This window comes from Leptonotus elevatus, chromosome 18, assembly GCF_054856555.1.
Source record: "Leptonotus elevatus isolate MCC_2025b chromosome 18, RoL_Lele_1.0, whole genome shotgun sequence".
NCBI classification, from domain to species: domain Eukaryota; kingdom Metazoa; phylum Chordata; class Actinopteri; order Syngnathiformes; family Syngnathidae; genus Leptonotus; species Leptonotus elevatus.
The window spans coordinates 3728905-3869738 of NC_141256.1; the positions used below are offsets into that span (position 1 = coordinate 3728905).

General features: G+C 38.7%; 4 protein-coding genes and 1 long non-coding RNA gene across 9 annotated transcripts; 3 read left to right on the forward strand and 2 right to left on the reverse strand.

The window, feature by feature from the left end:
* The first annotated feature begins 7949 nt into the window (after nucleotides 1–7949).
* On the forward strand, nucleotides 7950–16932 carry LOC147158286 (major histocompatibility complex class I-related protein 1-like). 2 transcript variants are annotated; one of them, XM_086061217.1, is made up of 7 exons: nucleotides 7950–8109; nucleotides 8897–9163; nucleotides 9288–9563; nucleotides 10988–11296; nucleotides 11441–11539; nucleotides 11635–11652; nucleotides 16795–16932. In XM_086061217.1, exons 1-7 carry the CDS (start codon nucleotides 8049–8051, stop codon nucleotides 16803–16805), a joined length of 1041 nt encoding a protein of 346 aa, XP_085917343.1. In that variant the 5' UTR covers nucleotides 7950–8048; the 3' UTR covers nucleotides 16806–16932. The 2 variants fall into 2 exon arrangements, with proteins under 2 accessions (XP_085917343.1, XP_085917342.1); XM_086061216.1 differs by lacking the exon at nucleotides 16795–16932 and adding an exon at nucleotides 13935–14486.
* LOC147158287 (intraflagellar transport protein 20 homolog) lies at nucleotides 11442–17358 on the forward strand. 2 transcript variants are annotated; one of them, XM_086061219.1, is made up of 3 exons: nucleotides 11442–11539; nucleotides 11635–11652; nucleotides 16795–17358. In XM_086061219.1, the coding sequence occupies exons 2-3, from the start codon at nucleotides 11635–11637 to the stop codon at nucleotides 17194–17196; spliced, it is 420 nt and encodes a 139-aa protein (XP_085917345.1). In that variant the 5' UTR covers nucleotides 11442–11539; the 3' UTR covers nucleotides 17197–17358. The 2 variants fall into 2 exon arrangements, with proteins under 2 accessions (XP_085917345.1, XP_085917344.1); XM_086061218.1 differs by lacking the exons at nucleotides 11442–11539; nucleotides 11635–11652 and adding an exon at nucleotides 11676–12318.
* A 9461-nt stretch (nucleotides 17359–26819) lies between these two features.
* LOC147158288 (uncharacterized) lies at nucleotides 26820–30466 on the reverse strand. The gene is made up of 3 exons (XR_015090979.1): nucleotides 30239–30466; nucleotides 29748–30169; nucleotides 26820–27500 (listed from the first exon to the last, which is right to left on the reverse strand). It is a non-coding gene; the product is annotated as an uncharacterized LOC147158288 (long non-coding RNA).
* On the forward strand, nucleotides 29605–71486 carry ptchd4 (patched domain containing 4). The gene is made up of 3 exons (XM_086061722.1): nucleotides 29605–30376; nucleotides 43467–43962; nucleotides 63651–71486. The coding sequence occupies exons 1-3, from the start codon at nucleotides 29777–29779 to the stop codon at nucleotides 65318–65320; spliced, it is 2766 nt and encodes a 921-aa protein (XP_085917848.1). The 5' UTR covers nucleotides 29605–29776; the 3' UTR covers nucleotides 65321–71486.
* Nucleotides 71487–86082: 14596 nt separating this feature from the next.
* opn5 (opsin 5) lies at nucleotides 86083–112238 on the reverse strand. 3 transcript variants are annotated; one of them, XM_086061163.1, is made up of 8 exons: nucleotides 112028–112238; nucleotides 111384–111476; nucleotides 103107–103253; nucleotides 101381–101500; nucleotides 90133–90303; nucleotides 89026–89360; nucleotides 88507–88748; nucleotides 86083–86611 (listed from the first exon to the last, which is right to left on the reverse strand). In XM_086061163.1, the coding sequence occupies exons 3-8, from the start codon at nucleotides 103237–103239 to the stop codon at nucleotides 86545–86547; spliced, it is 1068 nt and encodes a 355-aa protein (XP_085917289.1). In that variant the 5' UTR covers nucleotides 103240–103253; nucleotides 111384–111476; nucleotides 112028–112238; the 3' UTR covers nucleotides 86083–86544. The 3 variants fall into 3 exon arrangements, with proteins under 3 accessions (XP_085917289.1, XP_085917290.1, XP_085917288.1); XM_086061164.1 differs by having other exon boundaries at nucleotides 111384–111488; XM_086061162.1 differs by lacking the exon at nucleotides 111384–111476.
* Nucleotides 112239–140834: the final 28596 nt, after the last annotated feature.

Below are 140834 nucleotides of genomic sequence, written 5' to 3' on the forward strand. Positions count from 1 at the left end.
CCGCTTGGAGTCTGCATTTTAGATGGCTTTATAAGCCAAGTGAGTGCAAAAACAGTGATATCAGATACAGACCATATGGCTTGAATGTAGGCCCCACAGGAAGTAGTGTAATATTTAGTGCCATCTAGTGGTGACCAAATAATTCATTAAAACCCCCACTATTTCAATAATATGCAAAACAAATTGTGTTTTATCACTACATAGGTCTAGAAATCACTAATTATACAAAGTATTATATAGGTTATCCTTACAGGAGGCTTACATGTTTCTTTCTACCCGAAGGAGAAGAACTTCGCACAAGTAGTTCTCCTCTGGTGTTTCTTGCAGCTCGTGTCTGGCCCAATGGGTCAACCGCTGCCTAACTTCCACAGCTGGGGCCTGCTGCCTGCAAGTGATTGTCGCTGAGTCCCATGGTTCGGGGTTCCGCCGCTTGTCTCCTTCTGCTTTGCTCTCGCTAGCTTTTGTTAGCTTCTCCCACTAGCCGCACCAGCTAGTTCTTGCTAGCCAAACGCTCCCGCTGCTCCCGCTGCTCCCGCTGCTCCCGCTGCTCCCGCTTGGTGGTGTTAAGTTATTAACATTGTTTTTTAGTTTTAAATTATATTTTAGCCGTTTATAATTAGTTAATTTAGTATGGCTAAATGAATAGCATTTTTATGTGTCTCACACTCCTGAGAAAATAAGGGAGTGTATGGGTCTGGTATCTGTCTCTTCCGAAGGAGACGGGCCGATGTGTGATTGTTTCTTTTTAATCTGATTTGTAGCTATGGGAATTTGTTGAACTTGCAGAAGGGAGGAGAGAGGGATTTTCTTGTATTCATTTAGTTGTAACCAGGTGTGTTGTGGGCTGACCTTTTTTTGAACCCTTTTTGTGAATAAATAACGATGTGAGCCAAGGGAGGGAGACACATTTGAACGGACCACCGTTTGGGTGACTTTAAATGTGCGACCAGAAGCTTCTGGTAATTAAAACCTTTGCAAAGGAACTTCTTCAACAGAATCTCACCATTCAGTTAATTGAACACGCAAAGAGTACAATACTTAATATTGTCTACTCTAACAAATGGTGACCGCCGACGCTGAATTATAACGAATGGTCTCCTCCGTTGAACCAAACGGAAGGTGTTATTCTGACGTGGAACAAGCTGCGGCGTTCAAAGACGGGCGGAACTTCTAGGCCTAAATAAATAAAGTACGGTAAGTGGAGATCTTTATCCACGTAGAAGAAGTTTTGTCTGTCTGGTCCGCTGCAGCTGGTTTTTTCGTCTTCCAAAATTGTCTAAATTTTAAAAGAGATCTGTGTGAACGAGTGTAGTTTGATGTCGTTCTATTGTGAGTTGTGATAATTCCGACGATATTGAACTAAACACGTCGTGGAGTGGTGCATTTGAAGGTGACGTAATGCAGACTCGAAGTGATGAAGCTTTTTTGTACAGGAAGAAATAGCGGTTAATTTTTTGATTTGTTTTGTTTTTCGTCAACGCTATGAAGAATCCTTAGACCATAATATATATTGAATAAAAGGGTTTGCCGGATGACGTCCTTCTTCCTTCGTCCTTCTTGTTACTAAGGATTGCGAAGATTATGGTACGCGCTTCTGTTTTTTAAGCAGTTTTTGGCCGATTTGAGGACTAAGTAACATAATTGTTCATGGCTCTTGGTGTGAAAACGTCCTAAACACGTAATATGTCTTTTATTTGAAAAAGCGCCTGTTTGAAATTGAACAGAAAGGGGTCCAGGTTGATTACAGCGATGATTGGATTTTTGTATCACTGTATTTGCAATCGAGAGATTACGTGAAAGATTTTATTTCAGTTTTGGCGTTCCTACTTTTGTAGTTTTGGGGTCAGGATTTCCGTATGAATACCTTTTGTTCTACGGTTAAATTCGATGGTACGTGACATTTTATTTTGAAAATGAGCGCCTTGCAGAAATTTTGCAATGTATGGAGAACAGTTTAGCTCAGCGGGATTGGGTAACCGCTGTGTATAAACGAGAGGTCACGTAATTCTTATGTCTGTCTGTGTGTGGCCATATGTGTTAACATATTGAACTATTAATATTAAAAGTGAGACGTCACTGTATTAAAACCGAATGTATACATCAAAAACTATAAACAAAAATGGAGCCGATTTCGACCCGGATACAGAATGGTTTGTCCTGAATGCGCTTCCGGTTCAGCGAAAAATAAAAGCGTCGATGAACAATGAAAAAACGAACTATGGATCGATTGTATACAAAGCTTTTGCTGGACAAAATGGTATGTCAGACTTTTGTATTTTTTTTGTTGGTAATGGAAAAAGGCTGAATTTGATGCTAAAATGACTCCAGCATTTGTGGAGCTGTTTACGGGTGCTTTGTTTAAAGTTAACCCGTTTATTGAAATTACCGTACGAAGCTGCGGTTTAAATGCTATAAGATTTGTAGACAACGAATTGAAGGAATAACACCGTTTATTATTTTTTTTTTTTTAAATAATGACTGAAGAGTGTGTGCGTATGCATTTGAGTGTGTGACCTAGCTTCTAAAAAAGGTGGGGGTTTGTAAGTGAGAAGTGTGCATATGGGGATTTTGTTTGTTTTTCTTTAATATTTTAACTAAGTTTGGTGTTGTTTTGTGTGAGATGATACTGTTGTGATAGTGGCGTTTGTTTTATTAATGGGAATATGATAAAATAGGTTTTGCGATTTATAATGTTAAGATTTCTCCCCCCCCCCCCCCTTCCCCCGTTTCTAGGTTAGAAAAAAGGTGGGGGCTGAGCTGTGCGCTGTGAGCATAATGTGTCCTCGTAATGGGACTTTTTTTTGTCAAAATGGTAAGAGAGGAATGATAAACAATATAAAATAAGTAATAGTATTTGACTGAGCTAATAAATCTTTACACTTTAATGATTGATGACGATGGTTAATTTGTTAACTTTCCCTTTTCGGGACAAATGAATAAAGAGTAATGATAAAATAATGGCATTTTGTTTGAGAGTTGATATAATTATGCCTACATCTTTATAGCTGTGGCTGGAAATAAGATAGTTGAATAAAGAGTTATGAATGTTTTTGAAATTGACATGTTGATAATGATTTTTAATATTTGTTTTTTCTCTGAGTGTGTCATTTCAGAAACTGATGTTTGAGTTCCAAGGCAGATGAGGGTTTGATGGCCTTCACTGATTACAAACTGCGAACGGGATGCGCCCCAGCTGCTGATACGTTGTATGGCTAGTAGCTATTTGAAGGGGTATTGAAAAAAAAAAAAGAGAAATGAATAAAGAGGCTGTGTTTTTTACGAAACATTTTTGAGAAAGCAGGGAGTGAACTGTCTTGCTATGATCCCATATCCTCAGTCTGGCATTTTTAAAGCATTGTATCATAATGTGCATTTTTTGATCAGGTGAGCTCTCAGAAAGACTGTGTGTCATCGGATCCACATTGCAGACAGCGTCTGAATGGATGTGGCAGAGGTCAAAGGTCAAGAGCCGCAGAGCAACAGTCTTCTCGTCCTGTGCCTAAGAAAAACATGATGTTCAAATTCCTCAATGCCCAGTGACTGTGTATACGCCTCATTCTAGTGACTTCTCCCCTATGGCTGTTTTGCATCCAGAGGAAATCTAAATGCCTGCTCTGAACATTGCTGCCACAACAGCCGCCATGCTGGCCAGGACTGAACATTGACAACAGCTGCCGTCCTGCCTTTTGCTGGGGGTCTGGACAAAGAAAGTTGGTGGTCGGAATGAGATGTGATCCATTCAGTAAAGTGCTACATGGTGATATGCAAGGCATTTTTAATGTGTTGAGTGGGGAACTGTGATCTATAGCAAGATATTTCAGGAAATTGAAAACGACATATGTAAATTTGAAATGAGGGATTGAGAAATTTTTTTTTCAATCTATAGCCTACTAAATTTTTGTCTATATTTTTGGGAGAATCAGTTTCTGAATTGGTACAATGGGAATTTTATTAATATGTTATGATATGATATATTTTTATTTTCCCCGTGAGGAACTTTTTTGGACTTCGTCCAGCTGCAGCTATAGTATAAAATAAATAATAGAATAAAATGAGTAGTAACAAGTAAAAGACTAACTAAGAGTTTGATGGCTAAGTTTGATTTTTTTTTCTTTTTTTTTTTTTAACAGCACTGTGATTTATAAATCCCAGAAATATTTTGTGTGCTGTGTTTTTTATGAGCCCCGCTAATATGTGAAAGATTAGCAGTTTGAAGATGATTTTTAGTTTGATTAAATCTAGGAAATGGTAGATGTTTGTAAATTTTGTGTGATTTTATCCTCCGCCCCACTAATCTATAAAAGAGGTGAGGTTGATTGGCAGTTTAAATAATTTTCGGGACTCTAGGAGAATTAGAGTAATATGGTTACCTCTATTTTTATGGCCCCAAAGTCATCATATATTAGTGTCTTAAGTTGTATCTGCTTATGTTTAGTTTTATAGTGTTTTGTAGCTCTTTTGTTTATCTCATAGCCTGATTTAGAGGGTTGAGTTATTTATGACGTCTTTTGAGAAATGAGGTCTCTATTTTGTCCTCCCTTTATCTTGACGTGTTTGAAAAAATCAGTGGATCTTTGTCAAATGAGGGAGTTTATGTTTAAGAATTGAACCAATGTAGACGAGTTAGAAAATTAAAATCAAACTTAAAAACAAAATTAAAAAGGTTGTGGGGTATCGGCCTACACTCCAATTGACAGGATGAGTTTGAAAATGATCATTCACAGTTTGAATATGAAGAAATCTATCAGAGGAAATCGATCGCAAAGTAAGTCTGAAGCAAGCAAGGACAATAATGCATATTCGCCGAATGAAGGTAATTATATTATATTATATCTTTTATCTCAGAATCACATTTGAAAAATGTAATGTTTGGAGCCCAGTGTTTGCAAAAGAGTATAGATAATATGAATATATGTGAGTTTTTCCCAGCATGCCAGGATTCGGCCGGTCATGGGATTCTGGGAAGAGAATAAGATATGAAAGGCACAGTTATGCAAATTTAGAACAAATTTAGTCATGGTAAAAAATTACCTATTATTGAACAAAACCTATTTGAAAGATAAATATTTACAAGCTCTGTCTTATATTAATGAATGAGCGAATGTCATTCAACTCAATCAAGGGCTGGGCTCTATTTTAATGTCACAAAAATAGATCTTTTCCTGTTCCAACAGCACAGGACCTACGGATCTTAATCAAATAACATTTACTAATCCCAACTAACAAAAACTATCAGGGTTTTTTCCTCCAAATAAAATTTATGTGAGTTTATGAGAAACTAAAAATGAAAAGTTTTTGCACTCAGGAGAACGGCCCCAGGGGGTTGGTGAGGAAATCTTGTGCAGTTCTCTGCACAGAGAAAATGCCACATCTGGTCTACAAGGCTTCCGGAGACGTGCCAGGCTCGGCCATCTCATCAACTGATGCTCTGAGGTTGAAAGGAGAGACGAAATTCCACAACTGGAGCATCAATCTTATCACCTCCGACCTGGAGCCACGTCAGCTGAATCCGTGCCCGGTTCCGGAGCTGCCGTTTGAGGACATCAGTCAACGGATCAAGAGCAAGTGCCTTTTCTTGGGCAATCATTCCTTTGATCAGTCACATTTTGGGCAGAATAATCCCAGGTGACAAATCGAAGAAATTGGGTAGTCTACCCCAAATTCTTAAAGAAGAGACGAACTATTGCGACACTCTTTTCATTAAAAAAAAAAGACCTTCAAAGAACTTCATCACAAGATGGCTTCAAAGAACACATATTCGTCTGCCGATACATTGCGACACTTTTTAATGAACAACATTTTATGTTAAGCCTCACATATGCTATGCTTATTTCACTAAAAATCTTTTAAATGTATCAAATTGTTTTTTAATGTCAAATGATTGCTAAATTACCTCCTCTTCTGCTAAAGGGATGTTTTAAGGATAATTATTTTTATCACACAACCATTGAAAAAAAATGTTTTAATGTGTTGAGCTCTTATGAGCTCAAATGAGGGATTGTTAAGTTATTAACATTGTTTTTTAGTTTTAAATTATATTTTAGCCGTTTATAATTAGTTAATTTAGTATGGCTAAATGAATAGCATTTTTATGTGTCTCACACTCCTGAGAAAATAAGGGAGTGTATGGGTCTGGTATCTGTCTCTTCCGAAGGAGACGGGCCGATGTGTGATTGTTTCTTTTTAATCTGATTTGTAGCTATGGGAATTTGTTGAACTTGCAGAAGGGAGGAGAGAGGGATTTTCTTGTATTCATTTAGTTGTAACCAGGTGTGTTGTGGGCTGACCTTTTTTTGAACCCTTTTTGTGAATAAATAACGATGTGAGCCAAGGGAGGGAGACACATTTGAACGGACCACCGTTTGGGTGACTTTAAATGTGCGACCAGAAGCTTCTGGTAATTAAAACCTTTGCAAAGGAACTTCTTCAACAGAATCTCACCATTCAGTTAATTGAACACGCAAAGAGTACAATACTTAATATTGTCTACTCTAACAGTGGCTAAGCTATATTATTACACCTGCCATTATTAAACATGGTTTTGTTAGCCACGCCAACTACTTCTTGTGTCTGCAAATCACTCTCCTACCTGCCCTCATATTTGACATATAGCTGGCTAATGTTTATTCTCCATAAACTTCAAATGTCACCATCGTTTATACACTTTTTGACCAAACTCAAAGTGACTATCTAATTTATGAAGTACTTGCCAGTTTATATTCCAGCATAGCAGGAGCAGGGAAAGTATTTCGATCTGTATTTCACTGTAACATACAGAAAAACCAAATATGTTGTCAAGACAGAAGAAAAGAGCCACACATACATAATATATCCAGCTCTTTAAAACTCAAGTCAACCTATCCAACTGTAATATTTGCCATGGACATACATCATCAGTCCTGACTTGACTAATCTGGCAGAGACTATTTTATATTTTGCCCATATATGCAGTTGCAGTCCTATCATAATGTATATGACATGTTCAGGGAACTCCACCAAGGCAGGTTTTTTGTCTGCCAATATTTTCCGTTAATCTGTTGTAATAGAAGACACTCTTGGACTCAGCTACAAAGTTTAGACTTTAATTATGTAATACTCAATTTTATACTGTATCAAGCTGGCCCATTCATCTCTCCAGCAATCCATTATCTTAACCGCTTATCTTCACAAATCCTTACAAATGAGGCCGGCCAGACAAAGGTGATGTTGCTGGATGGCAAAACTGTAGTGGATGAAAAGTGGGCCGTTTAAGGTCCTGGTGCAAATAGAGCATGAAGCAATGTTCACAATGTATGACACTCGAAAATAATGCTTTCATTAAAATTCAATTTTTCATCCTCTGGTTTGGTTCTGACAACCTGACATGTTATCCTGTATGATAACTGTTAAACTGTCTTGTTTTCAGAAAAGTTTGGTCAAGCTTTGATTATACATATTTCATTTATTATCTGATATATTATTATTTCAATTGCTGCCATCTAAATGTAATGCATCTGTTCCAGCACGTGTCTGACTGCACTTTCATCCTCATATCGAAAAATATATTGTCCAATCACTTCTATTTTTTTTGTTTTTTTAAATATTATTCCCCAACCTTTATGAATTCTAACGTTGAAAACATTCTACCCCCATTATTTAACAAAATAAAGGGGAAAAAATAACTACAGGGACGCTATTTGAAAGAGAAAGGTCGGAAACGTCCCTAAATGTTCTCTCTAGATGGCAAACGGATCTCTGTTCAGTAGGGTTCTCTCTTCTTTTTTTTTTCTTTATACCTTGGGAGCCGGTAGGTATTCAAAATGCCGTCCACTAAAGGACAAATTTAGATAACTGGTATTCAGCCCTCAGAGGCAGGATGACGCGCACTTGTGCAACCGATTTACCTAACGACAGGTGACGTTACCAGCAGACTGAATTGTCATTGGCTAAGAGAGAGAATTAATCGAGCGTGCCTCCGGAGCAGATTCTCCATGATCATTTCCTGTTTGTTCGTCATGCTATTTTTCGTCACTTTTGTTTCTGTACGGAAGTAAAACTAGCTAAACATCATGATCATGAACTTGATTCTACTATTTATTCTGGCTAAGGGATTATCTAGCGTCACGTCTGGTAAATCTACTTCCTTAAAACTTAATAGACGTTGTTCCAACATGTCTGTATGTAACATGCCATGCATTTAAAAGGTGCTGCATTTTTGGCTCTGCGTTATTGCTTATTTGCTTAAAGTCATCTAATTGCTTCCCTCTTCATTTAGGTTGAACTGCTTAGTTTATTGCTTGAAAATGTAATAACTCAAAATTTTTAAAAGTTTGTGTTAAACCTTGCACATCTTAGTGAAAACTATGCCGAAGTAATGAAGAAGTTACTTAAACACGAGACTATATTTAAGATTATTTTTCATAATTAAACTTGAATAAGTAATTTTTCAGCAAATATGTTTCTGTATAATTTGTTGGAATTGATTCTAAAACAGAAAACAAGTGAGTTAAGCTGAATAATATGAGTATAGTATATAAAACAAGAATTATGCTTTATGTACGTATTTATTTTTACAATTATTTTGAAAGGTACAATTAATTAAAAAGTACTGCAATTGAACAACTTAAAATAGTGGTACTGAAGGTTTACCAGGAACAGTTGTATAAAACGAAATGAAACAATTTTAGTCTCTGTTGTCAAATGTACAAAACAAGCAAACAAACAAAACAAAACCTTACTAATAAGTTAATAAATAATATGACCGTAAAAAACAATGGGTCATTGCTTATTTGGTTAGAGTGACACAGGATGTGACTAAAAACAGTGTTTTAATGTTGTTGTTTTAAATATTAATTGTACACATCGGTTAAAAGTGTGAAATGTGTCTAATTGGATTGTTTGTTTGCCCCCCATACAGTGATTCACACCTTGAAGTATTTCAAGATTGCGTCCTCTGAAGTTCCCAAATTCCCAGACTTTAGGATTATTGGTTATGTTGATGATGTCAAGTTTGTTTACTGCGACAGCAAGAGCAGGAAAGCAGAAGCCACACAGGACTGGGTGAACAAAATCACTGCAGATGAGCCACACTTTTGGGAGACACAGACACAAGATTGTGTTAATAGGGAGCTAATCTACAAAGCCAACATTAAAATTGCGCAGGAGCGCTTCAACCAAACTGGAGGTTTGTTATTTTGTTAATTGTTCGTGCAATTACAGCATTAATACCTCATCTGTCCAAAAGAAGTGGACTCTTGTCTGTATGTATGGCAATGGTTTTTCGCTTTACAACATGTTTTGTTCCTCAGGCATACATTTTGTCCAGAAGATGTATGGCTGTGAATGGAATGATGCGACCGATGAAGTTGACGGTTGGGAATATGACGCTTTTGATGGAGAAGACTTCATAGTACTATCGAGCGCGAAGACAATGACGTGGACAGCAGTCAAACAACAAGCTTTCGTCACTAAATTGAAGTGGGAACGCTTGCGAAGCGAATACTGGAAGTATTACTACACAGAGATTTGTCCTTCTTTGTTGAAGAAGCTTGTGAAGTATGGGAGGGATGCCATAATGAGAACAGGTACAGTTACATGATGATCAGTACTTAAACTTTTGTAACCATGTTAACACTCCTTAATGGAATATTACTAGCAGAACAAGATACTCTCTTTCTCTTTAAACTCTTCTCTTACTCTTTTTCGCTCCCCTTCACGTTTCCCATCTTTCCAACACTAATTTGTAGGGCTGTGCAACTAATAAAAATGCAATTACAATTTCAATTATTACACTCCACAATTACAAAATCAGCATAATCGTAAACATTTTTTTATATATACATTTGCACCTTTTTTTTTTTTGGAGAGCTCAGTATTGTTCATTCGATAATTTTACCAATTTGACATGTCATCATCATTGCTCTCTTTTTTTTATTTTAATTTTTTATTATTTTGAATGTGTGCGTGCATGTGAGTGTGTGTGTATTCATTAGTTCACCAAAAACCTATTAAAAAATCCCATACCGTTCACCTAAACCGAACACCGCCGTCAGGAGACCCGAGGAAGGACCAAAGAAAAGAAAGGAAAGTGAAATCCAGCACCGACCAGATACCACCCACCGGGCCACCAACCAGAGTCCTTCATCAACCCCAGAAACATCTAAATTCCAACAAATCAGGGAGACATCAAGAGACCAAAGGAGAGACTGAGGAAAGGAAGGAAGGACAGACGAAGCAGAGTGAGATCCACGGACACCAGCCTCCACCGATTCAATGACTTGAGGGAGAAGCAGATTGTGTCTGAGTTTCGATAGATGCTGGTGTGGTGGATCTGGCATGCATGAAAATCTCCACCAAAGAGGGGGGCCGTCGACCCCTGCCTGGACAGAGCAAGCACAACACCTCAGGGCCCCCCAGGCCGCGGCAGCGCCAAAGGACGACCCCCGGGCCCCGCCGGGGCCACCGGCCGGAGAGCAAACCCAGGAGCAGGAGCGCCCCCCACCCCAACACCGCCTGCGCCCCCAACCCATATTTAAATTGGTCTTAATATTTTTAAATGCTTAAACATTTTCTTGTATTGTACCCAAAAAATAAATGATCGTCCTACTGCACAAGCTGCACTCCAACTTCAAGTTTTTGCCAACATACATAAATAAATATTAATATAAATTCAGTTTGGTCCTAAAGGAACTTACATAATTATAGTGTTGTTGTTTTTTAATTGATCTAAATCTTTTTAAATGCCTAAACATTTTCTTGTTTTGTACCAAAAAATAAATAATTGTTTGAATAATCGGGATTTAAATTATTGCCAAAATAATCGTGATTATAATTTTTTCCATAATCGAGTAGCCCTACTAATATTTTCTCGCCATCTTACCCTCCGATCACACTAGGGAGATCCTGATCACATTTCTTTGCACCTGATTGGCATTTTATTCATTGTTCCTTTGCTTCACTCCCTCTTCGGCTTTCTCTGGGTTCACACATTGCGTCTCTTCCTGTGCAGAACTTCCAACAGTGTCCCTCCTCCAAAAGACACCATCTTCTCCAGTCACTTGCCATGCAACTGGTTTCTACCCTCAAAGTGCTACGTTGTTTTGGAGTAAAGACGGCGAGGAGCTCTACGAGGACGTCGATGTCGGTCAGACGCTCCCCAACCACGATGGAACCTTCCAGATGACCGCTAACTTGAAAGTGGAGCTCACTGAAGACACTGAGGGCAAGTTCGAATGCGTTTTTCAGCTGTCTGGTGTTAAGGAGGACATCGTCACCAAGCTGGAGAGAAGAAGCATTAAGAGTAATGGAAGTAATAAAGGTGAGAAAAACTGATTAAGTTGAAATGTGCCGTTAGTTGATTGCTGATTAAAACATTTACCATATTTGAGTGTGACAATAAAAATTTTATAGTCTGGATGCAAAGTAGACGTGCAGTTTTCTGCTTTTTTGTTTTGCGAGATAGAAATCAACTTGACTGTACCCATCGCTGCCACTCTGGGGGTCCTCGCTCTAGTGATCGTCCTGGCAGCCGTCATCGTCAAGCTCTACAGAAAAAGATACGGTGAGTCACACAAACACTTTCCCTGTCAGGATATGCAAAAAGAAAATGATTTGCAGCAAATTCAGAATTGTTTCTTCTTCTTTTTTTTCTTTCAGATGAATACACTTCAGCTTGTAAGTCCAACATTTCTTCCACAATCAATAAACAAGTGGTGACTTATCATGTTAAGATCTGATAGACAAGTTTGTTTCAACTTGATCATGAAAAGAGCTATGGGCGAATCAGACGGTAAAAATTTGGTCTAGTATAGATTTGACTCTTGACTCTACCGACCAGTCGGGAAAATGCTGGTTGATGACATCATCATCTTTGCCTCAGTATGAAAATGACTTCAAAGATGTCTGACCACGGGGCTGGTTTAAAAAACAAAACAATGCATCCACATTCGACAGTCACCCATTTTCCCTGATTTCCCAGCTGCTCGGATACTACTGGGGGAATGATAGGCATTAATGTGTAACAATTTAACCAACAATTTAGTAGATGAGCACCTTAGCTGTTCACAAGAGAGATCGGGACATCATGTGACTATTTCTCTGAACATGCCTGCCATGGTAGGAAAGTAGCGGCGCTGCGTTACTGGAGTACACTGACGAGGAGGAATAAAACTAGCATTTATTCATCAACTTTCCGCCCAAGAGCATTGACAGTCACTTTGATGAAAAGGACACGATATACATGCGTGACGTGGAAAGGTTGGATTGCAGATGAAGTGTCAGGAGTGTTTTGGTTTTTTTCAACTCTGCGACACTGTTGGAATTACCATCTCTCTTACACCGGTGAGTGTGTTCAAATCTGATCATACAAAGGCTTTACAAGTTTGTACAATCCGGATTTATTTCCCCTTTGTGTGGTCAAAATGCCGTCAAAGTAAGTAGTTTCACACGAGTCTTGGCAGTGTTATTTAGGTATGTTAGCAACTTAGCATTTGCTAATTCGTCCGAAAAAATGCTGTAAAAGGCCTTTATGGTCAGTTATTAAATTCAACTGTGTAATATCTATTAAACCGTAGCAACACAAACAAACGAAACAGATTATTTCCCCCACATTTTGCGTGTGGCAACTTGCCTGAAGCATTCAGTCAACTTAGCATCTGCTGATCACGTGCCCTTTCACGTCTTTCGCCTTCATTTTATAACTATACAATCAAGCTACATCTACACGACTAACTGATTCAGTAAATGACTCATTTAATATTAAGTGATCGCTACACAAGCAATGAGGAGGATCCCAATTCATTTGTCTTGTTATTCACCCTTTTTTGGGCTGCTGTGATCCATTGGCTACGCATTGGTTCCTCTTTTGGTAGCCTGGAGAATGTGCAATCCTGTTGAGTTTTTTTTTAAGATCTTTTGCGGGAGCACTTGACCAAATAAGAGGGCAATACTCCAAATGTGACAGAACAAGTGATCAGTAACCTGGCAAGAGCCAGATTGATAATGTGAATTGCTCAAAGGAGTTTACCACAATAGAAATCTGGGACTGCTCCACTGTGATCTGCTCAGGGCTCAGGAAAGGCAGGATTTTCAGTACAATACTTCGAGCTGATTGGGTGATGCGGCAACTTGTGCACGCCTACCAAACTTTTGTTTTAAACAATTACGGCAACGAATGAAAATGTCGTCCTGTTTGTTGTTGTAGGGGTAAAAAAATAAAACGCCTTAACCAGCGAGAAATGCACAAAGTGCCTTTCATTGTTCTTCTTTCAAAAAGGAAAATAACATATATTTTTATATATTTGTCTGGTCTTTTCTGTCTTATGGTTGTTTAATATGCATGGTATTGTAATATGGGAGGGAGCTTGAGCACCCGCAATTCAAATCCAAAGCACAAGATGATAGATAGATAGATAGATAGATAGATAGATAGATAGATAGATAGATAGATAGATAGATAGATAGATAGATAGATAGATAGATAGATAGATAGATAACCTCATCTGGTTAGGGAAAGTAGGTAGCTTCATAAAAATTTCCACATGACTAGCCTTCGTTATAACTTGTGAAAGGTAGAAAAGAGAAGTTTGCTTCTGCATACTTCATCAAATCAGCATTTTTAACAGCACGGTAAATCATATATATAAATTTAAAATAAAACTGGTCCTAAACTACTTCCCAGAGGAACTCCACAAGACATTTTTCCACTAGTAGAAACACTGCCACTCGCTGTGTTCTGCCATACAGATAACTCTTAATAGCAGCAGTCGAATCCAGCACAGCCTCTATGACGGTGAATAAAGCTCTTTCAAAATTCATTCATGCTCTCTTAATATTGATTACCTCACATGCAAATGGTGTCCAGTGATGCCCCATTGAGCAAATTCCTTCATAAGTGTGAGGCGTTAAAAAAAAAACAGCAATAGGATAATCACTTATTTCTCTTTGTGTTTCAACAGCCTGTCCCAGTGTTTCCGAGCGCTCTCGGAATGAGAGCGTTGAGTGAGACGCAACAGCTCACGAAGTGTTCTTCTCACTTTGTGTGAACTTGACATTCATTCTTATTACTCCGCCAAATGCTAACATTTTAACATGGATTGTTAGCAGTGTACTCTTTGATGTCATCTTATTGCTCCAGGTGTTTCGATCCTTTGTGGTAGTCACAGGAAAATCCAGCTGCTTGGAGACAGTCTTATAGACTTTACCTTAACGAACGTATCTATAATTTTCTTTCTAATCTCCTGAAGCAACTCTCTATTACGCTTTCTCTGATTCATGTTCAGTATGGTACACACCATGCCATTAAACAGCACAGCGACTACCTTCAAAATCCTTTAAATAGGCCAATTAAAAGTTTGATGACACGCGATACTAATCTTTTTGTCAGATTTAAGTTATTTGTCTAACCACTGTTTTTGTATTTCATTTTGTATTTCATTACTAACAATTTTGTTAACATATGAATATGTATAATGTGATTCATTAAACCTTTCCTCATGGCATATACTGTAGGATGTGTTAACTGTGTGTTAATGGCTTTGAAAACAAGTTATGGACGATCATTTTTGGTGGGTTTGACAAGGTAAAACCACACATAAAAAATTGGTTTTGGGTTATGATTTTTATTGTATAGTATTAAGTTGACTTCAGGGCTTTATTTCTAGTTTGATCTTTAGTTGAATGAAATGTAGTGTTGAGATTTAAACGGGTTGGCACTTTGTATTAAGTGTTTGTTTGTTTGTTTGTTTGTTTTTTGGGGGGATTCAGTATTTGGCAAATTCAGTAATTGAGGGTTTCTGCTGCTCTGGAATGGACATGAAAGTATAACAAATATATCAAGAAAATGTAAGTGTTTGAAAGTTCCTACCAATGTCGTTTAAAAATGCAACATGGTCAACTGGAATTTTAGATGTTAAGAATATTGTCAACCTAAAATGCAGCTTAAATCTAATTCCTGTACCTGCACTTTGTGAATTTGCTCTAGTATGTAGTATAATTTAGCAAATGTATGCCTATTGCTTGACTAATATGTATTTACATTAAAAGTCATTGCTTACAGTGTCAAATCAAAGGATATTCATTACAAAGCCTCTAATTAGATTTTTGTTCTGATTGAGTCCCACTACAATTTCATTTTCATCCACGTTTAATCTTTGTGTATCAACTAGATGTTAAGTAATAGATGTTTTTGTTCATCCGTTTGCCAATTGGTCACTGGTTTCCCTGCTTACATCATCATTGATTTCTCAAAAGATGGTACACCAAAATATTACATTAAAGGTGAACAGAGGTTCCATTGATTGACTGAGATTCCAAATTTACTCGGTTAATTCTCTCGAGAAACTCACTATTATTACCAGAGGTAGTAAATTCAGTAAAAACCCCGCCAAGAGTTTGGCTGTAGCCCCTGATGCTAGTTAGCTAGCTCCCATGGTGTTTGTTTACCTTTTAGGGAGCTAGCAAGCTAGGATCAGTGGATAAAGCCAAACTGTGGCAGGGTTTTTACTTTCTTGACCTGGATTTGCCACCCCTGATTACTTATTATTACTGGAACGTTTTTGTCCTGCTACAGACATTGTAAACTGTATACAGTAGTCATGATTAAACATAATCGGTTAAAGCCAACTGTTACCAACGGCAATGTGATTGGTAAATTGCCAACTAGTGTCAAAAAGCCTTTTGAAGTCACCTAAACACAAGTGTTTGTCACAGAGTGATGTTTGTTGATGAAGATGACAGCCAGTGAGGCTTCAACATAAACATATGATGCCATATTGAAGCTTTGAGCCTTTATGTCAAAGTCACTTTCCTCGAGAAGGGGGGTGATTGGACAATCTAGAACTCAAAATGGACATTAATCTGTGATTCTGATTGGTATCCTAGATATCTACCTTCTGCATCAGGTGAGCTCTATTGATCACAAAGTCAGTAGTATGCTTTTGTGTAGTTAATGTTATGTAAAAATATATTTGAACCATCGTGGTCTAATGAGGACGAAGGTAGTTCAGTAATTATTTTGTTTTAATAATGAAAGTCCATTCATTCAGGCTTCGCACAAAAGTGAATAAAGACAATACCAATTAACAGTTATTAGCTTTAAAACCTTTAGGCTGTTATGTGTTAGATTATTAACATTGTTTTTATGTTTCAATTTATATTTTAATCGTTTTTGATATTAGTTAGAGATGTGTAATAATAAGACAACAGTTAATTCATATGTTAGTCAATCTATAGTCTTTGTTCTCTTCCCTGGGGAAGTAAGGTTTCTGATTCAATCTAAATGAGGGGATGTTTGTAAATGCAATCAGAGGTCGGTCCATAAAAATCCCTGGTGCGAGGAGGCGCCGTGGGCCAATTGTTTACCCACATCTTGAGTGGACTAAGATAGGAACTGAAGTAAGATTATCAAGTAGTGTATTTCACTCTGCTGACAGGACAAGATGACAGGGGGGAGTAAACTGTTTTTGTATAAGTGAGGGAGAGCGGAAAGAGAGGGCACACTTCTAGACCAGATGCTGTTTGAGCAAGGTTCTAAAGTGACTTCAGAATTCTGAATAAAAGTTGGCAAAACTTGTCACAGATCTCAACTTTGAGTTTTATTTGAACACGCAGGAAATCAAAGAAACGATTTCTAACATATGTCATGCTAAAAGTGACTTAATACCATTAACATATCTGATTTAAGACATCAAAGTGTTTTTGTCATTCAATCTTCTAGGAACTTTTCTTTGAATTAGGATACAGTATTAATGTGCATCTCTTCTTTCAATCCAACTAACCGCACTGCATTTTGTTAACGGGGATTATGTTTTGACACAGACTATGGCTAAAGATGCATTGGCAGAGGTGGGCTGTTATTTCGATGAACTCAACAAGCTACGTGCACTCGAGCCAGATGTCAGCCAAAAGACAGCAGAGCTCAAAGAAGACTGCAAAGATTTTTTGGACAAAATTGTGCAGTTTCTGAAGATAATTGGAGGTCTCATGGACCTGGTGGACGAGTTGGCAAATGAGACAGAGAGAGAAAAGTTGAAGGCCCTTGGAACAAGAAACCTGCTGAAGTTTGTGGCAAAGCAACGGGAGGCCCAGCAGCAGCAACTTTCAGCTCTTATTGCAGAGAAGATGATGCAACTTAAGCGGTACCGCATTGAATATGAGACACTGTCTAAAGTGGAAGCAGAACAAAATGAATTCATTAACCAGTACATTTTGCAGAAGTGATGATCATGAGATATCGACTACACTGTACTGTACCAAGAGCTCCCACCTTTCCAGTGTCTGAAAACATACCCAATTTTTCCCAAACCTTTTTACGTTATCAATACGAATAATTTTGAATCAAACACTGTGTATGTTTTATTTGCAAAATAAACTTTTTTAGCAAAAAAAGGACTTTGGGTTGTGTTCAAAATAAAACGTGTTCAAATATGATTGACTTAAAGGAACAGCAATGTGAAAAATCTAGTTTTTGGAGCTTTTAGCCTTGTTAAATTCCTCACCAAAAACATCACTGATGTGGTGTTTTCCTCCATTTGCCCCTCTATGAGAAATTGAAGGTCATTCTGCTCTCAAAGCACCAGCCGCTCCCAACCTGAGAAAACTAGCTGAACTTTTCGATGAACGAAATTTTTGAACGGTTCTTTTTAATGAACTGATTCTAATGAATCAGTTCACTTATCAGAACTGTCATGCCCATCACTACCACACGGGGTGAGGCGGGATTTTACTGAACCCAGGCGTTTTACTCCCGCACTAGAAAAATAGCCAGCAAAATACCTAATATTTCATACAAAAATTACATCGCCATGGTGTCAAAGGTAAGATTTAATCATTATATGCCTATAGTTAACTGTGAAAGGGCTTAAAATTCTGTGATGTAATCCCTTTAATAGTGCTGCTTACAGTACGAGAATATCAAACCTACTCCATTGCAATGCACCAAAAAGTAATTTTCTCCAATAATTAAAAGGTTACAACGCACATTCGCAAACTTTTGTATGCAAACACAACAGGTTGAACTATCACCACATTTAATTGATCAAATCAGACACTCGAACGCAGGGCTGGGTCTCATTTTCAGCTGTGGAGTTTCGGGGCTCACACCGGCCCACTTTAGTTCACGTTTTAATGAACATACATAGTTTTACAGTGTGTATATCAATGTAAAATAGATGAGCATTCCTTCCAGCGATATTCATATTGCATTTGATCAAAAATTTAATTTACAATTGAATGCTCTTACAAAAGCACAATCATTGTTGATTTGAACAAGTATGTGAACATAAAATGGGCACACAAAAAAACGGAGAAAAATAAACCAATAAGCTAATGAACATTATATGGGATACGACATTTTACACTTAACAAGACACACTCAAATGAAGTTAAACCAGCAAGATGAAGGCAGCTAACACTGTACTTCCTGTTAGTACTCTTATTTTGAAACGTGTTCTCACCACTTCTGGTGCACCACTGAGCTGACTGAAGCTAACTGCAAGACAGCAACAGTAATTGAATGAAGCTTTCCCATCATGTTTTGTTTCTGTTACTAGTAACACTTGTGATTGTGTTTTGCCTCTTTTGTGTGTTATTTTTGTACGGACAAGGTTTAATGTAGTTATATTGTAATTGTTTGTTTTTGTTGATTGAATTTTTGCTACTTTTGGTAAATTATTGTAACTCAGTGAGCATTAGAGTTACAGTTGATTGACAATGAGACCGTCAACTTACGATAACATCAATACTTATGATTGGCGGTTAGGGTTAATTGTCCTGCCCCTTTGCAGCTGTAATAGCAATAGAGATCCTGACATCACGTGACTTTCAACTTTAAGCCATTAATACCTTGTTATTTTATACATGGACCACATTGGACCAGATATAAAATAAGAATGTATCTGCCTCTTATTGCACTCAAAGTTGTGTTCCTAAATCCTAAATGACCAAATTAGACATTTTGAGTTGATTTTTTAAATTATTTTATTATTATATTTTAATGAGCAAAATAAGTGGTCGTCTATAAAATAAATACTTTTATTTTGTTTTCTTTTCTTTTCTCATCCCAAAAAAATCAGATCTGTGACTCAAATCCGTGATCCAATCCGAACCGTGACTTTTGTGATCCTTTGCTGTCACCGTCAGTACTTAATCGCTCCGGTCCTGTTTGTGAGGGTGCTAATCCCCTAAATTGTGGTAAAGTAGGCAGAAACAGTGGCGAAGAACTGGTGTCTAGGCACTCACATACTAAATATCGTGATATATCGGTGAGAAAATTTCGGACGATATATCGAATATCGTAGATATCGCGTATCGTGATATTAGCGTTATCGTGGGCCACATATCGTCACTGTATCGAATCGTGAACCGTATCGTCCCACCCCTAATTGACAGTCACTTTGATGAAAAGGACATGATATACATGCGCGAGGTGGTCATGTTGGATTGATGATAAAGTGTAAGGAGGAGGGGTTTTTTCAACTTGGCTGTGCTGCTAATGTGGAATTACCCCTCTGTTGCCGGTGAGTACTTTCAAATCTGATCATACAAAGGCTTTACAAATTTGTACAATCCGGATTAACTTCCCCTTTATGTGTAGTCAAAATGCCTTCGATGTTGGCAGTTTCACTCAAGTTTTGGCAGTGTTATTTATGTACGTTAGCAACTTAGCAGCTGCTAAATCGGCCGTCATTTATACTGTAAAAAGTCTTCTTTATGGTGCTGGTCAGTCAAATTCAACTGTGTAACATCTATTAAACCGTAGCAGCACAAATAAACAAAACTGATTATTTCCCCCACATTTGCATATGGTAACAGTTAGCATCTGCTGATTTAGCCACCATATACAAAGTGCAACAGTGGCTAGCATTGGTTCCTCTTTTGGTAGCCTGGAGCATGCTCGATCCTTTTTTTTGGATGAAAGCAATATTACGCTGTGTGTATTTAGTCTAGATTTGACACATGAGTTGTTTTTGTGTGAAATCTTTAATATAGAGGCTACTGTATATGTGACATTTTACACAATGTCCCAACTTCATTGGATTTGTATGGGATTTGCAAATCACAGCCAGGCGGTCACCACATTTCAAGTGCCCCACACTTACAATTTCTTTAAGGCCCTTATTTTTAATTAATACATTTTTGGGCACGGTTCGATTGTAAAGACTCAGAGCTCTATTTTGGTAGACTTGATATTTTTATTTTGAAAGATACAGGAAAAGGTCTCATAAACCGGTAGGAACTGACGTAAGTCCAAATGCAGAGAAGAGGTGTGCACGCCACAGGAAATCAGAGAAAACTGAAGTTTACGACTAATTCAGTGAACGATTCTTTAGCACCTGGCTGAGAAGGGAACGAGGTTCGTATTGGAGCAATGTTTCATTGTTTAACTAATGTTGCTATATTTCATGTTCATTGTGTAATTTACTGCATAGTAAAACTTTACCGTTTTCGTCCACTGGAGTGTGCTAACGCTCCTTGGTAAATATTTAGCAACGCTATTGTTCAAGATTCTGTTTTATTGACTAATAATCTGTATTTCTGTATGGTTTATTTTTGTTTTAAGGTATTTATAAAGGCAACAGGCAAGGTTAAAATGTTTATTTACAATATTAATTGTACTCAAGAGATTGTCAAGTCTATAAAAGGTAATAATTTAAGGCAATTAATTTATAGTATATGGTAGGGTGACCAAATGTGTCCTCCCATTTTCTTAGGTCCTGTTGGGGCGTCCGGGGTTTTTATAAATTAATGAAATTGTCCGGTTGGCATTGCGTGTAATGTAACTAATAGGAGGTGAAGTACACTGTGTGACTGCGACTGGTACCACAATTTCAAGGCTAGGGCAAGTGTCCTCTTTTGTGTGAAATGGGAATATGGTCACCCAAGTGTATATATATATACACATATATATATATATATATGTGTGTGTGTATAGTACGGTAAAAGGATACACAAAACATACCATTTGAGTTATGAGTTGGGGCTCCAATCTACACTTTCGCCTAGGGCACCAAATCACCTAGGGCAGTCCCTGATTTTACCTACCAATGCCAGCAAGTCTATTTTTGTTTCCGCAATGTTAAGCACGGCATACTCGGGCGTACTACTCTCCTCTGACCACCCTGATGTTAATGCAAAGTGTATTATTTATTTGTTTTTTGCAATATTTGTGTTCAGTTTAGAAAATGATTGTTGCTCATGGTCAATGATCAGACTTCAATTTTTCATTGCATTTAATTGCATAGGAACCAATTATATCTAAAGTATAATCTACCTTCAACTATGTTTTTTGTCTTTTTATTCTTGCACTTGCTTTCTCCCTTAGATCATTTCACGTGGGTGAGTGGTGGAAGAAACCCAGAAGGGCAATTGTAGCTCTCGTGCTCAACTTCAAATCCAATCCTTCAGGGAGTTCTTATGCACTGCATCTTCAGATTCCTAAAGCATGCTATGCATAGTGCTGAGGTGTTAGCTCTGGTGCTCTTCATATAGTTGCTATATCAATTATTTACCCAGTGCATGTGTGTGCTTCTCTAGTTTCTTTTGAAAAAATGGCATACAAATCAAAATCTGCTATAACAGGACCTTAAATGTTCACACATAACCTTTCGAATTCTCAGAATATCAATCCTGAGGTTCCACCTAAAACATAATTTTCTTGGCAGTGAAGGTCATTTTAGCATTCAAAATCGTATCCCTCGGAATTTGGGATTAGGCCCACAGCCTAAGGCCCATACTTGCTGAGATAAACTCCAACTCCCCCAATGCCCCTGCCAGGATAATTGGTTCTGTAAATGGATGAATAGATTGAAACATTTGGGGAATTTGTGAAAGATAATCCAGAGAGACAGTATTGGTAGCGGTATGAAGAGCAATAAAAAGGCAATAAGATTAAAACATAATAATAATCATAAGGAGGGCAATTTCAATGACTGAACTCAGATGTGGATGATGGGCGAAGAAAGCAGATAACGACAGCAAGCTGGAGTGGATGACTGCAGTCAGCCCTGATCTCTCTGCGGGCTTCAGTTATGCTACAAGCCGAGGGGAAAAAAACAACAAAACACTGTGGCTCTTCAGTTTGTATAAATTGAAAATATGTTAAGTTATGCTACCTATTTTCATTAAAGATTATACGTATTTGAAAATATCTGTTGCTTCTTGTAAAAATCCACTTAAAATTTGCAGAAAGTGTTTGAGCAACAGCAAAAGAATTGTAACTTTTATCGCAACTTCTCAAAAAATTGGCCGCAAAATCAGGCATATTAGCCTGCAACAATCATAAAAAATGCCAGCGAAATTCTTAAAATTTGCGCATTACAATCATCGGAAAAAAGGTTGATAGCCCTGATTGCCACTCTGTGTCACTAGTCAGGTTTCCATCCAAATGTTTTTAATTTTTAAGCAAATTTACTGAAAATGCGCAAAACGAACATGCGACTTATGCCCGTTTCCATTTGTTATTCTTTCGCAAACATTGAGAGAGAACTCATATACACCATAGAGATGTGATCCACCAATAATTTAAAAGAAGAAGAAGAACAGGAAGCGACTGCGCCGTGCGATGATGTCGCGTGAGTTTTTTTTGTAATTTTTGATAAACCGGAGCATTTCTTTGCTGTTTCCCATCTAAAATCGCATTAATATTCGCTTATTTAATTAATTCCCAAAATATTTCTGTTTTGTCATCCCCCCGAAACATACCTTACTTTATTGTCCGACATTGCTTTGTGACTAAAAACGTACGTGTGACGTAATATCCGGTCTTGCCAGCGTTTATTCGCAAAACCATAGTCAAATTTTGCATTTTCCTTTTTTCAATATGCTTCAAAATCCACCCCCTCCAAGCGTAAAAACGTTTTTGGGCCCTTTTTCAAATTTCTAGCGTTTCCATTCAGTTTTATTTTCACATTTCTTGAAAATTTTGATAAAAATGGGTGGATGGAAACCCCACTACTGTTTGAAATGCACTTGGGGCATACTTTGAGTTGTTCTGTATTGCTGATGAATGGATCTGTGGTGAGGGGTAACTTTGCAGCTTCCCACAGGATTACAAGGTATCGGCAGCATTAGGGAAACAACCACTCAGGCAGAAAATCACTTTCAGATAGTGACGCGTACACGCACGCACACACGCACGCACGCACGCACGCACGCACGCACACACACACACCCACACACACACACCCACACACACACACACCCACACACACGCACACGCACACACACGCACACAGCTTGAAATTCCAAGTGTGTGTGTGTCATGACAAGTCAGTTAATGAAGAAGGAAAACTACTGCACGTCATGACGTCAGGGGTGCTGCCATGTGACTAGAGAAGTTCCCCTCGCGTTCACAAAGGTGCACTGTCTAGCGTTTGGCTGAAACCTCAGAGAATAGTGACGAAAGAAGGTCCGTCAATCCGTCAATGACGGACGCCCATTTTGTTGAAGATTGATGATTGACGGGAAACTTTAGCTTAACTTTAGCTAGGGGTTTTTCGTCCATCAATATGGTTAGGGTTAGGGTTAGGGTCACCCTAGGTTATTAGACACTTTGGAAGCACCATCTGGATGACATTGCAGAGTTTTTTTTTGTTTTTTACACCCACTTTTATAGCAATTTTACTTTTCACTGAGACTTCCCTCCTTTTGGTGGAAAAAAAAGTCTTTACCATGGCAGTTTGGGCAATATGCTCTTCAAAACTTTGACTTTAAAAATTGCTATTTGAATAATGCAAAAAAAAGTCGAGAGAGGAGCAAAGATCACCAACAACTTTTTTGTATGAGATGTACCCAGATGATAAAGATGAGGATGTAACAGATAATGTGGAATGGTTGACCTTTCTATTGGATACTCATAGGAAAAGCTATGTTTTTTTGTAAACAGAAACGACTGGTGTTTAAAGCAATTGACAACGGCAAAAAAAACAGCTACCTGGATGGAAAAATAGGGGTGTCAGGCGATTATTATTATTTTTTATCAGACTACTTAAATAGTTAATTCACGATTAATCGCAAATTTTACATATTAGAAATGTACAATGGAATGTAAATGTATGATAAGCCTTCATACTCTTAAAGGATCTTTGGGGTCTGGGGGTCTGGCGGTTGGTGGGGTCTGGGGGGGTGGCAGCTTGGTTTTGGGGGGTGGGGGTACGGGTGGGGGGTGCTGGGGGTGTCTGGGGGTTTGGGGGCGGCTGGGGCTGGGTTGTGGTGGATGGCGGGGTGGATGGGGGCTGGCGGGGGGGAGTCATGGGGGGAGCGGGGGCTGTGGGTCGGTGGGGTGCATGGTGGGCCTGCCATGCGTTGGGTTGGGGGCGCGGGCCGTGTTGGGGTCGTGGCTCTTGGATTTGCTCTCCGGCCATTGGCCCATGAGTTGTCCCTTGGCGCTTTTTAAGATTTTGTATTTATTCTCTTATTTTTCCTCCGTTCATGATGTACTCATTGACTGTTTACAAGTATATAGTTTTTTTATTAATAAAAAAAAATAAAGTCTTGTGTGCGCTGACAGCACTGACCCGCATATATACAGATCAGCGGCTGACAGTCCGTGCTTGTGTGACGTATGGTGAAGTGACATCAAGAGATGAGCAGTATTTGGCTAACTACTGCCACCTAGGGGCTTGGCATGCATCTCCTTGTGGGCCCAATTTGTGGAAGTGGCGTCGCCAGACGGAGGCGTACTCTGATTGGATAGGATTTGGGGAACTGTTGCCACCTTAAGGAATTGTTATGAACGTACTTAAAAACGCAGTCATGAGGTTAGCTGTGGATGTTTTCTTTTCTACAAACATGGTGGTGTGGACAATATTTTTTTTCTACACCCAGAGGAGGGAAATATTAGTTTTTTAAAAACACCGTAAGCGGAAGCAATGGCGACACCAGGAAATAACAAAACATGGGGAGACACGTAAATGTAAATAAGTTAATATTTATTGAATGTCATAGTAATGATAGTGGTTTTATCGAATCTTCTATACTTTGGCAGAAATTGGCGCAATTGCGTGTTTTGGTAAACGCTCGCTATTGTCGCGTCTGTTACGTCACAACCAGCACGCAGCTGCGGCAGCTCGAGATGACGACGCAGCGGATTGGATAGCAATAGTATGGTACGTTAATAATTCCTAGAAGGATTTTTTTTGTCTTTGCCTCCCCAAAGAAGTAGAAGGGAGAGGTGAGAGATAAACGAGACAACTAGCGCAGGGTGAAAAGGAAGTAATGGGATTGGGCATTAGTTTTGCTATAGATGTTTTGGTCTTGTGCCGTGTGAGGAACCTCAAACTTTTTTTTATTCGGAAATCTTGCAGTATATTGTGTCTGCTCCTCTGCCATGACCATGTGATGATTGCCAATAATTCAAATACACATATCAGCAAAATTATTTGGTTTTCAAAAATAAATTATGTCTTTAATGATCAAATTATGAAAATGACCCGGATATATGACATCCACAAGCCTGCAGGGAAGAGAATGCTCTTCAATAGTCATGGAGAAGCAGAGGACATATCCAGCCAAAATGTATCTTTCCCACATCAGGATTCAAACCTTTGACCCATCTATTCTCGAGTCAAATATTTATTAAATGATCCACCGCCACCCCCTCCCTGACCTCTTGGTTGATATGGCTGCTGTAGATTTTGATGATTACTCCTGAGCCAAGTGACCTCAAGCGAGCCAAGTCTTTTGATTTATTGATAAACAACAAGACAAACATCAGATAGTCATGACAGCCTTACATATCACATCATGTCCTCTTGATTTAGATCTCTATGATCTGCATAAAGATTTAATACAGCAATTTAATGCAGCCTGCTCTAGCGCCGCTGACCTATATATATATTAATATAATCAGATTGTAGAGCGTGGTTGAGTGGAAGGCACGTTGACTCACAGTTTTGAGGTTTAGGGTTTCAATCTCAGGTCTGGCCTTCCTGGATAGAATTTGCATGTTATCCTCGTGCTTGTGTGAGTTTTCTCCGCTTCCTCCCACATTTTTACAAACATCAATGTTAAGTAAGTCTTTGGAGTCTTTCTTTACTGGGATACATATATTCCTAGAAGCACGGTAGCCCCTAACTTAAATTTTTAGGAGCGCTGGAAAAAAAGGTGCACACAGTAAACCGTTTTCACCGTATTGGTGATAAATACTTACAGTAATTAAATGTATTAAACTCAGATTTTTTTGTGGATGTGTTGGCACAACATAACGCGGGACACCCCTATGTTATACATTTCAATAGCTAAAAATGTAAAGTTAATGTTTAGACTGGCCGGCAGTCACGTATTATCAGCAAATTGCACTGTTTCTGGGTATTCACAAGATCATTTGCAATTGAATGGTATGGTACTTGGTACTTCACTCGGGTGACCAGATTTTCAAAATAAAAAACTGGGACACTACAATTTTGCTGAAAATCAAATATGCAATAAATTCTCACCAGGAACTATTTATAACAAATGTAATCTCTAGTCAATCTGGTGGTTGCATTATTACTTAAAATAGCGCTAAATGCTTCCTTGGCTGACAGTTCAACAGTGCTAAACAAGCCAAGGCACTCACCATTATCCAACCAGTTTCCCTCATCTCGGTCCCGCATTATAACATTTGATTAGACATTGTCGCCGGAAAAAAATCAGCTTGCATTGGATCTGACTTATGACCACAGTAGTGGGACTATATTTCCCATGACTCTTAGACACAGAAGCAGAAAGTGAATTTGAAAATAAACAGGAAGGAATATAACAGTTAAATTCATTTTTAATTGGTTCATTACATGATTTGCTATGACAACAGTATGACTCATTCACATACTGATGACGCAGCATCAGGAGCAACCTGGGATTCAGTATACGTCGACAAATTCACAATGGCCTGGGATTGAGCCCACAGCCTCAGGGTTGCAAGATGACCACCCACCCCCGAACTGGATTTGTAAAGCCAATCCCACTGGAAAAGGTGTCAGTAGTGTCTGTTCAGTTCCACTCATAGAAAATGTGCTTGTTAGCTTAGTCTACTGTATATACAAGCGACGAGCGAACTCAATCGCAAGATGGATACAATGCTTGAGTTCCTTCGCAAAATGGCTGCTACGGAAGAGAAGTTGGCGTCTCGTCTCGAGGAAAATGATGGCTAATTTAGCTAATTGGAGCTCGACTGTGAGTCAGCTGAGTGATTCAAGGCCAGACCAAATTGTTGCTCCCAAAACATCAGTTACCCATACTTTTCCCCTGGATCAAGAACTACGGCTGGACGCTTATGCCCTGTTTTGATTCTCGTGTTCTGCGGAGTCTGGATTATCCCTTAGATAAATTGAGAAGCTTGGTCATCCAGGAGGAGCTCAGAAAAGAGACATGCCTCCTCTGTAATGAGAGGAGCAAGATGAGGTGGCTCGGCCATCTTGTAAGGATGCCTCCTTGGTGAAGTGTTTCGGGAACATCCTTGTGGAACACCCAGGACCTGCTGTCTGGTCTGTGAGAACTGGACAAAGTGGCCAGGGTTTATAAACTCCTTCCCTCATGACCCAACCCTGGATAAGCAGAAAAAATATGGGTGGTTGGATGAAATAATACATAGTGAAAATGAAAAAAACATGTGAATTTCCTCTCAAAATGTTTGATGTTCATATCATTAAACTTTTAGCCAAAAGGTCCAAAACTGTAATGGATTGTTTAGAGATAGGACGTTCCAATCTGAAATCAAGGATAAGGTTTAATCCCGCACTGTAGTCAATGAGCAGTTGGCCACATAAGTGAGTTGACTGACAGACGTGTTGACACTCAACAGTATTAGCATTGATTGTAGTTCAATCAAATGAAAATGCCTCAATTCAGACACCATAGCAGTAAATAAGTGTTTTATTTCAGAAGACAATAACGACATTCTGTGTCGTTGGCTTTTTGCACACTTTTGAATACAAAACATTTTACAGTGTGGCCATGTTCAGATCAGTGAATTTGGAGTATTGATATAATCAGCCATTAACTGATAATAACATTTTTTTGTGTATTTATTTGTCTTGAGAGATTAAAAACCTGTTTTTTTGTTTGTTTGTTTGACTAGCCCTGCATCGAGTTGACATTGTTGAGTATCACTCGCTCATGTTGCTGGTCTACGCATTGCCCTCATATTTACGGGTTGTTCCAATCTAGCCAGTTGTGTTGTATTTTGAGTTTGGTTTTGGTTGTCATGTCTCCCTGTTGACATTGTGTTCATCATCCCGGTCGGTCCCCTTGTCTTCCAATCAGCACCCACTGCCCCTTGTGTCATGTCCAGGTGTTTGTCATTGTCTCATTAGTTTGCTCCTATTTAGTTCCCTCCACCCCTGCATTCTTCGTTGGATCATTCGTTTACATCCCTGAGTCTTTGTCAGTTGTCCTGTCCTTACCCTAGTTAGCTTTGTGACTTTTGTTTGTTACTGTGCATCTCCTTTTGGTCTTTTGTTAGCATTCCAAGTTCCTTGTTTGCCCTCCTTTTTGGAAATAAATCCATCTTTTTATTGAACTCCTGCAAACCTGCCTTGCCTCACAACTTCCTGCAACCTCATCAACACCTCACACACGACAAATTGCACGTCATGTGATAGTGTGTCATGGAGCAAGTTGGGATGTAGAGAACCGTGATTGGCGGCTGCAGACATTGAGGGCTGCATTTTTCTTCCAGGTCAAATATGTTGTAATGGTTTTCGTGCATTTAAAAACAAAACAACCGTGTTTTGAAAATGTATCGAGTAAAAAGTACAGATATACTCATGTTGCAATGTAACGGATAAAAGTAAAAAGTAGTTTAAAAAATAAATACTCAGGAAAGTACATAGTACTGAAAAACTACTCAAGTACAGTAACAGACTTTATCCTGCTTAATCGTATTATGTGTGTTATTTCATGAAACTCTGACTCTCTCTCACTCCAGCCCAGTTATTATTGTCATCATCATCATCATCATCATCATCATCATCATCATCATCATCATTATTATTATTATTATATATTTTTGCAGTAATAATTATTGATTGCGGGAAAACAACGATGTCATGATAAGCTTCGGTTCAATCAGATAACATACATAACATAATAAAAACATTATGTGATTATTCCTATCATTTGCATTGGGAGGGGAGGGGTGGGGGCATTCACCCAATTTCCGAAAGGACTTTTAAGTTGTTTTTCTCATCTCACACAATAGTCGAATACATTAATGATGCAATTCATACCAAAACAAGTACATGGATGAAGGGTGTAATTATGTTCCCTCTCAGCATCACATGGCCTGTGCAAGTGCAACCCACCCAGCACGAATATATACACAATGTGGCTTACCCCTACCACCTGCAGGGGGGAATTTACCACGCGTCCGTTGCCTGTTGCCGCCACAATTGCAGGCATCAACTCCTCCACCACCATTCCAGCGTCACGCGCTTACGATAAATCAGCCGCCACCGCTGGCGAAACATGTGTGGAAGCAGACAGGAGCCACGCACATGCACATGCACATATCACACCGCCGCGACTCGCCACTGGTATGCAGTCGCTACAGTCAAGTGGACTCGCGCGGCTCCTTCCCGCCCCCCACCCCCTAGCATATACACGCACAGGCGGAATGGCTTGAAATGAGACAAGACGGGTTCTCTTGAAGAGGCTTCTGAAGGATGAATTAGTGACTGTCCGACAGTCGCCGTGACTCTCCGCGCGCGTCTTGCAGCGAATTGCTGCAATGCTGTCTTTCCAGGTGTGTGTATGTGCGCGCGCGCGCGCGTGTATGGCGTTATTTCTCTTACCGAGCCGGGAAACGAGGGTCTGATGTCACATGTGCTTCATCGGAGGAGACGGGGCATCTGCGAGCTGGATTTTGTGGAGGATGCTGCGGCAAGTGATACACAGAGGGCTCAAGGCTTCCTTCTACTGGTTAGGCTTATTCGTTAGCAGACACCCCGTTTTCTTCCTCACCGTGCCCGCGGTTCTCACCATCATTTTCGGATCTACGGTGCTGAGCCGATTCAAGCCGGAGACGGACCTCGAGTTGCTGGTGGCCCCGACGCACAGCCTGGCAAAGATTGAACGAAGTCTGGCCAACAGCTTGTTTCACATCGACCAGTCGAAGCACAAGCTGTACTCGGATTTACACACCCCGGGCAGATATGGCAGGCTGATACTGCTGGCCAAGTCCGGGGGGAACATCCTGGAGGTGGCCGATCAGGTGCTGCAAGTTCACAAGCAGGTGTTGGATTTGCGAGTCAATTATAAAGGATTCAACTACACGTTCGCGCACCTCTGCGTGCTCAGCCACAGAGACAAGCGCTGCCTGCTGGATGATATCATCACCATCTTCGAAGACATCAGACAGGCGGTGCTTTCCAATAGCACTTTCCACAAGGTGCCCGTCAGCTACCCCAACACCACGTTAAAGGTGAGCTCGAGTCCTTGCATGCGTTCGAAGCAGGCCCACTCCTGAAAAAGAGTCCCTGTGATGGTGCAGAATGCAAATAGACGTGCAGTCTCTGCCATGATTTCTGAATGAATGCAGCATTTGCACTATGGTGGGCTGTGAGTTGCTACATTCAGCATGTGAGGGGAACCCTCTCCATTTAACCAGACATCTGCAATAGCTTTGCAAGGTTTCACCCTCCCATGTGTTGGTGCAGGTGAATTGATTGGCTCCATTGGGTGTTGAGCGCTCCACACATGCACAGACACACAAACACACGCACACACACACACACACACACACACACACACACACACACACACACACACACACACCCCCACACACACACCCCCACACACACACCCCCACACACACACACACACACACACACACACACACACACACACACACACACACACACACACACACACACACACACACAGGGATATCCTCTTTCTTTTTTTATGCAGTGGTTCCCTCTTGCCATCTCCTGGCAACACATGCAGCACGACATGACTGCAATTGCCAATAGACTCCTTCGGAATTAATTTCCCATCTTTTCTTGCATGTGACCTCTTACTGCCTCAATTTGCAACAATTGCTAATTGCCTTGAAGAGCCAGTTGTTTGGAATGCAGCAGTGAGGTTGCAGTGTGCTACTTGCTGCATGATTCAGGTGCATTTTTCCGAAGTCATTTTCAATTTGATTTACTTGTAGTGCCCTTCACGGCACTTCAGACGGAAAAATATGAATGAAACGGTGCTACTCGGCAGCATGCGTTGGCTGAAATAGACATTTATGTACAGTATATAACCAATTAATTAATCAGCAGTTTGGTTGAATTCAACTTAGTACATGATTTATGTTGTTTTCGTTTTAGATTTAGATGGTGAGGAAAATCTTTTGCTGTAACAGTAAAGACAAATAGTTGTGATACGTGCAAGAATGGAAACATTTCTTTCTTTTCACTTCTTGTAGGTTCATTAACACTGCACAGTAAATTATGTAGAGTACATTTTATTTGGTCCCACTCTAAACAGAGTAAAATGTACTCAAATGTATTTTTATTTTGTGCAAGAGAATTTGCCTATCCCATGAAAAAAAAAAACTTATCATAAGATTTTTCACTCAGAAATTCTAAGTAAATTTTGCAAGGAGAGATTTTGACTCAATGTTACTAGTTTATTATTATTATTATTTTTAAGTTACACAAGGGTTGCGGAACAAACTCACAACCTTCATCTTGGAAAACTGCCACTCTACCACCTCAGCTATGCCACTCCAACTTTTTGCTTTTATCCAATAGGAGAGGTCTTGGAGTTATAAAGATTGCAGCTGACACGAGCAATATACTAACACACAGCAGGAGCTGCGTGGCTCAAGGAGTAGATTGGCCGTCTCCCAACCTGAAGTTGTACACTCTAAAAACAGTTGTATAAAACAACCCAGAAAGTTGGATCGAATTGACCCATAAAGTGACTCTGTTTACAGTAAAATTCACTCTACAGAATTTACTGTGTGGGGAACAATTAGGGGGGAAAATTGTCAAATTCGATTTTAATGTTGATTAAAACTCAAATTGTCATGCAGATTCAGAAATTTTAATAATTTTTTTTCTCCACATTTTATCCTCCTGATAAGCAAAATTCACCTGATTAGCTGTAGTAAAATGGATTACTGCTGGCTTTTCTTTTAAACTTGTAACCAGTGGCATACAATTGTATGTTGTTGTTTTATGCTGTTTAAAAAAATTATATATATATTTTTTAGCTTGTAACCATTCAATCATAGTGTTTTATTTACATATACAGCAAATTTAATTGAGTGAATTTTACTCTGAAAAAAGACTATATTCAGTCCCAGTCTAAACAGAGTAAGCTTTACACTCAAAAGAGAGTAAATAAAAGAAAAAAAATCATTCAAGGCTTCAGGAACAATCCCACAACCTTCAGCATGGGAGACGGCCACTCTATCACTTGAGCAATATACTGACACACAATTGGACCAGCATGGCTCAGCGGGTTGATTGGCCATCTCCCAATGTGAAGGTTCTGTGACCGTTCATCAACCCTTGAGTGATAACATTTTTTAATGTTTTACTCTCTTTCAAGTGTAAAGTTTACTCTAGTTTAGGCTGGGACCGAATATAGTCTTTTTGGAGTAAAATTTACTCTACGAAATTTACTGAGTACATACACATCTATTTATTTATTAGGCATGGGACAAGTTTTCGTACAAGATCTCGTGGGATTAAAGCGCCACGAGATGTCTCGTCCCTGCGCAGGATGAGATCTATTTAAAATTTTTCCGAGGGATTTCGCCTCATGGATCCACTTATTTAGCATACACTTTCAGGAAGACAGTCGCAGCAACGGTAATCTACTTAATTTCGCTGACAATTGTATTATACGGTGCCTGTTGCCAGCATTTTGCGGCAGCGCCAAGTAGGGATGTAACGATATGATACGATACGATATTATCACGATATGAACCTCACGATACGATAATTATCAAAATATTGTGGGGAGGATGGCGATATTAAAAAAAGGTCATGATATTGTAAAAATAAAAATAAAAAGAGCTAATACTAAAAAAAAAACACAATCTCTAATTACACTTATTATTGAGGCACTTACTTGCTAATGCCCACACACATTGAGTTCCTCCACATAATGACTCGATTCACAAGCATATTACATTCCCCTTCATCTGACAATTCAACTCAACTTTATTTATAAAGCACTTTAAAGCACCATCGCTGTCCATGGATTAAAAATCAGTCATGCAGTAAAGACAGGTAAAACAAAAATTAATGAATGAATATCGTAAGTCGGTAAGTAAATACAATTATTAACAAATTAATAACACAAGAAGTAGTTAAGTGAATAAATAACGAAGTAAATAAAATATCAATACATTACTAACAGTCTCATGTCGAGCAAAAAACCAAAGAGATTTGAAAGTGGGTAGAAAGTCATAGACCAAGATCTATGGGTAAAGACAGTTTAAATTTAAGTAAAAAAAAAAAAAAGTTTATGTGAAAAAGAAACTAGCAATATAATTGATATTTTATTTTTTAAGCATGCAAAAAACTTTTTTATTTTTTATTTTATCTGAATACCCAATTCAAATATAATGTAACTTCTAGTTTGATGAGTGCTTCTCACACAACTTTGCCATTAGATTGTAGTTCATACAACGAGGAAGTGGTACACTGAATAGATCAGTGTAGTCATTGTTCTTCTGTCTCAGTTGCCAGGTTCAGACATACATGTAGCAACGTGACAAGCCATTTTAAGAAAGAAAAAAAACAACAACATTGAATGAGCACTTTAAATTCCTCTACAATCATCCATAACAAATACATTTACAGTAAAAAAAAAAGAAAAAAAGTTGACTGCTGAAAATGACCTGCTCTGCTGGCTTTTCAGTTTTTATAGGGCAAGTGAGGTGTGACTGTTCTGAATTAAAATGTGCAATATGATGTTTCCCCTCCAGCCTCAGGAGACTGGAAGAGCATAAGAGTGAATGACGGTTAATCTGTTTTTATTTGCTTCTGTCAGTGACACGTGTGGTACAATGAAGGTTGGGCCCCACTGATCTGCAAGTCTCAGGAAAACTCCATGCTCCATGATTAACAGCCAGCCTCAGACTTCAATGAGTCACGCCTCTTTTGTTCCCTCCTTACGCAGGGTGGGTGTGTCAGACGCCTGGATGGGAGAATGCGCATAGATGAAAAGTGTGCAAGCCACACGAACCGCAGGAGGAAACAGTATGGCAAAAATAATGCAAGAGTTGAAAGCGCGGCAGGTTAACAAATTTGACACATTTAAATTACTTAAGAGACTTAATAGCTTCTAAATAACGATGTAGTGTACTGTAAATGTGTTGCTTGCTATCCAAGAAATCACATTTGCTCAAATTTGTATATTGTGTATGTTGTTTTGTTCTTGATGCAGTTTGGGGTATTGGTTCCATCAGCCAACACTCAAATTCAAGTGACTTGACTCGGACTCCGGTGCCATAAAATGTGATCGAAGACATTTCTACTTCAGGCACTGATTCTTTGGCAAAGTTCACAGGCAAAATTAAACAAAATCTGTTGTATGATGCTGGTCAACCAATTTGCACAGAATGAATAAAAATGTATTAAAATGTTTTAAATAACATTTTAAAAGTCTTATCTGTTAATATAATGATTTCATGAAAGCAACAAAACACACTTTACATAATCTCTCAATTTGAAATCACAATTAATTCAATTTGCGTGCAGCATAACAGATAAATGCTGCCTCATCATGTTTGCTTTGAACTCTGGGCTGCAGACCTCACAGCCCTAACGGCTTTTAGTGCTGTCAAACGATTACATTTTGAAATCAGATTAATCACATCTTAGAATTTCGATTAATCACGTTTAATCTCTTGATTAAAAAGTCTTTTATCAACATTTTTTCACCGCACATTTTTTGATCCACTGCACACGCTCATCATCCTCTTTTTCTAATCAATAACTTGCATAATTTAAAATGGGGAAAAAAATGACCCCAATATTTTAACATGAACAAATATTCTGAATGTCATACACAATCATTTATTAAATGCTTTACACGTAGTTATGTTTATTGCTCAAACACAACCTGTGCTCCCTTTAACGTAAACATCCACTGTCAGCTAATGAATCATCTGCACTCAAAATTAATTGACATTAATATATGATTAATGTGATAATTTTTTGTGGTTAATTAATTAGTTAACACTTTAACTTTGGCAGCACTTTTATTTTCAATTAGTATATCATGAATTTATATAGGTCATAAACCATTCAGTTACTTATAGACCACTTGCAGAGCTTTTAGGGCTCTATTATGTTGCGACTGTGCCTGTGTGCTCAGCGTAAAAACAGAGCAGCCAATTTAATCACAGAAAGTAGACTGTGCTTGGCCTAAAGACGGGTGCAAACTTTATTTGTTCATTCGTCAGCGTAACGGCAATTTTTTTCACAAATAGTTGACCAAATTTAGACTCGGTAAAAGCAGGTCTAACTAGCAGCACAGGTGGTAGCATGATTTTGGTGAATTGGATCGAGGCGTTCTGTAGCATATTGTAAATAAAACAGTGTGGTACAATCCCTCTGAATCATTGTGGAAATCAATTCATTGAATAGATTTTTATCATTTTCATCAAAAAAATAATTTTAATTGCACCCCCGACTGCGGGGCACAATTATAAGTGGTTGAGGATGTGAGGTGTTGGTGGGGCATGGGAGTTAAACCCACGGACGCACGGTCGTGGGTGCAAGGCGGTCTCCAATTGCCCACATCGCATGCGCGGCCGGCTACATAATGCAGTTTACCAGCTGCCAATGTGATGCACGAATCCCAGAGAGTCCATTTCTATTTTTGTAAAATGCCCACCTCTGGTCTTTTTCCCCATTTCAAAAAGATAATCATTGAATCCAAATGTAATCACCTTTGGAGCTCCCTCCGTGAATACTTGCTCAATGAGGTAACCTCAGCCCTCGTCTCGTAGCATAGCGGTGGCCGGGTTGCCAGGTTTACAATACATACAACACACACACACAGTTAAGTAAATATAGTGATGAATACCAACTAATTTGCCAACCCTTAAACAAATTTATGGTTTACTATTAAATACATTTAAAGAAAAAAAGGACTCAATAACTAACTTCAAATGTTACAAATATCTCTAAATGAATATAGTGCAAAAACCTTGACAGGTTGATAGATAGAAGACACACTTGTACTTGGTGAAAATGCAACATGCTCAACTTTAATATGGATATGCTTTTATCTTTGTCGTTTTGTCATTATCTTTAAGTCTGATGATTCAGGATAGATGTACAGGTATTTGGTGGTTTGTGTTGTTAAATATTTGCATCAGCTTTTTCTTAAACACTCTTCTAACCATGGCGTGCTTGTCTATATTAAACACAAAACGAGTTAAGTATGGGAAGCACGAATAACCTCTCAACACAATGACATGTGGTAGGTGAGGTGTGATGTTGGTCTGTGGTTTCATCCAGCATGCGCACCCCAAGCAACCACTTTTATGGTTAATTAAAGCTTGCTGACTGCTTTTCCAGCAACAACCTGAACATATGGCAGTATGTATGTGATTATCTGTTGATAGCCATTGGGGCATTTTTACAGATTTACAGCGCAGGTCAGACAAGTATGGTTGTCGCCATGTTACAGCTTCATTACGATGGCTTACAGTTGAATGATCGTATTTCACATTGCGCATTTGCTTACTTGGACTGTCACTATTGAATATTTTTACAATTGATTATTCTTCATCAAATAATTATAGATTTTACATTAAAGTCACATTTAAATTGATAACTCTTTACATATCAACCAAGTATTGCTATTTATTCGGTATTCTTTGATAGGACCCGACCGATTAATCGGCCGCTATTATAATCGGCCGATTATTGCCCTTCAAACATCTGCCAAAACAATCGTCCAATTGGGCCAAATGGCCGTTTATTTTCCCCTTAAAATGCTATAAATGTTATCAAAGAAAACCGACGTTTCCAACGCTGTGAAAATGCATCATTTTTGCTCGAGTAGCATTAACAACTAGCAAGTGTGTAGTGTATGTTATTCTGGTAATTTTGTTGTCCCCCAAGAGCCCTTTAAGATGTTCAATGACATTCCAGTTGGAGTTAACTGTAAAACTAAACACACGGCAATAAGAAAAACATTCACTGTATATTTAAATACACAAGATGCTTCATTTTTAAAATATCGCTAGCCTAGCGCTAATGCTAAAAGCGAAGGGAGGATCCCATTCAAATGCTAACGGGAAGTTAGCATCGACTTGGGGAGTGTTTTCCCTTCAAATAACGAATATTCACACACATGCTGTGAGAACACATACCCACAGGTAAGATAACACTACGCAAAGGCACAAATTATTCCCAATGTGTGAAAAACGAGTTATTTTAATAGAATTTAATCGTAACTTTGATGATAAGGTAATACTATGGCTTTGTTATTCAAAGCAGAGTAAATCTTAATAGAGAGAGTTAGTGCGTAAGGTACACCCATTGAAAAAGAATGGGGGGGATAATTGTATGCATTATATATATATTTTTTAAATAATCAGCCGATTAATCGCTAATGTGTATTTTTTTCTGCCAAAAATAGGCATCGGCCTCAAAAAATTCATAGTCGGTCGGGCCCTATACCAAATAGCACTTAAAGTTGCTGAGTTTAAAAGTAACGAGGGCTTCATGTGCCTCTTTTGAACACATTGTAGCTTTTTTAGTCACTGACCGCCATGACCACCATCATCGCAATCAAATGAGTGGACAGTGCAGGAAACATCATGCTTGAAAGCAAGGCTGTAGTCACATCCACCTTTATCGAGTCCAAGTCAATTTCGAGTCACAGAGGTCCAAGTCTACAAGGTCAACTCCAAGTCCAGAGGAGATCAAGAGTAAACGTTAAGACAGAAGAAATACTGTTTTCACGGCCACAAAATTAGAGACATGTCGTTATGAAACCGGGAACTGTGTTACTTTCTTCCTCTAATATACATACATATCTGGAGACCTGGGGCCTCATGTACTAAGACTTGCGTGGCTTTCATACTAAAACACGCCATACGTCCATATCCAGAAAATGTCGCACGCACACAAAAATCCAGATGTACGAATCTATGCATACGAACGAATCCAAGCACATTCCTTTTATACATCTCAATCAATGCGTAAATGTTAGAGTACTAGACTCCTTCCTCTCCACGCCCGTACATAAAATTGCAAATTAGTATGAACAGGCCTTGCGGGTGGGAATGATTACGATGCATGATAAAATAATCACATTATAAAGCATGAGGCACAAATGAAAAAAAATCTATGTGAGCTAGAGACACTTTATTAAGAGGCACGAAAAACTATGATTTTTGGCAGGCTGTCTTTGGAAGTCAATAACAACCTCTGTGATGAAAGTGCCGTCGGAGTATCACAGCCGTCCCGTTACGATAGTGGCTGAATGCTGAAGGGGCATCAAATTGTGATCGCGGAGGCTTTAAGTTAAATTTAATACATATAAGACAACCCTCCGCCGCCGCTGATACCGGATGAATGACGTGTTTAAGGAGCACCGATCTGATTGTGATCGTGGAGGTTTAAACTTGGAAGACGCGCACGACGCGCATAGTAATATGGTAGAAGGTGCTCATCTCTTATCAGAAAGGAAAAGAAAGGATAGGAAGGAAGGCTAAATCAAAAATGTTAAACTTACATCTTTCCCGTTTGCAGTCGTGTCACACTGTTGGGACCGAACCATTCTGTTTAAACGTGTTTAACGTGACCTTTAAGAGCATGGGGATCATTTTGTCATTGATCAATTTGTCATCAGAAAACCTACGCCCCTCCACCCCCTTTCCATGCGACCTAGGCACGTCGTCCGCCGTACACCCACACAAAGACGATTACGTGTTCGCTGCATGGATGCAGCCATTCACCGCCCCCTCCCGTGGTGTAAAATGAATCTGATATCTAAATATATTACATATATTTTTACAGCGATCACCTGGCGAAAAGTCCACCTCTCGCAACTGCCCAGCAATCACATCTACGACTCGCCAAGAAAAACTTGCGTACGTCAGCCAAGGAGTTGCCGTGAAGCACCGCACATTCCCACGCTCATTTCACTCTTGATACATCTGAACGTGAGACTGGAAAGGTGCGTACGCCACGTTTTTATGCGTACGCACCCTTCATACATGAGGCCAATGGAGCTGGCCTCTTAAAGGGAAAGTCAACACCCCAAGAAATTATTGACAATAATATGTTCTAAGCAGGCTCATGAGTCAAAATATGGTATTCTGGTATTGTGCTAGTGGAATATGAGTTACGCAGCAAAATCCAGCAGTTTTTATCAATATAGAAAGCGGCCATTTTGCAACTTTCTGTAGAGCGAAAATGACATCATGATTGCTCGGGTCTCAGGTGACAACCAATCACAGCGCAGCCTCAGAAAACAGGTGAGCTGTGATTGGTCATTGCCCGAGCCCTGAGCATCTGTGATGTCATCTTCAGTCAACAAGTGGCAAAATGGCCGCCCCCTGAGATGGATAAAAACTGCTGGATTTTGCTTCATAACTCATGTAAATGTAAAATGTAATATTAATAAGAATGTTATGTTTAGACAAGTGAGGTCACATATAACGTATTATTGTCAAAAAATGTTTAAGGTTGACTTCCTCTTTAAAGAAAAAAACAAACAAACACCTGCAGTTTGACGTGTTGCCGTATTTGTTCGAAATTGTCGTCTTATAAAATCTGCAGGTTGCTTCATGTTTGTTTGTTTGTTTGTTTTGAAGACGTCGTGACTAACGTCAATTCTCAATGGTTGGTAAAAACACATTTTATAACTCCGCTGTTGGCTGACATGATTGAAAGAAAAATACTGCGTGACTTGAAGTTTGTGGTCAGGTTAACCAATCAGATGGCTTGCGTGGTCAATGTCTAATTTGATCATCTGAAAAACTTTATTTCATGTTTTGATTAAAATATTTTGCGATTCCAATGGCTTAATCCAAGACAAATGCCAAGAAGTCTGGATTTGCCATGACTGGTGGACCTTGGTGTTGACCTACTTACGTTGTTGTCTTATTTGACTTTTTTCCCCCCAGCTCTATCTCATACTTTGTTACTTATGTCTAAAATGAAGACATACAAAACTGATCTATCCTTTGTAAAGATAGTCAGGTTCAATCAGTTTCTTTATTTTGTTTTTAATAAGTATTAAAATAATATTCCAGATTTTTTTGGGGGGGGGGGAAATGCAAAAAAGTGTAAACTGTAAATATATGAAGAGCGGATGAGGCAGAATTGCAATCTGATGGCATTTACTGTAAGCAAGGCAATGTCTGTGCAAGGTAATAAAAGCAAGTCGAGAGCATCGTTGAAGATCACATTAACCTTTCTGAAAAATCTTTAATTCAAATGAATGGCAACAGCATGATGATGTTCTTGCTAAGCAGGGATTTATTTTGGAAATGCAGCAAAACTGGTGGCTGATGGACACATTTCGTGTTGTACAGGGAGAAATAATCACGACAGTGATATTGGTGCTTCCTCGGCAAACATTTACTGTGTGTCAAACAACCAAAAATTTACAGAACATTGAAATAACAAATACAAAATTCAGATGTCCATTGGTATATATATATATATATATATATATATATATATATATATATATATATATATATATATATATATATATATATATATATATATATATCGCTCATGTCAGCTGGAATCTTCCTGACTCCGAGACCAAAAACTATATTTTTGGTCTCTTGGAAGTAAACAAACAGTAGGAGTGGTTGTGTGTCTCCAAAGCTGAAGGTCGTGAGTTTGTTCCTCAACATATGAGAGGCTTTTATTATTTATTTATTCTCTTCCAAGTGTAAATAAATATTAGCCTACTCTAAAAATACTGTTTTGAATACCACAGACAAAAACAATGACACAGACTTGAAAGGTCTACTACACAATTTCACAGTTGAAAACATCCACTGAAAGTTTATTGAACTTATGAAATGCTGAGGCTCATACATGATAGCAAGGAATGAAGCTTTGAAATTTGTCACTTTTAAGCATTTTCTTCAATAATTTACATATTTTACTAGTTAAACTAGGGGCTGGCCAAGGGAAGGTTAAATCTATAAATAAATGCCAGAGGCTAGCGAGCTGGCTAGCAAAACAAATAAACTTGCTAAAAATAAAATAAAATGATGGAGTTTCACCCCCAACTATCGATCACCAATAAGTGCCTTACCTTTCTCCTTTGACCGTTTTTTTTCTTCAGTTTTCTTTTTCTTCAGTTTTTTCGCGCCGCTGAGTTAACTTGTTTTTGATGCCATTAATGTCTGTTTTGTTTAGTACTCTCGCTAACGGGAAAGGTAGATGGGTAGCTGTCAATCATTCTCACACAATTAGTGACATAGAGGCTCTACGTCACTAACTGTGTGGCACAAAAACACCAGCCACTGCTTATCATCACAGTTTATTTTATTTATATCTTACGTTGAATTTTTTATGCATTAAAGGCATGTAATAAACAAATATTAGAGACAGATAAAGACAGGACATTTTTATCGTCCTCAGGTAAGACTACACATAGAGCTTGGGGGACCCCTGGTGGCTTGGGGGCCTGAGGCAGTCGCCTACTTAGCCTATAGCAAGAAACGGCTATACTGGTGTGTTAAACAAGATGTTATAATAAAACAAATGAAGCTTTTTAAGCATTTTAAATGTTTGTTTCTTCCACAGTAATTTCTTAAAAAAAATAAACTTTTCATCCTTTTCAATGCAATATTTACTTTTTATCTAACAGATTTTCTTCACATTACAATTATAAATTTGTCACGTTTTGTCATGTTTTAACATGTCACACTATCCCCGCAAAACAAATGTAGTTATGTAGAACGGCGGCTGGCTCTCTGCCGAGCAATGTGAAACGCCTATAAAGAAAGCAAGGTAAGTCTCCGTAGCGTTCCTAAAGAAACAACATGCGATCGAGAGAATCACCCTGCCCCACGCGTGCTCTCGTCATTCACCAGACGCATTCAAGAGTTTTGATCGTCCCTTTAGGAACGCTACGGAGGCTTACCTTGCTTTCTTTATAGGCGCTTCACATTGCTGCCACCATTTTACGTCATTACGTACTAGGTACGTTGCAACGTAAATAATGATGGTGTGGTACGTTCAAATAAAGTTTCTAAAAAAGGTGGAATTTTTGAAAGATGAATCTCATAGTTATGTTAGTAACAACCAAATAAATAATGTAGAGCAAACTTGTCATTACAGTTGGTGTTCCTTTCAAAAATGTTTCTGGAGATGATTTTATTTCATGCAACCACTTGACAAAATAAAATTGAGTACTATTTTTTAGTGTATCCGGGAACGGGTGGGTGTTATAAATTTGTGTCCAGTTTTAATTGGCTGACAAATGGGAGGTGGAGTGCAACGTGTTACCGTGACTGGTAGACCGCCGACTGCTCCCATGTTGATCGCTACGAGTGTAGGGAAAAAACAAAGGTGGGTTGTGTGTATGTTTGTATTATTGTCGTTTTATGTACTCACTCCCTGAGCGTCCATATATGGTCCTGAACTGTGAGCACTCTGGACACACAACCCACAGGGTGTGGGTTCAATCCCAGCCGAGCCCCATGGGAAAAAAGGATCGATCCTGTTGAGCAATATAAGTTGGGCTTAGAACAATATGTCATTATTTATTCATTTGTTACGTATGATTTCCCAGGAGATTTATTTTTATTTTTTAAAATCATGACAAAAAATGAGCCAACAGTCACCTCGCTTTCAAAGTGTGTACTGTTTTCAAACACTTGAATGAACTCTGCCCTAGACAGAGTGCTATTGGAATGATTCCTAGCCGTTGCTGGTTGTGTGATCAAATTGTTTCACATTATATCATGCCTTTCTGTCCACATCTTTAACTCATTCACTCCCAGACATTTTTACTGAAGCAACCCCCTTTGCTCCCTGCTGATTTACTGGATTTTGACTGATTTTACAAGGTCCACATAATATTCTATTGTATTACTATAAAAACACGGAACCTACCAAAAGAAAGATTCAAGTCTCTTCTTTCATCGGGAAAAAAAGTACATTTGTATCTGTTTCCGTTTTGCAGCAATTAGCATTAGAATATATCTAAATTTCATCATTATTCACAAACCTGTTGAAAACAATGGCAAAAAGAGCTTGTAGCAATATGGCACTGGTTGATCTCTTATACTCTGTTGCCATCTGCTGGTCGTTTTTTGTAATAACTACCATTGTTTTAAGCGACATGTCAGAAGCTGTATTAAAGCCTTCTGTAGCATTAAAAAAAATTATAAATACGTTTTTGGGTTTTAACAAGTTTGTAAATCAGCACAACTGAAATAAGGGATGACACCTGCTGCTCTACTGCTCTTTATCTGTTAGAATTAGCTGTTCAGAAAAGCAGTGAAATATAATTCAGTAGTTTGGTGAACGCTAACTCCCATGTTTTTTTAACAGGATGGTCGAGTGTCCTTCATCGGTCATCAGCTGGGAGGCGTGTCCTTCTCACCCAACAGCCGGGACCAACAAGTTAAGTTCGCCCGCGCTGTCCAGATCACCTACTACCTCCGCAACAACGGACCTGTGGTGCAGGATGCCATTGCAGAGCGCTGGGAGAACGAGTTCTGCGCCCTGGTCAATCGGCTTTCTACTGCCGAAGCTCCTCACGGACCAGACCAACTCCACATCCACTCACTCACCTCCTTCAGCTTGTGGCGAGACTTCCATCAGACAGGCGTGCTAGCCAAGGGGGAGGTGTTGGTTAGCATGGTGCTGGTGCTTCTGGCCGCCACCATATCCAGCTCCATGCGGGACTGTTTGCGGGGGAAACCCTTTCTGGGGCTCCTGGGGGTTTTGACCATCTGCATTGCCAACGTGACAGCCGCAGGGATCTTTTTCATATCAGATGGGAAATTCAATTCGACACTCCTGGGGATTCCATTCTTTGCGATCGGTGAGTATGGGAGCGTGTTTGGTTTTATTGTATGCTGATTTAATGGTTGATTGAGGGGATAATAATATAAACTAGACTTTGGAGAAATAGCGTGTGAATGCTGAAAGCTTCATGCTAATATTTGAACGCATGTGGAATGCTTTATTATAACTATAATGGCAATTGACATTGAATATAATGGATGTTAAATAATTGGACATTGAAAATTTACTAAAATGTGCTCCAAGCGGAATTTGAACCCAAGGTACACCACTTACCAGTCCTTTTTATTATCCACTGGACCATTGTTGCCTTAAGAAAAAATCTGTGACATTGTATGTAATTGTATTGAAAAATGCAGTACAATAAAGCTTGCGTTGAATTTGAACGTTAGAATATAGAACGGAATAATGTAGAAAAAATAATAATAATGAGAAATGACATTGAATGTAATGGATGTTAAATAAAAATAGACAATGATTATTATTCAAAATTACACTTGGACTAAAGTCTGGTCAAATTGGGTTTTGAACCACTTTCTACACGGTGAAAGGCATTTTCTTAACCATTGAGCTAACTAACTTGTTTAAAGTCATTGCACTCTGCGCACTATTTATATTGAAAATTGTTGTATAATACTGAAAGCTATTGGAGCTGAATGGGGGTACATGTGTTTAATCATTTGAATCATTTTCCCATATGATAGTCAGTTGTTCAGCATTTATAATACTTAGCGGAATGGCCATGGACACATTTGCCATGGACAGTCGGAGGTGAGATTTGAACCCACCTGGCCTCCTGGTTATTGGACAAAGCACTTTAGCAACTGCGCCACCGAGCAGTATCAAACACGTGGGAATGATGATCTGTTGTATGCAAGGGAGTGGGCGTGGCAAGTAGGAATTGGAAAGAGTTGAATGACTGTCCCATTGAAAATGAATGGGGAAAAGTTTATATGAGATATTACATTGTGAGAAAACCGTAAGTATGTGGAATAAGAAAAATTGTATCCAAGGTAATGTGAATTTTTGAAGCAAGCTGAAATTTGAATGATGTAAATCGGATGTATTATGTAGGAGTATTTGCCGGACAAAAAAGTGGGCCAAATAAAGTGCTATAATAAGTAAGAAAAATAAAGAATCCGAATAACAATCAGGATTCATGTCAGTGTTTTCAATTTTCTTTTCATTTTTACACTAGCTGTCTGAGCTATAAAATATAGTTTTATTAGTATCAAATACAAGTTTGCTGATGAAATTGCTAGGTGTCACAGTGATACAAATTCCTGAGCAGCGTGTTGTCAATCACAATTCTTTCTTCTCCTAAAATCATTCGTAATTGTTTTTGGATTTAGTAAAAACAAAACAATTTACAATGAAGGATAGTTGATGGGCGAGAAGGTGACTTCACAGTTTCTAGTTGGTTTCTCAATTTTAGGCTCCCTTTGTGTTCAAGCCATACTTGTTTGGGGTTTCTCCGGGTACTCTTGCTTCCTCAAAAATGCTGTCAATAGGTGCGAATTGAATTGTTGATTGGTAATATGTAGTGTACGCTGCGATGATTGGTGGAAATGCAATGGTAGGAGCGCTCATTCACTCCTCTCCATCCATATTCATTCCCCCACTTGTCTTATGACAAACTATTATAAACATCAGACAGACATCATACAGCGATGCGATGCTGGCCACGGGAATCCAAATTGTGATTTTGGCACACTTCTTCATCAAAGCCCTTTGGCCAACTACCACTGGAATTGTTTATTAATAGACAAAACCAATCATCCTACTGATAATGGTTTTATTTTATACACAAAAAAAGGAGAAAGGAGCAAAGGGGAAAAGATGTATTAGAAAGAAAAAAATTGAATTTGGGATGATAAAATACATTATAGTGACAGAAAGGGAAAGAGGAGGCAATACAGGAGGAGACGGGCAAAGAGATGGAGAGGACTTGATTAAGTCTATAATTTTATGTGACAGGACCTTAGAGACAGCAGATGTCCACTCTCCTCCCTGGAGGCCCTGACTGACACATACCCCTCCTATCACTGTATCAACGTCACATCAAGGTTGCCAACTGAAATGGATACCGACTTTTTTTTCTCACTCAAGGGCCCAATCTACTAATGTGGCACCCCATGCGGAGACTTCACTGCACATATATTTCCCTATTTTATTAGTTATGAAAAATCCCACCAAGGTCTAGCTATTCGGAACATCTTGAATTTGGCCTAGTTTACTGAAAACAGCTTCTACTTTTGTGTTAATGAGTTAGCCTGCAGCCACAGCAATATGTGATGGGGGAATGTTTTTGGGACACAACACAGGGACACATTTCAGTTAGTCCTTATAGTTGTGTGAGTCATTTGTGCTTGCACAAGAACATTTTTGTTTGTACGGATATTTTTTTCGTACGTGAAAGATTTTAGTTTGTACTTCAATTATTTTTTGGTAGAGCTCAGTATTATTCATTTGGTAGCCTTCTTGAGTCAACATGTCATCATTATCGCTCTTTTTTTTGTGCGTGGGCATGTGTGTGTGTGTGAGTGTGTGTGTGTGTGTGTGTGTGCGTGCGTGCGTGTGAGTTTGTGCTCTTTAATTCACCTGTAACCTGTTAAAAATCAAAAACCCTTCACCATAACCGGATACTTCAGAGTCCTGCCAGAGTCGTGAAGCTGTCAGGAGACCAGAGGGAGGATCAAAGGAAAGAAAGATGAAACAAAGAGAAATCCAGCACCAACCAGACACCACCTACCACCGACAGTTACAAAACCAGACATTTTCACCAACCTTCAGAAACATCTAAATTCCAACAGATTAGCGAGACCTCAAGAGAACAGAGGAAAGACTAAAGGAAGGAAGAAGCAAGGATAGATTAAGCAGAGTGAAACCCACAAACACCAGCCTCCACTGATTCAGCGACCAGTTGGAGAAGCAAATTTTGAAAGATATTTTTTTATTAATTGAAGAAATGTTTTTTTGTATGCGTAAAACATGCTGGTATTACGGGTGGGTGGGTGGATGGTGGGTAGTCTTTTATGGGGATTTTGGGTGCCGGCGGGGGCTGGGTTGTGGTGGGTGGCGGTTGTGGGTGGGGTGCCTGGTGGGCCTGCCGTGCCCCGTTCTGTTGCGTTGGGCTTGGTGAGCGGGCCGTGTTGAGGTGGGGGGCGCGCCGGGCTCCTGGGTTTGCCCTCCGGCCGGTGGCCCCCACGGGGCCCGGGGGTTGTGCCCTGGCGCTGCCGCGGCCTGGGGGGTCCTGGGGGGTTGTGCTTGCCCTGTCCTGGCCGGGGTCGATGGCTCCCTTCTTTGGTGGAGGTTTTCATGCATGCCAGATCCACCACACCAGCATCTACCGAAATTCAAACACATCTGCTTCTTCCTCTGGTCGCTGAATCAGTGGAGGCTGATTCTATCTATCCTTCCTTCCTTTCTTAAGTCTTTCCTTTGGTCTCTTGAGGTCTCCCCAATTTGTTGGAATTTAGATGTTTCTGGGGTTGGTGAAAGATTCTGTTTTTTAACCCTGTGCTTAGTAGGTGGTGTTTGGTCGGTGCTGGATTTCACTTTTCTTTCTTTTCTTTGATCCTTACTCGGGTCTCCTGACAACTTCACGACTCTAGCGGGATTCTGGAGTCTTCAGTTTAGGTGAAGGGTATGGGATTTTTAATAGGTTTCAGGTAAATTAATGAGCACAAACTCACACGCACGCACATATGCAAACACACACAAACACACACGCACATATTCACGTACACACACACACAAAAAAAAATTTGAGAGCAATGATGATAACATGTTGAATCGGTAAGATTACCAAATGAACAATACTGAGCTCTCTCTAAAAATAAAAATAAAAAAAAGAGACACACCTGGGGAAGGGAAGACAAACACAGATGGACGTGGTTAGACATAACAGGACAAGGGAAGAAACCAGGAACACAAGACAAAAAATACTAACCACAGACAAAAACAACAAGTACACCCATAACAAATAAAAAATCAACCTCCCACACAACCGAAACATGACAATGCATTCGTTTGTGAATGATGTTTTGTATTTGCAAAACACACTGAATTTGTTTTTGAATTGCTGGGTGTGAGTAAATCCCATTTTCTTTGTTTGTGTTTCTCTGGCAATGAGAGCGCCACTGCCACCTACTGTAGTGGATGTACAATTGCACTTTATTTTTGTACGGAAACGCATTGAGGCCTTAAACCGCTCGAAGAGACAAGATATTTGAAACAACCGTTTTATCTACATGCACAAAGTTAGGCGTATGATTTTTCAGGAATATAAATTGAATGTGCTTAGTTCATGATCTCTACACAAAATAACTATCCAGGAGATACTAACTGACTGAGACTGTGTAATCGGAAGGTAAATTAGAACAGACAGGCACAAAAGGGAATGTGATAGAAGTGTTTTCCCTACAATTGTTTAGTAAGTCTAACTATACTAGTACTTTGGCGTAGTTTATTGATAGATTACAATGTGCAAACATTTGGGTTACTTTGCTTAGCGTATAAATGGCAATCCGTCGTCAACCAATGACCATCTTTAGCCAAATGCCCCTAAGTCCAACAATTAGTAATTTGATGACGCAGGGTTTGGGAAAATATACGGTACCCTTCATTCAATCAAGACCTTTGCATACTGTATATTGATCTTGTATCTCTGATACATTATGGCAGGGGGGTCCAGACCTTTTCCTCCAAGGGCCTTATACAGAGAAATTGAACAATGCAAGGGCTACTTTACATTGTTTGGTTTAATGATGCATGCTAAAAACAATTCATCAAGGTATCAGTCAACTTTGTGAGTATACTGTATTAGTTACTTTGACTTATCTGTTAATTAAAGTGGATAAAGCAAATATTTTCATCTTTTTCATGATTTAGTGGTAGTCCATAACCGTGTATCCTTCTTGAATAGATCCAACCCTGCCCTGAGCAGAGCTCCATATTCGGAGCCAAAACAAGAGCAATCAGTATTAAGCTGACAATCTTTAAAGCAGTGTTTGCTTGAGGATCATAATTATTCAATAATGTGAGATGTTCACAAATCAGACCTTGACACAGAGCACAAACTGGAGGAAATCCTTTCTGCTTCTAAAACTCAATCTTTATTCATGAGGCCTTACATATACGGTAACTATGGTACTATTTTACTTGTAAATATTGTTTTTGCATATCTAGAACAGCTCTGTATAAAAACTAGTTCATTAGTAGCATTGTGGGCTATGGATGGCGGGCCACAAATTGTATGTAGGCATACATACTTAAATAATTGAAAGAACCGAAATATACACTTCTCTCTTCTCTTCTTTTCCTCTTTGTCAAAATAAAATGAATGGAGTGGCAAGTGTCATTTTGTTCTCCATGCAACCAGTCATCTGTTTTTGGTACCTAATTCTCTACCGTGTCCAACATCCAAACTATACCAACAGGGACGTTTCTTGTGTTGAGCATGTATAACACACAGCCTACAATTTCGTATCAGTAGCAAACTGTTGTTATTCACACAGTGGCACAACATATTTCTGTTTACGGGAAAACACTCAATTAAACAGAAGCACTTTCTTAGATTCGGAGTCTTGCTGGGTTTAGTACGTGTTTTGCAATATTTTTTCCCCAGGTGCAACACAAAGTCATTTGTCATTTAATGCACATTCTCAAGTCCTCTGTTCAGGCCTCCGAAGTATATTGTGACTGTTTCTTCTTATTTATTCCTTATGTTTTGTTATTATCATTTAGAGTAAAGCAACTACTGATTAGGTAGCCATTCAAATGTGTTTATGTGGTGCAGTCTTGGCATTTCTTCACCCTTATGAGCTGTAAATTACTTGTGTGCGTTTCTACAAGGCTACGCAATAAGCTCAACGGTGATTTGAATGGCAAAATGCAATCTCACCATGAACACTGTTCATTTTCAGTGATCCCTTTTTTCCAGCTACTAAAAAGTATGAAGGGAGGATTAGTATAGTGCAATGAGTGCATGATCAAAAAACATTAATGCGGCGTATATTTGGTTTAAAAATATGAGCTATGGGAATAATGTGTCTGCTTGTCACATGTACACTTTGCTGAAAGTGTTGCCAAACTCATTCAGTCATGTGCTCAGCCATACCTGAATGAAGGTATTGAGAGAGGAATGTGTATTAATGTGGAACAAAAAGGGGAGAATTTTTTCTAGTTATACTGAATGATTTGATAGTGTTAGGGTTAGCGCGCAGTGAAGTCATCATCCCATCCATTCCTTTTTTTTTTAGTATGTATATAATTTATTTTATTAGGTTTACTAAATAATTTGTATGGAAAATGCCCACAATGACTTTTTTCAATCTATTTTTAGTTGTTTTTACATAACTTTCTTTTGGGGCTTTTTTCTCATTAATATTCAATATGTAAATTAGCTTTATTCTTCTCCTTAATTTGATATGCAAAAAGGGCTTTCCTCTGATTGGTAATTGCCGATATGTGGGCATCACTTTTGTGGCTGCCATGTTGCTGGCTCCATTGAAATGTAGTGGGCCATCAGTGGGATTGTGCTCCGGCTCCCCTGGAGCAGAGATATGCAACCTGCGGCTCTGGAGCCACATGTGGCTCTTTAGTCCCTCTTCTGTGGCTTCCTGTGGATCTCTAAAAAAATAAATAGTATAATTGAATCTATATAAATATATATTTTGTTTGACATATTTTTAATTTGTGGATAAAATAGTCTTTAAATGAATTATTGATTTTGATAACAAACGATGGATAATTAAATATTCAAAAAAAATCCAAATTTGTAAGTTGTCAGAAAAAGAGAGACGAAAGGTAGACGAAAAAAAAGTAAAATATAATTTTTAAAAAAACAACAACAACAAATCTAAAAAGTAACCATAAACTGTCCATAAATGAAGACGAAAAGAAAAGAAAAAAGAAAAAGAAACATAGTGTACACAAAATAGTCAGAAAATAAATTTTTGAAAAAGGCAGAAAAGAAAACACTCAAAAAAAAACAGAGAATGTCCAAAAACTAAAAAAGAGAGGCAGAAAATTACCATAAAACATCTTTGGAATTGTAAAAAAAAGTCAGAAAATATATATTTTTTAAAAGGCAAAAAATAAAACAAAAGAAGAAATCCTGAAAATTACCATATAATGTATACAATATTGCTTAAAAAAAATCAGTTAATTTGTTTTAAGGTAGAAAAAAAAACTTAAAAAAAAAAAGTAGCTTTAAAATGTTTAAAAACAAAAATAAAAGAAATCCCCAAAATTACCATAAAATATCCACAAACTTGCCCAAAAATATCATAAAATTTATAACAAAAAGGTAGAAACAAATGTCAACAAATAGCCATTAGATGTCCAAAAAAGAAGTAAGAGAAGCAGAAAGTGGCCATAATATCTTCATAAAATTGCCAAGAATGTCAGAAATTTGACAAAGGCAAAAATTTCTAAAAATGTATGAAAAACTAAGTCTTCAAAATTACACACACACAAAAATATTTTTGGGTTATGGTGCAGCTCTAATTATCAGTACATTAGACTAATACTGCTTCATTCATCATAATGTTCAAAGTAAAGGTTTTGCGGCTCCAGACAGATTTTTTGTAGTGCTGTCAAATTTAACTTTTTAAAGCTTTAACTCTAGAGTTAAAACTTTAACTGCAGTTACCTTTAAAGCTTTAACTGCAGTTACCTGCAGAGTTAAAGCTTTAACTTTGACAGCACATTTTTTGTTTTGTTTTTTTACACTAAAGGTTGCAGACCTCTGCCCTGGAGGAAACAAATTCAACATTAACCTCCATGATTGACATTGCGGCCGCAAGGTCAAACACTGTGGTGGACTGACCAGTGTATTTGTGTGTTTGTGTATTTTTAGCTCATGTTAAAATGTATATTGACGACACCATCCTACACGAAATTTGCATTTGGTTTTGAAATGCTTGGGAGTTTCTACAAAAACTAATTGAAACTGTTTATTCTTGATTTCTGAACAAAGCTAAAATTGTGTTAGAAGTAAGTCTTGTATAGCGCCACCTATGGATGCACTTGGAGAAATTATTTTCAACCATAAAGAGGGGAAAATAATGTTTTTAAAAACGCCAGCGAATAAAAGGTTCCTTGGCTCCTGCACCCACTCACTAATGAAGCTTTAAAAAAAAAAAAAAGAGGCCATGCTGAGTGTTTACTGGTACATATTAAATAGGGTGCATTTCAAGGTGCTCTACAACTTTTTCTCATTCACCTTTTCACACAAATAACTCATACACAGATGGCTACGAATGTGATGCAAGGTTCCATCCAGCACATCTAGTGATTAGGGGTTCAGTTGGTTATTCAAGGACACCGTTTCTAAATCAAGCCTATAGTTCCAAGCCACTCAACTTAATGAAGGATTTTGCAAGGATTTTATGGCCGTCTGTCGATGGATGTTGTTACAGTAATCAGCATCACAACTTTTAGTTCAATGGGTCCAATTGTAATTTGAGAATGGCGTACTGAGTACTCGCCGGTTTTGTGTTGAGTGGTCTCCATTGTCATGAATGGATAAGAATGCACTGTGGCACACAGAATCATCCATTGGTTGCCGTCTGAATTGAATTGAATTAAATGTATTTATTTGAAAGGGACAATGCACATTAATCAACATTTTAAAACGTAAATTTGACCAAGTTAGCTAAGTCAAGCTAATTTTCATTGGCAGTCATGTAAAATGAGAGTCATTAAAATCACAAATCAATTTCCAACAATATACATTAATATTACACGAGTACATCTCCTGTACAGTTAATAGTGCTAATAATCTCTCTCATTCAACGAGAGCAGTTTTGGCCCAACTTACTCCACTGTTTCAATTTTTTATTGAAGACACTTTTATTTGTCTCCAATTTAAGTTCAACGGGGAGAGCATTCCATAGATTAGTTCCCTGATAGCAGAAGCGAGACTGTCCAAAAGTTGTCCTAAACTTCGGGAGCTCACAGTCCCCACTTATTGAGGCTCTTGTGGTCAGTCGAAGCTCAATTTAGATTTGACTTAAACTTTTTGAAACTTCAGATGTTTATCCCAAACAACACTCAGATATTTTGTTTCATGTACCTCAATAATTGGTTCACGCTCTAAAGCAGGGGTGCTCAAGTTTGGTCCTCGAGAGTCCCTATCCAGCCTGTTTTCCATGTTTCCCTCCTGCAGCACAGCTGAATCTAATGATCAGCTAATCAGCAAGCTTTGCAGAAGCCTGATAACGATCCTGATCATGAATCAGGTGTGTTAGTGGAGAGAAACATGGAAAACAGGCTGGATAGGGGCTCTCGAGGACCGAACTTGAGCACCCGTGCTCTAAAGAAACCTCAAAGGCACCATTTGAAGATCTCTTACTGATAGAGAAACACATTGAGAATGTTTTTTTAAACGTTTAAAGTTAGACGGGATTGTTCAAGCCATTATGAGATGTTGCGTAAGGCCTCAGCTGACACATGAATTACAGTGTCGTCCGCATAAAGCTGGCAGTTAACACTCCTGCAGCAGTCTGGAAGGTCGTTCATGTACATTGTGAACAATAAAGGACCCCAAATGGAACCTTGAGGCACTCCCGGGTTATTTGAAAGCAGAATAGACCTGACGTATCCCACCTTAACACACTGTTATCTACCTTCCAGGTAGGACTTGATCCACATAAGAGCTGGAGGTGACATTTTAAATTGCTGCAATTTTTGGTCCACAGTGTCAAAGGCTTTTTTTTAGCTGTTACTACATTACCTTTGTCCAAAGAATTTTTTTTTTGTTCCAGTTTGGCGGTTTCTGTATTGTAATTAGGTCTGAAGCCAAACTGCTGGGTTGGCTCGTCTCTAGATGTTCCATTGAATGTTCTGCCACCATTTTCTTCAGCACTTTTGATACTACCGGAAGGATGGCAATAGGCCTGTAGTTACTGGCTTTGTCCTTGATTTGAAAACTGGTGTAATTGCAGCAATTTTCCAGCTCTGTGGGAAAGTGTTTGTTTGTATTGAAAGGTTTATAACATGAGTTATAGGATTTAGTAAGGTATTTAAGTGCATTTTTATTAACTCTAAATTTAGGTTATGATAATCTTTTGACAGAGAATTTTTTAGACCTACAATAGTTTTCCTAATTTTGTCGTGTGAGACTTCTTTAATTTGGAAAAAGTTACTACTGTTGAACTGAACTTCACTTTGAGATGATGGCATACTCTTGAAATTATTTACTAAGTCCTGGACTGATTCCACAAATAATGTTAAATTGACTGATTATCATTAATGCTAATACCATCAATTTTAAGACATCTTATAATTTGATCTTATTTTTTTTTTACTTGAATTATTCAGTTTGTTTGTGTGATGCCATAATTTGGATGTGTTGCCATTAGCTTTTCTAATCATTTTTGTAAATAGTTAGTTTTTGCTTTGCGCAGCTCACTTGTGACTTTATTTCTGAGGCCGGTATAGATTAGATGATCAAAATTGTCCCTGGTTTGTAGGTCGTGCCTTTTCATAAGACGCCAAATGTTACTTTTGAACCATGGAAGAGAGTAATTTTTAGGCTTAGTAGTCCAAGACTTTGTATACTTGTTTATTAGATAATTTAATGTATTGATGAATTTGGTTGCACTCTGTTGTTAATCTACAAATTAATCATGTTTGGACCATAGAGTAGAGGACGTTCTTCAACACATTAGGAAGAATAATAAATCAATAAAAAATGTCGTGATTGAACAGCAAAAGAATAATAATGCTGTTTTGTCTTCATCTTCAATATGAGCTGACTTCAGAGGGAAATATTGACACAAAGCATATAAAAATAGCCCAGTGGAGCTAAATATACATTTGTAATAAGTTTGATTGGCAATGATTATTCCTGACCCTTTAAACATGCAACACTTTGTCACTCCTAGATGCTATTTTTAGCGATATTCAATCCTTTTGAGACCTCACTTCCTGCAGCATGTGCCATTAATAATAAATAATCCTCAACACACCTTGTTACTGACTCCAGTAGTTGAAGGTACTGCAGCGTTCATCTTGATATAGGATATTCACACAAAAGCAAACGGGACATTTCCATTTAGAAGCATATATAACACTTGCTTATTGTTTTATTGCTTATCATTATGGCTTGTGGTACAAGTCCTTAATAATATTTGTTAGTAAATTTTTAATAAAGACAACCTTTGTTTCCATGGAGATTGTCTGGTGATTCGAGCCACAAACCCTACTATCACTTGCCTTGCGTTTTTTTTTTTTTTTTGCTGCCTCCACTACTCTCATTATCTTCTGCTTGCTAGCTAGTTTTCTTGCACAGTAATGTGTGGATTACCAAAGGTACACAGTAAAATCGCCAGTGTTTGATTAACACAGAGAGTATTAAATCTAACGCTAGAAAAATGTTTATATATGTCCACACTAATGAGTGTAAATCTTACCCTTTGCAAAGTGTTACTTTTTTCACTCTTAACCAGTGTTAGTCCAGCACTTTATAGTGTTAAAAAATGTACACTAGTAAACACTGAATAGTGTTCAAAGTACTCTACAGTAGTGTCAGTGTTAAACTTTTAATTATGCCAAATGACACTTAACTCTGGAGTTTAAACACTTATAAGTGTATTGCACTAGTGTCAGCATTACAAATTTAACTCAAACTACACTTTACTCTGGTAAATGGTACTTCATTTATGTTGCATTTTTCCTCCTTACAAGGCCCTCAAAGCGCTTTACATTTTGACTACTGATGACATGGCATCAGGGGCAATTGGGGGTTCAGTCATCAAAAACGTGATGGATCGTTATTGAAATGTCGACACTGCGCTAAAAATGTAGAAAGTTTCTCCGGCACGGTGCCGGATTTCCGGCACCAGAGCCACTAGCGCAATGGCAAATACAGCGAAGTAAACCGTTATCATGTGGGGAATATTTAAGCCATGTCTGGCAAAACACCGCCAATGCAGAGAGAAGGCCAACTTTAAAATTAACCTCCCCATACCAAGTAATATAAGAGTCATAGTAAGTGGAAATATATTTTTAATGTCTTCTGTATTCATAAGTATTTTTTCACCATGTGAAAATATTATTTTTATCCAAATACCTGATTTTTCAATAGAATTTTCCATAGGATATTTGACTACCAAAATATTCCATAGCTGCAGCACTAGAGGGGACTGCAACCCGCAGAGCTATACTGTACTATACATAATATAAATGAATAATGAAAGAGATGACCTGACGTTTGGGGAGGACTGGCCATCGGGAATTTCATAAGTTTCCCAAATGCCCAGTACATCCATGGAGACGAATCAAATAATAATTAATGGCTTGATGTCGGTCGAACCACGTTGAACACTGCACCATTGCTCCCCAGGAAAAGTTCAGGCTCAGGATTTTTTTTCACTTTAAGCCCTTCACTCAAGTTAGTGCTATTCAGGTTACACCCAACATCCACCCCAACACTCAAGGAAATTTACTCTGACAGTGTAACTTTTTATCCTAACAGTGTTAAAATGACACTGTTTACTACTTATTTGATCGAACACTGGAAATTTAACACTGACTGATTTGCTGTGTACTGTACGTGCTGAAATGCTCACAGAGACAAGAGCCAGAATGAACTGAAAGCGAGAGAGAGACAGACAGAGAGAGAAAGAAAGAGAGAGAGAGAGAGAGAGAGAGAGAGAGAGAGAGAGAGAGAGAGAGAGAGAGAGAGAGAGAGAGAGAGAGAGAGAGTTGTAATGCTCAATTAAGATTTGTTTTTGTGAAATCTGTTAGTTTTTTTGTGTGTGTGTGTATTCATTCACATTACATATTCATTGCGACCTCAATCTGTTTTATGTGTGAACTAAACGCGTCCCCAAAATGACCCGCATGCACAGAAGAATAGACGACTTCACTCACAGCATCGTGTTTACGGAAGTAAACATGATCAAAACGTGTACAAGCTTATCTTTTTATTATCTCATATCTACAGAGGAGCGATACAGGAGGTGGGTGTGTTTCTTTCTTTCTTTATTTATTATTGTTTGCATCTGTGTTGTCACTGCCTGGTGTTGGTTCTTGTGGAGGTATGTGCAATCTGGACGCCGGCACTAGTTACTGCAGGCTGGAAAAGGTGTGTGTCTTTGCAATGTTGACATTGAACTGGTCGATCTCAGGAGGTTGGCTGCATGATAAACAAGTCATAAAAGGTTGGGCAGCCCTGCTTGTAAGAAATCAATCCAATTCATGAGCTTAAATAAAAAGTTATTTTATTATGGTTCAATTGTGATAATGGGCCCTCACCTCTCAATGACAGTTGTTAATTAAACTATAATAATTTTTTGAAACAGTTTTTGTCGGTTTAAAACATGTTGCAGATTCAAAGTGTCCATCAATGCTGGAAATAAATTAAGACCATTCATAAAACATTTATTTTTAGGTGTGAAAGACTCAATGATAAGTGAGACTTTGACTGCCACGGCGGTTATTGGACTTTTAAGTCAGGATTACATCACGAGAACTGAAAACAAAATAGTGTATAAGCCTATAAAATGTAGGTATGTACCAGTTGACAGTAAATATGTCATGTCATACTCTTAATAGTTAAAACCAGCGGGTGTGAATATATATATATATATAGCAACCCATCACAACAGCTGGATTACCTTTATACTGTTTTTGCTTTTACTTTGTTTCCTTGTTTCTTTTTGTGTCACACTTACCCATTTGCAGTTTTACAGTGATATATCCATGATATCTATTTTTTTTTCCCAGAGAATATCAGTGCAATTGTACAGTTGTTGTACCACAAGGGGCAATTGAACCGAATACAGTTTGTTTTGCTTTGCTTTTTGGGTAAGAGTTTTGACAAGCACCGACAGAAGAAGATGACAAAGACAGACACATCAAGTTGGATGCAACAGAATGGAGGCAAAATATGCCCACGGTAATAACAGTCTCAGGTGTTCAGCAGGTAACATCTATCAAGGATAGTTAGAAATAAACATTTTCTATACTCAGCCTAAACCTTTTTCATGAGACTGCTGAAAAGTCACAACATACAAAAACAAACTCTATTTAGCTAACGTCACTCAATGTGCTTTGCATACCATAATTAGTATGTAGTTACATAGTAGTTACGCAGTTATAAACCCATTTAAAAGCAAAGCAAAGAAATGAAAAATAGCTTACTAAAAGAGCATACACAAGATTTTCAAAAACGTGGTTTTAAAAATACTTGAAATCATAATTGAAGGCAGGTAAAGTTTTTGCACATTTAAAAGTTGGTCCATTGTGATAAAAGGCCAGAGGAATGGCATTCATAAGAAGCGTTCTCTCCAAAAAAATTATTTTTATTTGAAGATTGATTTTGTCCTCCCAAGCGTTCGTCCTCACTTTCACTTTCCTTGTGTGTTTTTATTGAGTTTCGATCTTGTCTGCAGTCCAACATCCCCCTTGCAATATTGTCTGGGCTGTCATTCCTGCAGTCATCCTGATTGGAAGACTGTATGGTGGGTGGGAGGAGCTGACACGCTCTCTTGCCATGTGATGGATGTGTTTTTGGGGCGTGAGAGCCACAAAGGTTTCAGTGAAGTGATTTAGTTTAATGACTCTGTGGCATTTTGGTGTGGGCCAAGGGAGGACGGCAGGGCAAATGCAGCCAAGGCTTCCATTATTAGAGTGCCGTGATCAGGCTGTGGGATTATTGAACACGCGCGCACACACACCTTGTCTCAAGATAAAATAGCCTGGCGGACAGCCGTTGACAAAGTGCCCTCCTACAATCCATTGAGCCCTGAACCTGCGAGTGGGACAGGCTTGAGATACAATGCCTCGTGTCTCTGCGTCCTTTCATACTGAGCTATAGTTTCTTATCTTTCTCTCACTCTTTAGCCAAGCCGGCTTGCTGACTAACTGCTGCAGTGGCTGCCAGACAGCACAGGCTGTCCCTTGCACAAGGGAAATGGGGGGGAGGTGATAGGGCTTTGCAGCTGGGTATGAAGGCCATTATTAGTCACTTCATCACGACGCAGGGAACAAACAAAGCAATTGTGCGACTAAATTGCTGAACAAATTCGGAACTCTTTTGAAAGCAGTTTCAACATCAGTCAATAATAGCACGATATTTAATTTGGCAAGTAAACTCTGTATTCTAGTTCAAGAATGATTTCTTGATGAAATACTACAGACATCAACTTCAGTAGCTGCTTTCAGGAAGCCAATCCATACAGTTTAAAAGGTCAGTTTTATCTGTTCACTGCATTCAGTTCTTCAGCATCAGCGAAGACCATGTTGCTCTCTATAAATGCTACAACATTCTCCACGACCAATGGGAGACAGACTTGTGATATGATAGTAAATTATGGATTTAACAAAAATGAGGTTAAGAAGATAGAAATGAGCCCTATAAAGCCAAACGTATCATATAAAGTACACGATATTTTGAGCCCTCTATTTCATGAGTATAATGTTTTCTTCGCCCGCTAAAACATTATGACGTATATGATTTGACACATGCATTGCACGGGTAATCCATTAGAGGGCAGTATCACCCAGCTGACCTCACAAGATTGCCCCAATTGACAAAGGAGAGACAACTATGCTTATTAATAGTGCAAAATGTTCTTTCAGATTTTTGGAAATACTAATCTGCTTGCTATGTCTGTTTATTATTATATTTTGGACAGTTATAAATGTATGAATTTAAATCATTGTGACCGGATGTATCAAATATGACACAAATCAAAAATTATTATATTTTTTAAAAATGTGTGTTCAAAAGGACCAATAAACACTAGATTTACAAAGAATCAGAATTTTCTCTCATATATTTCATGGCTCAGGCTAAGTAACACTAACACCAGGCTCATGTAGTGTGTATGTTTTATAAGATAGAGATAGGAATAGGGTTAACCCTAACACTAACCCCCTGAAAAAATTCTCACCACTTCCCTCACTGAGTGTCCAGACTGGACAGAACCCAAACCTCTACCTCTATCCAGGTTAGAAAGTTGACGTCCTATCTTCTGGTTTTTAGAACATTACTAACAAGAACATTGGTACAGGCCCACATGGTTTGTTAGCATTCAACTCGAGAAATGCAAGGCATACATCTTTGTTACTTCCACATTTTAACTTTGCAAATGTCCAAGCTTCAATATAATATATGGCATGTTACCATTTATAAAATATGTAAATTATTGTAACTGAAAAATCGGGGGCCTCATTTATAAAACTGTGCGTGAGCGCCTGCGTACAAAAGTACTTACAAACGAAACCCAAACTTAACGTACGCAGAAAAAAAAATGTATTTATAAAACCATGCGTAGACACATACGCACACCTGCACGCAATTTGCCTTCATAAATGCCACACGCCCCAACCGGTGTGCGCAGCTGAATCAACGCCATTGCCCGTTCTTAGTCTGCCTATTTCTCCCCATATTAGGAAATGCAAATCGACTCATTAATGGATTTGTGTATTCATAAGCAGCACGTGACGGCGATCATCAAATCAAAACAATAGATGGCGGACAGGGAAAGGCAAGAAAGAAGGCTAACTTCACCATGATGTAGGCTACATTGAATTTTTGTGTGAATAATAATAATAAAAAAAGATTTGAAAAAAATACAAAGATGTACATTATGAAACCCTCATTGCAGAGTTCGAGTCACGGAAGGCCGTGATTATTGGCCGCAGGGTGCACAACTGAAAAAAAAAAAAGGAAATATAATAATAATAATATGGTATGCTACAAAGGTGAGCATAAAGAAATAATTTCACCAATCTTATTGTCTTTAATTAATGCACTACAGGGAAATTGAGTTGTCACTGCAGAGGCAAAAATTAGGTGATCAATAGTCTGCCTCATTATTGTTATTATTATTCGTATCTATTATTATTCCCAATATGTTACTTACGGATCTTCATTGAACATCACCACGGCTGTGTGGACTGCTTATGACAGACTTTATTGACGCAGTTCTTTCCTTTATTTATTTATTTGCAGGACAACGCGTCAAGCTTCATAGCAAAGATGCTTGTACCTGACTGCATTCTAGCTCATTTATATCCCTATGGTCTTGTGTCAATATATGAGTTTTATGTAGCCTTTTATGCTGCGATAACATTTGTGCCGATGGGCGGGTGAAATTACTGTAGCCGCGTAAAATGTTGTGTGACGCGATAATGTAATGCGTGCAGTATTTGTCCACATTAGTTGTCATTAATATGATTTATTGCATGAGGCTTTTTCAAGATAGGTGATCAATGAGAGAAGACGAGTGTTTAAAATGTTTAATTAAGTTAATTCGTGTGCTTTCTGCTCCGCGGCGTACTTGTGTCATCGGAACAGGTCTGGAGCAAAACAAACATTAATGTGTCCCAACATCCAGCATACACGCCGTTTGAGGAATCGAAATGCACCACAAAGCTGTTTGTGTCACTGTTTTCCCATGTCTCCAGAATGTGCGGATTGCGTACGGTAGGTCCAGACTTGACGTGGCGACACGTAAAGTTTTACGTTCAGTTTGTTTTCTATAAATACCAACTTTGGCGCAGAAATGTTCGTACGCAAAGTTTTGGCCTCATTTTGATTATACGCAAGCTTTATAAATGAGGCCCCGGGTGTTGGATGCTATGTCACTCTTGGTTATTTATTGTAATTAATTATAAAAAAATTTGAGAATACAAAAAAGATACAATTGACAAATTTGCATATACTTACATTACATGTCCTCAAAGCTGCTCTATATAAATATTTGGCCAAAAATATCTTTACATTAGCCTTCTTATTTGACCATTTATGACACCTTAACTGTTCACAATAGGTACTCCTGCAAGCATCTGGCCAATAGTTTTCAGACTTGATTCAGGTTATAATTTCCCGCCCTCTGTCTGCGGATGTGATGTCATGTGCGCGATGTGTACGTGAAGAAGGAAGTGTGTAGTTTCATTTTTCGACCACAGGTGGCAGTAGTGAATGTAAATGGAATTTTCTGCGTTCAGTAGCTTTAACTAATACAATTAAGAAATTAGTGATTAAAAAAACATCTTACACAAAGGTGTGAGCATTTTTTCAACACATATGAATGATCTTGGCCATCTAGCCATCCATTTATCTTTTTTTAATATAAAATATGGGACTTAAATATAAAAATGTTCCCACACGTGCTATATTATAAGCAGGTGTATACTGTTTTAATGTGCTGTAGGTCATATAATTAATTGCTGAACCTCAGCTTATACTCACTGTCCCACCTTATTTTACTTCACTTTCCTTCCCAAGCCTTTGTCATTTTGCAGCCATTCTGGTTGTGCATCATTCAACATTCATACATTCAGAAATTTCCAGTGAGCTTCAAAGCTGATTAGCATTGAGCAGCAGCTTGCCTCGCAGGCATATATTCTGCTCCTCATTTTGTTTCAGCTGCTTCTCTTGCTTGCCACAACCCATTTCTCCAGCCACACGGGCCAGACAACCAACTGCACATTTTTATGTTTACCAGCACTATAATGTGTTAATACATGGAAGCTATTTCCGCTTAAAACTGTACAACCGTTGAGACTGTGAGATTCCACAGTTCCACAATATTATGATCTGTTTTCTAAAGCAATATATACGATACAAAGATTGAAGATGCTTTTTTGTCATATGCAGAGTAAAAACAGTAGCACATCTGACTTTACTAGTCCCCATCCCCTTATTCAAAGTATATTAGACAAATTTTAAATAACAATTGTAAATAATGGAAGACCAATACCAAAGGAAAGGGGGGCTATGCAATGTACGTCATCTAAACTAGTTTCTTGACCCGTACCCCAAATCTGCGATTACTGTTCGATTAACATTTAACCACTAAATACAAATCAATTTGTATGAGTTATAATTGTACACGTCATAGTCCAAAAAAAGGGAAAAAAGAAACAAAAATCAAATTTGATCATAATGGTAAGTGGTAAATAGACTGCACTTACACCACATGTTATCTAAATTGCTTTAGTAAGCCTTATATTAACTTTTTTGAAAGCGTATCATGTATACCAAGACGGTATGTAGCTAATGTAGCAGATGAGCTAACGGAGGCACGTTTTTCCTTTAATATATATATATATATATATATATATATTATTTTTATATACTGTAAATAACTTGCTTTAACCTCCAGGGTGCTTTGATAAAGTTTTAAATCCATCTATCTCATCCATCCATAGTGTGTGCTTTGTACCAGCTAGCTAGTGCTAAGCTAACTAAGGAGAGTTTGTCTTTCTGGTCCAGCATCCAAGTTTGCAAACTCCCTTTGTGCTACTATGGCGTCAGAGGCCAATAGCGCACTTGAATCAGAAAATTCTAATTTGGCATTCATTTTTAATGGCCAATTCTCATCTCGGCCACAATGACACATTTCCAAAAGCACCGTGTATTCAAGTTTGGCAATTATAGTAATATAGGAAGTGTAGTCCAAGTATTGCAGATTGTAAAGGTATTGCACAGTGTAAACATATAAGTGAGATGGATTACAAAAGAAAAATATTGCAGTGTGGTTGACAGATTGTGATGTAATTTGTTCAGCAGTATGATGATGTTTGGGTAGAAGCTATCTTTTAAGTCTTCTTGTTCTGGCTGTGACATTGCTTTAGCATCTGCCAGATGGGAGAAGTTTGAAAAGAGTGACTGATAATGTTCCGTTCACTCTTGACCACTCTAATGACGTACTGGTCTCTCGTTCATGTGTTCTACAGGTCACGGAACCAAAGGCGTATTCGAGCTGCTGGCAGGCTGGAGGAGAACAAGGGAAAACCTGCCTTTTAAGGAGCGCGTTGCCGATGCTTTCGCCGATGTGATGGTGTGCTACACGATGACCAGCTCGCTCTACATTATCACATTTGGCATGGGAGCAAGCCCTTTTACCAATATTGAGTCTGTGAAGATTTTCTGCCAGAGCATGTGTGTCGCCATCCTGGTCAACTACTTCTACGTTTTCTCATTCTACGGCTCCTGCTTGGTGTTCGCTGGACAACTGGAGCAGAACCGCTACCACAGTGTTTTTTGTTGTAAAATTCCCTCAGTGGAGTATTTGGAGCGGCAGCCCACTTGGTTCAAAACCATGATGAGTGATGGCCATGACCTCTCTACGCACCATGACAGTGTCCCTTACCAGAACCACTTCATCCAGCACTTCCTTCGTGAACACTACACCGAGTGGATTACCAATACCTATGTCAAGCCCTTTGTGGTTATTCTCTATCTCATCTATGCGTCTTTCTCATTCATGGGATGTTTACAAATCAGTGATGGTTCAAACATTGTAAACCTTCTGGCGAGTAACTCTCCGAGCGTTTCATATGCGCTGACTCAGCAGAAATACTTCAGCAATTACAGTCCTGTGATTGGGTTTTACATTTATGAGCCCATTGAGTATTGGAACTCCACAGTACAGGAGCATTTGAAGACACTTAGTCACGGCTTCAACAAGATCTCTTGGATTGACAACTTCTTCCACTACCTGCGTGTGGTGAATGTCAGCGCGTCAACCAAGAGTGACTTCATCAATATCCTTAAAGGCTCATTCCTGCGAAGCCCTGAGTACCAGCATTTCACAGAGGACATCATATTCTCTAAAAACCGTGACACCCATGAGTACGATATCATTGCCTCGCGCATGTATTTGGTGGCACGGACCACAGAAAAGAAGCGTGAGGAGGTGGTGGAGCTTCTAGAGAAGCTCCGCCCACTGATGCTGATAAACAGCATCAAATTCATTGCCTTCAATCCCACGTTTGTGTTCATGGACCGCTACAGTTCCTCAGTCATCTCTCCAATCCTAACCTCAGGCTTTAGTGTACTCACCATTCTTATCCTTACTTTCTTCCTTGTCATTAACCCCTTAGGGAACTTTTGGCTCATTCTCACGGTTACGTCAGTGGAGCTGGGCGTCTTAGGTTTGATGACTCTTTGGAGTGTCGGTATGGACAGCATCTCAATCCTGTGCCTTATTTATACCCTAAACTTCGCCATGGATCACTGTGCACCACACTTGTACACTTTTGTGCTGGCCTCCGAGCACACAAGGACACAGTGCATCAAGTTGGCACTGGAGGAGCACGGTGCGGCCATCCTGCAGAACACATCTTGCTTTGTGATTGGGATCATACCTTTAGTGTTTGTGCCTTCCAATCTGACCTACACGCTGTTCAAATGCTCGCTCCTCACGGCCGGCTGCACCGTGCTCCACTGCTTCGTCATCCTGCCCGTCTTCCTTACCTTCTTCCCGCCGTCTAAGAAGAGACACAAGAAAAAGAAACGGGCTAAGCGGAAAGAAAGGGAGCGGGAACGGGAGAGGGAAAGAGAACGGGAGGAGATCGAGTGCATAGACGTTCGAGAGAATCCTGATCATGTGACAAATGTCTGAGTAGTTTTATTGTCATTTTCGCAGTGAATATTAGTTGAATTACATAACGTAATTAGACAACAGGGCAGTGAAGATGTCTGTCACCTGTGTGGCGATATCGCAGCTAAGCAGTCGATAGTAGAGCGCAGTCTCATTGGCCAAACTTTCAGTACATTGCAAGTCCTGACAGTGTCAACCACAAGCATACTCATAGTTCTACTACTAGGTACAGTATATGTGAAACTAGGTTACCAGAACTGTATGCTAATTATAAATATATACTTGACTGCTCTACTGAAATAGTAAAAGTCAGATCTCCTGCAGCTCTTACCTACAAGAGTGAGGTGTCAAGCAGTCTGTTAAGCCAAGATAGCGCAAACAGGCTAGTGGAAATGTATTCCTTAGGAAACTACAAATAAAACAAGGGTGGTTGATCCATTTAAGCACGTGAAGCTGTGTTTAATACACGATAAGTGAAAATGACATAAGTTGATTTGTCTGTGCCTGTCAACTGATGACTTGCCTGTGTTGCATCAACTGAAAAGTTTGGGGTACTAACGCCAAGTTCACACTGACTGCGTAACGGATGCGGATCGGCATCTGTATGGACGCCGCAAGAAAAAGAGAGCATTTGAGTCCGTGTGTCAATTCCCACCAGGTGCAGATGCGGGGCTGCGCAAGGTTTCTATTTTTTCCGGTTTCCACATGCAAATTTTCATGAAGCTAAAGAAATCACATAAGCCATAGATCCGGTATATTTCCTTTGCGAACTCGTTTTTTTAATTTTATTTAATTGTATTCATTTATTTTTAGGGAAGGGGGAGCTAGCTAACTGGCTTGATAAGAGTTGGACATTTAAAAGACAAAAAACGAGCTCAAAATAAACAAAATTACACTATTTAAACACAAAACGTACTTACCAATGGTAGAAGAGCAATGGTAGAAGTCCCAAAAATAATGTCCAAAAAGCATATAGATGTAAACGACAGGCAAGCGTGGCTATTGTTTACAAGTAGCGCTCTATATGCACAGTTGTTTTCGGGTGAACTCAACTCTTCAGCATGAAACCGTGATCTTGTGGTGTCACGTGTGCATTTTTTCGGACACGTACAGCTGACACAACACACTCGGTGTGAATTGCCGACCGTACGTATGCCGTACAGAAACCGCTCCGTATCCGTATCCAAGTCATTGTGAACTCTGCGTAACAGTGGCCTCCATATGCTAATAACACGAAGCTTCATGGCTTACGATAGATACCAGAAAACCAAATCTCTTCCACAACTTTTATTAACAGTTTTATTAAAGTTATTTGGTGTGCCTACATTTGAAAAACGTATTTACATTTAACTTTTGCAGAATACCATTGTAAAGTTGCCCTATTGCCAGGCCTTATCAAAGTCAGATAATTGACTAAGTCCATCATCCTTTTAAAACCTGAATATTGCCATTAATACATTTGGGTTTTGAAATGCCATGTTAAAACGCAAAAACCCAAATAAGACCCCTGATTTGTCATACAAACAAGTTTCGAGGTACCTCGACTGAACGAAGCATTGGCATCTTGTTTTTTTTGAGTACAGAAAGTACTTTTATGTGCTACCTACCGGGAAAAATAGAAGCAGAGATAAACAGAAAATGGTAACAAGTTTGACGCAGCGCAGCAATACACTTTTGGAGCCAGGAGGTGAGTGATATGAAAATAATGTCTTATATCGACGATCAAAAATAAAAATCAGAAATGACTTCTGTTAGTGCCGTGTCACAAAGGTGTCCATGCATCACAGTTTTGACGAGTGCTTATTACATTACCATATATAGTCTACTCATCAAATCTTTCAGAAAACAGAATTTTGCCCTTAACCCAAATATTAATGATATGTAAACATACTCACTGTTGCATTGCAATCCTTGGAGCAGACACCATCTCTTTCGCTGCCAATTAGTATAGGCTCTCCATACAAATCATCAATTAAAGGGAAGCAAGTTTTCCCATGCTGATAAAATGTCATGTCAAGAAACATATAGTTACGACAGAGTCTTCCAAACACAAAGATACAGCACTGCATGGATTCCGTTTCTTGGATTTTGTGTCACATGCTTTCCTGGCCGAGTTCTAGGCAGAGTTCAGCCACAAAATCATGTTGACCAGTCATACCTTTTAGGCTATTTAAATGACGGGCTGGATAGAGAATTAAAACAGGAAGTAAAAAAAAAACAGCACTCCACTCCACAAGTATTAGTACAGTGAGGCCAAGTTCTTTGTTTTTGCTAAATAAAACTTTCTTCGTCATCACAAGATGAATATTAGACGAGAGCAAGTTCGGTTTAGCTTCTTTTTTTTTTGGTCTTACTGTACAACTTTGGTTTGAATACACATCTTTTTCATGTGACTTTTTTTCTCCCCACTCTTCCATCATCGTCACAATGATGTGAGTGAGTTTTTTTTTTTTGCTATGCATTAGCATTTAATAGCGCACTACTGGGTATGAGTGACATGTTTTACTACAGTTCTTTGCTCACACAACAGTGCTATCTTGTTATTATTGTATCAAAAACAACAAAGCTGGAATGTTGATCTCTTTTCTCACATTATATTTTGACATCAAACCCAAGTGTTTTAATCTCCAGTAAAAATTTAAGGATTGGGTTTACTGTTCCAATATTTTTGGAGGGGAGTGTACAAGGATTAGCAGGCAAGATGTTTCATTTATCTGTATTAGATATAAAATAAATGTTGGGGAGAAAACACTCAATACCTTATCACAAACTTGATTCGAAAAATATATAAAGCCACACATTGCCAAATCAATAATTCAGTTGTAAAATAAAGATGCCAATTATCCTCCCCACCCACAACATATTTCATTAAAATAAATAAATACATTGTTACTTATGAATTGGCTCGTGAATGTATGTTTCACCATTGAAGGACTTATTTATTTCCTTAAATATTTTCTCAATTGACGTCTTGAGGTCACAGCTGGATGGTTTATAAAACATTTATTAGAAACACATTACGTATAGCCAAATCACTGCATGTGCATTTAATGCTTTATTCATCAAATACTTAACATAATTACCACAGTGTTTTCTTCAACATTTAAACTTTTTTGTATAAGTAGCACACAAATATTTTAGCGGGAGGAAAAACATTTTTTAGTCAGTTTAAGTTTGGTGAGGTTTTGGGCAAAGACCAGAGGACTTGCAGTGACTTGTACCAATTTAAATTAGATTTGCTAATTGACTCTGCTTCATTAAAGTTTGCTGTGTATTTTACCTAAGTAAACATAAACTAGCTCTTAGTTTGGACCAATAAAACTGAAACAACTATCAACTATACACTATGATATTATTAATGAAACCATTGTGAGTGTGACTTACAATGACTGAACTCATTTATATGGCCCTGAAAAGGAATTTTTTTTTCCCCCAGAAAATTTAAGTAACTGATGATACTCAGCAGTTAGAAAAGTTGTGTCACAAATTATGCAGCAGGCTTTAGAAAAGCAGTGCCAATAAGGTCATGTCTGTCTAACAATTCATTTGCAATAGCACTAGCATTAACAATTTTTGTTTAACAAACAATGGATTTCAGAACTGTATAGTAGTAATAATAATAAAAATAGTAATTTGACTGGAGTCACATACAATTTTACAAATGCTGTACCCTCTTCTGAGGTTCCCAGCAGACAGTTGTAGCATTTTAGCATCTTTTGTGTAAATGTTGACTTTCCAAGCTTGTTTCCGGTAGCCCAGTATGTTCTAAAATTAGACAGCCAAGCAACAAACTGCCTAAATACGCATTTACGCGCTAAGATTCTAGACAATAGACAAGCTTGAACTCCATCTTAAACTTAATATGTCTAGTATTCTGACAAATTATTTGCTGTGTCACTGTTGTGTTTTCACATTATGCTTACCCCCACGACCACCAAAATCTGGTAATGCAAGGTTAAAAATACAATTTCCTCACAAATGGTCTTGATGGTCCATGAAACTGATGAGGAAATTATGTGATTTAAAGTTTTTGTTAACATGTATAGGCCTTGATATAGCCTGCTAGAGAAGATGCATAAAACAAGATACAGGGAACAAAACACAGCATTTGATTGCTCAATTGCAAAAGTGTGGCTGCATTTGTTTTTTTGCTGGACTAGTAAGCTACCTACTCAATACTCGTTTAATTTGCAATTAATACTGGCATAAACTAATATTGGAATTAAAATGCAGGCAAGGAACTTCACAGTTGCTTGAAGATAAGGAATGTGGAAGGTTGTCTTAAGTTAAGTTGGTTTAGTAAATAAATAATTCTTCATGTTTCCCACATCAATGTTAGCTTCTCATCTGAGTCCCATTGAAAGAAAAATTGACTCTTATTATTTAGATCTCCCACTATGAATTTTGGGAACAATTATTACCATATTTTTTCGGACCATAAGGAGCGCTTAAAATCATTTAATTAAAAAAAAAATTGACAGTGCGCCTTATGTATGTTTATTGCTTTTGAACTGTCAACCAATATAGCATTGAGCTTTAGCCAAAGTAATAACACAACTGGCGGATATAGCAATGTTCAAACTTTTTTTTTTTTTTATAAACTGGTGCGCCTTACATATGTTTTTTTAAGGGGAAGTGTAGTCAACCCCCCCCCCCCCCGCTCCAAATTTTTTGGGTGGAATCTTGACAATAATATGTTCTATGCAGCCCCACTAAATATAGTAGTCTGATTAATATTGCGTTAGAAAATCCAGCCATTTTGATCCATCTCAGGGGGCGGCCATTTTGGTGGGGTGAGCTGCGATTGGTCGTTGCTCGAGCCCTGAGCAACTGTGACGTAATCTTCAGTCGGCAACAAGTGGCAAAATGGCCGCCCTCTGAGATGGATAAAAACGGCTGGATTTTGTTTCATAACTCATATTCCACAAATGTCATATTAATCAGAATGTTATGTTTAGACTAGTGAGGTTACATATAACATATTATTGTTAAGAAATGTTTAAGGTTGACTTCCACTTTAAAGGCTCGTTCATTAATATTGCGCATAATCATACAATGCACCTGATCGTCCAAAAAAAGACGGTAATGTACGTACTAGTTATAATTCTGTCAAATGTATGTCAGACACTCATGGTAGAATTACAACTTTTTCTGCTGAGATTATGGCATTATTCTTGCACTATTTGTTTTTCAAATGCATTCATTATTATTATTATTATTATTATTATACCATCACTTTTTTGTTTATTCTTTAAATTAAAGCATTATCGCAACATTATGGATTAATTTTTTTAATTTGTTCTTTTTCCTATCTCGTTTTATGCCTTTCCTTTTTAATACCCATTGCAAAGTTGCAGCCCCCAAAAAATCAAGCTCAATGTCACAGGCCGCTATCTACGCCAGTCTTTCAATGACGTCATTCAATTTCAATCAAAAAAACGTGTGTATTGTTTCAGGTTTCGTCATGAAGGAGCTTTCCTTGCAGTGTTGATGACAAACAGAATGGTTCACACATAGGCAGTCATCTGTGTGTGTGTGTGTGTGTGTGTGTGTGTGTGTGTGTGTGTGCGTGCGTGTGTTCTGCTCATGATGGATCAACATTGCACGGGACTGTGTGAAATATGTGACGGCATAGAAAGTTGTGTGTACATTTAACAACTATAGGTTTCTAGTTACAAATGACAGCTCGGCGATGGAAAAAGTTCTTCTGACAAGTCAGTGTTGAATTCTCACTTCAACCTGTCATCAGTCAAATTTTGCCCCGAGCAGTAGCAGCAGTTGAACGGCACTTGATGGACGACATGTCATATATGTATAGCAAGAAGGCATGAAGTGTTTGGGAAAAAAAGTGGGAAGGTGATGACAAATTGACTGTGTTTGCATGGCACTGCATTGTATGTATGCATGTATGGAACTTGTTTTATATTCTTTGCAAAATCTCTTCTGATGTATGTATGTTCTTTCGATGCATATTGTGTAACACCATGAGCTGCGAAAATATGAAAATGAGTCATGTATGATCCTAAACAAAAGCCAGAGGATATTACATGTGTAAAATAAATGTACTATACTATTTTGTATATTTTCTAAGAAAATATATACTATAGAAAGATTTTTGACATGATTTTCTTAAAAAAAAGAAAATGGGAGAAAAGATGAACACAGTAGACCAGTAATAAACAGTGGAATGTTACCAGTTACTAGAGCTTATTCCTTGCACATATTGTCAATGTTGTTCATTCACATTTAAATAGGACACAATGGCCAACATTTTGTTTGTTTGCGTGTCTTGACTCCATTTTGTCTTCTATCTGGCCTTATTTTCCCTGCCAAAGGAATTACAGTACAGCATAACAGTGAGAATTAACAACCCACACAAAATAAAAAACAAAATGGCAAACAAGGCACAAGGAAAACTCAACATACTAAATGTATAATGTCCAAAACGTCGAATTTATCCTACTTGGATTGTCCCAGTTGCAACCTCAAAGCTTTCCTGGCGAATGTAAACAACAAAGATGGCTGATCATCAAAACAAAATTTGACCCCAGCAAACCTGCCTTCATAATTTGCTTTAACGCATTCAAACCCAAAAACGTGTAAATAAGTTTTTATACGTTGCCCTTCACTCCCAAAAACGTATTTATACGTTAATTGTATTTTTATTTTTATGCAAGAGCATACATAAGGCTTTGATGCAGCTTCTGACATGAACAGGTTGCTTAAGGCAATGGTAGTTATTACAAAATACGGCCAGGAGGTGGCAGCAGAGTATAAAAGATCAGTCAGGGCCATGTTGCAACAAGTTCTTTTTGACAGTGTTTTCACCAGGTTTGTGTATATTGATGAAACTTAGCTATATTCGAATGCTAATTGCTTCAAAACGGAAACAGATACAAATATACTTTTTTTTCCTGATGAAAAAAGAGACTCTAATCTTTCTTTTGGTGGTCCATGTTTTTATAGAAATAGAACACAATATTCTGCTGGCCTTGCAAAATCAGTCAAAATACAGTAAAACAGCCCTGAGCAAAGGGGGTTGCTTCAGTGAAAATGGCTGGGAGTGTTAATTATATATATTATATGAATCATTATTGAAATATTTTTTAACTGGTTCTTAAGCCAGGCTATGGTCCCACCCTGCCAGAAGTCCTCCACCATCAGCCCTATGCTTTGAAAAACTGGTTCCCACATCATTTCCTTTCTCCCCTTTGGATTTGACCCACAACAGAGCTAACAAGTCCGCAGGGGATGCTGTGGCTACAGCTCTCCATGCTGCTCTGGGAGCACCACCAGGCTTCTCGTCAGCTTGCCGTTTAACACCATCCTCTCCAGCAGATTGGTGAGTAAACTGTCAGACCTGGGAGTGCCTCACTTGACCTGCGTCTGGATTTTGGATTTCCTGACGGACCTCTCCCAGAGGATGAAAATAGGCCCCCATCTCTCCTCTGCCATTATCTTCAGCACTGGCTCCCCCCAGGGCTGCCTGCTGAGTCCCCTGATGTTTACCCTCAATACTCATGACAGTGCTCCTATCCACCACAATAACAGAATGATAAAATTAGCGGACAGTAGCACTGTGGTGGGGTTTATCTGCATACCGTGATGAGGTGGAGCGACAACAATTTGATCCTGAATACAACTAAAACAAAGGAGATTATTGTGGACTATAGAAGGGTCATTCAGTGTCAATTCACACAAATCACCAGAACCACCCCAGTGACACCTCTTCAATGTATATTTCATTAGTGATTATCAAAAGAAAGAATCCGAAATTTGAGCCTCGTAGCTCAAAACGGTTTTCGAGTTATGGCCCCTCAAAGTTTGGGTGCCACGCCCACTTTGGGGATGCGGGAATTGCACATTATATTTTGGACCAAATTTGTCTTATGTTTTAAGGTAGGTACAGACCTGGAAATTGTTATGTATGTATTATGTCTGGCAGAAGCACTTACAAAGAGCATAGGTGTAATATTTTTAGCGATATTAACCCTTTAAAAGTGCTTCATCTTTCTTTATGACGCAATAAATTTTTTGACAGTTTGGGTGTCCATATCCTGGAAATGTTTTGTTTTGGTGGGTTTTCAACTTATTTCTCATCATATTTGGGGTTTCTACTCTGTATTTAGAGCGCTTAAAGGCACTTAGGCCTTTAGTGGGGGCACAGGAGGGCTCCAAATATAGCAACGGGACAAAATGACAATTTCGGACCCCCTACTTCAGGCCACTGGTTAGCCATATGGGCACATGATGATCAGAATGAGCTTTTCACCCCATCAACAGTCACCTTTCATCAACATTTGGTGCCATTAGAAACTTTGATTATTCAACTCCATCACTATGAATAATATATTATGAAAAATCTGAAAAGTAGGTCAAACTGTTGTTTCAACTGCCTATTCATGTTTCTGGCAGTAGAAACAGACCCACATAATTAAATATCAATTAAAACAAGGATAATATCAATGTAAAACACTTTATTCAATTCCACATGCATAGTAAATCTTTGTACACAGTACACAATACCGGACGTACATTTTACACTCTGCTTTTTGTCGGTTCCCCCCAGCGTTTTATCTCAGTATAACTAGACTACTGTTTGAGCCTGGTTAAATTGAGAATATAATCACTTGAACCGCTATGTTTTACAGCTGGACCGTATCTTAATCTCCAAAATTATGCTAACACAATTTTGATGTTTGACATACCTGTTACAAGGACATCGTATAAGGACCAGTTGTGACTTGCACTCATCATTGACAGATGCAAAGTGACAAATGTAAAACAACATCAAATAAGGGAATATTCATTGAAATCCTGATAATATAACAAGTTTACAGTTCAATATACCTTATTGTGTTTACATACAGTATCTATATTTGACATCATAAGTGGATACCAGTCTTTCTGTTTGGGTCTTACACAGTATATTGTGTTTTAAAAGGTTAGAGTTCTCATATTCTGTTTTCTGTAGGCACATTATTGTTTGTTTCATAAATAAAAGCAAGTTTTACAAAAATGCGTTCAAAGTAGAAAAGCACTCACCAGAAGGCATACCTATTTGATCATTTCATTTCATTAAGACAACCTAAGCAATTGGCAAAGTGCATATATAGAATAATGTTGTTTTTTGAATGAAAAAAATATATACAAGAAATAATTTAGCTTTGTTCAACATTGTGTAGTGTTCCAGTCTGGTTGTAAGAACAGACTCAATCAATGGTCAGAATGAGATTTTAATTAAAACAAGTGAAAGAGAATTGATGACATTTCTCCCTGGGATTAAGTGGTGCTGTCGTTTTTCATGTTTAGAGACGGGATGGCCTTATTTGTGTTTGTTTGTTCTGACAATATTATTGCAAATGACAGTTTCTAAAAGCAGTGAATTGCAATGTAATGAGAATGAACTTGAGTTCATACAATCCAGAACGAAAGATTTACCTCTTTAATTTGAAAATAACTTACTTTAATCTCCAGGATCCCTTGCTGTACACTAACCAACAGCAGAACACAGGGTGTTTTTTCCGCTCTTAGTTAAGTTTTACATCCATCCGTGTCATGCTTGTTGTAGCAGCTAGCTTGCGCTAAGCTTACCCCTGTGTGTATCTGTGCCATCACTTTGATCAATGCAGGCTCTTGTCGACACTTGTTTGACGCTGCAAATCTTACAGTACATGCTGATGTCCTTGTGTCATTTTTTATAATCTCCCGAAAATGTTGAACTTCCTGTACAGACAGAGTGACAGCAGGAGTTGCTGCTGTCATGTTGTGATCCTTTGCTACGTTATTGCACCAGGATCCCTTGGCCTGGGATATTTTTGTCTCCTGTCGCTTCTTAATCATGTTGCATCTCTGACTCTCTGCAATGGATTATATGTGCTTCCTCTTGTCACCCTTTTCTGCTTCTCACCTCCTCCTCCTCCCCTTTCTCACTGCTCTTCCTTTTTAACGCGCTTTCCTTTTAATGATCTCTGTACATGGTGCAGATGTGATCAGCAAACGAGTATATACGCCTCATCAGAGCTGCTCTTCCCCCTAATTAGCAGGCGACATAGAACATCTGCTTTGTTCTTCACACATCCGACAAATATAGAAGTAAAGAAGGACGTAATCACTCTAGTATGTTTCCTCTATTTTCTCACATTAACTGTGAAAGCTTTTCTTCACTTTTTGAACGTCGACTGGATTCCCTGCTGAGGGCTGCGACGATAATTACTTTCATTTAATTATTTCTTTCACTCTTTCTCCACCTTTAAAGTATCTTTTAATAATTCACACACGATTGAAAAACATAAAACCAACAACAATTATCTAGTACTATCTAATCTAATGTGATCCAGGATATGTCTCTTACTCGATCTGCCTCGTTACCATTACCTACTGTGGCTGTAACTTGCTATGGTGAAGAGCTTCCTGACATCTTACTATGAGCTGTTCGGGGTTTTTTTTTTTTAACTCTTCCGACAACAGACCCACCTCTCACCATAGTACAAGGCAATTCTTCACAAACACCCTAAAAATTACAACTACAATAGTAAAGATAGTAATAAACATACTCATAGATTGATTACTTCTTTGACAGGAGATATAAATACTGGGCATTATTGTTAGCTTAAGATGTCTTTCAAAGTATGCATTGAATCAAACACAATGTCAGACCCTTAGTCTTTGTTTTTTTCTTAGCAGAAAGTTTTGTGATGGATAACAGTGACTAGTATCGGAGCATATACACTTCAAACTACTCTACCTATGCTAGAGGTATCTGTATAGCTTACTATTGCTCTGTAGAAAATAATATCCCATATGTAGCTCAATATGTCTTTATAGCTCCACACACAACATTAAACCACACCAAAGTCAGCCTATCAGTATAACAGTAAGATAGCAACCAATGCTTACTTACCTTCAAAACTTTAGAGGATGATGAGATATAAACTTGAAACTTTCTTCGAGATCTGAGGAGTATGAATGTATGTAATAAATGTATAAATTAACTTGAAATTGTTCAATATTATCATATACAAATATTAAATATATACAGTGCACACACACACGAACATGTGGTCTTGAGTTTTTAGGACATTTGGATGCCGTGTGTTGTATGCATCTACCACTAGATGTCCTACTTGCATCTACAATGAAGCCAAATAAAGCTGGCGATAACACACGTCTTACCTGAGACAGTTTTATCATCTTAAATAATTATGTTTCTAAAGTGTATTAATATCTGACTTTACATTTGTAGTTTTGTATTCTTTTTTAGGCTAATAAAACTAGTAAACTATGTTTATTCATATCCCTTTCAATAGTCCAGAGTTGTTCTTCTTATTTTTTATGTATTGGCATTTCCTTGTCTAAGCAGCATTTCACATTGGGGACAATGGCATTAGGAAAATTACAGTTAAATAGCCTGCCATTCAGAACATTTCATTAAGATTAAATGTTCCGTCTCCAATGACCAATAGAGGTCTATTGATCGAGTATGCCCTGATCAATTACCCAGCCAAATCAGGCATTAGGGAGATTAACATTAGCTGAAAGGCTTTTAAACTTTTAAGGAGTCTCCATTTCGTGCTTTGGACATGTGACGACTGAATGAGTTCTAATAAACAAGCCAATCCTCACAGTCATGTACAAAATCTAGTTCTGGGAACTTGAAGGAAAAAAAAAACATGGTTTGATATGTCCTCATGTAACCTCTCATATAAGGATATGTTGTTGTCCTGAACTGCTGCTATGCTGCTTAACGTTGTAGTGTATTGATTGCTGTTTGCGGAGAATAAAAGGTACAATAATTCTAGCAAATCGACTGTTTGCGGGGAATAAAAGGTACAATAATTCTAGCAAATCGAGTTGTGATTGTCGCTGTCTGCGGGGAATGAAAGGTATAATCATTCTAGCACAGCGCAGGTGTTGATTACTCACCACCTGGGGGGATAAAACGTACGATTATCCTAGCACAGTATATGTTGATTGCTATATGCGGAGAATAAAAGACAGTTATTCTAGCAAAAGCATATCAAGTCTCTGTGTATTCATTGTTGCCGCCGACCACTCACGATCCTGCATAAAAATATAAAGGTAAAGTAGTGTTTTCCACAAAACAGAACTATACAGCGTTTGCTCGGGTTCATTAAGTCAGATGCGGGGATTTTTCATTAGTTGTTTTTTTCTTTTCTAATTTTGTTTAGACTTTTATTTATTATATTTCAGTTAGTTTTAATACGTTTTTATAGCAGGTTATCACGATTGGGTAGTGTTTGTTGGACCCCAAAAGAAAACAACAGACCCAGCCAGGGCGAAAGTCACTCAATTTTAATGAACCAACAAAAAGCACACAGCACGTGGACAAAAGGTTGTTCAACAAAAGGCGACGACGACAAAAAAGTGTAGGCAAAAACAAGAAAACACAAGATCACGCCGGAGGGCGGATAAAACAGAGAGGAGTGTAGCATACAAAGTAGATTAAAGAAAAACGCTACTAGTCTAATTACTAGTGGTGTCCACAACACCAAGAAAGATTGCCGCTAGAAAGGTAGCAGTATCAAAACGTCAGGTATGGTGAGTAGCGTCACGGAGCAATAACCCGACACTCCTCTCTGTTACTGCCAAGCTTTTAGTTTGGCCTGATGACCTAATGGGCAGCAGGTGTGTCAGCAGGATCCGCCCTCCAGCTGTTTCCCCAGCAACTGCAAGGGAGAAATCAGAAACAGCTGAAAACCAACACATAACACAGGTTTGTTAGACTTATTTTTAAACATGCTTCAATTTTGTTTAGTCTTTATTAGTTGTAGTATTACTAGTTTTATTTTGTTCAATATATGGAGTATTTATATAAAATAAAAGGTCACAAAAAGTATTGCGTAATAAACTAAATTAAACTACAGATAGTCCTCGAGCTACGTCGCACGCGACCGACGTCGTTTTGCCTTTACGGCGTCCGTGCCTTGTCCACAGCACCTTCGTTTCCCACAGTAATAACGCCATTTTAAAGTTATTTAAAGTTGTGCTGTTGTTACCTCCAGCAACAGACGTCCATCAGCCGGTCGGCTCAATATCAGGCGCGTCACATTTCTGTGTTTAAACTTGAATTAGCTCCGCTCTGCCGCCCGTCAGCAATGAATGTCCGTGCAGAAACACTAAATATTAGTTCTGGCGTCTTCCGGGTCGCGCATCAATGTTTTGTTTTAATTACTGTACACAACCACAACAAAATTGTTAACAGTACAAAATAATAATAATAATGATAATAATAATAATAATCTGGAAAAATAGCAAAGAGATATACCTGGAACCGACAATGGAGGGAGGGTTTACTGTACTGCTTTTTGGATTCTCTTACGGAGGTCAATAAGTTATCAGCAAAACTCCATGTTTAATGAGACACCGTTGCAGTTCTGCAGAGGGAATTATAAATACTTCTAAATAGTAGTCAGTACTTCTGTCAAAAGAAAAAAATAATCAGGAAAAGCCTTCTGGAACAACTGAACTTTATTTGGGTTTAATCAGAGAGTTCATTCAGAACTTTGAATGGTGACAGGTGTCTCCCATTTAACATGAACTTGAACGCAGTAATTAGGAGCACAGCCACATACCCAGTTATAAGAGGGTGTGCACACTTATGCAACCACATCATGTCTGTTTATTTTTACTTCCCATCTTGAAACTGTAAAAATGAAAAAAAAAATCTATTGAGTCGAACAGATTATATGTCATATGACATGAATGATCCAAGTAGCCTATTACTCGATTTCCAGAGTATTTGATAGAATAAATTATCAATGGAGTTATTTATTTATTTAATATTTCATTTTTTTAATGATTGTGTCTTATGTTTGTTTGTACAATTCTATGTTACAACTGTGGTTGTTGATAAAGTGCTGTAGAAACTGAGTTGCGTTGAGTTAAACCGTCACCCCCGTTTGATGACATATATAGATTATATATATTTCCAATTATATCAATAAAAGTGAGCAATACTATCTTCCTCAATATTTGATACACGTGTTTGTATACCATAATATTACACAAGTGGTCATAATGTTTGTTGCGTGCAGTAAACGGACGTGAATTTGTTATTGAATGAAAGATAAGCAACGACATCTACTGGATGAGGTGGAGAACTGCATGCAATAATTTGTTGAGAACAAATTGACTGCCAACAGATTAGACAATTTTAGATTTTGATTTTTTTTAGTCACCATGGTAATAGACTGTAAACCTAACCTACTTGCTAGCAGGTTTTGTATGCTAATCCCAGGTTTCTACCACTGATCTTTTATCTGCAAAGAAAATATGGCTTGTCTTTCTCAGTGTACCGTCCATAATGAGGCACAACTAAACCTAAAGTGATATCGAGCTGGATTAATTTCTAAACAAACAACATTGCTTTTCATCCAATTTAATTAGGTGTTTTAACATTCTCCAGCCACTGATTTCTAATCTCACACTCTGCAGATTTGTGGAGACATTGCTGCAAATTGTCATTAAGGGTAGTTCTGTGAGGCAACGCAGAGCTTAATGAAAGCAACATTGTGCCCGCCAGTGTGAAAACAATAAAAGTCGACCTGCAACTAAAATTAAAAATTAATCATGAATCTGAATTTGTATGTTTTAATGTGTGACAAACATTCTGCCTTTCTAGTTTCAGAGGAACGGCAGGGGATTTGTTTGGGGGTCAGGGAGGGCTAAAATCAGCAGACAAATGTTGTTGTTGTTGTTGATATTGCCTATTGAAAATCTAGTCAAAAGAAACCCTAAGGCTTGACTGATGTTTATTTTCTTTTTCTTTTTTTTAAGGCCAATGTGATCTCCAATATTTACGAGGAAAAAAGTAATGAATTGGCTGATTAATAATAATAAAAATAATGATAATAACAATAATAATAAACACAATTAACGTTATATATATATAATTATTTTAATCGCACATTTACATCTAAATTTATAATAAAGTGTACAATATATATATATTTTTTTTTTCATACTTTTGTTAACCAAAAAGTTTGGAAGAAATGTTACCCTAATAGAAATATGGTTGCATTTTTTTAGTCATTGAATCAGTAATTTCATAACAATTCATACAATTAAAAAATAAAAATAGGTACTGTACTGTAAAATAAATAAATAACAAGTGTGTGTCATGTTTGGGTTCTGTTTTTCCTTGTGTGTCTCCCTTGGTCATGTTAAGTGTAATCCTGCCCTTCCTCGTGTTAACCAAGCAGTGCCCTCAACCACTTGTGTCTTGCCCCAGGTGTGTCTTGTTGTGTCATTAGTGTGTGTGTGTGTGTGCGTGTATTTAGTCTCCTGTCTGCATAGGATCATTATCGTTTTCCTCCCGTCATGCTGCCAGTATTTGCCTTGTTGTCCTCCCCACGTTTTGTTTTCACTTGCCATTTGGAGTTCGCTTTTGTTTTGAATAATTTAATTATTTTAATTTTTTGTCCATCACCTCTGCCTCCTTGCCCTGCTTCCCTGCATTTAGGTCCTCCACCAAACTTTACCGCGTGACAGTGTGACATTGATTTGTGTTGGTCATTTTTCTGTCATTACATGGCATAATTGCGTTTGTAAGAAAATGGTGACAGCTCCGTGCATTTTTATTTTCATATTAAGAGCTGACTAATTTTTAACATGAAGTAACTTATGAAATTCTGCACATTTTAAAAACTGTAAAATACAACTAATCATAACACGGCGCAGGTGCGGCGGCTCTGCTCACCACCGTCGTCAAGGCAATTGAGGAAAGCAAATCAAAAAGTTAAAGCGGGTGGCGGTGACGTAGACAAGGAATCACAACAGTACCCCCTAACCCCGAAGGCACTGACGCTTCTCTCTCCAGTGACGGGAAGACAGGAGGCTGATAGCCGTTGGCAACATGGAAGAGCGACAATCCAGTGGCGGAGCAGACCAGGGAGTTGTGGGCATATTTTACCAAGGGCAGATGTGTGGACCATGAGGCAGGATGTTACTAACAGACACACCGCAGGGCTGCCTCCAGTACCTGCCCGTTTGTCTGGGAGTGGTAACTTGACGATAGGCTGACTGTGGCTCCCATAGACTTGCAGAAGGCCTTCCATACTCTGGAGACAAATTGGGGACCGCGGTCCGAGACCAGGTCCAGCGGGATGACATGGAGCCGGAACAACTCCCTCACCAGGATCTTGGCTGTCTCCAGAGCTGTGGGCTTATTTGGTAAAGCGACTAAGTGGGCTATCTTGGAGAATTTATCGACTACGTTCAGGATTACCGTCTTCCCTTGGGATGGCGAGAGGCTGGTTACAAAGTCCAAAGCCATGTGGCACCAAGGGCGCGAGTGTATGGGCAGTGGTCAGAGCAGGCCCGCCGGAGGTAGGTGAGACGGCTTACAGCGGGCACACACTATACATGCTGCAAGGAAATTGCGTACGTCCTTTAGGAGTCCTGGCCACCAAAATCTTCATGCGATGAGATGGCTGCCTCCTGGGTGACAAGCAAGCCTGGACGAATGACCCCATATGTTTCCAGGCTGGGCAACCTTCAGGAACGTGCCCGTCCTTCGCGGCGCAAACCAGCTTCTGCTCGACCTCCCATTGCAGGGCCCTGACCACCCGGTTGGCTGGAACGATGGGTTTGGGCGTCGGGTTGTCCTCCGGGGGCCCAAACATTCGGGACAACGCATCCGGTTTGGCATTGCGGGACCCGTGGCGGTACGTAATCGTGTAGTCGAATTGGGTTAGTAAAATCTCCCACCGGGCTTGACGAGAATTCAATCTTTGGGCGGACCTGATGTACTCCAGGTTATTATGGTCAGTGTATATTTGAAATGGCCCAGTGGCGCCCTCCAACCAGTGTCTCCATTCTTCTCGTGCTTAGACGATGGCCAATAGGTCCCGATTTCCCACGTTGTAATTGCTCTCTGCTGGGCTGAGGCGACGAGAGAAGAAGGCACAGGGGTGCAGGTGCTGGTCGACTGAGGATCACTGGGACAACCCTATCTCGTTCAATCCCCCGTAGTCAACGCAGGGCCTCAGTGTTTTGTCTTTCTTATCAGTAAAGAAGAAACCTGCCCCCACTGGGGAGGTGGACGGTCAAATCAACCCTGAAGCTAGCGAGGAAGTAATGTAATTGTACAGGGCCTACTGCTCAGGCTTGGAAATTTGGTACAGCCGAGCGTTGGGGAGTAGTGCGATTGGTACCAAGTCAATTGCACAATCGTACGACCGGGGGAGTGGGGGTGATGTATATATAGTCTGTGCACGATCTTTACAAAATACGAGGTGTTAGTCATGATATTCAGTAGGTACATTTTCTAGATTCTGAGGCTTGATCTCCCTAGTAGGGGTGGCATGTGCATGGGTAGTGGACCTGAGGCAGAATAAGTTCCAGTTTGTGATCTTGGGTTTACTCCAATCAATGTCCGGATCCAGATGTCCAGCCGGATGGTCAACCTGATGAGCTCCTCCAGGCTTGAGGTCTCGTCCTGAACCGCCAACTCGTCCTTCAGGGTAGGACTGAGCCCCAAGCGAAAAATACTGTACAGCACTCTCTCGTCAAAAAGGCTCTCAGCCGCCAAAATTCGAAAGGAAGTCGGCTGCTGACATACTCCCTTGTTTAGACGACAGCTGACGATAACCTGCTTCCTTGCCCTTGACAGGGTGGTCAAAAACATTGTGAAACTCGGCTACAAACTCTGACAATGTTGTGCGTAACGCGGGGTCAGCTTTGCTTGCTGCGAACACCCATGATTCCGCCCGACCTGTCAAGAGGCTCATAATATACGCAATCTTAGATCTGTCTGAAAAAAATATACGAGGCTGCTGATCAAAAATAAGGCTGCATTGGTGGAGAAATTCTCCATTCTGGCCGATCTCACCCAAATAGTGCTGCGGGTGTGGCAAGTTTGGCTTATTTTCGTCGAAAGTGCCGGTAGCAGCTGTTGACACGCTGGACACCTCGTGTGTGAGAGCCAAGAGCCGAATGGAGGCCGTCTTGTCAGTTGGAGTGACCCCAAGCCAGTTGATCTTTAGATGTGAAGCGTATTTTATTCAGCAACTCCAGAAAATAGCTCTTAAGTGTAACACATAGTCCATAATCATGCTCTTGGCTCGCTTGGCTTGCAGTAAAGCTGCGTCACTTTAATATCAATGCGCATCTGACAACTTAACAAAATATTTAATAAAGAAAAATATTTTTCACACAGCAATGCATTTCTAACCATTAGTTCACATAGAAGTGACTGTTGAAACCTGGGAGACATCTGTGCTCTATTAGCAGAGGTAGCAAATCCAGGTCCAGAAAGTAAAAACCCTGCCACATTTTGGCTTTAGCCCCAGGTGTTAGGTAGTTGGCTCCCTAGCTAGCTCCTATGGTGCTTGTTTACCTGCTGGGGAGCTAGCTAGCTAGTGTCAGGGGCTAAAGCCAAACCGTTTCAGGGTTTTTACTTTCTGGACCTGGATTTGCCACCTCTGTCTATTAGTACACAATAGTATATGGTAAAATCCTGTGAATAACACACACCTGTGTATAATAACAATGACAATTTTGGCCTGGAATGGACCGGCCGTCCACAAAACTCTCAAATTTCCTGATGGCTACAACACCCCTGGGTTGTGTAAGAAAAGCACTAAAAATCAGTGGTCCTATTATTATTTTTTTACAGAGTGAAAATTAATGGTGGTGAATAACTGAGACAATGAGAGAAAATGCTGACACTCAAACATTAGTCAGTAAATAATTTCTTTATTTCGTAAAAACATATAACATTTACTTTGCGATAGAAACTTCTAAAATGATAAAGGACACTGATGAGCTACAGTGACATCAGAAAGTAGGAGGCTGCTTCGTCTGTTGTTAGAGTGATTTTAACTATCACTCTAAATTTAAGCAGGTTTTGCATATTTTGTGTAATAATCAGAGGGTGTTACTGAAACTTAAATACAGGTCAAAGCACAACAGAGCTAATGACATCATAGAATTTTCTTGTAATTCATATTCATCGTGACATGTCACAGAAAAGTGCAGTATCATTCCTACATAGCTACCACATAAAACAAACATATTTAACATTAATCATGTACCACTGTATATATGACACCTCACAAAATGTTGCTTATGTTTTGTTGAAATCAAAGCAAACAGCAATACGACAAGAGGCTCAGTGGCAGTCAGGTGTTAAAGACAGTGGAAGATATCCAACTCCAAACACTTCAGACTGGCGAGTGTGCTTAGTGTTGACACATGGTGGGAAACATATCCATAACAGCTAATTATAGCACTTTTGCAAAAGGCTCAGCAAAACAGTGATGTACAACTTTAAGCAGTATAAAGAAAATCAGCTCTGCAGTTCCATGACAAAAAAGAAATAACACATATCACATTACAAAGGTTTTAGGAGTATTTCACATGGAACTGTCAAAAACAGCTGAGAGAATCCGTACAAGGCCTGTTGGAGATAATTCAAAATGTAACCATTTACAACTTGTTTGGATGTAAGTGTTATGTAAGTTTCACCGGGATTCCATTTGCAATAGAACTGATGGATTTTGGGCTTTAGTGCCATGAAGCGTTCAAGCTTAAACAGTGTCCACTCTAATTTCTATTAAGTATATCATTATTTATAAATATATATAACATTTCTATAAAGCAGCTTGATATAAATTTCCTTCTGTCTAAGTGCTCTATGTTTGTGACAAAAGTGCAAATTCAGCGCCGCTTGGCCTGACTCTACAAAGAGGCAGGTTAGACCTGGTGTTTGTAATTTTGCTTTTGCGCCATGGTGGGTGCGAGCACAATCGACTTAGTTTCACATCACCTTCATGGAATCTGTGGCCATCTACATAGGGATTTCATGGGGATAGTGAATATTGAGTAGGTTTAACGTTAAGGAGTGTCGGCATCTCAACTTCGAAATGAACAGGTTGGTAGGATAATCAATCAGAAAATCTTCTTGTGATGTGATTATCTGGCTTTTGCTGACTTGGGAAAATCAGGCTCAAAATTAGCCCGATTATTGGCTTTAGTGCACCTGGCTTTATTGCGTAACTAAACAAAATATTTAATGTAAAAATACAAATGAGAGAATGTTGACATGGTAGTCGTACAAACACCACTTTTAAAAATCTGGCTAAGGTAAGTTTTAACCCTTAAAATGGAGAGTCGGGTCAGGACGTTTTTAGAGAATAGGATTCTCCAACCTCCAATTAGTACTGAAATAAGCAGAATCTGACAACATAGAAGTATGTTAGCTGTCGGTGATTGTCAGTGCCTTAAGTACAGCAAAACAGATAAAAGCTATTACCTCCACGTGATGCTTTATATCCCATTTGCCTTATGATATTATTTTATTTAATTTCAATGCATTCAATCATCGAAACATTCCCAAAACAATCCCTTACATCATGAAAGGGAATATCCCAGAATTAACCACATTCCCATTCCCATTAATGGAGTTGTTTTCAAATGACAATCTACAAACATACAGTATATGTGTGAAACTAAACACTTTCTAAGTCATTTTGCAAATAAAGTGCACTCATATGTTTGTATGGTGTGTTTTTTCAAGATCGTATCTGAATACTCACCAGTGACTTTGATTTGGTGTAAAAGGTTGGATGTCAATAATATGAGACACCATTGTTATCTAATCTTAATTATCAATGTTGTTATAAATCCATCCAGAGGTGGAAAATCCAGGTCCAGAAATTAAAAACCCTGCCATAGTTTGGCTTTAGCCCCTTGTGCTAGCTAGCTATCTAACTAGCAGGTAAACTAGCTAGAGAGCTTGCTAGCTAACGCCTGGGGCTAAAGCCAAACTGTAGCAAGGTTTTTACTTTCAGGACCTGGATTTGCCAACTCTGAATTTGTCAATCATTAGTGTAATATTTAATTGGTCCATACCTGACATTTAACTTCCAATGAAATCTTCCTATACTATACTTGAAAAACATATTGAGTGAGTCAATATTTGTTAAGGAGACAGTAATCTGGTGTCTCAATAATATGTTTGCGTACAATACTGCAAAACTGAGTCAAGACATTTCATTACATACCCACTAAAAAGCACTCTGGAAAGTTATTTTTGTGGTGGAAGAGAATGAACTGGGGAACGGCAGGAAGGACATCAAGGTTCAGTGTAAGTGTAAACAAGCCTGGTGTAATCACGATTTAGGGATAATGGTAGGAGCTTGGCAATGTCATTGTAGTTGATGGGGCACAGGGTATTGGGAAGAAGACAAACTGTCCTAAGTAGAAGTTGTACGCAGGTCTCACATTTCAACATGAGCTTCATTCGTGGCTCGTGTGTCCTTCAGTGATCCAGAAATTGCGTAGAATCTGCAAGCGCAAAAGTCAGACATCCGTAAAAAAGTAAGAAACCACAATTGTATTAAACAAAAAAAAACTGGTACTGGTGGCCTCAGTAGTGCATCTCGGGTACTGCTGGCTTCATCAAGTTGCGATCTCTAACGCTCACTGGAGCAGTTCACATCCATCCATCCATTATCTACCGCTTATCTGGAGTTGGGTCGCGAGGGCAGCAGCTTTAACATGGAAGCCCAGACTTCCCTCTCCCCAGCCTTTTCGACCAGCTCCTCAGACGGGATCCCAAGGCGTTTCCAGGACAGACATAGTCTCTTTGGTTCTGGTTCGTCCCCAGGGCTTCCGGCCAGTGGGACATGCCCGGAGCACTTCTTTTGGGAGGTGTCCCTAGCCACCTCAGCTGACTCCTCTCAAAGTGAAAGAGCACTCAAGTTTCTCACCCTATCTCTAAGGGAGAGTATGAACACACTGCGGAGGAAAGTCATTTAGTCCGCTTGAGTCCCATAGCTCGTGACAATAGGTGAGGGTAGGAACGTAGATCGACCGCTAAATCGAGAGCTTCGCCTTTCGGCTCAGCTCCTTCTTCACAACAAAAGACCGATACAAAGTCTGCAGTTCAGTCACGTGTAAAGCGGTTGAAATGAAAATCAGCATCTCCAAATCTGAGAACATTTGTTTTAGTCTGAAAAAGGTGGAGTGCACTCTCCTGGTGGGGGATTGTTGCCTGTCCCAAGTGGAGGAGAAGTTCAAGCATCTTGGGGTTTTGTTCATGAGTGAGGGAAGAATGGAGCGGGATATTGACAGGCAGATCGGTGCAGTGTCTATAGTGATGCAGGTTTAGTATTTGTCCGTTGTGGTTGACCGACGTTCGTACCCTCACCGATGGTCACAAGCTGTAGGTCATGACCAAAATAACAAGATCCCAGATAAAAGCGGCAGAAATTAGTTTCTTCTGCAGCATGGATGGACTCTCACTCTCCTAAGCTAATATGAGAAGTTTGGTGTTTTAGTAAACGCTCGCTATTGTCGCGTCCGTTATGTCACAACCAGCACGCAGCTGCGGCGGCTCGAGGTGACAATGTAGCAGATTGAATAGCGATAGTACGTTCCCAATTCCTAGAGAGTTTTTTTTGTCTTTGCTTCCCCAAAGAAGTAGAAGGGAGAGGGGAGAGATAAACGAGACAATGGGTGCAGGGTGAAGAGGAAGTAATGGGATTGGGCATTAGTCTCCTGACTGACCTGGCACCGCCTCGGGATCCACCCGGAAGAGCTGAAAGAAGAGATTGGGGAGAGGGAAGTCTTAGCTACCCTCCCGACCCCGGATAAAAATGGATGGATATATATTTACAAACATATACACATACAGTACATGTGCTTTAAGTTGAGTCGTTAAACAAAGAGTGGCACGGTTAATGACTTAAAATATATATATATATTAATAGTTTTAGCCATAAAAACTGAAAGTTAAAAAAAAAAATATTCTCTTCCCATGCAGGACTTGGCACATGCAGTGTTTTCAGTGTGTACGAAGATCAAAATGAATACAATTAACCTTTCACATGTAAGTTTGGAATATATCATTTGCAAGTGTGTGAGATGGGAAATAGTCTCGACATGAGCTGATCTCTCCCTCTCATTTGTCTCTTATTCCATTATTTTAGTGTTTCGAGTTTTGTGTATGCCCATTCACAAGTAACTCATTCTTACTTTGTTTATATCATAGCAAAAGCTTGCCCCCTGAAACAGATCACTTTACCTGCTTTGTGATTAATTTGAAAATTAATTCAAAATGTGTTGAACTTTCATGAGACCCCACACCCAGTCAGATAACCATGAGAAAAGGGTAAAATTCTAGATAGAACATTTTACTTTTTGTCAGAAATTAACATAACCAAAAAATACACCCTTACTTGGGCTTTCGAAAATGCCTGCGTTTCCCCGGGGCCTTCAAGCAGGTGGGTGAACAGGAGTTTTTCAGGTCCACTAACTGGTAGATGATTGGGTTGTACATTGCTGACGACTTGGCAAGCAAAGTCGGAATGACAGACACAGGTATGGGTACCGAGTCTGGTTCCCCAAACGCCGACACGACTGACACAACTGCATATGGAATCCAGGCTATCAAAAATCCCGCACAGATCAGCATGGCTACCTAGGTTTGAACACAAACACATATACATTTAGACTTACTGTAAATCATCTTTACAATCAGAGGGGGGCACTTCTGTCAGCTCGTCGTTTGATAGATGCCCAGCTTTCTGGCTAGTGCTTTATGATGTGAGGTCTCGTAAAAATAAGCATGATTGTCAGTACTCAAGGCTTCACATTATAAAGCACTCACTGCAAAGCTGGGCATCCGTCAACAACGGGCTGACGGAAGCGCCCACCTATGTGTATAATGACGTTAAAAATATGCTTGTTGCACATACCTTTGTAAGTTTTATCTCAAGGTGTTGACTGTTATTGATCCGGGTGTCGAAGTGTGAGATTTCTTTTGCAGAAGACTTGACTTTAAAGATAATCATCACATAGGAAAATACCATAATGCCAGTTGGTAGCACAAGGCAGAAGAAGAGGATAGACATTACAAAACTTTGTCCCGACACAGAGGATTGTGCCAGCCACCAGTTCAGGGTGCAGGAGGTCCCGAATGGCTCTGGGGCATAGCTTCCCCAGCCTATGAGGGGCATGGTGGCCCAGAAGGCTGCATACATCCACACAAAGGTCAAACAGAGGAAGGCGTGGTGTCGTTTCAACCATGTCCCTACACATTAAAGAAAGATCATGAGGTGCACAGTAAATTTTGTAGCGTAAATTTGACTCAAAACAGAGTCTATTTGGTCCCACTCTAAACAGAGTAAAATACAATTACAATTGGATGAGAGTAAAATATCCAGAGTAAATTTGAGAGAAAATTTGCCTATCCATGAAAAAAACTATTAAAGATTGTTCACTCAGATATTCTAAGTAAATTTTGCAAGGAGAGATTTTGATAAAATATGACTAGTTTATTTAAAAATAATACTAATAAAGTCACTCAAGGGTTGAGGAGCAAACCCACAATTCAGGTGGGGAGACAGCCAATCTACTCCCTGAGCCATGCTGCTCCTACTTTGTCAGTAAATCACTCGTCAGCTGGAATCTTCGTACCTCCAAGACCAAAAACATTGTTAGCAAACAGGAGTGACATGGCTCAGGTGGTAGAGCGTCAGAGAACCAAGCTGAAGATTGTGAGTTTGTTCTTCAACCCTAGTGTAACTTAAAAATAAATGAAAAATAAACTGGTAAAGTGTACTAAAAAAATGTCTTTGTAAAATTGACTTTGAATTTCTGAGTGGAAAAAACTTTACTAGGATTTTATCATGGGATTAACCAATTCTCTCGAACACAGTAAAAACAGTTTGAGTAAAAATTACTCTGAGTATTTTACTCTATTCCAAGTGTAAATTTAACTCTGTTTAGAGTGGGACCAAATCGACTCTGTTAATCTTGGTAAATTAATATCAACAAACACAAACCCCAAATCAGTAACGTACCGTATCTGAGATGGCAGATCTTGAGGTATCTGTCCAGGCTGACCATAGTCATCGTGGTGAGGCTCCCACATCCAAAGAAAAAGCCTGCCCATCCATAGAACTGACAGCCCTCCCAACCAAACAACCAACGGTGGGAGAAACTAGAAACAATAAAAAAGGGCTTTCCTGTCACTAAAGGACAGGGGTAGCAGAATATAAGGGATGTAAAAGAAAAACAGACAATCGACAAGGAGAAATGGGGAAAAACAATGGATAGATGTGTGATAATGTTTTGACAAGGACGACGATGTTAGTATGCATGAGAGACAAAGAAGCAGAAGGGTAAAGAGCAAAAGTATGGAAAAAAAGATTAGTAATTGTATTAGTTTAATATACTTATTCCTATGTTTTTTAATTAACAAGAATGACAAGGTAGTAATGATTTAACAACTTCAAGTTCCTCCAACAATTGCAAAATATAAATTACTTATATTTAAAGATAACTGTAAACATACATTTGTTGACATACTCACAATTGCCAAAGATAATGGATACTGAACAGACATTCAATTTAAAAGCTTCAGAAAAATGTACATTAGTCCTGTGTATAAACAGCCGAAAGATAAGCATAACTCATTATTTGCATATCAATATTAAAATCAGTTAAATTATTTACGTCTTTTCATTTGCCTGTGAACCACAACACTCCAACAGAGCTCATTATTGATAACTTGAACTTTTGACCCAAAAAATATTTATATATAAATATATTCATTAGCACATCACTATAGACGCCTGTGTACCAGGCTTTTCGTGTTGCTCCTTAGAACAAACAAGCGTCGCATCACAGCATCATATCAACTGTGTTTAAAAGGGAAGAAAGAACTGCACGACTAATTCCTGAACCTACCCAACATATTTATATTGTCCCTCATCCTCTCATCTGGATAACCTTTGACTACTTTCATTTGCCAACACTGACGGTGTTGGGAACATTACTTTAAAAAAGTAATTAGTTATAGTTACTCATTACTTGCTCAAAAAAGTTAGTAATTAGTAATTGAGTGGGTAAATGAGTTAGCAATTGAATTACTTCATAATTAAAGTAACTCGTTATCATGCAAAGTAACATATTTCACTACTTAAATTTTTTTTATATTAAATACTTTGTATTTATTATTATTATTAGTAGTAGTATTAGTAGTAGTAGTATTTTTTATATATACAAGGAATCCAAATTATATCCAGGCAATATAGGGTGTTTTCATTTATTTTTGGTTAATATTTATGTCACACAAATGTCTCACTCCATAATGACAGATACTGATATTTTGATCAACGTCAGTCTTGTCAAAGTTGTCAAACCCCAAATGAGTTCCAGGCTAGGGACGTGGACTCTTGCTAAAATGCTAACATGTTCATTGTGAAGGAAGACACATCGTCGTGACACGTTTCCTGCGGAAACTCCAGAATAAAAATCACTACGCATTCCAGGTGTCAAGACACCTTTATTGTGACGAGGTGCGACAACAACAGTGCCTCTAAATGTGCGCAAATGACATTTTCAGAGCAAGCTTTCCGGAAAAGCCTCCCGTTGGTGGGACATTTCCAGAACACCTCTCCAGGGAGTCGTCCAGGAGGCATCTGAACTAGATGCCTGAGACACCTCAACTGGTTCCTCTCAACGCGGAGGAGCAGCGGCTCTGAATCTCTCCCCAAGATACTTGAATTCCTCCACATGGGGGCAGGATCTCATCCCCGACCCGAAGAGAGCACGCAACCCTTTTCCGACTAAGGACCATGGTCTCGGATTTGGAGGTGCTGATCTTCATCCCAACCGTTTCACACTCGGCTGCGAACCGCTCCAGTGAAAGTTGGAGATCACGGCTTGATGGAGCCAACAGCACCACATCATCTGCAAAAAGCAGAGATAGATGCAATGTTGAAGCCACCAAACCGTATCCCCTCAACGCCTCGGCTGCGCCTAGAAATTCCGTCCATAAAAGTTATGAACAGAATCGGTGACAAAGGGCAGCCCTGGCGGAGTCCAACCTTCACTGGAAACGAATTTGACTTACTGACGGCAATGCGGACCAAACTCTGACATCGGTCGTACAGGGACCAAATAGCCCGTATCAGGGAGCTCGGTACCCCATACTCCCGAAGCACCCCCCACAGGACTCCCGAGGGACACAGTCAAACGCCTTCTCCAAGTCCACAAAGCACATGTGGACTGGTTGGGCGAACTCCCATGCACCCTAGAAGACCCTGCTGAGGGTGTGGAGCTGGTCCACTGTTCCACGGCTGGGACGAAAACCACACTGCTCCTCCTGAATCCGAGATTCGACTTCTCAACGGACCCTCCTCTCCAGCACCCCTGAATACACCTTACCAGGGAGGCTGAGGAGTTGTTAGTTGGAACACACCCTCCGGTTCCCCTTCTTAAAAAGGGGGACCACCACCCTCGGTCTGCCAATCCAAAGGCAAAAAAAATACTGTAGAAAACTATAGAGAGCTAAGGTATTTACTTGTTTAGGTTGCCATTTAACTTTTTAAGATGTACTGATTACCTTGGGAGCTCCCTGAACATTTTGTTAGAAATTTAAAAGGATGGTCTATTTTCTCAGATTAAAAAAAACAAACAAATAACTTTTACCTTTTGAAAAGTCTGAAAAATTGTTCGATAAACATGCTTTAAGACATTACAAAGTCTAGATTGGCATTTGTATTTTAAAAAATTGTGACACCAGTCATTTTCGCCCCTTTTTACTGAAAATGAATACCTTCTCCACATATCAGTTACCGGCCTTCTTGACTACGAATAATCGGCATCGGTATCGTCCCTGAAAAAAACATATCGGTCTATCTCTAATTAACATCAACAAAAAGATGCTGCACATGTTCCACCAGTAATTGGTAGTGAGCGCCCTGATCAATGCAGTTAGTTATTTGCTGGAGAGTAGCGTCCAGAAAAGGGAAACTTCTCGCCTGGACAAACTGAGGAAGAAGGCTGTCTATGTCACGGGTAAAGAGTTGGACAGCTTGACACACGTGGGTAAGACACAGACTTTGAACAAGCTTCTTCTATTTCCAAAAGAACAGCTTTTTTTTTTAACCCTGTTAAGCCATTTTTGTGATTTGCTAGTGCAATGACTGAGTACACTTTAGTCCTGAACTGTTGAGATATTAGCGATAAAAGCTTTTTCACCTTTTCAATAGGGCGGATTTTTGTTGCGTGGCTAAAATGGGGTCCACTTACACGCTTCGTTTCCTGCCTTGAGGCAGCCCTCCCCCACTATTTGAGCAACGCAATTTCTTCTGTGCTATCCGCTGTCATTTCAAGCAGCTTAGAAATAATAACTTGGTCAACTTGGTTAAGTGGGCAGAAAAGGCGTGTTTTATGTGTGCATGTTTTTTGTGTTATGTTATGTTATGTTATAGTTATAGTTATAGTTATTTATAACTATAAATAAATAAAAAGCACTTGTGGCAATCAAACAACATTATCTTACTTGGTTTTATAATGTCTTCCATTTTAATCCTTAGGCTGACTGTTCTGCATTAAACAAGGCAGATACATATCGTGTTACCAATGCAACACGCTAAGAAATGCATTAGTCACTCTACAATTGATTAGTATGCATGTATGGAAACACACATTTGTATTTGCCATAACTGATAATACAGCAGATAAACAAAGGTGTGTAGAGGAAAACTTGTATACAAAGGTGGGCCCTGATGAACAGGAGGACAACATTACAGAAAAGCAAAGAACAGCACTGATGATTTTTTTGACGAGAAATTATTATTTTTTCCAACACATGTTTCCATAAACCTCTTACATTTTCAAATAATCAATTCTACAACATCCAAAGGAATTCCTATCACTCGTGTGCTATTTTTAGAACAGCCTATTCATGTGGTCCCTGGGGAAAGCCTGGTGAGCACCATGTTGTTGACCCCTGGGTTGAAATGTATCTATATAGGAATAATTTCTGATTGACTGGGTTTGTGGATTGGGGAGTACAGGTTAATGCATGAAAAGTGTGCTTCTTTGTGTCGAATAATAAAGGTGGAATAAAGTTTTGAATGGATAATTGTTTTTGTTTTTTGTGTGTGTGAGTGTTGTAAAAGGTTGTATGGTATTTACTTGACTTTTTGTTGAACCGTTTTGTGTTTGAGCTGCAAAATGAGAACTTCTATTCTTTGAGAAAAAATGGTAAATATACTGTCTGCATTTTCACATTATTTATTGTTACTGTGGTGATTATTTCTCTTTTATCTCGGTTTGAAATGATCTAAACAAAGTAGGGATTTTCCACTTAAAGGGATACTTGACCATTTTCAACAGGAAGAAGATAATATTTTGTCTATAATTAATGTGATAACTTCATTATTTTTCATGAACAATTAAGATTTTTAAATACTTTTTTTTCCCACTTGCTGTCAACTGAAGATGACATCCTCTATGCTGAGGAACCAGGTAATAACGAAGGGTGTCAGGCGATTAAAACGATTAATCCTAATCACATGACTTCAGTAGTTAACTCACGATTAATCACAAATTTTATATCCGTCTAAATGTACAATAAAATTTACAAAAAAATATATTTTTTTCTAAGTTTTCATACTCTTGTTAACATAAAAGTGACAAAACATTTAAACTAATAGAAATATGGCTGCCTATTTTAGTCATTAAAACAATAATTTCATAATAATTCATAAAATTGAGTTAAAATTAAAAAGATGTATTGTACTTTAAAAAAGTGTGTGATATTGATTTGTGTTGAGGTCATTATTCTGCCACTAGATGGCATTTGTAAGACACTGGTGACAGCTCAGTCCATTTTTCTTTTCATATTAAGAGCTATCTAATCTTTAATATGAAGTATACTTGTGAAATTCTGCACATTTTAAAATTATAAAATACAACTTGACCCCAGTCTCCACAAATATATGCATTATTATTAAATGTATTACTGCTATATTTTGACGTGGACGTGTCTGCTGAATCCTCTCAGTACAGGCTTTCCAAGTAAGGGGCGAGTTTAAAATTAGTGGTGTGAAAGGAACTTTAAATTAACTCGAAATTTGACTGACTTTATCCTCAGAATTCTCACTTTTAAGTGAGAATTATGACTTTATTCTCAGAATTCTCACTTTAAAGTGAGAATTCTGACAATAAAGTCAGATTTCTCACTTTAAAATCTGAATTCCAACGTTATTAGTGGTACTATTATTCTCACTTCTCAATTCTGAGATTAAAGTGGGAATTCTCACTTTAAAGTCAGAATTCTGAGAATAAAGTCAGGGTTCTCACTTTATTATTAGAATTCTCACTTTAAATTGAGAATTCTAATATTACATACATACATTAAAAAAATATATTTTTTTTAAACATAAAATTAAAAATACATTAAAATTTTGGATTTTCTAATGGGACGAACGCTCCTTGGTCTATCAGTGTCTAGATCACTATATCAAAAAGTAATACTCTCTTAGGTGACCACACATTGTATATATGAGAAACACTGTGCCAAAATAAAACAGCATCATTGTGTATAAAGCTCTAATACAACAGACATCAAGTAATTAATTTTCTTGTGTCTTGTGACGCATAGCTCATATCGCTAGCACAATAAATACTTGTTTAGTTGGGTCAGTGGCATCATATGATGCAAACCCGCAGCTTAATAAAAAAAAAAAAACAGTTATCTTGAGTTTATTCTGTCTGTGGTGTAGATTTATGTGAGGTCATTTATGTGAGTAAAAATGTGAAATGATCTGTGTGTGTGATAAGACTGATAAGAGTCTAATTTAAATATGATTTGGTTATATTTGTATAAGGTTAATTACTGATACTGACATATGACATTGTTGTGAATAATTTGAATATTTGACCTATTTCTGTCTTTGTTTTAACAGCCATTTAGATTCCCTATTGACAAATATGATGATGATGGCTATGTTGCCATTTATACTTTCAACCCTTTGATTTTACAGGTGTGTAAAAAACACACTTATACAAATACAAAATTTGAGAAGAGTCTCCAAATTGATGAAGATATCCTCCAGCCGCAGCCTTAAGGCCAATGAGCCGCTCGTGACAGCAACTTGGAGAGGTAGCCTCTCCATTCAAATGAATGAAAAATGATATTTCAACTTTTTTTTTGTTCAAAAGATTCACTTAATTTATTTTCCTCAAAATTCAGGACTTTATTTTATTTTATTTTGTCATACCAACACACATTTCCACATGGCATAGCACAAAATACAATCCATGAGGTCCCAAGTTAGCCCACTAAGTCCCCAGACTTGTGAAAATAAGATAATATAAAAATAAATATGATAAAAGAGGGTAATGTAATGCTTAAGTTTGAAAATGAAGTATGAAAATGCAAGAGGCTTGAATTTCATATATTTATAAGGTTATGTTATACTTGACAAAAAGAATAGTGTTCAAGAATAAAGTGTTCAACATGAAGGGTTGAATGGCCGTACAGCTATGATCATAGGTTTGAGTAGTTATCTTGAGTTTATTCTGTCTGTGGTGCAGATTTATGTGAGGTCATTTATGTGAGTAAAAATGTTAAATGATTTGTGTGTGATAAGACTGATAAGAGTCTAATTTACATATTCGTTTGTATAAGGTTAATTACTGACACTGACATCTATGATCATAGGTTTGAGTAGTTGATCTTTAGTAGTTGAAAGAAATATTACATTTTAAAACCAATGAATAATGGTTTTATTAATCGTGATTTCAATCTCAATCAAAATAATCGTGTGTATTCATTTCCCCATAATCGTTGCGGTCAAATTGTTAATATGCTGTCATCAGTCACAAGGCAAAATATTGAAGTATTGTCAGCCGGAACTGCTTGGAAAGTAGCCGTGAGGCAAACACATGGGCAGATTCTTTTGGGGCGTTTAGCCCACCACACAAACTGTCTTTGTTAAATTGATTCAACTCTAGAGACAAACAAAGACCACAGCGATGAAGTACTTTACATTGACAAACCTGTTATATATACTGGTATACTTCCAAAAAAATCTAATGATTTCCTTTGCTGCTGTGTGTCACATGTAATATCAGTTACACTATTACTAAGACACTAGGATAATATTACCAAACCCATTTTGTCTGCACCGAAGTAAGGCGAGTGAAACTAACATTACGTGGTTCAAATTGAATATAACAGCTGCAATTTAGCTGGCGGGTCTAAGTTCAGTTGTCGTACCCTGCCTCTCCGCTCTTAGTGTTAATGAACCCTCTTGTGTCTGTGCAAGAGACAATTGCTTCAAGTTGGTGTGTTGTTGACGCCAACGCTGGGCGTTTTGTTGTCGCATACAGTACACAATACAATGAATGAAATGGTCGACAGTGCACTGCAAGAGTAGTGTAAAAAGGGCATAAGACGAATAAATATGTATTATGTTGTGGTGGATGAAAAACAATACAAGTTAAAGAAGATCTGTAAAATTGGATATTCTCTGTCAATCGTTGCAAATTTTTTTCCTTATGGTTCAATATGTGAGCGAAAATAATGTGGATATAATTGTTAAAATCATTGTTTATGCCTGCTAATTTAACGGCAATCATACCACTCTGTTTGGCTCATAAATTTGTCAAGCTTAATCTGATATCTGTGCCCCACCAGCATGAAATTTCCCGCACGTGGTTTCTTATAAAATGTCAGCTGATATACTTTGATAATAATCCTTTGACATGATTGGTTTATTATTGAAAAAGCTTGTTTACCCAAAAGGGTTGAAGTCAAAGGCTATTTCTTGTCATATTGCGGCTATTTGACTAAAAACCTCAATAGCGCAGAGCGGAAAATCAATAAACATCAAGAACACGCAGTAGGATGTCAGCCATAACAATCAGACCCACGGTTTATCCCACTTAAAATCAATATCTAATGTTCCTTAAACCAAGCTGGAGTTGATCAGAACCATACACACACACACGCACATACGCATCTCCCTGTGCCAGGAATGAAGCCATATAAACAAGCCATGCTAAGGACAAACTGTAAAGTATGTACTAAAGTATATTAGGTGTGGAAAAGCAAGTATGTCCTAATACTAATTGCAAGCACATTGTCCATTGCTAACTTTAGGTTCACGAATTGTTCCTAAAATATACTGTATGCAAAATACATCTACAACATCTACATTTGTGGATTCTTATTCTACTTGGCATCCTCAATTTGTTTAAAATGTTCTGTACTACAGGCGGGAATTATGTTTGAGGCCCTGAATTAAATCATTGTGCACTTCAAGCCCTAATAAGGCAAACAAAAGCATGACATGCTACATAATGTGGCGTATGCACTAGTGATGTAACAATAACAGCAATATTGCAATATTAATATTGACATTATATCGTCCTCATTGCTACAATATTAAATGCAGCACATCTGCTAAAAAGGATAGATTGTTTTCCATTTGTGCAGTTCCAGCACCCTCTTATGGTAAGTTTATTAGTGCAGTTGAATTTCAATTAGGCATGTTTTGGCCACCTATATTTAGGACCCACGCTAGTCACCAGATCAAGGGCAACGTAACATGTTTGGGTTCCTCAACAGTTTGACTCAATTCACAATGTGTGGGTGCATTAGCAAATGAGTGCCTCAGTATTTAGTGTTATTAGTGGTTGTAGGTCAATTATGTACATTGAGTTTAATGTTATTTGTAATATTTGAACGACATGTAGAATTATTGCCCCAGCTAATTAGCTTTGTATAGATGAGACATTTACATGCAATTGCTCATTTGTATTTGTATTTTTCTTTTTACAGAAACCACACACACAAACAAATTATTGAGATTATTTTTTTTTTTTTTACAATTTCGCATCATGATGTTTGGATATCGTAATCCAAAAGTAATTTAAAGTAATCAAGTCACTTTAATATTGTGGTACGTGGATTACATTACTATTTATTTAACTGGTAACTAGTAACTGTATTTGAATAACCCTCTCATCCGTGTGAATATGGCATTATTCCACAAAGAACCACATGATTGCCATCAGATCATAATGATACAGAATAAGCAAAAGCTCTCCAACGCAAATGAGAAAACTGAATGACCTACATTCCCACAAGATTTCAAGAATGGTAATAAACATTTGAATAGTAAGTGAAACGAAAGATGAATGCAGCACTTGTGAAGGCAGTCAGGCTTGAGACTCCAAACCAATTTTCTACAGTTTCTAATTCACAAAAGAACTGTAAAAAATATTTACGAACTGCTGATTCGTGTTAAGAAATTGCAGCATGTAAAAGCAGACTGGTAAACATAAATTTTTCCTTTATTTCATTTGAAATTCTTCCACACAAATTTAGCTTTCCAGAGACAAGAAGTGGCGGCATTTATGTACTGCTTAACACAAACAAAAATCTCAAACACTGCATGCCAAATCGTCACGCAATATCATTTTATGTTGGTGCTTGAGCTTTACATGCCTATGGTTGTTGTTAGTTGATTGATAGTATCGTTTTCGTCGATATTTTATTTACAGTCCTTGAAAATGTCTCACACTACAGTGAAGTTGTGGTTTACTTATTTACCAATGCCGTTTCCTTTTACCTTTAGGTTGTATCCCCACAGTTTAATAGTTTATTAGTGTGTGTGTAATGCAACACAGGAAATAAGCTTCAAGATCTTGAATACATTTGAAAAGTAATGTAATTGTGATTTCCCCCCGCCTCAAATATTGCAATTTAATATGTGATTTTTTTTTTTTTGCCCAAGGTCCTCTTCCCATGTACAGCACTTTTGACAAAGCCAAGTAATCCATTAATCTGTATTACAATAAACAATATCAGATGTATTACACATGAATATTTAGATTTTATAAATTAGTTAGCTAGCTAGCTAGATAGATAGATAGATAGATAGATAGATAGATAGATAGATAGATAGATAGATAGATAGATAGATAGATAGATAGATAGATAGATAGATAGATAGATAGATAGATAGATAGATAGATAGATAGATTCCCGATGATGTCATTTCTACGCAACACATAGTAAGTGAACTCCCAAATGACTGTTCAAACCTCGGTGTGCCAAACGGCCGGTGTGATGGCCGCAATATGCTGCTTGCCAAACAGGACAGATCGCTAGGTTTGCGCATATATATGCTAAGTTAGCGTCAGCTGCTCTCGACAGGCTGCTGCATTGAGTTAGGGTGTGTTTCTTAAAAGACTTATCCAGTGTGTTTATATTTATTTATTAAATATTCTGCAATTATATGACATAGTTAAAACCGATTAGAATGCAAATAAAAAGGACTTCAGCTCCTTTAGTTTATTGCATTCATTTAGTGTGCCTCAACAGCCTCGACAAACTGGCCCTGAGTGCATGCGCAGCATTACCTTCACCTCCCCTCGGCAATACGCCGGCCGTACAGCTATTGTAAAACAGGTTGAGCCAAAATAAATACATTTAAGATTACCTTAAAAGGCTTATGTATGAAAACGAAGGACATATTTGCTATAATTGTAGTTTAGTTTGTTTTAATTAGTTTTGCAAACATTAAATGTCATTTCAGTTTATTATCGCCTATTTTATTTATTTTATTTCTTTAATTTTAGGTTTCATTATTTTTAAATTTTAGATTTCATTATTGCATTTGTTTTTGTCAACTATAATACCTCAGTCGCGTTGCTCATGTCTGTCCGTCCATCTATATTTTAGCTACCGGTACCTAGCTAGAGATCTGTCTGTCTGTCTGTCTGTATCCGAATGCTCATCAGTAAAACACAGACATGACCGTTTGGAATGAACAAATGGGCACGGTGTTGCTATCAGGTCAACAATATGATTGGTAAGATGGAAAAACAAATGAGAGTTAGTTAAAAATGTATTCACTTAATGAAGTGTGATGCACTCGCAAGCACCTACAAAGAACGCATGGATTACATTTTCCCTCATGGAGTCAGCACTTCATCACCAAGCAATTAGTTTTCAATTCTGTGTAGGTGGTTCATCATACACATCGCCGAACCCTCCACTCCACCAACTTCATTCATTAAAATATATATATATACTGTACATCTATTTAGCATTTTGTTATGTATTCGTTCATACAGTTTGTAACACTGATTTACCGTAAATCTAAATATATTAAGCAATGTTCACTTTTTATATATATATATATATATATATATATATATATATATTTATTTATTTATTTTTTAAACAGTGTTGTTGTTGCATTGCTGACACTCCAACAAAAATGTAAAAAGTACCTGATATGCCAAAGTCGAAGATGGCTAAATTCACAGTCATGAGCTCTGGAGGCTTTAACTTAGTTTTGCGTTTGATGGTCATGTACAAGACATATCCATTCCCTGTTGCAGACAAAATACCTGTTAGAGAGAGAAATGTGTTCATTATTAATTTTGACATTCTGGCATTCTTTGTCTTTCATGTTTACAACACTTAAAACATATTTCATGGCATCACAAATGGTTACACTGACACACGCACACACACACACACACACACACACGAGTCAACACTAGCGCATTGTGCATTGAAGAAATGATAACCATCAATAATGGCAAGCACGGTTAAATCTACAGGGTGAAGCAGCCTTCTTTAACTGGAAATATAGAAATGACTTCTCTGAAGGAAGAACGTATACAACAAATGCACGTTATGCCATTGACAAAAATGCTTCCCTCGAGTCAATTCAGCTTGATCAAACAGCTTTCACTGGCACATGTTTCTGCAAAATGAGCAGTCATTACCACAGCAGGAGACCAAGACAGTGCCACGCCGCCAAAGCAAATAAAGATTGATTTTTCGGTCCTGCACGTTTTGTCTCAGGTGCCGCTTAACAAACTGGCAGTCAGGCGTGATGACCACCAGTGAGCACTAGTTGCTAAAATACATGGCAGAGTTAGTTTATTCGTACATGTAAAATGACATTCTCGAAATATATAGATGCTGTAACTTAGAGTAACGTGTATTTAAAGCATTATTGTATAACTGTATAACTGTTATGGAGAATATTTTGTTGAAAACATTTGCAAATACAGTATGAAGCAGTTGTCTGTGTGTAGCCTGTATCCCACTGAGGGATGACAGTTTGTGACCCTAGCAAATGTTGATTTCACGTCAGGGTTCGTTCAAAGTCACAGCCTTTCTTAACGTTCTCTGAACAGTCTTAATGGTTCTCTAAACAGCCCTTAAAACAACACAAAGGAACTTTCAGTTTACATTGATTATGGCCGCGCCCACTGGCGTGCCCAGATAGACCCCTAGCGGTGCTCACACACTTGCCCCTCTGCCCTCTCTAAAAAAAAAAAGTGCCCTTTGGAACGTTTTTTTTTTTAATAAACACTTTACTGAGGACAGGTCAATGTTGACACAATGTTTTAGAAAAGCTGCATGATTAATCGCGTGTGAAAAAACAAAACAATATACGTAGCTCTGTCACTCCCTCGCTTCCTTTGTCACGTAAAATTAAGTTGGGTAAAATCAAACCATTCAAGTTCTGGAAAACTTTAACTCCGATTACCTCACTTTTTTTTTTTTTTGTTCTGCTAACTTATTTGGGTTAACAGTGAAGAGGTAACATAAAACTAAGTAACTAACCTTGTGAGTAATTGCTACCTTTACAGAACAAAGGTGACCGTGGCGTGTTCCTGAGGGCTCTGATGTAGAAACAATTCTGTGCCACACTGAAAGTAGAGGTGAGCCATTTGCTACAGCGGCTTTCGTTTCCTGGCACTGTTTATTTGGACGTTTGTTAACAAGTATGTTGTCATGTTGTAAGGCAGCAGCTACAAGTTGTCCTCCCACAACTCTCGCTGCAGGACGATGGTTGATTATCAGGCACACTGTCATTGAAGGGGGACACATCATTTGGTATATGGGTTTGTGAAGCCAAGGTCTGGAAATGTTCTGACTCACCCTGAATGCATTTTTTGAAGAGCTCAAGAAAAATACATTTCAGTAATAACTGACCTATAATGCAGATATAAAAAGCAGCAACAATGTCCGCCTCTTTTGAGAGTCTCGAGGCAAAAGGATCACCACGGAGGAGATAATGGGGCACGTATGATGGGTGTGGCCACGTCTCATTCGTCATCGCTGCCATCAGTGGGGAAATTTCTGTAAAGAGGAGCAAAAGGTTGAAATTGTGACATTGCGTAAAAAAACAGCACACAAAATAGAGATCAGGTAAAGATGAAAATAAGAAATGCTTTATAGGAACATGTGTATATATAATTTACGTTTTTGCCACATTGAAAACTACCACTTGTGTAGTAGCCAAACTGTGGCAGCGTTTTTACTTTATGGACCTGGATTTGCCAAAATCCACCTGCAACAGACAGTTAGCACTACCGGGAAAATCATCAGTAATCCCCTAGCCTCTCTTGGGGACTTGCATGCAGCAAGAACTAAGACAAGAGCAGACAAAATTCTCTCTGACCCTCCACATCCGAGCCACCACCTCTGACAGCTTCTTCCCGCAGATAGGTGCTATCGAACTATGGACAGAAAAAAAACACCTTATATTCCAATAGATTGTTCCCTCTTGCCATTAACGCCCTAAACAGTTGACTCAAAATTCCATTGTGGCATTTTGCAAATGTTTGCCAAATTTGCACCTCACTGTGTGACGGTATTACCATATTCAACAGATTGATTATGGTGTGCCTGCATAACTTGGTGTATGGTACTGGTATGAAATCATCAGTCATAAGGAATATTTTAATGGGAACAACACTTTTTCACCAAGTACTTTGTCATTCTGTTTGTTAAGGTTTCCTTTCAATGTCACCACATTCACTTTTTATGTAGCAGAACCCTACAATTTCGCCAAACATTATTCACAGACCTTGCAAGCATTTATCTTTGATTCTCAGGGACTGTGGAAAAGGTTCAATGAAAGAGTTTGTCAAGAACAATTTCTTCTTGCTTTGGTTAGGTTACAAAAAAACTTGCATTTGCAACGGTGAGTTCCTTTCACGAAAAATGCAAGATTTCATTCCATTCAAGTCAGTCCAGTCAGTCTGAATGAATCAGCATAAAAATGTCATCTTATCAGTGTAATTGGATAAATTCCAAACGTAGGGGTTTACTGCCTACGACTAAATTTGCACATATGTTAGAATGCACTAATTCTCGAATGATGTACTAGGCAAGGCAAGTTTATTTCTATAGCACATTTCATAAGGAAAGCAACAAACGCAGCAGTTAACAACATTCAGAAGCAAAGCTGAGAAAATAAAAGTAGCTTACAAAGTTGACTAAAAGAACATACCGGTACATTGACAATGTTGCATGTTGCAAACAAGCTTATTTACCCACAGTTCTAAACTGATTTGTGAATAATGATTACACTTATATATTCTATATTCTAATGCTAATTGCAACAAAATGGAAACAGATAGAAATGTACTTTTTCTCTGATGAAAGAAAAGACTAATCTTTCTTTTGGTAGGGTCCATGTTTTTATTGCAATAGAACACAATATTCTGTGGGCCTTGCGAAATCTGTCAAAATCCAGTAAAACAGCCGGGAGCAAAGGGGGTTGCTTCAGTGAAAATGGCTGGGAGTGAAAAGTTCATCAAAGGCATAGGGAAAAAGCAAGGTTTTTAACCTGGATTTAAAAGCATTTACACTCGGGGCTGACTTCACTTCTGTTGGCAGTTTATTCCATTTATGTGCAGCATAACAGCTAAATGCAGCTTCACCATGTTTACTTTGAACTCTGAGTTCCACTAATTGACCCAAGTTTGCAGATTTCAGAGCCCTGCTGGGTTTTTTATTCAATCAACATTTCTTGAATATATTCAGGACACAAACCATTCAGTGATTTATAGACCAGTAGCAGAATTTTGTGATGTGTTCTGATCTCTTTGTTTTGGTTTGCTTTGTTTTTACTAAAGTCATGATTACAGTATTTGTATCAAAAGCACATTGTGCCAGCAATAAATCTATCTTTTTGTGTGTGTTTTAGAGAAGTTTAATCCACCCATCCAAAGTCAGAATCCGAATCTGACAGTGTTTTCGGCATATTGTTGGACAAAACTTGAACTTTTAAACAAATAACAATATTAAATGTCTGCTCAGTTACTTTTATACTCAGTTACATGCTGTACCGCATATGATTATTTTTGATGGGTTACATACAAGTGTCAATATATAGTAATACCACACTGTGTCGCAACATGGCACTGAAAAAGATGCAGCTAATTAGAGCAAAAAGAGGTGGTGGAGGTCTGAAGTCGAAGGAGTTTTGAAAGCTGGTCAGTGTGTGAATTCCGATTGGGAGGAGCTAATAAGGTGGCTGCTATTGCCTGTTTTTCTTCTACTTAGCCAAACTAATTACTTGTTTTTCTGCACCTGTGAGCTCTGCTGTGGCGTGGAAGCATAGTCATCGAGGCCTAACTTCTGATCAACACACGGCTCAATAATTCCTAAATCAGATTTATTGGCCAAGTATATAAAAACACACAAGGAATTTGTCTTGACACGATTACTTTCCAAAGGGCAATATAAATAGGGCTCCGTGTTACATGATTAAGGATTGTGATATCACAATGACATGGCTTGACTTCAGCCAATCAGAGTGCTGGTTTTCCTTCTCTCCTGCAGTTTGCAAATTGAAGACGTAAACAGAAAGCAAAAGAAACAAGAAGTAAACAATGACCGAACACGCAGCTAAACAAGCCATGATTTGGCGTCATCTTCCCAAGATGAAACCATTTTGACAAGATCGTTCTTCCTTGTCCCATTTGGGGCCGTATCCCGTGGAGTAAATGAAGACGTTGTGCAAGATAAGTACTCAAAAACAGTTAACACAACAGTCCTGTTGAATAATTTGAACAAGCTGGTGGAGCAACATGTGGAAAGCATGCACATGCTTCTGACGTACCTTTAGCAGTTTAGCCACTACTAAGTAGCCGTGCAGCCACCAGACCAAAGCAGCAATCTATCGTGTCTTTTTTTTTTATCACCCCAACCCATGTGAATTGCGAATGATTGCTGGTCTGCGAAAACTTATTTGAACCAGTCCATGGCGCAACAAAACGTTGGGGTTGGGTCTTTAAAGCAACATTAAGGAACTTTCAATTTATGTTGATTATGGCGGCGCCATATGGACAAAAGAGGTAATGTTATACCTGAAGGAAGACCGCATCTCCCATGAGAACAAGCGCATTGCGTCGTTATTCTGCGAGTGAAAACCGGGCCAATGTTGATCCTTGACTGTCCTTTTATCCGGGTAGCTTCCCTTTTTCTTTCTTGTCTCCTCAGAAAAAACTTTTCAGTTGTTTTGTAGCTTCTGTCAGGAAAGCAGTAATCGTGCGTCGACATTCAAATTGACTTCCGTCTTTGTAATGAATGAGGAAAGGGGGAAGTGATGTATGCCATAAAGCAGTCAGCACATTTGTAGTTTTTTGTGTGGTAGTGTTCCTACCATCCTCCTCAAAGTTGCTTAGTGCCAGTAAAAATGATACAGACGCCCTCAGGCCATGGCAAATGTACCATTCAAATAGTTTTAAGTTGATGTTTCATCAGAAGAATTATGAAAATATTTTATTAAGATTGAAAAGGGCACTGGCCCAGAGTCTCTTCAATGGAAAAAGCAGAGACATGAATACGCTGTATAGTTTTTGCCTGATGATTGACATGATGATTAGACATCTGTCATTGCAATGACAAAGGGATCACACAATGATGTGACATCACTGACATGAGGTGGACACCTTCCTCAGAGCAACAGCTGCAGACAGGTCCAACTGGAGATAATTATCTAGTTGAGGTGGTTTGGCTTTGTAGGTTTTGACAGACAGGATAAAATTTGTACTTCCTGTATAATGCGAGAGCAAAGAACACAAACTAAATCTTAATCATTTTTATCAGCCTAAAGTTGAGGTCAAAGCTGAAATTAGTTAGTCACTGAAACTGTTTATGTTACACTATGTTGCCATATACAAATATACATTTATTGTGTGTATCGATGTGCTCCTTTATTAATATATTGCAAATGATTTATTTTTTTACCACTGAGAGTCTGGAGTCACAGCACTGGCATTTAGCCACTTAATTGATTCTGAATCATTTAAATCTGCATTGGGAATTAATTATTTTTCCAGCCGTAATAAGCAACTACGTTTGCCCAGTGTCGATTTGCATACAGTATATTGTCATTAAAAATAACAATAACAAATAACAATAACATATACCAACATAACCATTGCAGTGACTCACAATATTATGACAACTTGCATTAGAGAGAATTTGAATAATTATGACAACTTTGGTAAGGATTTTTCCCCAAGTGTTTTTGTTAACTCTGTAAACATGGGGGAAAAATATGTTAAGGTTCAAAAAATAATAATTACATACAGATTTTACAATCTCTACTATCTTTGAGATCATTCAAGTATAACCTCTCTCCTGTACAGTATATTCTGACTGACTTCAACCAGCAACAACAAAAATTCACTTTTAAATGTACTTTGTCGATAGTACATCTTATCGACAGTTGAATGGAGGGTTTTCTTGAGTATACATCCAACACTGGCCTGATTTAGAAGCGCTTATCAGCATTTTACGGCTCCAGTGTTCCTCACAATTTACTCAAATCTGTTCACTAGCATAGTATAGCAGTAGTATGAGTTACAGTTCAAAGACAGCCAGCAATGCATAACGTCCAAAAAAGTGGACAGGTGATTAATTGCATTTTCCTCCCAACACAAAATCAATAATTGGAAATGTGAAATTCCTATACTCAGTTGTTACTTGATGTCCATGTGTAGCCCATTTCTGAGGGTGCTGAAGCACCAGACCCTAAAGTAAATCCAAGCACCCCCAAAATGTGAGAGATTTAAACAATTTATTTACTAAATGTTCTATTTTAGCAAGCTAGATAAGTGTTAAAAAAATGCACTACTTGGTACGATAGAAACGTAATATTTTATTAACAAAAATGCAGTAACAGCGCTCCTTGCCTCAAATATACCCATTTATGTTGTTTGGTAAGAGTTACCTGACTTTTTTTCTTTTTTTTTACCTGGGTAATGTTACAGGAGGTACAAACAGTACCATTGTCCTTTTTGAATTGCGATAAAAGAAACCATATTCTATTTAAATATTTATTGTTGTATTATTTCCACATTTGTTTTTATAGTTATTATTTGAATCAAATTTTTTATTTATTTTTACTTTTATTCATATATATAAATATAACGTTTAGATTTTTCACTTTCATTTATTCATTTTTATTTTGGTATTTTTGGTCCTCCATAACCGACGAGCTAATTTATGCCCATTATCATTTAAACTGTTATTGTGCGTGTCAACCTATCGAATGTGCTCTAGTGCCCAAACTGTCACCACTCCTAAACTTCGGATCCTCGAATTGCCTGCTGCTCTATACATTTCTGATGTTTTGTTTTTGTCAAACTTACAACAGTCGGCCAGAAGGTAGCAGTGTAAAGAATGACACACAAAAGTTGACTGTAGAGGCTCATGTGCAACTTACACATGGAAGGCTCTATTTTCGTGCGCTTGCCATAAAAAACGGGCACATTTCAATTTTCGTGTCGGGGCAAGTCTCGTCTACCGTTTTAGGAGCCGTGTTGCGCCTCTCTGGGCACAACTGCCGCCTCCCAGGTGTATCTGGCAATTTGGTAACACAAAGTAGACTGCGCTCAGTCTAAAAACGGGCTCCTCTTATTTTTTGCGCTCGGGGCAAATCTAGTTTAGCGTGTTTGTGAATTTGGTAGACGCACTAGGCCTCCTTGGGCGTTCCGGTGCAGTGATCTGCCACGAGATTTGTGATTTTAGACTCGGTAAAACCAGATCTATCAAGCGATTTTGGTGGATTTGATGGAGGCATAGGCAGACAGATTCTGAGTTCTGGACGTTTACAGTGGATGTCATAGTATTTCATTCATTAAAAGAAAAAAAACTGCATGGGACAATCATTGTAGAAATCAATTTATTAAATGAATTATTACACTGGTCAACAACAACAAAAATGTTGCATTTATGGAAATACTTGTTCTTACATAATTTTGGGGGTGCTGAATCAAAATCTGACCTTTATTTTTTTTCTGTAAGGTCTTCTTTTTTAGGAGCAATGCAACATTTTTACTTTGAAAACCACTGGCGTAGTGAAATTTTTTCCATGAAGCAATGAACAATAAGCAAAAACTAAATATATTCTCTGCAGTAGTAATAGTTGCTATTGTTTTGGTAAATATTAACAATGACAATTGCATTGACACAATGTTCCAGTAATCCATCAAATGCAAGTGAGGTTTGCTCGTAATGTATTCGATACACGCTGGATGAAAATCCGCAAATGTGTTTCCAGCTCCCGTCTCACTTAATATTGAGCGAGACACGGAATTGCAGGGTTGGTGAAACAACAATATACCAACCGCAATGAGATTTGACTTTAATCAAGTTATTTATGCATTGATGAAAATATGTAACAACTACACCTTTATGCAAAACCATCCTTCAAGTGGGATCTTGACAACAGCAATTGAAATTTTGATTGGCACTGTCAAATAACCTGTGTTGATATGCTAAGTACATATTAGGGGTGACGAAAAAGTTGCAGGACTGGCGTCAAAAAAGATAGATTTCAAACTTAGATAGATTTATGAGTTTTGCTCTGCCATGAGCATCTGACAGTTCCTGGCGGAAAATAACATTGCCCTGCTGGAGCAACCCCCCTACTCATTGGATTGGATGGAGGAGATAAGCAGTCACCTGGTACAGGGGTCGGCAGAGGAAAAATTACATCAACCAGGTAAAATAAATGTTTTGATTAGTTAATATTTTACAAATATTTATTTATATTGTTATATTCACACACACTGATATTCCCACTTTAAATATCAAAAAGGTTTTGCGGCTTTTTTTTCCTAATAGAGACGGTTCAAATGGCTCTTTATGAGTCTTTATGGTTTCCGACCCCGGGCCTAGGATATTGGCGCCGGCTGATTTTTTTTTTCACCTACTGTACAACTGCGAGGAGCGATTCTACTTCAAACATGGTGCCGGTGGCTAGTATTAAAAGACAAGCCTTTGGAGTTTGTGGAAAGCAAACAGTTTCCACTATTACAGCATCTGCAGTCATCCTAAAGGCTAAGTGGTGCGTGCGTTAGATAGTAATTTATTTGTATTTGTTTTTATTGACTCGCCTCGTCCATGGCGCAAGGAAGGTTGACCACACTCTTTTTTATGCATGTTTGGAGGTACAGTAAGGGAGGAAGAACAGGAACTGAATTCTGAAGTCTACAAAGCCATTTTGACTGGCATTTTACAGCAAAATAGATCCGGAGAAGCTTTTTTATGCAACAAGATAACCCAAAACACGCTGCCAACACTACAAAGGTCTTCGACAAGCCAAGTCAATCACCAGACCTTAACCTAATTGAGCCAGCATTTTACCTCCTGAAGAGGGGACTGATGGGAGATACCCCCCAAAACAAAGAAGAACTGAAAGAGGCTGCAGTAAAGGCCTGGAAAAGCAATTCAAATAAAGAATGCAACAGTCTGGTGAAGTCAAGTGCTGGAAGAAGTGTAGCTGTGAGGCTTTTTGGACTAGCATGGGAGAAAATTGACCTAAATGAGTTCACCCAGACAACACTAAAAAAAAAAACGGAATCATTTACCCAGACACCACAGTGTAGACAATCTAAATAAAGTAATTTAATAATGCAAACAATATTTGGATACAATGCAAAGCTTCCTAACACAATGCTGTATCTTGCTGAGGCTGCTTCAGACAAGATGATTTCCTTGTCACTTAACCTTTGTGACCATTCGTGATCACACCAAGAACTGGCATTATCGATCAACGTAACATGCTGTGACTTGGTGTTGGAAGATGACACATGTATAGCATGTTGTTAAATTCAGCAAGTTGCTGCTCTGTAAGTACTTGCGCTTTCCCATCAAAATAAAAGTAGCAAGAACTGGTTTGTCACAGTTGGTGTTTTTTTTATGATTTTGTTTACATGCACCACTATGATTAACGTGCAGACTAACAGTGTTTCTCACACCATGTTAATACTTGGGCGGGCAAGTAAACTGGCCACCACCTAAGTAGATTTAAAAAAAAAAATATATATATATATATATATATATATATTTTTTTTTTTTTTTTTTAATATATATATATATATATATATATATATATATATTATATATATATAAACGTGTCACGACCAGATTTACCACATGTAACATTAGTTTGTCGTCACTCACTTGTGGATCATGAGGTTAGAGGAGACGCAAGTAGCAGGACTGGGAACACCCCCACCCTCCACCGGTGTCCACCCACTTAAGTAGATTTCAGATCTGTGGGAAACACTGAGCAGTTATGAGTTATCAATTTTTAGAGGCTCAAAAGTATTTGGACTATGTGTATTAGCATCTCAGTATTCAACACTACCACAAAAATAATTCAAAGGTTAAATTAATACTGTTATGATTGTGTCAATCTAATTTGAACTACATTATTATTATTATTATTATTATTATTATCATTATTATTATTATTATTTTAGTTTGTGGAGCTTATTGGTGTGCAAGATTATCTTATGTCATTCGAGAGCATGTTTTGTCATTAAAAATAAATGATTTAAGTACAGCAAGGGGAATTAAGACGATAGATAGATCATAACTTTTTAAATCCGGGTAAAAAAATTATTTAAAAAATTGGATTATGGGATTTAAGTGAACATTCGAGTACGTACTTGGCATGAAAGAAAGTGAGGGAGTTTGAATCTGAATCTGAACTGCACAAGCTTCATCTATCAGCACTGAACATGTTGTGTCCAACCCAGATAGATGACATAAGCTGAGACTGTGATAAATAAAAATTTGAGTTGCTATTGCTATATCCTCACCTTTTGGTGGTCGGTCATCAGTCACTCCGGGCGAGAGTTAACTCGCTAATAGAAAAACAGAAGTAGAAAGGAAACAAATTATTTCTCATTAGGCAAGTGGTTGAAGGGGGGGGGGGGGAAGCGACGATGGTCTTGATAACAACAACAACAAAAAGAACAAGAAAAAAGTCAAATAGTCCCGTGATGGAGCCACTGCTCTTCGTCTACTGTCTTCTCCGACCACAGCATCAACTCTTCACAGACTGTGTGCGGGCTTTGTCATATCAGCTGCCAAGCTACTGGGTGGAAACAAAGCTACTTCCGGTTAATCATTTCAATGTAAAATCTAACGAGGAAAACCTCGGGGAAATGCGCTCGACTTCCAATTCTTTCATATTTTTTCTCCCCGCAAGAGTCCGTCAGGTGGCGCTTTGAGTGTGCTATAGCTCTCCCTGGAATACCAAAGCACCCACACCCCCAATTCATCATACATACATACATACATACATACATACATACATACATAGATAGATAGATAGATAGATAGATAGATAGATAGATAGATAGATAGATAGATAGGTAGGTAGGTAGGTAGGTAGGTAGGTAGGTAGGTAGGTAGGTAGGTAGGTAGGTAGGTAGGTAGGTAGGTAGGTAGGTAGGTAGGTAGATAGATAGATAGATAGATAGATAGATAGATAGATAGATAGATAGATAGATAGATAGATAGATAGATAGATAGATAGATAGATAGATAGATAGATAGATAGATAGATAGATAGATAGATAGATAGATAGATAGATAGATTGATTTGCCACAGCCTTCCAGCTATCATTCCCATAAACACATCTATAGCAAAAAATCTGCCTTTCCACTCACAATTAAATGAATAATGCCGCATACTTGACTTGGTTCAGTATTATCTCAAAATGTGACAATGGAAACAATCTGCACATTATGTGAAATGCCTCAGGCATTAACAAGCCATGCTGCATTAGGACGTAGTTCCACCTTTGCCTCCACATCCTCATTTCACATTTAATATCTTATACAATTTGAATTTTTTATTCTTGCCCCAATTTGTGTGATGCTGGCTACTTTTACATGACATTTTTATAGCATGTGAATAATGTGACCTGGGGGAACCATTATACGATGCCTAAATCATAACTTTCCTTTAAAATGTTCCTATAATTTTCCCATAAAACTATTGTTGACTATTGTATATATGAAAACAAACTGACAATATGATGGCTTAACGTCATCTAAATGTTACACATGCTAGAACCACGTCTAACTACTGCCGCAAGTAGTCTAATGCAATTTTAGTGAATTTGATCAGGGAAGAGGCTGAAAGATTCTGACCTCCATGCATGTACAGTGATGTCATCATATGTAATTAATATGACATTAGCATGCATCGAACGCTCAGAATCATTGCAGAAATCAATTCAATGAACACATCTTCTTTATCCTATTTTTAAAATCACACCCCAAATTGCAAAAACGGAGTTGAATCATTTATGGTTCGTCAACAGAGAAATGACACATATTAAAACAGATAGAGCACAATAGTCACTAATATAAGAATGTAACATGATGAACTAGGCAAGTGCATCAGAATTACCTGGAGTAAAACAGTCATATTACCATCTGCCACTCTCCATCAGTCTCCGCCAACCCAGATGATTTCTCCTTGCTACTGCTCGGTGCTCTTTCCGCTATCATTCCCTTCATTCTTTTCCTCTACAACTGTGGCTCACTGAAATAGCAAAGTTAATTAAATAAATGTGTGATTCTCAACATGTAGGTTGTCACATTATTAAGTTTAATCCATTCACTTGGATTAAAAGAGAACAGAAGTGAAAATCTTTGTGTGAGGGTCCCGGGGGGCCAATTTGTGTTACACAACTGCATTCTGATGTCACACACGAAACCTGCACAGCCACAACTAAGCAGTTCGATTTGGCTATTTGTATATTAGTGGTGTAACAAAGAAGGTTTTGAACCAGTAAATCATTTTTTCATTTAAAAGATGCAAGCACATCGAACCAAATCATTCTACTCTGAAATATATCGTGATACGTATCGAATCGTCTTTTATTGGAAAGATATATCTTAAAAGGAAATGACACATTTACTGTATTGACTTAATTTGACAAGTTAATTCCAATATTTGTAAAATGACAACAAAAAAAGGAATTGCATCATACTTTCTCAAACTGAACCGTACCATATCGAATCAAATAATCCAACAAATTGAATCATAGGACTTTCTAATCGAATCTTCCTTGAATAGTTTTGCACCCCACGTATCGTGTATATATATTCGGATTCACACACATTTCATTACTCAAAAACAATTTGAGTTCCACTAATTCAAACTTTATCTATCTATTGTGGATGCCACCCCATCCTTTATCCTCCTAAAATTCATCCATTCTAAAACAGACAGGTGGTATCTTAGAAATAGTGAGTTATTATCTCTCTGACTGTCAAGACGATTATGAGGAAGCAGGAAGTGAACTGCCAAAACTAGTTGTTGGAGACCAGTCGTTGCCCAGTCAGCTGGGATTGGCTCCAGCTCACCTGTGAGGATGGAGAGTGTCAGGGTCACTTTTAAATCTTCCTCAAATGATGCAACTCAGTGAGACAGGAATTAATGACCACACCCAAGTTAGTCTTTCTGCAGAAAGGAGGAAGTGGATGCCCTCAGCACTAAAGGATTTCCTGCCTCCACCTCCTTGCTCTGCACATTTATTCACAAGTTTAGAAGGCGGAACAAAAAAACATGCATCTGGTGTGTGTGTGGGTGTAGCATTTCAATTGCAGCAAATAGTAAAGTGCTCATTCGTGTGATAACTTATACAACTTTTCCAACAGATAGTTGTCTGCCTGTTTAATGACTACTGTCCAGGTGACCCTGAAAATAACAAACTTTTCGAATAATTTGACACGAAACGAGAGTGAACGCTTTTGGTCAAAGGATTATTAACCCCTTCATTTCAAACACACCTGCTATCCTGTTAAAGAGTGCAACAAATTCTGCATGATTTGTGCTCTTTTGCCATGCCTTTTGCTAGTATTTCTGCCTGTTGTGTCCGGGTCGCTGAGCACGACACCCAGAGCTATGCCTGAATTATCTTTGATGGGATGCACTTGGACAGTTCTACGAGCGCAATCTAAGACACATCTGGTGACATTGGACATGGTGTCTTACAGACTGACACAAAATGAATTACTGAATTACAGAACATGATTTGTTCGCTACAACCTCTCAACAGTAATACAAACTAGTAAAACACACTTAGCTATGTTTATTAACATTATTTGAGGGTTAACGTTTTCCACTTAACACCTGGTGCAAATGGGATGCTAACTGGCTTCAGGCTAAAATTAACTGGTGTGCTAACATCAAATCATGATCTTATGTGTGTTAGCTATGAGATTATGTGTGTTATATGAACTAACAAAACACATAAGCTAGGTAACAGCTAGGATAGCTAACATAGCTAGCATAGCTAACCTAGCTGCTGTTGTGAGCATTTTAGCTGGTGAGTGTCTTAAAACAAGGAGGAAAATTTAGAATTTTAGAATGCTTGCTGTCTCCACACAAAAATCAAACACACCCAGTAGTACAGAACTTTATTTCTGGCCATTGTTCGACAGAACCATCCATTTTCAACGCATCTTATCTGTTAAGGGTCAAATCAGTGCTGGAGTCTATCCCAGATGACTTTGGCCGAAAGGACTTTGTTCGTGTACCGTGGATGCATGCTACGTTATGAACACCTTTTTCAGAAGTTTCGGCTTTTATCAAGGTGGTGGCTGTTAGACAAGCTAACGTTGACGTTAGCTAGCTGTGCTGGCTAGCGAGTTGATTAAACTGAGCCGAATTGTTGTACGTTAACTTCAAAGTACAACTTACAACAACAAAAAATAGTACCAGACTTTGCTAGCACAACACATTGGTGCCTTCGGAAATAAATAGGAGCACTCACTACTGAGTGTAGTGCACAGACTACAGAGCGTATTTCCTAACACACCCACTGTTACTGAGTTGGAAATAAACCCACAGTGCCTGTGCATAAGTCATGCGAGTGTATCGCTGTACACCATTATTAACTCATATGCTCTCAAAAACGTATGAATAGTTACGATCTATTTTAAATGTTTTAAGTGTCCCAAAGACGAATTTATGTGTGTGTTTTTTTATGCTAGAGCATACAGAAGGCTTTGAACAGCTTCTGAACTGAAGAAGTTGCTTAAAGTAAAGGTAGTTATTAATAATAATAAAAAGGCCAGCAGGTGGCAGCAGAGTATAAGAGATCAACCAAGACCATGTTGCAACAAAGCTCATTTACCCACAGTTCTAAACAACAAATTTGTGAATAATAATGAAACTATATAAGCTATATTCTCATGCTATTTGCTGCAAAACTGAAACAGATTGAAATATACTTTTTTTCCTGATTAAAGAAGAGACTCTAATCCTTCTTTTGGTAGGTTACATGTATTTTTAGCAACACTATAACACTATATTCTGTGGGCCTTGCAAAATCAGTCAAAATCCAGTAAAACAGCCGGGAGTGACGTTGGTTGCGTCAGTAAAAATGGCTGGGAGTGAATGAGTTAAATAAATGGGAATTACTATTAGCCATAAAAAAAAAAATCTAAAACTAGACTAAAACTTTACTGAAGGTATATAAAGATGACTAAAATGTAACTATGACTAAAAAGCATTTTCATCCAAAAGATGAAGTCTAAAATTAAAATGGCTGGGGTTTGGGTGCCACTACATACTTAATCCAAATGTGGATATGTGACATCAGCGCATAAATAATTTAATCATGAAACAAAAGGCACAATGAATGCATTGCTGTAATTATATTTGGCTCAGCCCCATAAACACACTCATCAGAAAAAGCTTTTCATAACATGATTACAACTCTTTCATTTCTTTAGTCATCGTGGTCCGTACAAAACAGGTTGTAATTTTCAGTATATCCAAACATGACTCCAAGTCTAATTTACAGAGAGGCTATTTAAATCAACTGTGCTGATCCAATGAAAATGAATATTCTAATCCTTGTGAAAGGATTAAAGGATTTAGTTTGAGGATGGTGAAGACTACATCATACTGAACCAAAGGTTTTAATGTTAAAGAGCCATCAATTGAACCAGAAAGTGTTGGCGGCAGCTCAAGCTGGTGCAAGTTCGATGTCATGACAGCAAAACGTTACATCACAGAGTCATTTCCTGAACACGACGCTTGGCATTTCCTTTTGTCACTTTAGCTTTTGACGCATCATGCATGGAGGCGTTTGACTCTATGGTCGCTTGCGCTCTAGCTGCCTTTCACACCTTAAATGGAGGTCTGCAAAGGTTCAATCAAGGGTCACCTAAGAGCCTATGCATTTTCTTTCAAAGCCACGGCAACAAATTCCATCAAAACCCCAAACTCCAGCCAGATGGTCTGAAAGCACGTGCTTTCATTTTATTTAACTCAATCCATTCTTGTGAGAGAACAAGATGATAACACAGTACAATTGCATCTTCTAAAAAATTGTAAGAGTAAATTATTAATTAAATTCCTTTTATTATTATTATTACTTATTTTTTTGCGTGACATTTAACTCAATTAATTTCATTCTATTCTATTCTATTTGTTTTTTTAAACCAAGAGAGACAAATTAAAACTCTTTGCCATCATTGCAAATAGCCAATAGTGGCATTTGAAATCTGTTTATCGAAATGATTGGTAATAAATTAAATACAAATGTTTGTAATCAAGTTTATTGTGATTAATATTTTAATTAGGCTCCTCTTGGGCTGTTACGCTCCTCTGGAACAAATGTCCAAGTAGTTGTCATCATGTTTTCAAATTTTAAATGGTTTGTGGGTTTTGCATCAAATACTAGTGAACGAAAACATGGAATTTAGTGACAAGTGACCTTTTGTAGTTTTCATTCTATTTTTTCCCCCACAAAAATGTTGAATAGAAAACCTGTATTGTAACATGGTTTCACAAGCACTGTGATTTCTAACACTTCAAATGGAATCACAGCTGTTTCTTCATGCTGCTGTCAGCTACTTTGTTTCCTGTTTCACTTTAGAGCACAAACAAATGGCACAATAGGGAACTGTGTTTTCAGATGTATGTAAACATGCTTCACACGTTCTATAAATACAACATATGTTTCTAAGGTACAAAATAAAAAGGAGACATACACATTTTTTTTTCCACATTTAAAACCGTTCCCAGTTCTCTAAAACAACGGATAAAGAACAGATGTGCATGTAATGTGCACTTGGTTCAAATCACTCTGCTTTGGGTGGCCGATTCTGTCTCACACAAACATCAAGCATTGCTACTCACACCATCACAACATTTCGGAAACCTTCTAGAGACTATTCTTCTAAAATAAAAAAATAAAAAAATAAAAAATAAATAACAAATAAAAAAGAGCTACAAATCTAGCGACTTTTTGCGGTGTTAGTGGAAATTTCTGAAGACTCTTGAGACTCCCTCCAGAGCAGCAGATGTCCATCCCTCCATATCCGGACCGCAATTGAATAGCGCTTGTGTGAAGCCACCACTTGCTAATTTAACCCCCCGTGGTCAGATTCCATTGCATTTTGACTCATGGAAGCAGCACTTCAACACAAAGCTGCCAAAATTGCTGAACATTTGAGTCTGTGCCAGTTAGCCAATGCTAATTTTGTGTTAACAAAAGGTGCCTAACTTCCCAATAATGGTCACACAAACTCTGTGCAGAGGTAGTTATTATGTAAACCAGCCCCACTTTTACATAAAAGTGGGAGAGAAAAAAAGAACAGTTATGTGTTGGTAACAATTTGATTGCAAACATTGTTGGTACTTGAGTTCAAATCAGCCATTTTCGGAGCTGTAAATATGTGATTCCTGTGTCATCTATTTTCATCGTAGCCATTATGCTTTTAGATACATACTATTAAATTTAGAATCTTAATTTTATTATTTATTAATTATTAGGGCCACGTATAAATAAATAAATATATATATATATATATATAATCTACAAAGTAACCAGTCTTAGGAAAGTGTGTCCAAACTCATGGTCTGTACTGTGTGTATGTATGTATATATATATAATATATATATATATATATATATACAAATATATATATATATATATATATATATATATATATATATATATATATATATATATATATTAATGCTGTCAAAGTTAAAGTGTTAACTGATTAATTAATCACAAAAAATTATCGCATTAATCATGAAATAATGCAGATTAATCGCACTATTAACTTTGACCAGAGATGAAGACAGCGTGACAGCGGATGGCTACGTTTAAGGTAGCACAGGTTGTGTTTGAGCAATAATTACATGCATTAAAGCAAAGCATTTAATAAATGTTTGCGTATTACATTTAGAATATTTGTCCATGTCAAAATATTGGGGTCATTTTTTTTCCATTTTCAATTATGCAAGTAATTAACTGATTAGAAAAAGAGGAGGATGAGCGCATGCAGTGGATAAAAAAATGTTGAAGACATCCTCATAACATTAAATGTCAAAATAATTAACACATAACCAGTGCGCTTCAAATTTGGCGGGGAATTTTTTTTGATAAAAATGATCAAATAAAAAATGTATGTATGCATTTATTTATGTATGTATGTATGTATACGGTCCTAATACGTCAATAATAAATAATAAATAATAATAAATAATAATAAATAATACGTCATCGTATATCCTTTTGAAATGATGACATTAATGGCATGATTGTATCTTTAACTTACCTGTTTAAAATGTAAGTTCCCCTGAGAGGATAGCGAGAGCGAGAGCGAGAGTGAGAGAGAGCAGGTGATGCACACAGCGACCTTGTCATAATCCTTGACTTGACGTCTGCCTCAAACGTATGTGAGGAGAAACTCCAGCCCATTGAGGCGAGAGATGACTTTTCCACTTCATCAATGAGGAACCTTTGATAAAGCGGCTCATCATGATGAAGGCTCAGTCACAAGATGAAGTCAATCCTGTCTGAGCTCTCAGCATTCTGCCCTCGTTTTACAGCATCAATCAAACAGATGAAGAAGTGGAGCGAAAATCATGGCTGGAACTGTACTTGAGTTGAAATTAGTAATACAAAAAGGTAAAAATACGAGAGAAAAAAATGGTAGCTGCTGTCAGTCCCACTTTATGTCTGGGCAGATGTGATTGCTCTAATAATGCAGCCTCCTCCGAAGTGCAACAATTAATGACATAATTTTGTACCTCTACTTTCATCCTTTAAACGTCATTTTTAACTCGACAGGCTGTATTGAAGTTTTTAATGATAAATATAGCCCATTAAAGATGATATTAATGATGCATTCAATTAATTGATTTCTATAATGATTCTGAGGTTTCAATGCACGTTGTTGTCATCCGACATCCACCACAGATCAGCGGAATCTGTTTGCTTGCGACCTGATCAAATTCACCAAAATCGCCTTATACCACCTGCGCCACAACTTAGACCTGCACTGAGCTGATTTCAAGAGAGCAATAATGTACTTACAAAAAGTATTATCCCCAACAGAGCATGTTAAGGAAGAAGAAAATGACAAGTAAAAAGAAGAAACAATGGAAGTTCTCATTTTTGACCCAGGGTTTTATGATGTTGACCATTTGACAGCGGAACAGATTATTTTCCATTTCCAATTTAAGGGAGCATTCCAGTTGACTTTTCTCCATGTTGTATTCAAAGACTAGCAGACTCCACTCTTATTGACTTTTAAGTGCATTGAGCTGCAGTCAGCAACGTATACAGGCCTTCTTTCAGCCTTCATTTCCTTTTTCTGCCAAACCATTGTTGCCAATTTCAGCCTTCCAGCAGCGCGATAGCAAATAACCTTGCGAGAAGAGGGTAATAAAAAAAATTGAATTTTTCTCAAACATATTTCCAGTTCCACTTCTAGTACTTTCACAGAATTAGGTTTTTTAAGTACAGGTTTGGTAAATTCTCATGTATGTACTTCTCTACACATGTATACTTCTGTGAAGATTTCTTATTGCTGCACTTCTTATTTAACTTAAATTTTATCTCTTTCTATTCTGTTGTTTCTTCCTTACTGTAACTGCAGCTGGACGGAGTCCAGGAAAAAGTTCCCCACGCGGAAAATAAAAGTATATCGTATCGTAAATTCTGTACTGGGTTTTGAGCTGTTGTCGTTTTGGACAAGTGTTGTTGTTAATCTTGTGGTGAAATCCATTTTGGGACAACAATGTGGCTGATTGAAAAGAAAATAAAGCAATCAAAAACAAATTTGAGGGGAGGAGTAGGAGAGATTGGTAAACACATTTGTTTCCATGTCTCCCAGTGCAGAGGACGTGAGATAGAGTCCGGGCTTCGGCCTTCCTGGGTGGAGTTTGCATGTTCTCCCCGTGCTTGCGTGAGTTTTCTCCGGGTACTCCGGTTTCCTTCCACATTCCAAAGACATGCATGGCAGGTTGATTGAACACTCCAAATTGTACCCCGCCTACTGCCTGAAGCCAGCTGGGATAGGCTCCATTCCCCACCCCCTGCAACCCTTGTGAGGACAAGTGGTTAAGAAAATGGATGGGTGGATGTGATTGCATTGTTGACCAACACCCTTCTCTATTCACCAGGGCAGTGTGAGAGGGTCAGGCCAAGCTGGAGAGCAGGGCTCGTTCTGCACACCTGCAGGACATTAGCAATCAGCCAATTTCTTAAACCGGCTCCAATGAAAACTTAAAAATGTTTTATTGTAAATTTGATTGTACATTTAGAACAGATATAAAATGTGCGATTAAACGTGAGTTAACTATAAAAGTCATGTGATTAATTTGATTAATCATTTTAATTGCCTGACACCCCTAGTTATTACTTGTCAGCACATTCATGAAAAATAATGAAGTTATCACATTAACTATAGATAAAATATTATCTTCTTGCCGTTGAAAATGGCTCAGAGTCAAGTATCCCTTTAAGTGGAAAATCCGTACTTTGTTTAGATCATTTCAAACCTAGATAAAATAGGAATACTCACCACAGTATCAATAGATAATGTTAGAATGCAGAAATATATTTACAGTTTTTTCTAAAACAATTGAAGTTCTCATTTTGCCTCTCAAACAAAAAAAACATTCAACAAAAAGTTAAGTAAATACCATACAACCTTTTACAACACATGCACACACACGCACCCCCCCCCCCCACACACACACACACAAACAATTATTCGTTCAAAACCTTATTCCACATTTAGTATTAGACACAAAAAAAGCACACTTTTCATGCATTTTCTAATAACCTGTATTTCCCAATCCATGAACCCAGTCAATCACAAATTATTCCTATATACTGTAGATAAACTTGAAAAATGCACTGAGCTGTCACCAACGTCTTACAAATGCAATTATGCTATCTAGTATGTAATAAAATGACCTAAACACAAATCAATATCACACTCCTTTTATTTTATTTTTTACAGTACATTACATCTTTATAATTTTAACTAAATTGGATGAATTATCTGGAAATAACTGTAACAATGACTTAAAGATGGAGCCATATTTCTACTACTAACATTTTTTAAATAAATATATATATATATATATATATATATATATATAAATAAATTAAATATTTGCATTAATTAACCTTTCTATTATCAGAAATTGTACAGCATCGTTTCATCTACAGATGCATTACATTTGTCATGAACTTCTAAAACAGTGTTCCCAATATTAAGTACATCCATTCATTTATTTTCTATTCCAGCTCTTTGAGTGATTGATGAAAGTTGTATAAAGTATAAAGAACGATTTGACAACAGGGCAGCCATTAAAAGAATGTCTGTGACCAAGCCAGGTTTCATCCACAATGTTCCCTTTGGCCAAGATTAAAAATAAATAAATAAAAAATAAAAAATTGTGGGGGGGTGCAGAAGAGTAGAATTCGGTCCCCTGCAAAGTTCCTGATCCCCCATCGCCTGAATTCAAGGCTCCACTGTATTGAAATTGACAATAGCCTGAAGGTATGTAGTGACTGCTGTTTGTACTTTTGGGCCAGCATTTAGACAGCAATTACACTCAAGCAAATAGCTCTCTAAAAGATCAAACAGAAACATTTTGTCCTGTTTGTGTTAATTATTTTATCCAGGTCATCTGCAAAAGGTGAAACAAGACAATTTGCCGATTATTTAAAAGCTTCTTTGGTTTTCACTTTTATGTGTCAAGTCCCTTTATTTATGTCTCTGGCGGGTGGTCACATGAAGTCTAATCTAATGTCAAAAGCCAGAGTGCAGGGCAAATTCTAGCAGTGCTGAAAGATGGGTAAGGAATCCATCACAATGACTTTTAACAGAAAGATTATTGCAAAGCGAGCAGCAGGAGTAAAATGTACTGTAATATCTTCTCTTTAGAATAATTTGATGAAAGAACATCACAGCCATGTTATTTATAATTAATACCTCTGAATTGCTTTGAAGAGGGATCCCATTGTTTTTTGGAGATTCACTGGGGACAAAGTTGACGGAGGACCAAGTAAAAAAAAATCCATCTTATCATTCTGTCATGTGGAAGCACAATGTCATGCATCCTAGTCAGAGTAAGCTATGACATTTAATTTTAATACAATAATGGCCTTTAACAAGAAAACTGTGCCAAAACCATAAATGGGAAATTCTAATAACCTTAAAAGGCCTTGAACATTTTTTACAGAATCAAACAAACATGGACTCAAATGAAATAGGTCACTTGCTAAATACATTTCACTTGCAGACTTCCAAAATATGCTCTTATGAATTGCTGCTGCAGTAGGTAATTAATGATATACATACCAACCAATAACATAATAGACCATACAAGGATAGAGAATTTGAACCCAACCATGTATGCTAAAGCATGGAGTGTGCAAAAAGGCACAGAAAGCTTCAGAAATACCCGGGACACGTTTCTACTCGACTATAGTATTTATACTTCCTACAGGTTTTATTAAATACTCAAAATATAAATACTCACGAAAAGTGGAAAAGTGTGCTGCGGTCTGACGAGTCCATTATATTGTTAATGCCAAGCCACATGTCTGTAAGTGTTACAACATTGTCACTGGCTTCGTAGTAAAGGAGACTAGACTGGCCTGCCAGCAGTCCAGACCTGTCTGCCATTTAAAATGCGTGGCACATTATAAAGCACAAAATACTACAATGGCTTGGTGGAATGGTGTCCTCAGTTCACAAACGCTTACGAAGTGTTGTCAAAAGGAAATGCGATGTAACAATAGTGGTAAATACCCCCCTGTCCCATTTTTGGGAATGTGTAGCAAGCATCAAATTCAAAATGGGAAAATATTGTATTTATGAAATATTTGCAAATAAAGAAGAAATATATCAGTTAGAATTTTAAATATCTCATGATTCTCATCTTTTTAGTGTATTCACTTTGAATATAGGTTGAAAAGGATTTGGAAATCATTCTGTTTAATTTTACATTTGACACAACATCCCGACTTGAGTGGAAATGGGGTTTGTTGACATTGTCTTCAATAGAGATGCAGTCTAACAGCATCTCTATTGGATTACTGTCTATTGATACAAGTTTCTACAGAATGAGTCATGTGATTCTCTAGAGTCACCAGTAACTGATATGTGACCTAATTGGGTATTAGAGACTAAAAAGGAGGGAACATCTTCAATGAAAAAAATTACCTATTTATTGGTAAGTCTGTCTGTCGTCTAAGACAGGCCAACATTTTACATCTTTCTTTCATTGGGAAAAAGATGTACAGTTTATAATAAATAAATAAAAAATGTAAATACTATCAAAAGTTTTATCCAACGAAGGGGGTTCCGTTTTCTAGATGTTTTTGTTCATTCATCAAAAAAAAAAAGGAGATTAGCTATTAGAGAGGACCTGAGGCACAATCTCTCTTTTTGACTGGGTAAAGGTCAGGATTTTGCAAACTAATATTAAAATTGTAGAACAGCCAGACATCTTGTATTTCCCGTCGACATGTCACACCAACTTGACTCTAAATGACAAAAATTGTCTTTGCTGAAAGGCAGCAAAGAATGTTGGAAGAGAGGATGACATAATTCCCGTTGAATTTTGCACAGTTTGACAGAAGTCCTTGCCATCAGAGGATGACGCTGACTGAAGGCGAAAATTGTGTCAGTCAAATAAAAGATTCAAGAAACTAAAAGCTATTTGCACTCTTCCTGCACACTCCCATGAGTTTTGGCAAGAGTGGAGGATAATGGATGCCATAAAGTAAAGTGTGACGAAATCTGAGGGGTGTCAAAAAATGTGCCAGACGTAGCTTAGCTTAAAGTTAAGTGAATCTTCTGCCTTTCACATTAGTGGGCAAGTTTGGAAACCTGAGGCACAATTCATACATGTTGTTATTTGTCAATGACATTATGATTTGTTGAAAAAATTTGTCATAGGCGAATACTATGTTGTGACATTTTTGTGTCTATAAATTGCGAGGTTCTTAACTTGGTCAATTGAATTGACTATCACATTCTTTACAGAGATGTCATTGGCATTGAAGGAATGACCTTTACTTGTCAGGGCGCTTGCAGTTGTTAAATATTGTACTCACTACTGTGCGTGTTTTACAGTCGTGACATCCCACAGTGGTCTGTAATTGGACCTGTTCTGTTTAATCTTTTTTTTATGCTTCCCTTAGGCAGTATTAGAAAACAATCTGTTAATTTCCACTGTTGGGGCAGAACTTTAAATAAAACCAGATGGGGTCCATTTTCTCCCAATTTTCAAGGAGAAAATTATGCTTTTAAAACAGTTTATGAGGGTTTTTTTTGTGTGTCTTAAACACCCCAAATGTATCAGATTTGAATTACAATATTTCTTGTCTAGTCTCATGCAAGTGATCCAGCCCTCATTGCGCTCCATAAACTGCTGGATCCAGGGCTGGACTGGCCATCTGATATACAGGGCAGATGCCCGGTGGGCCGGCCTCTTTTGGGGCCGATGCAGTGCTTTTTAAATATTATTTTCCTACATTTTAACCCAAGAGACTGGCCCACAATTTAGAGGGTCCAGTTTGAACATATAAAGTAAACCGTAATATCCTCAATAAACTCAATAAAAATCATTGGCATAACTACATGTTAGGCAGGAGTCGGGCCGGGCCGGGCCGGGCCGGGCCGGTTGGCCTAAGTAAAAATGCCAGGGCCGATTTTTTTTTGTGTGCCAGTTCAGCCCTTGGATATGATGAATCCAGCTTCTGTTAAAATGTATCGCGGCTTATCCGCTTCGCTGTTCGAAAGCTAATGTGTTCATCCAAAAAAACTAAATGCAGCTCTTCTTCTAAATGAAGCCACCAAAGGCTAATGACACCAGTGCGTGGGTTGACTCAACATTTTGTTGATGTTTATGGATTGAACATTCTCCAAATTCGCCTGGGACCTTTGTGCTTAAGGCTATTTACGGACTTTCTAGGCACAGTGATTCTTTCTGCTCAAGACTAATATCCAAAAAGGTTGACGATACAGACAATACTACAAACTCATAAATCAATTACTTTTCTAATAATGTCCCCTTCCTCAGTCCTGATTAGTAACTATGTAGTTTTAATTGGGCCTATGTCGTTAAAAGCTTATTGACTTCCCAATGACAGGATGTGGCTAAGTGTGGCTAGAGGTTTAGCCACATAAACGCCAGCTTTTGTGGCTAACTTCACATAAGAGTGGCTAGGAGATTTGTAGATTATTTTACCCTCATTGGCTAAATTTCATGACCCTGCGCCAACACTAAACAGAAAACACTAACAAATTATTTTGTTGCTTCTTCTGGCCGGCCCAAAACCAGATTGATGCTAAAATATCATGGTATGATGTCTGTAAATGTTTTTATCAGAAAAGATATGTCGTGAAATTGATTTAAAGTGCCACTTGGAGGGCATTCCAGAAGTGCATAGCCTCCTTATCAAATCAAGTCAAGTCAAGTTCATCCCTAAACCCAAAAAGAATTTCAAAGTGCTTTTATTAAGTATATTTTTCATTTCATTCAAAGTAAGATTGAAGTTTTTTTTATGACTTCATGAACCCGTTTACCTGCCACTCAGTAAAAACTCATTTAAAAACAGTTTGTATTTGATCCGCTTGTTTGTGAAAATTTGGAAGGAAATTGACTACTAGGCAGGAGGTGGAACAGGAAGATCACCGCAGAATGAATTCTGAAGTTTACAAAACCCTTTTGCTTGGCAATTTTCAGAAAAATGTTATCCAAGCTAATTGGGAGAAGCTTCATCATGTAACAAGATAATTATGAAAAATACTCTAAATCAGGAGGGTAAAGTGGAAGGTCTTAGACTGGACAAGTCAATCACCAGATCTTAACCCAATAGAGCATGCATTTTACCCCCTGAAGAAACAAACAGGAACTGAAAGAGGCTGCAGTAAAGGCCTGGAAATGATTTCAAATGAAGAAGTGGTGAAGTCATTGGGTCGCAGGCCTGATGCAGTTATTGCAAGTAAGTGTTATGCCACCAAAAATAAATGTTGATTTACTTTAAGTCAGTTGAATCATGCCTGTTCCAATACTTTTGCTCACTTGTGGGAGACTTCAAACAAAAGGCTCTTGCCTGAGTTGTGTAACATGTCTAGGTGTAACAAAAAAACATTAAATAAAAGCGTGGATTCTGAACTTTTGTCTCATATTCATCTTTTGATCTGAAACCCAAATGTTTTCAGTAAACAACAAAAACAAAGGAAGTGACCATCCCGTTCCAATACTTTTGAAAGGAACCATATGTGCCTTTTTGCTTTCAATCACGCAAAGTTGGATCAATTCATTATTGACCTAAATAAAAACAACACAACAAACTGCTATGTTGCTATGCAGGCAATTCAAACTGATGCTTGGTGGATTATTTTTTCTTTAAATAACTCAAAGTTGAGTCGATTCATTAGTAATCTAATTTAATTGAGTTATTCAATCGACCTCAATCCCCACAAAACAACTCAATAAACAGGAATGCTAGGTGGGTTATTTAAATTGACCCAACGTTCATTTTTTTCCCACCTAATTCAATCAGGTAATTCAATTTACCCAAAAAGTTGGGTAAAATTGAAATTAAATTAATAACCCTCAAAGAAACCCAATTTTTGGGTTGTTTTGGGGGTCATTCATTTGACCCAACGTTTTGGCTTAATTGGATAACCCAAAAAGTTGAGTTCGTTTATTTTTGACCCAATTTGGTTATTTTTGACCCAACTGTTTTTAGAGTGTACTGTGCAATATGCCAGTTGCTATATATGCAAAAGATACGGGTAGGAAGATGTTTGAGTACTCTATACAATAAGGTTTTTACCATATGATGATTCATAGGTCTCAGAAATGCGATGATCCCCATGACGGTATAGTATGAAGATATTGGAAAAGAAGAGACATCTGCACTCATAAAGGCATCACAAACAAGCAACGTTGCACTTTATTCTGCTAACCAAAAACATTCAAACAGCACTCAGCAGGCTTTGTTGATATCCTTGAAATGTCAGTAGGAATGAAAATGAATGTGTCATGGCCTGAGACACGGTTGCATGGATTCTCATCTGTGAGGTCCTGCGATCTTTGCTCCCAACACCTGAGACTTATTATTGCAGGTGCTGCTTGGTTTTATGTGAAATATGGAGGCAGACGAACGGGTGCAGTGCATTGACGTGGATGTGAGGATGACTCAGGTTGCGTAAATACAAAGCAAGTGATGGTGCTGAAAGTGCGTGCGCACCGAACATGCCAGTCGGATGATCGGATGTCTTACGACAACCATTGTCTAGTAGTTTTGCTTTTTCACATCCGATGACGTCGTCCAGCTGGGACGCCGTCCATTTGTTTAGTTTAGCTTGGATTTTCTCTTGTACTCTCTTTTTTTTAGACTGTTGTTATCGCCTTTGATGCTCCTTTTGTTCTGTTTTGGCTTTACTTTGTATCGCATATGCTCACGTACTTATCATGCTCTTTTTGTTATTAATTTTCTGCTCAGGGGTCCAGTTAATTAGTTCACACTCGCAACACATGTGGATCTTTAGTCCCTTTCCTGTGGATCTCTAAAAAGAATTAGAAGAAATTATTTATTTATTTTTACATATATTGTTTTAGATAAAATATTTTCTGAATGAATTAATGATTTAGATAAACATGAATAATTAGATTTTCAAAAATGCCAGAGTCCAAATTTTTAAGTTGTCAGAAAAAGAGAAACGAAATGTAGAAGAAAAGGTTTTTAAATTAGATAAAAATGTCCAAAAAGTGATCATAAAAAGTACAAAAAGGAAAAACAGAAAATTACCATAAAATGTCCATGAAATTGCCTACAATGGCAGATAATTGAATTAAAAAACAAATAAATAAATAAAAATAAAAAATAAAAAGAAAAAGGCAGAAAAGAAAAAGATCAATTACTAATATAAAACGTCCAAAAACAAAAGAAGAAAGGCAAAAAATTACCATACAATGTCTTTGGAATTGGCAAAAAAGTCAGAAAATTGATTTAAAAAATAAATAATAATTATTATTATTATTATCATAATAATAAAGGCAAAAGAGAAAATTTTCAAAAAGTAACTATACAATGTCCAAAACAAAATCAGAAATAGCAAAAATTACCATAAAATGTCCACAAAATTGCTAAAAATGAATGAAAATTGATAGCCAAAAAAGGCAGAAAAAAATTCAAAAATAGCTAAAAAAATATATCTGAAATTTGACACATGGGAGAAAAGTCTGAAAATATATGAAAGATTACTCCCCCCCCCAAAAAATCCTTAAATAGAAGACAAAAGGTAGATCTCTACGTATTGGATGTTGCATATATGTTTGTGTTGTGTCCTAAAGGCTCTGGATGTTGTGGGGCTGTCATGGTTGACACGCCTCTACAACATCACGTGGACATCGGGGGACCGAAGGGTGTGTTCCAACTATAGAGGGATCACACTCCTCAGCCTCCCTGGTAAGGACTATTCAGGGGTGCTGGAGAGGAGGGTCCGTCGGGAAGTCGAATCTCTGATTCAGGTGGAGCAGTGTGTTTTTTATCGTCCTGGCCGTGAAACAGTGGACCAGCTCCACACCCTCGGCAGGATCCTCGAGGGTGCATGGGAGTTCGCCTCACCAGTCTACATGTGCTTTGTGGACTTGGAGAAGGCGTTTGACCGTGTCTCTTGGGCAGTCCTGGGGGGGGTGCTTCGGGAGTACGGGGTACCGAGCCCCCTGATATGGACTATTTGGTCCCTGTACGACCGATGTCAGAGTTTGGTCCGCATTGCCGTCAGTAAGTCGAATTCGTTTCCAGTGAAGGTTGGACTCCGCCAGGGCTGCCCTTTGTCACCGATTCTGTTCATAACTTTTATGGATGGAATTTCTAGGCGCAGCCAAGGCGTTGAGGGGGTCCGGTTTGGTGGCTTCAACATTGCATCTCTGCTTTTTGCAGATGATGTGGGGCTGTTGGCTTCTTCAAGCCGTGATCTCCAACTCTCGCTGGCACTCAGCCACAGCCGAGTGTGAAGCGGTTGGGATGAAAATCAGCACCTCCAAATCCGAGACCATGGTCCTCAGTTGGAAAAGGGTGGAGTGCTCTCTCCGGGTCGGGGATGAGCTGTGGGTCGTGACCGAAAGAACAAGATCCCGGATACAAGCGGCTGAATTGAGTATCTTTTCCAGGATATCCGGGCTCTCCCTTTGAGATAGGGTGAGAAGCTCGGTCATCCGGGACATCAGTGTCGAGCCACTACTCCTCCGCGTTGAGAGAAACCAGTTGAGGTGGCTCGGGCATCTGGTTCGGATGCCTCCTGGATGCCTCCCTGGAGAGGTGTTCCGAGCATGTCCCACCTGCGGGAGGCCCCGAGGATGAGCCAGGACACACTGGAGAGACTATGTCTAACGGCTGGCCTGTTAACGCATTGGGATCCCGTCGGAGGAGCTGGTTGAAGTGGCTGGGGAGAGGGAAGTCTGGGCTTCCCTGCTAAAGCTGCTGCCCCCACGACCCGACCCCAGATAAGCGGTAGATGATGTATGTATGGATGGAAAGAAAATCGCTTACCTGCTACTACTGTCATTTTGCTTTTTATGCAAATTATGATGGTGACAATCGCTGTGATTGGCTGTGTTAGACATCAAATCCAAATAAGTTGTTACGTTTTGTTTCCTTTCCAGTAACCTGCCTGAGTAAATGTTTTCCCTTTTTCATTAAAAAATGATATCAAAATTTTAGTAAAGTTGATTGTCATGATATTTACTATATAAAGACAAAGGTCAACATTAATGGTGACCAGATGGCCTGTTGCCACCATGTGACGTGACTGTGTCAAGCCAAGCCAATTTAGTATTTTTTTTATTTTTACACTCCAATTAATTACGCTTTCTATTAACAGCAGCTGCAGTCTAGGTTGAGAATTTTGAGCAAGTCATTTTAATTCTGTCTTTCAATAAATGAATGTATAGATTTTTTGCTGAGTGCCCATATAAGGTAATCTGCCAAAATATTTTTTTGATTTTGAAAAAATGACATTTATTTGCCGCACTTATTTACATTATTTTCATAACACACAGCTTGGCAAAAGCAATTAAATAAATAGATAAAAAAATAAAAATAAAATGCTTTTACATCAGAACATCACTAAAACATAGCGCCTCCTCATTCACGTCGCACAGTGCCCCGTTAACAGTCCACATCTCACAAAAACTATCTAAATCTCCTGCTCTCTTGTAAAAACTAAAATCAATAAAGAGTCTGGACTTTATCAACTTTTTGCATAGAACCGTGGGATCGACTTCTGCCCCATCATCAACTTTCCTTTTACGGGACAACCAGACACCCATCTTGGCCTGGCTCAAAACAAAGTTTAAAACCCGGCTTTCTCTCTTGATCTGGCCCTTGTGGTTAAAACCATAAATGAAAGAGTGCTTGTGAAAAACTGCTTTGCATTGGGTAAAAACCCTATCAACCAAATCAAAAACAGATCGCAAACGCTCGCACTGATAAAAACAATGAAAGACTGTTTCCCTGTGTCCACAGAAGGGGCAGGCATCCTCCACGGCTGGATTTATCACGGATATAAAGGAGTTCACGGCCACGATGCCGTGGAGGATCCGCCATTGAACATCGCCGTGTTTTTTGACCACTGGGGCCTTGTATAAGGGGCCCCAAGCTGGCTTCAGTTTATCGTCTATAACTCTCCTCCATGGAGTGTCCAAGCGTCTGAAGTAGAACAAGAAGAAGAAGAAGAAGATTTTGATTTTGAAAAAATACATTTATTTGCCGCTCTTATTTACATTCTTTTCCTAACATACAGCTCGGCAAGAGCAATTAAATAAATAGATAAAAAAATACAAAAGCTTTTACATCAAAACATCACTAAAACATAGCGCCTGTTCATTCACGTCGCACAGTGCCCCGTTAACAGTCCACATGTCACAAAACCTATCCAAATCTCCTGCTCTCTTGTAAAAACTAAAATCAATAAAGAGTCTGGACTTTATCAACTTTTTACACAGAACCGTGGGATCAACTTCTGCCCCATCTTCAACTTTCCTTTTTCGGGACAACCACACACCCATCTTAGCCTGGCTCAAAACAAAGTTTAAAACCCGGCTTTCCTTCTTGATCTGACCCTTATGGTTAAAACCATAAATAAAAGAGTGCTTGTGAAAAACTACATTACATTGATTAAAAACCCTATCAACTAAATCAAAAACAGATTGCAAACGCTCGCACTGATAGAAACAGTGAAATACTGTTTCCCTGTGTCCACAGAAGGGGCAGGTGTCCGCAACAGCTGGATTTATCGCGGATATATAGGAGTTCACGGCCACGATGCCGTGGAGGATCCGCCACTGAACATCGCCGTGTTTCTTGACCACTGGGGCCTTGTATAAGGTGCCCCAAGCTGGCTTCAGTTTATCATCTATAACTCTCCTCCATGGAGTGTCCAAGCGTCCGTTAAGTTTGTTTTTGTGTAAGGTCTTGACCATTGTTCGGTAAAAGTGTTTTCCGGACGCGGTTCCCAACGGAACTGCTGGAATGTTCTCCAGCAGGGGACCGCCACAGTCACCCAATTCTGGGAGCAGGCCGATGTGGGGGAAGCCGTCCTCCGGGTTTGGAGTTAGGGAACCACTGCCATACAGACTGAGGAGAGAGCGCTCATGTCCAGTCAGTCTTCTTTTCCAGTGGTTCAGCAGCTGGTTGACGACCCTCAAGGAATGTAGCCCCAGAATGGAGGCCAGCGGAGCGGGGTCTTCGAGACTGGGACCGGTCAGCTCCACCACTCTGCCAAGCGTTGCGACCCCTGCAGCTTGAAGGGTTTTGGACAGAGTCGCTCCCCCCCAGCTAGGGTAGTCCAGCAGGGTTCCCTGCAGGACAGGTTCTTGCATGAGCCAGTACAGTGAGTCAGCCTGCTCCGCCCGCTGTTTTTTCAGGAAGTTCCAGACTTTGAAAGCACTCCGATAAAAACAAGGCAGAGAAACTGTGCTCATGCGAGACAAGTCCATTAAAAACAAACTAAAATCCAGCCCATATAAACCCAAACGCTGCAGGATGCATCGGGCTAATGGTCTCCACAGAACATCCTTGGGGCCAGTCAGGAGCCTTTGTATAAACTGGAGTCTAAAAGCAGCGCCCCTGCTGGCCAATTGCACCAAGCCCTGCCCCCCCTCTTCTTTAGGGAGGAAAAGGACGCTCTGTGGAACCCAGTGCCTCCTGCCCCCCCAAAAGAAATCAATTAAAATGCGCTGCAACTCTTCCAGGAGAGAGGCTGGAGGGTCCAAGACCATTCGTTTGTGCCATAAGGAAGACGAAACTAAGTTGTTGACGATGAGGGTTCTGCCCCTATAAGACATTTTTGGCAGCAACCACTTCCACCGTTTTAACCTTCCCCTTACCGTCTCCAACACATTTTCCCAGTTTTTCTTTTTGTAGGTCTCATCCCCCAAAAAAATGCCCAGATATTTAAAACCCCCACTTTTCCATTCCAGTTCGCCCGGCAATTTGAGCTTGTCCTTCAGCCCCTCTCCCACCATGAGAGCCTCGCTCTTCCCCCAGTTCACTCGCGAAGATGAAATAAAACCAAACTCTTTCACAACTTTTCTTAACGTATCAATGTCCTCTTGCGACTTAGTTAAAACCACTACATCGTCGGCATAGGCAGACAGTTTGAAAGACATACAACACTGGGGGATGTACACACCGTTTAAAGTTTCCCTTAACTTGTGGAGCAGAGGCTCTATGGACAGAGAATAAAGCATCCCAGAGAGAGAGCAGCCCTGCCTCACCCCTCTCCGGACGTCGAAAGGGGCACTCAGACCACCATTTATTTTAAGAACGCTCTCAATTTCACAATAAAACACCCGGATCATGGCTATAAAGTCAGGGCTGAAACCAAAGGCACCCATGGTTTGCCACAGGTACTGGTGTTCAACCCTGTCAAAAGCCTTTTCCTGGTCTATGGAAATGAGACCAGTCCCAATAGCCAAGGAATTGCAGAGTTCCAAATAGTCCCGAATTAGATTGACATTGTCGCTAATGAGCCTGCCCGGCACGCAATAGGTCTGATCAGGGTGGATGATGGACGACATCACCCCTCGCAGCCTAAGGGCCAGCGCTTTGGACAAGATCTTGTAATCAGAGCACAGCAAGGACACAGGCCTCCAGTTCTTAATGTCCTGCAGGTCTCCCTTCTTTGGTAGCAGGGTGATGATGGCCCTCCTGCAGTTCAACGGGAGTTTCCCATTTTTGATGCTGTCATTCATCACGGCAAGCAAGTCTGGTCCGACAATCGGCCAGAAGGACTTGTAAAAATCCACCGAAAGGCCGTCAATGCCAGGAGCCTTGCCACACTGCAGGCTCCCCAGGGCAGCTTCCAGCTCCTCGAGTTTCACCGGTGCCGCCAACTGGGGGGTTTGCTCCTGGCTCACCTGAGGGAGACCGCTTAAAAATGTACTGTGTGTCTCTGAATTACTTGACCACTCATTCCTATAAAGGTCTCTGTAGAAACCGGCAGCATATTTCCTAATCCCAGAAGAATCTGAGACTTCAGAACGGCTACCCGTGCGTAAACAATGAATGATCTTCCTTTGTCCATTTTTCTTCTCAAGCCCAAAGAAAAACTGAGAGGGGGCATCCATCTGCGAGATGTTCATAAAACGCGACCGGACCAGCGCCCCCTGTGCAGACACCCCGAGCAGGCTGGCCAGCGCCGACTGTTTGGACTTGAGGGAGTCTAAAAGCCCTCTATTTCCAGTAGAAGCAGCTAAAGACTGTAACTCCTCTACCTGTCTCTCCAGACCCCTTACAGTCCGGGTTAACTCACCCGTGGCAAAGCGAGTGAAATTCTGGCACAGTTGTCTGGTCTGAGTTTTTCCGTAATCCCACCATTGCTGGATGGTGGGAAAATTGGGTCTGCTCTCTCTGTGGGATAACCAAAAAAACTTAAAAGCTGTTTTAAAAGCCTGATTATTCAAAAGAGCTGTGTTAAAATGCCAATAGGCGCTACGTAAGCGAATGTTCTGAATAAAAACGGAACAAGACACAAGAAAATGATCGCTAAAACCAACAGGCCGAATCGAGCACCTTTTAAAAATATTTAAAAGGTGACTAAAACAGTAAAGGCGATCAAGTCTGGCGAGGGATAAATAATTCTCATAGCTATGGCTCCATGTGTACTGTCGTGTGTCATGATGAAAAACTCTCCATAGGTCAGACAGCTCGTGGTCTTTAATGAGCTGTCTGAGTCTGTGAGACGACCCAGGGTGTGGCTCAGGATGATTCCTGTCCAGAGCGGGATTTTCAGTGCAATTAAAATCACCGCCTAAAAACACGAAATCACCACGACACGCTTTAAGAGCATCACCTAACTTATCCAAAAACGTGATCCTCTCCACCCCTCTGGTTGGAGCATAGGCGTTTAAAAATACTAACTTAACATTTTCATAGAAAGCTATAACTTTTAGTAAAAAACCTGGAATAATTTCTTCTACACTAAAAGAAGCCGGCAAAAAATTCTGAGCTAATAAAATACCAACTCCACCACTGGCACTGGAACCATGGCTCAGAATTACCTCCCCCTTAAAATCTATTTTCCATTCACAGACATTGTTGTCAGTGCTGTGCGTTTCTTGAAGAAACAACACATTCAGTCCATTCAATTCCATCATCTTAAAAAGAGCAGCTCTTTTGAAATCAGCCCGGGCACCATTCACGTTCAGAGTTCCCATATTAAAATCACACATTAATGGGAAAATAAATAGCGACCCATTAGGACAACACAGCAATGACAAAAAAAACAATAAAAGGAGATTAATCTCCAATTTCATCAATGTGCAATTCATCTCTGGCTTTCGCTATGCTCTTTCTGAGCCGATAAATTTCTTGGTCGGTGAGCACTTCCCCAAGCCTTCGTGAAAGAGGCTTTGCGGACTTAATAAAAAGCTTGAGATCGGGAAAATGCTCGGATACGGCGGTTTGCCGTACCCCTTTTGTATCTTCAAGAAACCTCTTAATCATTTCGACAGAGTAGGGTACATCGTTGTCATCCTGTGTAAAATCACATTCACTTTCAGTCGTTTTTCTATTTTTAACAATACCTTTCACAAGAACATTAAGTTTTCTCTTTTGCGACACTTTCAGTGTGTCATCATCAGACATTGCCTCATCGCCCACATCAGCCATGTTTTCATTCACAAAAACATTTTCACACGGTCGTAGAATGACGGCGTTTGCTCCCCTTTTTTCTTTTATCGATTCCTGTAATACGTTATCGGTTTGTGGCAGTGGCGGCCCACCGCCGGCTCCTGTCGACCCCTCCGCGGCCCCGCCCACCACCGGCACCGTATCAACCGAATCCGCCAACCCCGCCGTCACCGGGGCGACCGGAGCCGACGGACCGGCCAACACCGGAGCCGACGGACCGGCCAACACCGGAGCCGACGGACCGGCCAACACCGGAGCCGACGGCGCCGCCGAATCCACCGGCTCCGTGGGCTGCGGCGCCCCTTCGGCCACCGCCGCATCCCCGGGTGGGGGGGCGCTCCCGCCCGAGGCAGGAGCGAACTAGGTGCCCCTCCGCACCGCACCCAAAACACTTCATGTGTTCAGTAGAAACAAACACCATATACGGAAAATTATCAACTTTAAAAGTGCATGTCAGGTTCAGCTCGCCCGTCGTGTCTTTAAGCACCATGTGCACCTGTCTCCGGTGACACACAACATGCTTAAGCTGCGGTGACTTGCAGCCCAAAGACACCATTTTTATCGGTGAAACGAGTTGACCAAATCTCGACAGTTCTTTAGCGAGCACCTCGTTTTTAATAAACGGCGGAGCATTCGAGATTGTTACCTTTCTTGCAGGGCTCACGAGGGGGAGAACGGGAGTGAAGGTGTCGCCAATCACAACACCGCTCTCAACCACCTGTCCCACCTTGTTAGTGTCATCAAGGAAGATAACGATTGCTCCATTCATTCGGGACGCAGATTTAATACTATTGTATCCCACCACCTTCCCCACGGCCATTCCTGCCTCCTCCACCGAGCAGCCCACTGCCGGCAACAGCTTAACTGCGTGCCGGCGAGTGAGACGCTCAAACTCGGCAGCGGGCGTTTCCGCCACCGGCATGTTGCCTACCGGCGACGCCGGTCCACCACCGAAAACCCCACACCAACACTAACCACTAAGTTTTACAAAAAATAACTACAAGATAAAGAAAAAAACTATTACACATACTATCAAAAAAAGATGAAAAAAGTACTAGAAAAAGCACCAAAAATCGCTCAAACTTCCGCACTTCTCCCTCTCTCTATCCCTGCCACTCCTCACAGAAGAAGAAGAAGAAGAAGAAGAAGAAGAAGAAGAAAACGACAAGGAAGAAAAAGTGGCATTTGGTCATTGTGCTATTTTTATTTTATTTTTATGGATAGGTTACTAGCAAGAGAGGCAGAAGTTTGTCACTGACGAAAGTGCCGACTCCCTTGTAAATGTGAAACCGTGCGCCTTTGGAGCATTGCTGGGAGCTTGGAGGCGCGCCCAGCAATGCTTTGCGGCACTGGGGATTTGAAATGGTATTTGAAATGCATGTTCTGTGTAAATAATTCCGTTAGTTAGTAGTCCAGTTGTTTTATTGGTTATTGGTGGTGCTTTCTAGTTTGTTGCTACATGGTGATTACATTTTGCTGTGACACCGTGACTGTGCATCACATGGGGAAGAATGACTTGCCTGCATTCTGTGGTTTGAAAAGCGGGTAAGTAATATAATAAGCATTCACTGTGTCTCATTGTCTTGTGAGTGCCACACCAGTCAGAAGTTGATATTTGTAAGTTGGAAAATATGCGTGACAAAGGAACTAATCACTATTGCAATACCATCACAATAAATAGTTGGAGATTAATTCGCTGACCAATATGGTGGTCAAGTGATATGCAACGAGGAGAAAGTGGCTGCATGAACCGCCGAACGGGAGAAAAATAAAAACACCGTACTTAGATACCAATGTTGACGAAAGAGCCGCCAATGATGGAGCCCATTTTTTGCTGAGGGAATGATGAATGACAAATTGATGAATTGATGATTACAATGCCGTTCATCTTGAGATATTGACGGATTGGTGACGACGGAAGGGTGTCCTGACTGTTGCTGATTGTAGAATCTCTGAAGAATACGTCCTTCCATATGTGAACGGTTGTAGTGTCTGGAGTCGTTTCAGCAAGTTCCATAACAGCTATGTTTACTCGGCATGCCTTTTCCCCGAAGATAAACGAGAACAAAACAAGCACTACTTGCATTGCTCGTCAATGAGCCGGCTTCATTTTTGACCTCCTTCCGGTTCAAACTGCTGAAGTCCCGTGACCTTGCGGTCTAAAAATAGCATTCGTGCGGTACCCCATTAGCTCTCGGGCCCTCAGTACGTTAGACTAACACTAACACACTGTTTCCTTCATCACAATGTTCAGATGTTTTGTTATATATCTGGCCTAAAATGTCTTTTTGACAGTAAAGGTTGCTGACCACTGCCCTAAGGCATCATAAAAAAACAAGCAATCAAGTTGAATATTGGTGCAGTGTAGCCTTTGAGTGAGTCAGCCTTTCGCCTGAAGCTTCTTGGAACAGTGAACAGAGTAATAAGTGTTATAGAAAACCCTAACACCTTATTTGACCGATTACAACTGCGGGAAACGATAATAGATTGAGTCGGACAAAAATGAGCATTAAAGTATACAACTTACTTAACTTGAATGTATTACTCTTGTGACTGTGCTGTTTAAAAGGGCTATTGAGCAGTTGATGTCTTGTGACATGTTGATATTCATCATTAGTAGGAATGCAATGACATCAAAATTGGGAAAAATGCAGTACTATGAAAAATTAAGTGCCAGGAATGTTAACCTTTAATAAGAAATCAACACAACTAGGAACATCTCAAATAAACACACTTGCTGATATAGAGATGAAATAAACACTTGTTTAAACAAAATATGCTAAGTATTTTGTCAATAATAGCAAACAATATATCTTCACACCAACCATAAGTATTTTTATTATAGCGTGACCATACTTTATTGTTCATTGACATTATTGTTAATTTTCTCTCTCTCTCTCTCTCTCTCTCTCTCTCTCTCTCTCTTTATATATTAGGGGTGACAGGCAATTCAAATTTTTAATCGTAATTAATCACATGACTTCAATAGTTAACTCACGATTAATGGCAACTTTTATATCTGTTCTAATTGTGAAATAAAACTCATACTCTTAACATAGAAGTTGAAACTAATCATATCACTTAGTCATTGATACAGTAATTTCACTATAATCCATAAGATGTACTCTACTGTAAAAAACGAGTGTGATATTGATTTGTGTTGAGGTCATTTTTTGTCACTAGATGGCATAATTGCTTTTGTAAGACATTGGTGACAGCTCAGTGCATTTTTCTTTTCATATTAAGAGCTATCTAAACTTTAACATAAAGTAAGTTGTGAAGTTCTGCACATTATTAAAATTGTAAAATACAACTTGACCCCAGTCTCCACAAATATATGCATTATTATTAAATGTATTGCTGCAAAATTTTGACGTGGACATGACTGCAATTCCCCCAGTACAGGCTCTCCAAGTAAGTTGTGGTCATTAATCACATGTTTTTAAAAAAAATAGTGGCGTTAAAGGAATTTTAAATTAACGCACTAATTTTAACACCCCTAACATATATACAGTAAATATATATATACACGCACACACTACTCAAAAATTAGGACATTTAAGTAGAAGGATGCACTGGTGATTTCCTCATCTCAAACAATTGATTGACTACTACACCACAACGAAAAATTTCAACATCTCAATAACTCGTCATGTGCCCTTGAGCATCAATTACAGCTTGACGACGACGTCTCATGCTGTTGCTGTGGAATGGTATCCCACTCTTCTTGAAGGGCAGCCCTCAGGTCATTGAGGTTCTGGGGTGCAGAGTTCCCAGCCTCTACATGGCGACTCGGCTCATCCCACGGCTTTTCAATAGGATTCAGGTCTGGAGAAAGTGCAGGCCATTCCATTTGAAGTCCATCAGTCTCCAACAGCCGTTCCCCGATGACGCCACCTCCATGAGCTGGAGTATTAAGTGCTTATTTTGCGTGGGAAAAGCTGTCACTGCGTTAAAACAACAAAAACGGTTGTATGTTGGTGATTTGTAAGGATGCTCTTTGTAGCAATAACACGAACCAATGAAACCTTAGGCTAAACTCACATGATTCCGACAAGAGGTTCTGGGTAAAATGGCACTCAATACAAGGTAAAGAAAACTGTGATGTAAC

Coding starts and splice junctions, on each gene's coding strand:
- LOC147158286 (XM_086061216.1), top strand. CDS start 8,049: ATGATCATGAACTTGATTCTACTATTTATTCTGGCTAAGGGATTATCT. Junction 8,110..8,896: donor ATTATCTAGCGTCACGTCTG/GTAAATCTACTT, acceptor CCCCCCATACAG/TGATTCACACCTTGAAGTAT. Junction 11,297..11,440: donor GAGTAATGGAAGTAATAAAG/GTGAGAAAAACT, acceptor TTTGCGAGATAG/AAATCAACTTGACTGTACCC.
- opn5 (XM_086061162.1), bottom strand. CDS start 103,239: ATGGCAGCGATGACGAATGAGACGTGGCCACACCCATCATACGTGCCC. Junction 101,501..103,106: donor TTTTTATATCTGCATTATAG/GTCAGTTATTAC, acceptor TCTCTCTAACAG/GTATTTTGTCTGCAACAGGG. Junction 90,304..101,380: donor CTTCGACTTTGGCATATCAG/GTACTTTTTACA, acceptor CCTGTCCTTTAG/TGACAGGAAAGCCCTTTTTT.
- LOC147158287 (XM_086061218.1), top strand. CDS start 12,247: ATGAAGTGTCAGGAGTGTTTTGGTTTTTTTCAACTCTGCGACACTGTT. Junction 12,319..16,794: donor TTACCATCTCTCTTACACCG/GTGAGTGTGTTC, acceptor GTTTTGACACAG/ACTATGGCTAAAGATGCATT.
- ptchd4 (XM_086061722.1), top strand. CDS start 29,777: ATGTGCTTCATCGGAGGAGACGGGGCATCTGCGAGCTGGATTTTGTGG. Junction 30,377..43,466: donor ACCCCAACACCACGTTAAAG/GTGAGCTCGAGT, acceptor TTTTTTTAACAG/GATGGTCGAGTGTCCTTCAT. Junction 43,963..63,650: donor GATTCCATTCTTTGCGATCG/GTGAGTATGGGA, acceptor TGTGTTCTACAG/GTCACGGAACCAAAGGCGTA.